The sequence below is a fragment of the Hibiscus syriacus genome, unplaced genomic scaffold, assembly GCF_006381635.1.
Source record: "Hibiscus syriacus cultivar Baekdansim isolate YM2019G1 unplaced genomic scaffold, ASM638163v2 tig00117026_pilon, whole genome shotgun sequence".
Classification (NCBI taxonomy): domain Eukaryota; kingdom Viridiplantae; phylum Streptophyta; class Magnoliopsida; order Malvales; family Malvaceae; genus Hibiscus; species Hibiscus syriacus.
In genome coordinates this window covers 744290-864472 of record NW_024063529.1, presented here as the reverse complement: position 1 = coordinate 864472, position 120183 = coordinate 744290, and the positions used below count along the sequence as shown (strand labels likewise).

Genomic DNA, 120183 nt, shown 5'->3' with positions numbered 1-120183 from the left:
GGTGATGTTTCTTTTGTCTTAGGAATCCAGATAAAAGGTTTGACATGCAAAATAGTAAACCGACTGACACCCTTGTCGTTAAAGGAGACAAATTTAGTCTTGCTCAACGTCCTAAAACTGACCTTGAAATTCAAGAAATGCAAAAGATTCCCTACGCATCAACTGTTGGAAGTCTGATGTATGTTCAAGTATGTATGTATCCAGATATTACATACATTGTTGGGATATTAGGCAGATATTCAAGCAACCCTGGTATGAACCATTGGATAGTATCCAAGAGGGTTATGAGGTATTCTAGTTCTGATTTTGTTGGATGCCAAGATAGTAAAAATCCACTTCAGGCTATATTTACATGCTAGCTGGAGGAGCTATATTCTAGAAAAGTGCCAAACAAACAATTGTAGCTTATTCCACTATGATAGTAGAGTTTATAGTATGCTATGAGGCATCAAACCATAGAATATGGTTGTGGAACTTTGTCACTGTGCTGCATATTTTAGAGAATATTGAAAGACCACTTAAACTATTTTATGACAATAAGTCAATAATTTTATATTCCAATAACAATAGGAGCTCATAGAAGTCAAAGTATATTGACATAAACTTCCTAATTGTGAAAGAGAGAGTGCAAAATGGACAAATATTCGTTGAACACGGTTAGAACAAACTCCAGGATAGTTGATCCGCTTACAAAAGGTTTAGCACCTAAGGTCTTTCATGAGCACATTGCTCATATGGGTGTTATATCACTTAGTGATATCATTGTTTGAGTGGGAGTTTTGTTTGCTTATTTTTTATTTTTAGACATTTATGTATTTGGTTATTTTCTGATCAAAAATAAAGTATTCAGTTTATTCACTCTCTTTTATTGTTTGAATACTAACCTCACTTATGTTTAAAGAGGACCAGTTGGAAATAGACATGTGTGATTCACATTGCATGTAATTTCCATGCTACGCTCCATGATTGATCTATGTCATTTGACTGTGTTTGTATACATGACCATTGATGGGTCTAGTCATGATAGATATGGCAAATGCCGCTTTGATCCTATATGTATATAGTTGATGGACGAGATTGTTATAGAATACCTATTGCTTGATAACAAGTTTTGAGCTCATAAAGTTATACATTTATTAGGAAATATATGTTGCTTAAGTGGGAGATTGTTGGATTAAAATCCATAATTATGGGCATATATTTATAATGTATATTGTTATCATAAAATATGACATAAATTAAGTTACTAATTATGTTATAAAGTCATAAGGCATTAAAAGTGTCATGAAAATAAAAGTGTAAATATCATTAAAGTTGTAATTATAATTCGATGAGGGATAGAGTTATAAGTACATACAATAACTGATTCAATCAACTATATAAAGGGTTATGATCCCCCATAAATAAATACCTCGTTTTTCTCTTATCCCATTAGAGAGTTAATACTAAAGGGAATTTTATCTTCTTGGAAGATAACAACCAAAAAATATTTGAAAATCTCAACTTCTAGGTAATCTCCAACAATAAATTCAGGTACGTTTCCGCAAATATAGTATTTATTTTTATTCTTAATGATTTTGCATGATTAGGTCCTGGTAGATTATCATATTTAATTATGATTCCTCTTCTTACAATAAAGTGAATAGTTTTAATGTTATAGGAAAATGTCCATATGTATTTAGTTTACGATTATAGTTGTAAACCCTAATTGCAATTTTGAATATTTTAGTTTTTAATAAGACTAGCGATTTCTATTTAATAAATAATTAAATAAATAAATAAAAAGATATATTCTTTACAACAATATATCAACAATTATATATATATTTGATTGGACTCATATTCAACTCAACCTAAATGAATCTGAAGATCCAAGGTTAACTCGAACTGAAAATTGATTGATTGGATATTTACCAGACCTAAAAACCAATTGATATGATATTGACCCAACTCAAAAATTGACTAAACTCAAAATAGACCGATATGATATTAAAATGAATAAAATATCAACTGATCTAATATTGATTTAATCTGATACTTGACTCGTACTAACTTATTAGAGACCTGAACTAAATCTGAATTTGAAATGATGTTACTCAAATCAAATCGAAACTAAAATAAATGTAATTCAGACCACTAAAACAATCCAACTCGATTGTCATCTCTATTTGTTAATCCATAGAATATTTAATATTTTATAAGAAAAAAATAAATTATTTAATGTCAATCAAAACTAAAATGATGTATATTTTTAATAAGGGATTTGGATGAAATTGCATCAAACTAAAATAAAATATTTAATGTTAAAAATTAAGTAGGAGCATGAGTAAGATTCAACTGCGGTAGCAACATTAATATGAATTTTATCTTCAATCATTCAACAATGAGTATATGTTAAAAATATTATATTTGAGCCTTCAATAGATATCTAATATTAATTATATATTGATTTCTTTAAGGGTTTAAAATAGTCCTTTTCAACATTTATTCATTAAATGATTGAAAATAATGCATATATATGCATATTGTCGTTGCACGATTCATGTTTGAGTTAACATGTATCTTTGACAGTGCATATGGTTTTTTATTTTTCAATGGAATTCATATTTTTTTTCCTTTTTTTTATTATTAACAATACATATTTAGAATAAACTCATGAAATACATACTTAAATTGTCACGCTTTCACGTAAATAAAAATATATCCAAATATCTGTATCTTTTTTCTAAATTTCAATGAAATAAAGTGTTTTTTATTACTTAATTTTTGAAATGGTTATATAGAGATAATAATGATTGAGGAAAGAGTGATCCAAAATCAAATAAAAGGATAACATCAATTGAATATTTAAGATAAAATTATAATATTAATTAAATATCAATCTGATATGTATCTTTATAGTTACAATAATTTACAGGGCAGGAATTTTAACGTATATGAGTGCACAATAATTTATGATTTTATAAAAAGTCCAAACTTTTTAGTTAAGGACAAAATATTTTGGTTCAATACGGATATTCGGGATGGATCTAGGCGGGACGAGTGAAGACAGTTACCTCTATAAATTTAAAATTATCATATATTTTAGATTTTTTATGTATTTTTTATTAAAAATTTGTTTTTGTCAATCCTAAAATTTTATAAACTCAAGTTTGCCCTTTTTAGAATTTTTTAAGTTTAAGTTCGTTCCCAAATATAAAATTCTACATACGTCCATGTGGATGTTGGATTAAGTTGATTTTATAAATTGATTTCTGAATAAGAAATCGAATATGTTTAAATAATATTTAAATTTAAATAAAATCAAATAAATTTAAACAGATGACTCTATTAGCCAAATAATTCATGTGATTTTTTTAAAATACATATGTTTAAGAATTAATTTAGAATTTAAACCGTTTGTTACATTACGAGCGAAACTCGTTATGAGAAAATGACAAATTTTATAAAATATAATAAATAATTGGAACTAGTCACGAGAATATAATAAGTTACATTAATTTCCTTCTAATTCATATGATGAATTTTATTTTTTAATATATTTTATAAAACTCGTTGTTGTCGTGTATTATATTAAATGACACAATTCCCAAAATAATTTTTTAACACCTACAACTTTTTAATTTTTTTTCGCCTTTAATATTTATAAATTTTATTGTAAACACAACATCATGATTTAAAATCAATTTCTTAATAAATGTCCTCTAAATATGACATTTCTTACTTATTATCTTCGTCAGTAGCTGCAGTGGCGGCAACGTAATATGCAACAGAAAACAGCCCATGGACGAAGCACAAAATACCTCCGGCGGCCAAGAAATGGTGCTGCCTGAAACCATAGGACGCCCTGGACTTCTTCTTTGACGATATCCCTACCACCAGCATCGACAATCCAACAGCTAATATCATCCTGATCAACCCATAAACTTACGTATGAAATAAGACGAGAATAAATGAGCTATGAAGGTTGTAATTCACTTCTTATATTTTAGTTGGAGAATCAAAATCGGTAAGAAACAATCTTTGATCGATATCTAAAATATTGTCTCCATAAGAGTTAGAGAAGGATTGAGCGGTGAAGAAGAGTAATGGGTTTTATATATTTTTTTGTCTTAATCGAGAAATTTTATAATGATTATTAGTGTTGGTATTCGATAAAGGGTCATAAATATAATAGTTATTCGTAGATTAATAGATTAAGTGAATATGATCAACTAGTAGTAGTTTTAATTTTGGTGGGTCTCATAAGCATGTCTACGATATCTCGAGGAATGTTAGGTATTCGCAATCTTTCCTTTGAAGATTCTCTCAAGCCTGTATTTGAACATGGGCAAGAAGTACCTTGCCCAGGCCTCCTCCTGCCCGAAACCCAAAATTATAGAGTTTATATATAACTAAAATAAATAATTATTTATTTAGTCACTAACTTATTATTTTATTTTTATTTTAGTCATTCAATTATTTTTTTAAATTATATTTAACGTAACATTTTAATTTTTTGGTTATCCATCGTTAAACAATCAATACCGATGTTAATGTGATATTTTTATATAATTTTTTCATTTAATTATATTTTTATTAGTTTTTTGACAAGTTGAATAAAGAAGGTCATGCTTATTTTGTGTGAGTAGTTGGTGTTTAGTAATTTTTTATGTTTCTATTTAAAATTTGATATATATATTAGATATCATTTTTTTTGAATTAATTACAAGTATACGATCTATTGACCGACTAATTCAGATTAGGGTATTGCAGAAGCGATGGTGACCCTCTCAACCCAATTTATTCATTTCACAAATGTTAGGGTTCGAACTCCTGACCTTACTTAAGGAACCTAGTGTCTCATCTCACTAGACTAATCAGTTGTTGGTTATTAGATAGTTTATTAAACGTAATAAGAAAACAACTTACAAATAAATTTATAAATTTTTTCTTACTCTTATTATTTAATTTTTTTCATACTTATTATTGGAGGCCTAATTTTCACATTCGCCCCGACCACTAAAATATGCATGGGTTCTCTTATCTTTCGAAATTTTCGAGGGATGTTAAGTGTTTAAAATTATTTCTCTTAAAATTTGGAGAGGTTGTCCAAAGACTTTGAGGTGCGGCTGTGAAGATGATGCACGGAGAACGTTTGGTGGAGATACAATTATAACGTATAATTTATGAATAGTTAGTAAATAAGATGGTGAGAGAATCAAATTCATGAAAAATTACCATGTGAAAACGAGACATGCCAATGAAAGTTTGGCGTTAGAGTAGGCTCGTCGGAAGTCTCCTCGGCACCAGACACGCACCCACCCACCCAGCAGGTTAGTGAGAAGGTGTGCGAGGCTCAACAGCACCGCTGCACCCAAGGCTAGCTTGAAAGCCTCACGCCTCGGGTCTTTGCACTTAAACATCCATAATCTGTACCTGCAATCCAATATCCCCATTCTCAAGTGCTTTACGCCCTGTTATAAACAAAGAAGCAAAATCATGGTGAAAAACAAAAGAAGATAAAGCCTGATGAAAACTAATGGTATTTTTAATAAAACACCTTGTTCTGTGCAGCTTCGGCTCCGATGCCAAGAATCCCGGCAGCGACATCCATGGCGACGATCAGAATACAGATTACGAGGCCTTTGGATTTAACCATGTTTGATTGCGATGTAGTAGTCAAAGATGGTGGATGAATAGAGAAATATAGAAGAAAGCAGCGGCAAATGAAATCATCATTGAGAAGTGCTCAAGTATAATAGCATCTTAAAATTTTTAAAATTCTCATATAGGTTAAATATTTTCAACATTTTTTATTGATTATTTAATTTTATACTCTTTTGCATTTTTAATATAACATATTAAATATTTGTATGTTTTAACATAAGATTTTATTATCATCCCTGTATTATGTTATTGATATGATGAATGAATCCTAATTAAATAGCCAACCACTCCAGTTATCTCAATCAGTGAATCCAAATTGTAAGATGAATAAATCTTGATAAAGTTTTCATTATCAAACCCTAATGGGATGTTTAAAAGAATAAATCTTTTTCCCCATGTATCATTTGTTGTGGAATTTGGGTTAATTTCCACCAATAATAACAAATTCACCTTTAAAACTATTATCTATGTGACTAATGTGAAAACGATTGTACTAAAAATCACCCCAAGGTAGATTCTCAGGAAAGAGTGGAGGGGTCACAATGGTCCCTCTTAAAACCCACTCTCCATAGACAGAATTACCAAGACAAGTAATTTTAATAGGACAATAATTAGCAACAACTATACCCGACAATAGATATTAAATATATATAAAAGAGAACACAAAAAAATTAACGAGGTTAGGCCAAAATTATGCCTACATCCTCGAACACTACTAAAATAATATTTCAATAATAGAGGAAATATTATAAAGAGAGAGAAAGAGTACAAATAGCCTTTAATATAGAAGAAGGCTTATATGTGTGTGATACTAAACTAAGGAGGAGGAGGGCTCTATTTATAACAAAAGAATTTCCCCTCCTCCTTATACAAAACCAATGTGGGATTCTAAATTTTCCAAAAAACCAACAAATCTCCACCTTGGCAAATTCCACACACATCTCTAAAAAATCCAATCTTCAGTAGTGTCTGCAAATTCATCTTTCAATTTGTAACAATATTGACCAAGTCTAAACAATGTTTAAACTTGACCGCAGTTACCACTTTTGTCAACATATCATCAGGATTCTTAGTGGTCCGAATCTTCTGGATTATGACTCCATCTTCTTCTAGAATCTCTCGTACAAAGTGATATCGAACATCGATGTGCTTCGTCCTTGCATGGTAAACTTGGTTCTTTGCTAAATGAATAACACTCTGACTGTCATAGTGTACTGTGATGTGCTCCTGTTCCATTCCCAATTCACCAAGCAACCCTTGAAGCCAAATTGCCTCTTTCACAGCCTCTGTAACTGCCATATACTCTGCCTCTGTAGTAGATAAAGCCACTGTTGACTGTAAGGTGGACTTCCAACTGACTGGTGCTTTTGCAAATGTAAACACATAACCAGTAGTTGATCGACGCTTGTCCAAATCACCTGCATAGTCTAAATCACAATACCCAACTACACACTGACCATCTTGTTTGTCCTGCTGAAAGACCAAACCAACATCTACGGTGTTCAGAATATACCGCAAAATCCATTTCACAGCTTGCCAATGCTCATTTCCAGGATCATGCATATACATGCTCACAACCCTAACTGTCTGTGATATATCAGGTCTCGTACACACTATTGCATACATCAAGCTACTAACAACACTTGCATACGGAACCTTTAACATGTATTCCCGTTCTACATCATCCTTAGGTGTCATGGATGCACCGAGCTTGAAATGAGGAGCAAAGGGTGTACTAACTGGTTTTGACTTCTCATTCATGCCAAAATGTTTTAGTACCTTCCTCAGATATTCTTTCTGAGAAAAACAAAGCCTCCCTAATTTCTTATCCTTTGATATCTCCATGCCTAGAATCTTCTTCGCTTCACCAAGATCCTTCATCTCAAACTCCATGTTCAATTGAGTCTTTAGTTTCGCAATTTCTGTCTGACTCCTGGAAGCTATTAGCATATCATCAACATAAAGAAGAATATATATATATGATCCTTCTTGTAGCTTGCGTAAATACACACAATGATCATATTTGCTTCTCTTGTACTTTGCCCTATCATAAACTTGTCAAATCGCTTGTACCACTGCCTTGGAGATTGCTTCAATCCGTACAACGATTTTTCTAATTTGCATATCATCTCTTATTTTCAGCAACTTTGAATCCATCTGGCTGAGTCATGAAGATTTCCTCATCCAAGTCTCCATGTAAAAATGCAGTTTTTACATCCATCTGAACTAGTTTCAAATCCAACTGCGCTACCAAAGCCAACAAAATTCTGATGGAGGAATGTTTTACAACTGGAGAAAATACTTCATTATAATCAACTCCCTCCGTTTGAGCATAGCCTTTAGCCACCAATCTTGCTTTGTAGTGGATGTTATTATTGTCAGGAAATCCATATTTCTTTGCATATACCTACTTGCACCAAATTGCCTTCTTTCCCTTTGGAAGACTAGTTAGTTTCCACGTCTGATTCTTTTGAAGGAATTGCATTTCTTCATTCATGGCGATCCTCCACTTTTTATGTTCTGAACTTTGGATTGTTTCATTAAAAGTGGCATGAACGTCATCAATTGCAATTGGTGATGCAAAAGAGACCATATCAGCATAATGAGCAGGTTGTCTAATGGTCCTCTTTCCCTTTCTGAGTGTAATTGATTCATGTTGTTGTGGAGGTTCTTGGGTCTGAACCTCTTCTTCATCTGACTCTTCTTCTACCATAGGAGAGTGAACAACAACAATTTCTTTACTGGCTGGGATAATTCTGTTTTCTTCAAACTCCACCTGTTTGGGAGTTCCATTTGTCTGCTCCAATTTTTCTGAAGTCACCTTTCTCAACATGGTAGACTCATCAAAGGTAAGATCCCTGTTTAAGATTATTTTCTTTGTTTCTGGACACCAAAGACGATAGCCTTTCACACCAGAGATGATCCCCATAAAGATCGCCTTCTTTGCTCTTGGATCCAGCTTTGACTCCTTAACATGGTAGTATGCAGTGGACCAAACACATGTAAGGAATCATAATCTGTAGCAGGTTCTCCAAACCATTTCTCTAATGGTGTTTTACCACCAATAGCAGTCGATGGTAAGCGGTTGACAAGGTGACAAGCATAGACCAAAGCCTCAGCCCAAAATTTTTCGCCTAACCCAACATTAAACAACATACACCGAACCTTCTCCACTAATGTTCGGTTCATATGCTCTGCTACCCTATTATGTTGTGGTGTATATCTGATAGTGAAGTGTCTGACAATACCTTTTTCTTCACATACTTTCAGAAATGGATCATTTTTGTACTCTCCACCATTATTTGTATGGAGACGTTTGATTTTTCTGCCTGTTTGAGTCTCCACCATCTTTTTCTATTTAAGGAAAAATCCTAGCACCTCATCATTTGTCTTCATTGTATACACTCAAACTCTCTGGGAAAAATCATCAACAAATGTGACATAATAGTGTGTTCCTCCCAATGAAGTTGTCTTGGAAGGCCCTCATACATCTGAATGAACATAATCCAAAATACCTTTAGTATCATGGATTGATGTTCCAAATTTCACCCTCGTATTATTCCCTTTGATGCAATGCTCACAAAAAACTAATTTGTAAGCTCGAGCATCGTTCAATAATCCTTGATCTATCAGCAATTTCAATGATTTTTCACCAACATGCCCCAAGCGCATATGCCATAACCTGGTTGCTTCTTATTCCTGATCATCAATAGAAGCTGCCACTGCTGCTGTCCCAACAATTGTATTACCCAGAAAGTAATATACATTGTTTCTTTTCCGGATTCCCTTCATTATCACCAGTGCACCAGAGATAATCCTCATAATCTCATCTTTTGCCCTCACTTCTAAACCTTTTTGACTCCAAGGTTCTCATTTAATCTGGTACATAATGGACACATGTTAAGGTTTTGATTGATTCATCCTGATACCTCAAGCGAATTGAACCAATCCCAAGTGTGTAAAGAGGGGAATTATTTGCTGTGTAGACAATTCCACCTTTTAGTTCTTTAAAATCAAAGAACCATTCTCTATTGGGGGTCATATGGTGGCTATAAGCTGAATCTAACAGCCATGAACTGGAACGACTAGTTGATAGCGTAGCAGCGAATGCAAATTCTGAATCTTCATCATCATACTCGACCACATTTGATTCTGATACAGCCTTTCCCCTTTCAGATTTGCCTTTATTCTTTAGCCTGGGACATTCTTTCTTCCAGTGCCCTTTTTCTCGACAAAAGGCACATTCATCTTTGCTCAATCTGGACTTTGACTTTGATCTCCCTATCCTTCCTTTATTCTGACTCTTTGAATGGCCTCTAACAACAAGAGCTTCTGCTTCGACACTTGTATTTTCTTGTTTGTCTTTCTTTTTCAATTCATAACTATACAAGGCAACAATTACTTCACTGAGAGACACATCAACCTTCCCATGAAGTAGAGTAGTTTCAAGATACTCAAACTCATCAAGAAGTGATCCCATCAACATCAGAGCCATATCTTCGTCTTCAAAAGTCATGTCCATATTTATCAGATCAGTCACCAGCTGATTAAAACTAGTAATGTGATCATTCATAGTGGTACCTGGTACATAGTTGAAGCGGAACAATCTCTTTTTCATGTAGATCTTGGTCTAACCGTTTTTCTTCAAAAATTTCTCCTCCAGTGCCTTTCACAATTTACTTGCAGAAGTTTCCTTAGAAAATGCATACTTATGCTCTCTAGAAAGACACGATCGAATAGTACCACATGTCAATCTATTGATCCTCTTTCATTCTTTCTCCTCAACATCATCTGGTTTCTCTCCTTCAATAGCAATGTCTAGACCTTGCTGAAATAGAGCATCTAGAACCTCACTTTGCCACATGTCGAAATGACCGGTGCCATAAAAAATCTCCACTGCAAATCTAACATTTTTCACAGCATTTCTTGCCAAAATTGAAGATGAAGAAGCTGTTGACGACAATGTGGATGTTTTTGTGTCGTCTGTCATTTCTGCTACAAATTCTATTTAATAGTTGTCAATGCGGAATGTCAATTACCCAAGGAAATTTTTTCCTGATGTGGAAGATAAGCCCAAGCCACAACCACAGAGCATACTAAAATAAACCAAGAGCTATGATGCCAATTATTGTGGAATTCGGGTTAATTTCCACCAATAATAACAAATTCACCTTGAAACTATTATCTAGGTGACTAGTGTGAAAACGATTGTACTAAAAATCACCCCAAGGTAGATTCCCAGGAAAGAGTGGAGGGGTCACAATGGTCCCTCTTAAAACACACTCTCCTTAGACAAAATTACCAAGACAAGTAATTTTAATAGGACAATAATTAACAACAACTATATCTGACAATAGATATTAAATAGATATAAAAGAGAACACAAAAAATTAACAAGGTTAGGCCAAAATTATGCCTACGTCCTCGAACACTACTAAAATAATATTTTACTAATAGAAGAAATATTACAAAGAGAGATAAATAGTACAAATAGCCTTTAATATAGAAGAAGCTTATATTTGTGGGATGCTAAACTAAGGAGGAAGAGGGCTCTATTTATAACAAAAGAATTTCTCCTCCTCCTTATACAAAACCAATGTGGGATTCTAAATTTGCCAAAAAACCAACATCATTCATTGTATAATAACGTTTTTCTTTTTGTCTTAAGTACCTAGTTGACCTCTAAAATTATAATTTAATTTATGTTTACAGTTATGTTTATAAATATTCATTATAATTTTGTATACTTTTTTATTTTTAATAAAACTAGCGGATTTCTATAAAATAAAACAAAAATTGACCTCTCAAATTACCTTGAAATGGGCCTTTAACTTGGATTTAAATACTTAATTGGTACCTAATTCTTTTTACACTTGATTTTTGTAAACTTTTTAAATAAGTCTAGTTTAGACTAGAGATGAAAGAAAACTTAAATCCGTCGTATTCTGATTTGATCTGGTCTGGTCTTATAAAAATTAAGTTCGATATAAGGTTTTTTTTTTAAGGAGAAATCAAGACATAATCGAAATTGAGACACGAGTCATACTAACTTGACAATTATCATAATGCCCCTTGTATAGTATATATGTTAGGTAATTCATTTCTTGTCGCCTCACCCTCTCGACTTATTCTTCTCTTCTTATGTTTCCCTTTGGCAGTTCTTGGTGATCGGAGTACCATTGTCCAGATAACAAATTAAACAATGGAAGAGGGGATGAAAACAAGTGATTTCATATAGTTTGAAACAATTGATTTCTCAAATTGACAGAGAAAAAAATCGGAAGGTTTGAAGTGATCTATATAACAAGTAATAAAATAAAAAAAATTATAAATTATTAAAAATACTAAAAAATTTGAGCACTTTTATATGATTTAAACGATCTTATAATCAAATTGTTTTAAAATTTTTCTATATGTATTATTTATCCCATCTCATTCTTTTAAGTATATAAACGCGTCAAATTTATACAAGTAGTCATTTTAGGATATAATTCATATTTCGATCATATCATATAGACACAAAAACATTTTTCACATTGAGAGTGTTTGAAATACATCATTTAATTCAAATATCATAAGGTAACACTTTAACCTATCATATATTATAATATATATATATATAACATATAAGCACACAAAAAAATTAAACATATTCTTTTAATCTAATCAAATTAACAAAGCTATAATGTTTTTAATTTTATACACATCATATCAGACATCACTACACATGTCATGTACATTTACCTCATATATGTATGTATAGCTTTCATTATCATACATTGTTATAAAAAACACTTAAATAAAATATTTTGTGGATTAGTTGAAACTCAAAATTTTACATTCAAACATATTTTAAAAATCATAAATTATCATAATCGATTATATACATATCTAATCATATTTTGACCTCTTCGAATGACTATTTAAAAGTCCCAACACATGTATAATAAATTAGTACTCCCTCCATCCCATTAAATGTGTCTATTATTGACTGTTAAAAAGTAAAATTTTTAAACAATGACCATGATTATTTTAAATATTAAATTTCATAAAATATATATTTAGAAACTAATTGATTTAAGGTTTCTAAAAATATATTTTTATAATTTATCAATAATAAATTTTAAATAATGATGAGTCAAAGTTAAAAATTTGATCAAAAAAGTCAACATAGACAGATTTAATGTGACAGCGATAGTATATAAAACACATTCCTTTGTTTCTAAGTTTTTAAATTCGTTTTTTTTATATTTTTATGGTTTTATGTTCAAGGAATCTTTAGAAAATAAAAATAGAAAAATTAATAATATATTTCAACTAAAAGTATGTTTAATAAATAGCAATAGACTTAAGTTGACGATAGACAGTTGGATACGATGAAAATTTTCAAATCTTTTTTATTTCTTTTTTTATATTATTTATTTTATAAAGATGGTATGATTAATGAAACAAATCATACAAGAAGAGTTATATGTGTCTCGTTAAACTCTCTCCTATATATTTTATAGAGGAAAAGAGTACACACGTAACTCTTAGGAAAACAAGTACAACTACTGCAACACCCTCAAAAACCAAACACATAAAGATCCTTCCAACCAGGGAACCGAACGGGCTCATCGGATTATAATAAAACAACAATTCCAGCCAGAGGATCATCGAGGTAGTGGACTCCAAAGTCATTTATAGTAGCCAGTTTAGTCACATAGTCGGCTACTCGATTTCCAGTACGTGAAACATGGTAAAACCTAACCATCCATTCCCTCTGCAAAATAGCACGAACGTGAACAAGCAACGATAGTTTTCCTTGGTTAATCTGATCCATTCGAAGAAAACGAAACACTTGTTGACAATCCATTTCCACCTTAATAGACTGGAAACTTCTCTCCCATGCACAGGATAACCCGACAAGAACACCCCATAATTCAGTTTCTACGACCGAACAGATCCCGATATATTTATGGAACTCAACCAACCAACGTCCATATCAGTTCCGGATAACCCCACCACATGTAGCATTGTCATATCCAGGGTTCCGGGCACCATTCGTATTTAACTTCACCCATCCTATCTTTGGCATCGCCACTCAATTGTATCGTCGTCCACTCCATTAGAACACGACACAACAGGTTGAATACGCGTAGCCTACTGTACAACTTCACAACAAATCTACTGCAAACGTCGACTCCTCTCAATAATGGAACCTTTATCATCCATCGATGTGTCGAACACCCAAGCATTACTTTTTAAAATTTTTTTTAATAATTAATTATTTTATAATATTTTTTACTTTTTGTAAATTTTAATAGTGTTTTAGTGTTTTCCCAATAATTTATTTTATATTTATTTTACTTTTATATTTGATATTTTAATATTTTTTGTATTTTAAATTTAAAGGATTTCTTTTTTAAAAAAAATCAATGCCTTCAAACTTTATAAAAAACAATGAAATCCTTAAATTTTTTAAATAATCAATTAATATCCTTTATCACATGGTATTATATATTATCACACCGGTATCTTAAACCCCACATCAACACTATAATAATCAATAATATTTTTTTATAATATGGTGATTAATTAGCTTTCTTAAAAGATAACTAACGTTTAAGGATTTATTAAGTCAAAAAATAATAAAATCCTTTTCATTTTGAGAATAGGTTTCTGTATGTTTTTACTCTAAACATTTATTATATTTTAATAATTCTTTTACGTTTAGATTTATTAATTAAGTGAATGGTTTACTTATATTATCTCACCTTATATAAAGATATTTCAATTTCAATTTTTGATTTAAAAATATAATACTTTATACTTAATAGAAAATAAATATTTTTCGTATAAATGAGCTTTTAATTTTTAGTTTATACTTGAATAAGAAAGAAAGAAAGAAAGAAAGGTTTACTCAAATACAAATTAAGAGATAAAATTTTATTTAAATATAAAAAAATATAGGATTTATTTGAATAAAGCATTATAGTTCGGAGACTTTTAATTTAATATAATATCTTAGCTTTATGAATCCTTTTATAAATAGATAATAATTTAAAATGAAAAGTTAACATGTATGATTATCTTATTATATAATCTAATACTATTTTAATTTTTATATTGTTTTAATTTATTGAGTTTTTATAACAATAAAATCCCATTCTTAATATAAATAAACAAAAGAAATTAAGTTCCAATTAGGTATATTCCACCCAAAAATCCTTTACCATTAACAAAATCAAAACCATCAACTTTCTTCAAAAACCAACAGCCCAATTCCAAATCTCCTTTGACTTAAAAGAGTTTTCTTTTCTTTTGGGGGAATTTTTTTGCCAAAAAAAATTCAAGATTTGGGTCATTTTGTTTTCAATCAGATCTGATCATGTTAAAGTTCCAATCTTGATTTGACACCTGGAAACAGGACTATGAATTTCCAATAAAAACGCTTTTTGTTTTTAATTTCTCCTCTCTTTTTTGGATTATGCGATGGATTTGGATGATTTCAGAACAGTTCTTGAAACAGCAGGCGTTGATGTTTGGACTTTCATTGATACAGCAATCCTGGTAGCTTCTTTGGATCATGGTGAAGAGTTGAAGCAAAGGAGAGATGGGATTGTTGGGAGGCTTTATGCTACTTCCATCGTTACCAAGTGTAAAAGCTGTGATTTTGGTGAGAGATCAAATGGATTTCAAGTTCATAGTAACAATGATGAATCCAATTCAAATCCCCATGAAGAAGAAGATAAAGGAGGAGAAAGGGTTAAAGGGTCACCTTTTTCACCTCAATCTGATGATGAAGCTGATGAGTTTGACCCTTATGGTGGCTTGTTTGATGGTGAACAAAAAAGGGTTCTTGAGATTAAAGAGCGTCTTGAACTACCTAATCAGGTCTTTCAATTATATATATGTACATGCAGATTGTATTGTTGGATTGTTTTTATGGATTTTGATTTGAGTTTGGTTTATTTTTGTTGCAGTCAGAAGATACTTTACTTGATTTGCTTCAAACTTTGGCAGATATGGATATAACATTTCAAGCTCTCAAGGTATTAATTATGTGTGGTCCAATTTTCTCTTTTCTGTGGGTTTAATTTTGATTTTTCACCATCTTTTCATGATATGATTTTCTATCTATAGGAGACTGATATTGGAAGACATGTGAACAAATTAAGGAAGCATTCATCCAATGATGTTAAGAGATTAGTGAAACAGCTTGTCAGGTTTGGTTAATATGCTTCTGGAAATTCAATATGTTCATATGTTCAAAGAGTCTTTTTGATATGATTTTTGTTGTTTGTTTCTCTAGAAAATGGAAAGAAATTGTGGATGAATGGGTTAGGGTGAATCAACCTGGAGAGCTTGAACCTGCTGCACTCATGGGTAAAACTTGTATCTGCTAGACTGTAATATGGAGATTGTTTGTTTCCTGAGAAAATGTTACCCGAATTTAATGGAAAATTGAATATTGTGTGAGAACAGATGGAGATTCACCACAGCGAAAACTTCCTCAAAATGGTCGTCAACAGGTGAACACAGAATTCCGGTTTCTAATGTCGAAGTTGTTAGAAAATTCTCCTTCGTTTTGTGATTCTAAGATTCTGCTCTATTACAGGTTCCTGATTTCACATACTCACCGAATCCGCACAGTGAGGACCGAATCTGATTCGATATTCATTTCTTTCTTTAAGTGCATTATAACCATCCTTCCTTTTAATGCCTTTTCGGATTACCATTGATAGATGGTGGTTCTGGTTCGGAGAAGAATTACTCAGAACCTGAAAGGAAGCCGAAGCCAATCCCTGCTCAGCGAAAGGATCCTCCTCCGAGACCTAGTCACTCGACTCCTCCACAAAATGTACAGGTATGACTTACAAGTACATACCATATTAGAGCCTATAGTTGCATCATCATTGTTTGATCATTTTGATAAATTCTGATACTGCCAAGGCTTGTGGTTTTCATGGAACGAGAATTCGTATTTGTTATGATCGAATAGTTTATCCCTCAAATGATTCAGTTTGATTGAGTTGATTTAGGGTATAAGCTTTTTTAATTATTTGTTGAATTGCCCTCTTGGGATTTTATAGAGGCAAAGAGATCAAAAGGAAAGCAGTTTTGACTCAGAAAGGCTGGCTTCGGCGAGTAAAAGGCTTCAAGAAAGCTACAAAGAAGCCGAAAACGGTTGCTTTTTCTTCTCTTCTTCCGCATTTTATTTAATCTCCAACTCGTCACTTCCAGTTGTGCTAAATGTGATTATTTGTGGTTTTCCTATGCTTTTTGAAGCCAAAAAGCAAAGAACGATACAAGTGATGGACATTAAAGAGCTGCCGAAACCCAAGAACAAGAATGTCTTCTTTCCGAAGCATAAGGGAGGCGGTTCTCAAGGGAGGCACTGGTGATTTCGGTGAATGAATTCGGCTTTAAAGGCATCCCATCTTAGGTTTTTTCGTTTCTAGTTTTCCGTTGCGGTCATTGTTTTCGATAGGAGTACTTTTTCCCCAATCATAGGTTATCTTTCCATGTTCTCTCATGGAAGTGTACTGAATCATTTATAAATTGTTTGACTTTCTCGAGAGCCATGGACATCAATAACCATTAAATTCGGGGAGATGTTTACCTTCCTCCTTGGTCGAAATGTTTGAAGTCGTTAAGTTGTAATATATACGAGTTTCCACAGCATGCTGAAGTTTGATTTTCTTGAGTAGATTTTTTGATGACAGAGTGATCTGTATTGAACAAGATGAGTAAATTGCGGTTGTTTCCAAACAGCCAACAATGCCTGCTCTTGTTGGTGCCTCCTCAATTATCTGATTTTTTTGCAGCATCCTCAACTGACCTGTTTAAAGAATTGGTCTTGCAAGGTGAAAAATCACAAGAAGAAAGCAACGGCCAGGGATTAAATTCCCCGAACCAGATCTCGGACAATGCAGGTATCGTGGGATATTGGTTTGTAAAATTCCGATACGTACAAGTGGCTACATATCTATCGGGGATGTGCTCTATTTCGTACTGGTCCGAACCAGATCCTTGAAGCTGCCTTTGACAACTTCTGAACTGAAGATGGAGAAGGTTTTACGATCAAGGTTCCCAAATTGTTCTTGGAGTTCAGGTACCATATAAATCATGTACTTGTTTTGCCCGGTCTGAATGTCGGGTACGAGTATATATTCGACACGAGTATGTACTAAAACAAATTATGAAACGACTCGAAGGTATCTGACATGATATTTATAAACAAACACAATATTCGAAGAAGGTGAAAATTCCTGTATCCTATACGTATAAATACGACATTTGAAAGAGATGGCGAATATTTAAATTGTCTTTTATTGATGAAGACATCAAAAAGATTATTCCTAACACAATAATTGCAAAAGACCAAACACTTTGACCTTAATGCTAATCAAGGTCTTTCTATAGAAAAGATTGGAAAATCATCTCCGCAAGTTCCTGCAACAACGAAATAAACAAAGCATCATTTCAGATTCGATTCAATTCATGGCGCATTTATGTATGATTCATGTCGACAGCATTTGTGAATGAAGAAAGCTATGTTGTTCATGCCCTAAACTTTTTTCCCTTGAAGCACCTATGTCGAAAGCTAATTTCGGACATGAGTATGACAGATACGACCCTCCAAATACATGCACAATATACTCGTATCTGACTCTCAAAACTTTATCCCAGTAACGGTAACGTAAACATTACGAAAAAGCTTTGTATCTATCTACTACCTGCTTGGCTGAAGCAACCATGGGCTCACCCATTCAATTGCTTTCTTCTCAAGCATTTCAAAATTAGCTTTACCAGCCTGTAAGATATATATTACTCCATTAACACATATGAATGGCCAATGATGAAGTTATTACCAAAACCAAAAGAAAGAAGAATACATCACCTCAATTAGGGCACCAAGTTCATTATCATAGCTCGCATACCGCATATGAATAAGTTCGGCCAAAGAACCATCCTATAATCATGAGAAAATTTATAACACTATCTGGAAATTTGTGTATCGATGTCGTGTTTTAATTGTTTTTTCCCGTGTTGTGTTCTATTACCTCGATCAACTTGGCAGCGTTTCGGAGTCCACGGGCTAAGGTGTCCATTCCAACAATATGAGCAATGAACATATCTTCAACATCTGTGCTCTCTCTCTGTCTGCAAAACTATGCAAGAGTCAAATGCAGTAAAGCATTCGTTTCCAACACATGGGTGTGACGACATGACATCGAAGGATTGTCCGAATTCATGGAAGAACTTAGAAAAATCTAACCATGCCTGGGTCAAATACATACTCGTATCCGACAGTTATACCCTAGTCAAAGTACCATAGTATACAAATACTTGTAGGAAAAGGGTAAGCATAAATTCTTCTTAAGGCTTTCTGTGTAGTCGGATCCAACTATTGTTAAACCATATCTAATGTTAGATTTTGGTTTCGTTTTGATTATTTGCCGTTAAAAAATTAATAGCACAACTGATGTGATAATTTTCAATTTTTTTAAAATTATTATTTTTAGGCTTAATATAAAAATAAATGCCCAAACTATACATGTTTTCTCAAATAAGTGCCTAAATTTGTTTTTGTTAATCTAGGTGTCTAACGTTACAAACGTTACTATTTTAGGTGCCCGAGCCGTAATCGCTGTTAAAAAATTCTGTTAAGTGACACGTATCATGTTCTGGTAATTTTTATTTAAAAAAAAGACTCAAAATTTTATTTAAAAAAAAACTAAAATATTCGAAAATCTTAAAAAAATCCTAAATCTAATCCATATACCCATGCCGTCTGTCAACCTTATCGTCGATCGAACCTCCACCCGATCACGCCTCCACTCGATGACAAATTTCTCAACGAAGAGCCACCACAACAGGAGCCGACGAGCTGAATCAAGTTTGTCATTTCGTCGAATTTACCTTTGATTTCATCGTCAGAGTGTTTTTTGGGTAGCTTTTCAAGGGTAAATGACTGTGAGGTGGAGGCACGTTTAGGAGTAGGCCCAGTCGATGAGAACGACGACCAAAGCGGCGATCGACATGAGTATAAGATTGAAATTAGGGTTTTTAAATTTTTTGTTTTTTTAATATTTCTGAAAATCTTAGGCTTTTTTAATAAAAAAATATTTTTTATTTTTTAAATTTCAAAATTACCAGAACGTGACACATGTTATTAACATAGTATTTTTTACGGCGGTTACGGCTCGAGCACCTAAAATGATAACGTTTGTAGCGTTAGGCGCCTGGATTTAGGGGTGTTCAAACGGGTAAGTCGGTTAACCGACCGAACCGAATTACCCAAATTCTATTAACCGAATTTTTTCCATTAACCGTTAACCGAACCAAAGTTTTTCCAAACAAATTTAACTGAACCAAACTAAGTTTGGTTAATTAACCGGTTAACCGAATTAACCGAAATTTATAAAAATATATATATAAATAATATATATTATATATTATATATTTAATATTTTTGGTTTATTCGGTTAATTCGGTTAAAACAAGTTTAAACAACCCTAAAGCTAAATTATATATATAATATTTAACAATTTTTGGTAAATTCATTAATTAACCGATTTTGAACCGAATTAACCGAAACCGATATTTGAAAAAACCATCAACCGCTAACCGACCAATTAACTTACCGAAATTTCGGTTCGATCGGTTTTAACCGAACAATGAACTCCCCTACTTGGATTGACCAAAAAAAAGTTTAGACACATATTTGAACAAAGCGATATAGTTTGGACACTTATTTTAATATTAAGCCTTATTTTTATTACTATTTAATTAATTTTATTTGACCAATGAGGGAATGACATGTGTCACCATCAGTTGTTGGATTATGTGGACATTGCATATATATAATAAGTAATAATTGTATGTTATTTACCATCATGAAATAGTTAGTCAAAATTAAACCAATCTGATCCATTTAAGATTATTTGAGCTTCAATTATAATATATAATATGGGTCAAATATGTGTAGATACTCGAATAGTTAATTTCTAATTGATGATAGAATGATTAGAATTTAAGGTGCTCAGTTATTTATTAGGATTGTAGTCTCCAAATTATATATGGGACAAAAGTTAAAACCTAAATCGTTACCATGAGTTGAGTTTTTTTCATTTGAGAAAGGGTAACATTTTAGAGCTCTCCTGTTGATTGCCATGTCGATGAATGACCGCTACTTCTTGTCGTTCATGCGTCGGAAAACAAGAAATCCTAAGGGAATCACACTCCTTCAGAGGCTCTGCATCGGATTCGTCATCCAGGTTGTTGCGATCACCATCGCATACGTGGTGGAAGTCCAGAGAATGCAAGTCATAAGAGTGCATCAAATCGCAGGGCCAGAACAAATGGTTTCCATGAACACATTCTGGTTGCTGCCTCAACATGTTTTGCTCGGGATAGTCGATGTGTTCAACGTTGTCGGATTGCTGGAATTCTTCTATGATCAGTCACCGCAAGACGGGCAAAGCTTGGGAACAACATTTTTCACCAGCGGGATCAGAGTTGGGAGTTTCTGGATCAGTTTTTTTATGACAATGGTGGATAAATTACAGGCAGAGGTGAGAATAAGAGCTGGATTTGTGACAATTTGAATAACTCTCACTTGGATTTTTGTTATGGTTTCCTTTTGGTCATATAAACCCTTAATTTAGGAGCATTCCTCAGGGCATCAAGTAAATATGTGTATAAAAGGGAAGCCAAAGAAGTGGATGAGGATTGTACTGAAATGGAGAACCAAACCTTGGAGATTTCTCCACTAGCATTACAAGTATGAGAAAATCACCCCAAAAAACTAAAAAAAAGAAATAGTAACAGCAAGGGATAAACCAACTTTTAGTCCTAAACTTGACTTCTTCAATTTTTTAGTCCTTTTGATAATGTTCAAGGATTAAATCGGAAAAATGCTAACAGGGACTAAAAGTTTCTTTTATCCATTAAAACAATAAAAAGAGGTGTGGTACAAAACAAATATGAAGGTGTAACCCCCTTGCATGTGTAGAGCAATTAATGTTTTTTTCTATTTCAATAAGAATGGTGTAATTTCCACCAGACAGCACCTAAGACTTTAGCATAAATATAGTTCCCATAAGAATGGAGTAATTGATCATCATTCATATGCATGTTTATCTCCAATTCTAATAATACAATTCATCTTAAACAAATGAACAAAACTCAATATGTATATATAAAAGTTCAAGATATTCAAATCCTAGAATCTGCAACCTCTCCTCTTATATCCGGATTACAATCTCTTTTTCACCCCAAACAAAGGGTAAACCGGCAGCATATTTGGCCGGAATTTACTGGATTCTTACTAGTTTTGGCCGGTTCTACAATTTTCCGGTTTTTAAAACCATGCACATGTGATAGAAGTTTTGGACAAATGCAGGAATTTGCAGGCAAGCCAAAGCAAAAACAAGACAATGGAGGACATGAAAGCAATGCATAATACTCTTTCATACTAGATGATTTCTCTCCAACATAGTACAATAGAATGCAAGTAACCATTAAGGAAGATACGCTGGAAAAATCGAGACCTTTGGAATTGTAAAGAATTTCTGATATACAAGATGTTTTCAAGGCAAGCTATACAGATACTCGGGGGAAAATTACCACTACCATGTGCAGCCTAGCTCTGTCCATTTCTCGTATCTTTACGGGAAGTGAGGTTGTTGGTCTGATCTTATTTTGGTCGTTCAGCTAATAGTTGAGGTCTTAACTGCAAAGAATGTGAAATAGCAATATTAACACCACCTTAAAGAAACTAAAACAAATATAAGACCTGAAGGTTTGGAGAACTTTTGAACGGGTAGGCCCTATATCCACCTAAGAGCACCCAATAACTCAAAATTTCAAGAACCAGATACTTTATAGGTATAATGTTAAGTGTTGACGTTATTTTTACACAGAAATACACTACATATCAAACCTAAGTTATTTTTATACGTATAATGCCTCATAGGCTTGTTTAACCCCATCTTCAATGCATTATTTGACACAGAAAGATAAAACACAACAAATTGAAACCAGTAATGGGAACATAATTAATGAGTGCGTCAGTGCATACCATCTTAACATATTCGAGTTGCTTCAAAATTTCGTTTGTTTCCATCTCCTGATCGAACAAAGGCAGCAACAAGTTCAATTAGAGGATAAATACAATCATACTTGAAACAATTATAACCTAAAACTGAATATCATATATCAAGAGAAATTTACTTTTTTGCTCTAGTGTTTGTAGCCTTTTTATTGCTGTCTAAAACTGAATTTATCTTATATGACTTGAAATAAAATAAAATTAAACTGGTATTCTTATAATACAATAGCATAGAAAATATACTGGACATCACCTAGTTGTAGTTCCTTTTACAGGGATTCTAGCAATCTGATAAGAAGACAGGATGACAGAAGAGCTTGCGGACAATTTGCAATAAAACCTTAAAATGGGACCAACTTCTTGTTCTATTACATGAATTGTGGGTTTTGTTTTGGACGGATTAACAGACAACAACCAAGATTCTTTCCACTTATACGGATAGTATGGCCTAAATTTGAGTCTCCAATCAGAATCTATGAAGAACACTTGCATTGATTAACTAGAAGTTGATGACACATTAAATATGATCCACCTTTAATTTTTAGCTTCCAAATGAAACATATTGACATGAGACCTGGACTGGTCTTCAGTTTGGGAAAAACAAAATTAAAATTCTAAACTGATAACTGATCCAAGAAGAGATTCCCTAGTAATACAAAATTCCAAGTTAATTTATTCAAAACCCCAAGAACCATAACCTGAAGCTGAAGGTTGAAATATGAAAAAAATAACATAAGAAAAAAAATTAAAGTTGTTAAAGGGTTACCACCTGAGGTACAGAACAATCAGCATGCAATGGATCCCATTGGAAAGAGCAGAAGCATTCCCAATTATCAGTTTGGACTTCAAAAAGTGGAGCCCTATAAAAGAAAGAGCTTTAAAAACTAAGCATCTTTCATGAGAAACACAAAAACCAAAACTACAAAATATGTGCATGTTAAGTCCCTAGCAACCTGGTAACAAAGTCCATGACTCATCTAAGCAATGCTTAGTACTTAAGTCGAAACTGAATTCCTCGAGTTCTAGAGGACAATGAAATCATCTTTATCCTCAATATCTGCTGATAAGAAAAGTGATACGATGTACTTCTATCTCATCAATTTTCAAATTTTTACAATGAGAAAGTGTTATCTTCTAACCATTGACACAAGATAATGAAAAATGGGGTGATATGTTACATGTATCCGGGTAAATTCTACTAGGGTTAAGTAACCACTTACTAGAGGATATCATATACCAATATTCATCATAATCTAATATATTTACTTGAGGATATGATTACCCAAGGTCAACATTCGAGTTTTGGACTTAACAAATTGATCACTTCAAGTTTCAACAATAATTCATCAAAGTCAATCAGAAGTAAACTGGTTACTATTCCCTAGACAAAAACGTTCTGAATCGTTAGCAATTACCACCTTGTGCCAACATAAATAACAAGAAGAAAGTAAAATATCAATGCAACCAAGCTATACCTGCGCCATTTTCCACAGATGGTTCCATTATTGTCGCCCACGCCTTCTACCAGCCCTCTACATTGAAGCCAATTCCCTATTAAGCTGAATTTATTTAACTTGTGGCAATTCATGTCCTATGAAGAAAAATGAGTCAATTTTCCTCGAAAAAAGTCACATATCTGCAAAATGGAAATGCAAACAGAGAAAAAGAAAATTTGAAGCCTTACATGGAAATCGGTATATTCTGAAGGATCCAAATTTAGTGGTTCACTAATTGTATCAGCATCACTGCATCATAATACAAACTACATGAACTACAACACTTGCGAAGCAAGAAGTGGTATGATAGCATTTAACCTTTTCTATATTTTATGGTTTCTAATGTGAAACGAAGTAAACTAAATAAAATTTCTATATGAGGAAAAAGTAACATGAAAACAAATAGGAAAGATTGCTATCAGCATAGGTAAATAAAATTTCAATAAACTAAACATTGGCTTTGTCACTATCAATCAATCACTTGAGTAGCCTATAGGCAATCAATGATGAATCAAAATCCGTATACGAGGAAATGTGGAGTTGATTGCATTAATCTAGCTTTCACGATAGTAAAACCCCCACCAAAACTCCCTTTCCCTTCTTTCAAAACACCCCTACACAACCAAACCTTCATTTAGTGCTTTAAAGTATCCAACTCATAATTTCCCTAACAAATGAATCAGAAAATTTAATCTTGGGGGATCATACAAGATCATGGCATAAATATTAATCATGAACAAGGTTGGATACATAACCCAGCAATAATTATTGATGTTATCCAAGACCTTTTTTTCCAAAAAATCAATACTTGCGTGGAAATCAAAAGTGCTTATGATTTGGCATAAAGAGTCTCAAAACATATGCCTTCCAAATAGAATTAATATAAAAAAAATAGTTTATGGAACATACTTATCAATTGGACCAGACCAGTCAGGAACTTCTGCTTGATAGCCCTTTCCAATCCGTGTGCTGGTTCTATAAGGTTCAGTATCTCTCAACATTAATTCTATTGGACTGAATTCCTCTTCAGGTGATACATCTCTGCATCTACCCATTCCACCAGTGATACTTGAAGCCTTGCTTGCAGTTGCCTCTTTGAGCATTATTCGCTTATTTTTCATACACGAAGTACAATACCAGTCATCAATCGGTATTTTCTTTATCCTGGGAGTGCAGCAACGTACATGGAACGCTTCTTCACAATTATCACAAATGAGCATCTTTTGAACAGTTCCTGAATGGTTACAAGTTTTGCACAACCTAGAACAACTACCACCACCACCACCAGTAGTCCTTAATTCCTCGTTGATACAATTCCTTGAAGGCCCAATTTCGTCATCATTCCCCTGGCACTGAATGATACGGTGGAACGCATCTTTTTCAGATAGATCTTCCCTCACAACTTCAGCAGCTATCACACAAGAGGAGGAACACTCACCATTTTCAGCCATCTCATCTTTCAAAGAAACTAAGGCAAGTTCCATAATTGACTTCGATGATGAACAACTGTCATTTATACTGTCAACATCTAGTTCTTTCTGCACAACAGTTTTATGTACATCATCAGAACTGTGGTCATACACACCAGAACTTCCATTAGCAAATTCACACTTTGAAATATGAGGCCCTCCACTGCAAACGAGAGTTTCCATGGGAGCTCTAACAGTTGTGGCTTCACGTTCATCTTGAGAAATTCCTTTCTGCTCAACGATTTCCTCCGAAAGAGCATCGGAACTGACAACATAAAGACAATTCCCACTTCTCCTAGAATTCACCGGCTCCTGTGCACAAAAGTTGACCACAACAGCACTACCACTGCTGCTGTTTCCACGACGTTTCCTCCTCCTACTGTAAACTAAAGTCGGCATAGGACTTTCAAACATTAAACTGGCAGATGACTGCTGAGATCCAGTTATGGTAAGGGAAGGCATGAATCCTCAGGCTCTTCACATCCACTCTGTGAAATGTTATCACATTTAGGAGATATCTGCAAAGGTTTATCAACAGACGTCCAAACACATAAAGAAATCTTGTTGGCTCCACTCAAACACATAAAACAGGCCGTGTTTCTACTGAACTAGAAATCCTAGCCTCTATCTGGATTCTTGATTTCACATAATATATTTCAAGAAAAAAATTTGGGTTTCCTCTAGAACTCCCAAATTACTTCCAATGATAAAAAAAGAAAAACAAAAACACCCTTTTTGTTGCAATTACAAACTTGGGTTTCAGTGCATCAACCTAGTGATTATCAACTATTTGTTCTATTCCAGCAAGATTATTCAACAAACTAGTTCAATATACGCTATAAACAAAAACATACCCAATTGGCAAGAAAATAAATATGTAATGAGATTTTGGTGTACCCTTTTGCAAGTAACACAATGAAATCATAGCAGCTTTACCAAGAAACATAAAGAGCTGAAGTGAATTCAAGGGCTCAAACCTGGAACAGATTCCCAATGTTGAAATCGAAGCGTTGAGGTAGAGGGCAAGGGCTTTTGGTGTTGTTGAGTGCCCGGTGCCTGCCTGGCTGGCTCAACCGGTGGGAAAGTCTATTTACTGGGCTTAAAGTTGGTTTTTTCTACAATGTCCAACAAGTCTTCTCAGCCTTCTAATTATCAAATTTGTTCTTAATTTTCCCTTGGAACCGTTCGGCTTGGAAAAGTTATGAATGGTTCGATTCGGTTTAAATTTAAATTTTATTGATAAATAAATTTGATATTTTATTTAAATAAATTATTAGTTATATAAATATTGATATAAATTGAATTATATATTTTTCAAATAATAAAATATCTATTTGAGTTGAAATGCAATTAGATCAAACTCATTTATATCAATTTGAATGAGAGTAGTCTTGAGTGTAGATATGTGATCACTTTTATAACATAAAATCAAAATATAAATTCTTTAATTTCAGGCTATATATGACATAAACGTAATCCAAAACAATGTAAGATGTAACATAAAATTTTTGGGTTAAAATTGAGCAAATCAGATTGAAAAATCAAAATCATAAGGTCGAAAAAGTATAGAGTTAATGTTTAGATCAAAAGTTAGAGTCAATTGTTATCAAAGTCAACAATCATTCGATGGACTAATTGATCAAACAAGTCATATCAACGGGTTAAGCTTAGTTCAGATTGGTCTAATCCGACTTAGCTCATCAAGTCAGTTTGTTTTGAGTGCAGTCAAATCACTTATAAGAATTGAGTTTATGAGTAAGGAGGCCTAATGAATATGGGCATGCTAATTGTAAAGGGTTGAAACAATTGGGTTGATTGACGAAGTCATATGATTTAGGATGTTTTCATTAGTTACGGTTGACAAAGGTCCTCAACGGTTATAGCGGCAATTATTCTAACAAAATATTTTATCTACCTACGAAGCACACAATCATCATTTTGACGGCTCCCAAAATAGGGTTATCTCATCTCAACAGCAAAGCTTGCATGTCGGATTCGACGGCTCTCAGAAACGCATAACCGACACTCTCTATATTTAGTAAAAACAAAATCCAATCATTCCAATTATTACATTAAAGATTTCCCATTTTATTGCATCCCATTGTACATTCAGCATTTGTGTCTTTGGTTTCATCCCTCCACCTCCTCCTTAAAAAGGTATCTTCTTCCATTCAATTTGGCATTCGAAAGTAAGTTTGGATCTTTCATTTTGATAGAAATTTGTTGCTTCTCTTATAATTTTTATGTTTGTTGTGTGTTTTCTTTACAGGTCGAAGAGTACATCAAACAATTATGATATTATCTCTGTTAAAAGTTGACAGCATTAGTCAACATAATGGGGTGACAATTTGGCATCATTAATGGGCGGCTAAATTGGTCAAATATTGGCCACCAAATTATTGAAAAAGTTAAATAGAATAATCACAATTTAGTCATTGAACTTATGGGTATTTATAAGATTAGTCCTTAAGCTTTAACTATAAATATCTTATCTCATTTAACTTCAAAACCATCCCAAAGCATTCTAGCTTTCTTCCAATACTAGAGAGAATTTAGAGAGTTTCTTGAGAGTTGTTTTCTCCTTTTTATCAAGAGAGAATTAGTATTGTTTTCTCCTTGGTAGATCGAGAGAAGTCGTAATTCCTATTTTCTCATAGTGAAATTATTCTACTGTTGCCCGTGGTTTTTACCCTATATTATTTAGGGGTTTTCCACATAAATTTTGTGTCTCTTTTATCTTCATTTTTATTTTCTCAAATTATCAGTTGTGATTTTGCTCTATCCGATAATCGTCTTCTTCAACAATTGGTATCAGAGCCAGATTTGAGTGTGTAATATCTGCTTATTGTCTTTATGGTTGCCACCAAAAGGTAGATCATCCAACATAAGAAAATAAGAAGTTATTACCCATTTTTTGAATGTTCTAGAGAACTATTCACGATAGTGAAATAGTGGGAGCTATCCGTAAAAGAAGCTATGGCAACGAAATTTGATATTGAAAAATTCAATGGGAGAAATTTCTCATTGTGGAAATTGAAGATGAAGGTCATCCTGAGGAAAGACGGTTGTCTAGCAGCTATCAGTGAAAGGCCGATGGACTTCACAGATGACAACAAATGGATCAAAATGGACGGGAATGCTATGGCAAACTTTTATTTAGTATTAACAGATGAAGTATTGTCAAGCATCGAGGAGAAGAAGACAGCTAAGGAGATATGGGATCATCTCACCAAATTGTACGAGGCCACATCATTGCACAATAAAATTTTCCTTAAGAGAAAATTATACACTCTCCGTATGCCAGAATCTACTTCAGTGACGGAGCACTTAAATACACTGAATACTTTATTTTCTCAGCTTACATCCTTAAGCTGTAAAATAAGAGAACAAGAACGTGCTAAACTTCTACTTCAAAGTCTACCGGATTCGTATGATCAACTCATCATCAACTTGACAAACAGTAATGTCACCAGTCTAGTCTTCGATGATGTTGCAGCTGTTGTTCTGCAAGAAGAAAATCGGCGCAAGAATAAGGAAGACAGACAAGTAAATCTGCAACAAGCAGAAGCGTTGACAACGATGAGAGAGATCAACAGAACGTGGCCAAAGCAGCAATCACAAACATGGTAGATCGAAGTCAAGAAGCAAGAAGAATTTAAAGTGCTACAACTGTGGAAAGAATGGTCACTTGAAGAAGGATTGTTGGAGTCTAAATAAAAACTCCAATCCACAATGCAATACTGCAAACACGTCAGATGATGGAGATGCTCTATGTTGTGAAGCGTCAACCACCGTGGAAGGTAGAAAGAGATATACAGACATATGGCTCATTGATTCGGGAGCAACATATCACATGACCTCAAGAAGAGAATGGTTCCATCATTATGAACCTGTCTCAGGAGGATCTGTGTATAGTTGCAATGGTCATGCCTTAGAGATCATTGGCGTGGGAACCATCAAATTGAATATGTATGATGGAACAATTAAAGTTGTTCGAGATGTGCGGCACGTGAAAGGCCTGAAGAAAAATTTATTATCCTATGGATTGTTGGATAATAATGCAAGCAAGATTGAAACACGGAAAGGAATCATGAAGGTGTTCCGTGGAGCGCTTGTGGTGCTGAAAGGTGAAAAGATAGATGCAAACTTGTAAATGCTGAAGGGAGAGACTTTGGTAGAAGCAGAAGCCTCTGTTGCCTCATGTAGTTCAGATTCGACAATGCTATGTCATCAGAAACTTGGACACATGTCAGAACAAGGAATGAAAGTCATTGTGGAGCAAAAGCTACTTTCAGGCTTAACAAAGGTATCACTTCCTTTGTGTGAGCATTGCATAACAAGTAAGCGTCACCGGTTGAAATTTAACACATCAAATTCTAGAGGCAAAAGTGTTCTAGAATTGGTTCACTCTGACGTATGACAAGCACCAGTTACATCCCTAGGCGGAGCAAAATACTTTGTCTCATTTATTGATGACTATTCCAGGAGATGTTGGGTGTACCCTATTAAGAAGAAGTCAGATGTGTTTTCCACTTTCAAAAACTTCAAAGCGCGGGTGGAACTTGATTCTGGAAATAAGATCAAGTGTTTCAGAACAGATAATGAAAGAGAATACACAAGCGAAGAATTTGATGACTTTTGCAGGAAAGAAGGCATCAAAAGACAGTTCACAGTGGCGAACACTCCTCAACAAAATGGAGTGGCAGAGCAGATGAACAGAACCTTGTTAGAAAGAACAAGAGCAATGTTGAGGGATGCAGGCCTAGAAAAATCATTCTGGGAAGAAGCAGTCAATACCGCTTGTTATTTGGTGAATCGAGCTCCATCAACTGCAATAGTGCTGAAGACACCAATAGAGATGTGGACTGGTAAACCAGCTGATTATTCAAACCTCCATGTATTTGGAAGTATTGTGAACATGATGTACAACTCCCAAGAAATCTCAAAGCTGGATCTAAAATCTAGGAAATGCAAATTCTTGGGGTATGCTGATGGAGTCAAGGGGTATTGCTTGTGGGATCCCACTGCCCGCAAAGTGATCATCAGCAGGGATGTTATCTTTGTAGAAGATAAACTACAAAGAAAGAAGACAATGATAGCGTTGAAAAGTCAGAGACTACACAGAAACATGTGGAAAAAGAGTTTGAATAAGGAGATTCTTCTGAAGTAGAACCAACACATGATGAACAAGAACCAGAGAGTTATGAAGCTCCAACAACTCGTTAATCAGATCGTGTGAGAATACGTCCCAATTGGCACTCAGATTATGTTATAGAAGGTAATATTGCATATTGCCTTTTAACAGAGGACGGTAAGCCATCAACATACCAGGAGGCAATAAACAACTCAGATGTTTCACTGTGGATGATGGCGATGCAAGAAGAAATCAAAGTCCTTCATAAAAATAATACATGGGACCTTGTGCCACTACCACAAGGAAAGAAGCCAATTGGTAACAAATGGGTCTTCAAAATCAAGTGAAATGGTGATGATCAAGTTGAGAGGTATCGTGCAAGACTGATGGTCAAAGGATATGCTCAAAAAGAAGGTATTGATTTCAATGAAATATTTTCTCCTGTGGTTCGACTAACAACAGTTCGAGTAGTTTTGGCAATGTGTGCTACATTGAACTTACATCTAGAGCAACTAGATGTTAAAACAGCTTTTCTTCATGGAAATCTTGAAGAAGAGATTTATATGCTCCAGCCTGAAGGTTTTGAAGAAAAGAAGAACTTAGTTTGCAGGTTGAACAAATCTCTATACGGTCTAAAGCAGGTGTCGAGGTGTTGGTATAAGAGATTTGATTCCTTCATTATGTGCCTTGGATACAACAGACTTAATGCAAACCCTTGTACTTATTTCAAGAGGTCTGGTGATAACGATTTTGTTATATTGTTGTTGTATGTGGATGACATGTTGGTTGCAAGATCCAACAAAGATCATATTGAAGAATTGAAGGCACAACTGGCTAGGGAATTTGAAATGAAGGACTTGGGATCAGTAAACAAGATTCTAGGGATATAAATTCACCGAGACAGAAGTAATAAGAAGATTTGGCTTTCACAAAATAATTACTTGAAGAAGATCTTGTCACGATTCAACATGCAATATTGTAAGCCAATTTCTACCTCTCTTCCTATTAACTTCAAATTATCATCCAATATGAGTCCTAGCAGTGAAAAAGAGAGGATGGAGATGTCTCGAGTACCGTATGCATCAGCAGTGGGAAGTTTAATGTTCGCTATGATATGCACAAGACCATACATTGCACAAGCAGTGGGAGTGGTTAGTCGGTACATGGCGAATCCAGGCAAAGAGCATTGGAATACAGTAAAAAGGATCCTGAGATATATCAAAGGGACCTCAAATGTTGCATTATGTTACGGAAGATCAAATTTACTAATCAATGGGTATGTAGATTCTGACTATGCAGGGGATTTGGATAAAAGCAAATCTACTACAGGATACGTGTTCAAAATTGCTAGTGGAGCTGTAAGCTGGGTTTCAAAATTACAGTCAGTTGTGGCTACATCCACAACAGAGGCAGAATATGTAGCAACTACACAAGCCAGTAAAGAAGCAATTTGGTTGAAGATGCTATTGGAGGAGCTTGGGCACAATCAAGAGTATATCTCTCTATTTTGTGACAGTCAAAGTGCCTTGCATCTAGCAAGGAATCCATCATTTCATTCAAGGACAAAACACATACGAGTTCAATACAATTTCATTCGTGAAAAAGTGGAAGAAGAGACGATAGATATGCAGAAGATCTATACCAAAGACAATATAGCAGATTTCATGACGAAGGCAATCAGCGCTGATAAATTTAGCTGGTGTCGATCCTCTTGTGGCCTGACAGAAACGTAAGCAACATGATGGTACAAGGTAGAAAGAATGGTGTGAAGATATGATTGTTCCAATCAAATCTTCAAGTGGGAGATTGTTAAAAGTTGGCAGCATTAGTCAACATAATGGGGTGGCAATTTGGCATCATTAATGGGCGGCTAAATTGGTCAAATATTGGCCACCAAATTGTTAAAAAAGTTAAATGGAATAATCATAATTTAGTCATTGAACTTATGGGTATTTATAAGATTAGTCCTCAAGCTTCAACTATAAATACTCTACCTCATTTAGCTTCAAAACCATCCCAAAACATTCTAGCTTTCTTCCAATACTAGAGAGAATTTAGAGAGTTTCTTGAGAGTTATTTTCTCCTTTTTATCAAGAGATAATTATCATTGTTTTCTCATTGGTAGATCGAGAGAAGTTGTAATTCCTATTTTCTCATAGTGAAATTATTCTACTGTTGCCCGTGGTTTTTACCCTATATTATTTAGGGGTTTTCACGTAAATTTTGTGTCTCTTTTATCTTCATTTTTATTTTCTTAAATTATCAGTTGTAATTTTACTCTATCCAATAGTCGTCTTCCACAACAATCTCGGATCCAAGTTTTGTCGAATCCTGAAAGGTTCATAGTGTGGGAATTGATAAGGGTCCAATATCAAGTACAAACTCTTCAGTTTTGCATGGTGACATTTATTTACGGGCTTTGAAAGATTCTTATTTTGTGAATTTGTTAAAATTATCGACATATAAGAAAGATAAAACCCGTTGAAGAACAATATTTGAGTTGTATGATGTTACTCTCGACCTGTGAGTCTTTCATCTCTAGAATCCATCGCTCTTCAATCTTTGAATGACTGTTTATAACTTGAAAAATCGAACAAGTTGTTATTACCTAATGTCCAATTCATGTGCTTAATGCTTTTGGTATTCATCATTTTACATTCTTGGTCTACTTTTGAGGACAATTGAAAGTATTGTGCTAAATTATGATCGTGTCATCCGTTGTCGTTGCAAATGTTGAAGACGTTATGATTGTATGTGACGGTCCAATCGAAGAAAAGAGAGAGTTGAACTTGTGTTTGCTGGTTGATTCGGTGCATTCCAGGTGTTTGAATCTTTACCTAACTGCCTCGTTTTGTCTTTCAGAAAGCATTAAGAAAGGAGTAGGGGATGCAGAAAGATGTACTTGCTCTCTGAGAACACTTTATCCAAACTATATAAGCATGGATCCGGATTGAAATTATCGTCTTTCGTTCTCTATGTCGTTGGACGCACAACAAACAGCGCTATCTTGCTCGGTATTCAGGTTCTTAACAGATCCGAAGACAACATTGCTGTCTTGTTGAATTATGTCGTTGAAAACGGTTGAGTTTCTTGCTAGAGTGTAGCAAATATATAATCACTGCAGGAGATACTACATTTTTGGAATTTGTTAGGATTAAAGCTTTATAGAATGGAGAGTAAAGGGAAGGTTTTGATGCACAAATACGAATTTGGCTGTGGGAAAGTTTACTACGCGAAGCACATCAAAACCGGGCAGAGCGTGGCGATTAAGGTCATCGAGAAAGAGAAGGTTCAGAAAGTAGGCATGAGAGATCAAACCAAGACGGAGATATTGAGTATGAGCCTCGTTAAGCACCCGAACATCTTGGAAGTTGGAACTTTACGAGGTCCTGGCTAGCAAAAACAAGATTTACTTCGTTATGGAGTATGCCAACGGTGGTGAGCTCTATAACAAGGTAGAGGCGAATGGGAAGCTGATAGAAGACATTGCGAGGAAGTATTTCCAGCAGCTAATCAGTGCAGTCGACTTTTTCCACAGCAGAGGCGTTTATCATCGGGATTTTAAACCTGAGAACCTACTCCTCGACAAGAATGGAACCCCTAAGGTATCAGATTTCGGTTTGAGTGCACTTGGAGTGAATAAGCATCAAGCCACGCAACTTGTGGAACCCCAGCCTATGTAGCTCCTGAAGTTATAAACCAGAAAGGCTGCGACGGGGCGAAATCCGATATCTGGTCTTGCGGGGTGATCCTCTTTGTTCTACTGGCTGGTTACCTTTCGTTTCGTGATTCAAATCTGTTAGGAATGTATAAGAAAATAAGCACGCAGATTACACGTTTCCTAGTTGGTTTTCAGCTGATGTAACCAAGCTGCTATCGAAAATTCTCAATCCTAATCCGAAATCTCGAATTTCGATCGCAAAACTAATGACAAAACGTTGGTTCAAAAAGGGGTTTAAATCGAACTCACTTCAGAAAAAATCCGAATAGGATTTGCCCTGTGCCGATACCGATGTGGTTTTCAATATGAGGTTAACACTGCAGCACTTGAAGCAAAGAATCACAAGGATAACTTCCCTAAGTTGAATGCTTTCGACATCATTAAGTTATCGAGCGGATTGGATTTGTCTGGATTGTTTACGGAAACGGACGATGAGAAGAAGAAGGAAGTTCACTACACTTCTGTGCACAGTGCCTCTGACATCGCATCCAAACTAAAGGACACTGCTCAGCAATTGAAGTTCAAAATCAAGAAGGAAGATGGAGAGCTTTTGAAAATCGAAAAATCGAGAAGGGGTCGAAAAGGTTCATTGGTTATCGACGCGGAGTTATTCGAGGTCACCCCTTCTTTCCATCTAGTGGAGATGAAGAAGTGCAGTGGTGATTCATTGGAGTATAAGAGTACGTTGTAGGAGGAGGTTACACCAGCTGTCAAGGACATTGTTTGGTCTTGGCAATAACGAGTCATCGTAGTCGCCTTCGTATCGATGTTTCTTGAGTTTATTTACATGATACGACCTCAAAGGAAGTTTGGATGTTTAGTTTCCCATATGAATGTTTAGAGCTGCAAAAGGTTCTTGGTTCTGCATTTCAATGTCTGAAAAACAATTTGTTTTTTCTTTTATTATTTGGTTTGGTTCAAATGTAGACCTATTATTCAATGAAAATGATATTAATATATTTAAAACTATTCCATACACTGTTAATGGAATTGAAAAACACCACCAGAGGTAAACGTATGGACATGTGACATAAATGGTGCAATAGAAATAGAAAAAAATAATTATATATAAAAATCGAGCATGGGTCGAAAAGGCGCTTCGGCTATCGACGCGGAGATATTCGAGTTCACCGTGTTTCTATCTAATGGAGAGGAAGAAGTCTTGTGGTGACACATTAGAGTGTAAGATAATGTTGCAGGAGGTTAGACCTACAGCTCTCGAGGACATTGTTTGTTCTCGTAATAACGAGTCGTCGTAATCGCCTTCATGCCGGAGTTTCTCGAGTTTATTTGCCTGATTCGATCTTTAAAGCGGATGAAGAAGTCTTGTGGTGACACATTGGAGTGTAAGATAATGTTGCAGGAGGAGGTTAGACTTGCAGCTCTCAAGGACATTAACGAGTCATCGTAATCGCCTTCGTGCTCGAGTTTCTCAAGGACATTAAAGTCAGTGGTCAAATTTTCCACATGGTGCGCTCTCGTTGGTCGATTTTTTAACAACATTAACAAAAATAGGACAACAAAGATAAGTTTTGATAGTTTAGAGGTAAACTATCCCAAAAAAATAATTTTTGTATACGAGCTTTCTATCACTCTATCTATAATAATTTGATAATTTAATTTTGACAAATGAATTCATTTACGTAAAATGATTATTTTCTTTTTGTAATGTATATTTAGATTTTTATTAATAATATAAATATTAATAAATTTAGTTTGTTTAAAAAAAATTAAAAAATTGTTTTATTTAAAGAAGATAAACTATTTTTAAAAAATCAAATATTTCACTAAAAAGGTAAGTATTGTTCACACCCATACACGTGTATCTTAAAATTTTAGTGATGCATAACAAAACATCAGTTTTAGATAACAAATAATAAAACTAATAAATACACAAATCTGAATCATTAATCTCATGATCTACAAAGTGGATATAGAAAATCTAAAGTAATTATTCCTTAAAAAAATTTCATTATAAAAATTGCCATATAATTCTTTCTTTTTGTAATATAAAGCTTTGGGTTTCCTAATTAAAGTTCGTTTCATTTTATTCAATGGATAACGCACATTTGCGTCAACAAATCGCTGCAATGAGACACTCCTTCTTTGATGAGGTTAGTTTTTTCTATATATGTTTTATATTTATATATGTGTTTATCTAAAAAATATTATCAAAAAATCTAATTCGGATATGAAAATAGGAGATTTTGGACGGACAATTTTGTCAATTGGAACGTCTAGAGAATGGAGGTAACCCCAATTTTGTAGAGGAAGTGCTCACCATGTATTTCAGAGACTCCACTATACTGCTACAATCTGTTGAACAACAAATGTGAGTAAATTTATTTCTGCACTTATATACGAACACGAACCTACATCGATTAAAGATGAATGACCAAAGGGATGGTTTATTTTAAAACAAATTATACAGGGAAACTGACACCACTGATTTAGCTCGAGTAGATAGGATGCTTCATAAGTTCAAGGGCAGCACTGCCAGGTAAATTTGAAGAATCTTCGAATATATACATATATATAGAGTATATTATTAATTTTATCACTCAACTATGATCATATTATGTTTAGTCTTTAATTTGATTGCTAACTTTGATATTGTTTTGTTTCTAGTCACTTTATCGTTAATTATTTAACGGTATTATGATATGTCATCTATCTTTTAAAAATTATGAAAGTTTCTGAATATTTTCTTTTAAATTTGTGGAAACACCCCTAAAATCTTATTTATCAAATTTTTTAATTTAACTTTTTGACCTTTTGATTTTTGGACGGTGGATTGTCTTTTTTCTAAATTCCAACGATGGGGAGATGGAGGAGGAGGAGATAGGAAACACATCATGATTTTAGGTCGAATGATGAAGACGGTGGATCAAATTGTTTTCTTCAAGTTTTAAAGACATTTTAAAAAAATCTAAATTGATAGAGTTGTAGAGAATTATGAGACAAATTTATCAGTCTGAGTGATTGTATAGATGATGTCAAGAATGACGGTGTGAATAACAACATGAGATAGGATGGAAGTATAATAGTTATAAAACTGCTGAGATGATACAATGAAAAACCTAATTAATAAAAAAGAGGTGGCTTCCACGTTAGTAAAAATAGGTCATGTCACTCGTAATTTACGATCCAATGCCTGAATGACCAAAAACAAAGTAATTCAAATTATCTTTTGTAAAATTTAATGATCAAAACAAAAAATATGATTAAAGTTTAACGATGAAAAGCACAAATATTTATCTATATATAATCATCAATGTCACTATAATGGAAAGCTAACATTACATTTCTATCCGAAAGCATCGGTGCTTGTAAAGTTCGCGATAACATCACTAAAACACGAGAGCTTTTGGAGGAAGGGGACCTAGAAAGGTAACATTAATTCTTTAATTTTCCAACGCCTAGGGTTTTGCATGCACTACCTAGGGTTTGTGATGACTTACATGCAGGGCAAAACTCGCCTTCCGACAGCTACGAATGGAGCATAACAACCTCAGAGCGAAGCTTGAGCCCTACTTTCAGGTTTGTCTCCATTCAACCATTATTGTAGCAAATATAGATGGATGGAGGGATACATTTTGAGATAGTCGGTCTCTTGAAAATTTTAAGTTATCATATATTTTATATATTTTCTATTGACAATCTATTTTTGTCCTTAAAATTTTATATCTTAAAATTTTATGAAATCGTCATTTATAAAATTTTAAATGTTCACCCCTTAATGTAAAATCTACATTAACCTTGTTGATGGTGTTTTTGTCTATGGTCATTGAGCAGCAACTGAGACAAGTAGGCCCTGTGGAGACTGCAACTCGTCCCAGGGGAAGTGATCATGCATTCATCAAATAATGTGTTTGATAATATTGTAAGTTGGTGGTTCTACTTTATTGCTTTAGTTGTATTTAAGTGGTTCTTTTGAAAGGAAAAAATGTATTGAAGATGTTTTATTAACAAAATAATGAAACAATGAAAATAATGTGCTTGAGAAAGTTTATATATATCTTCATTCTATACGAGTCTATTTTTTTTACAAAGTTTATATTTAAGGTGTTTTCTTAACAAAACAATGAAAATAATGTGTTTGAGTAAATTAATATAATTCATTATATATGTGTTTCCATATGACTCTAATTTAATATTAGGCTTAATACCAAAATAAGTGTCCAAACTATACCTCTTTCCTTAAATAGGTGCCCTAATTATTTTTTGACTCATCCCGGTGCCTAACGTTATAAACGTTACCTATTTAGGTGCCCGGGCCGTCAACGGTGATAAATCCTCTGTTAAGTGACACATGTCACAACCTGGTAATTTTAAAAAAAATTACTTAAAATTAAAAAAAATTAAAATTATATGTATAAAAAAGAAAACACAAATTTTGAAATAAACCCTAAACTTTGAAAATCTTTATTTCAACCCCAAAACCCACGCCGCCTGCCGCATTTTGCCGTCGATGAAGTTCCACCCGACCTCCCCTCCCCCCAACAACCAAAACCCTCATGAAATCGTGACTGATTGACGGTCGATCAATGACGAATCAACGCTTTATACCCCGCGAACTATAGGTTGAAAATCGTTCTAAAGGCCAATCGACGGAAACTACGATGATGTATGAGTAGGAGGATGGTAGGGACTATGTCGGTGGTCATGGCCGGAAAGGGTGATGGCAACGGATTAAGGTTAGGATTTGGGATTTTGGGGTTGTTTTATAATATAAGAAAAGTTAGTATTTTTTTATAAATATCATAATATTTTTCAATTTTTAAAAAATAAATTCCAAAATTACCATATTGTGACACGTGTCACTTAATGGGAAAAATTAACGCCGGTGACGGCCCGGACACCTAAATGGGTAACGTTTGTAACATTAGGCACATGAATGAGTCAAAAAATAGTTTAGACGCATATTTGAGAAAAACAGTATAGTTTGGGCTCTTATTTTGGTATTAAGCCTCAGTATTACTTGACTAAAATTTTGATTAGCATCCGGCGAAGAAGAATCCGGTTTGTCGTAATTGGTTTTCAGTTTACATGTGTAATTTCTTCTGTATGTTATAGTTCGGCTTGCCGGATTCCGCTTCACCGGGACAATGTAACCTACTTGCCAATCTGCACTGTTTGGCAATATTTTGTTCTTTGGCACCGTCTCCATTCTTACAATCAACCTATGATAGCTGTTCTTCTCTATTTTCTTTTCCGGAGCCATGATTAATCTCTTTAAACTCATCGTTTCACTTAAAAAGTTAAATATATATCAAATTTAATTCCTATGTTTTAATTTTCTTGTAATTTAATCCTATATACTTCAAAAAAAAATTACAATATAATTATTCAAACCCAAACTGATTAACATTTCTTGTTTTTTAATTAAATAAAAGAATTAACTGACTTATTTCGATTGAATTATTGCAATTCTTTTAAACTATAGAATTTTATTTTCGTAAATCAATCAAATCAGTTTTTTTAATCAAACCAATTGAATCAAACATTGACCTATGCAGCAAGTTGAATCTCCACCACAAAATTTGCACATGGAAACAATGATCAGCAAATCTATTGGAAGTGGAGGATTGTTGACCTCATTACAACATCTAAAACAAAGTTGTAATAACCATCCAATTATTAGAAGAAGAAAAATTCAATTTTTGCATTTAAAAACTGTACTACTTTTGTCATTTGTCTATGGAGTTGTCATAATTGTGAAATGCTTAGTGACCATATATTTTAGTGGCCACTAATAATACGTGGATTAAATAAATAATAGACATTTTAATGTTTTGATTAATAAATTTATAAAACAATTATTAAAATTCAATAATTATAAAAAAAATTAAATTTATTAATATGTTACGTAATGATCACTAAAGTTATTGAAAATTAACGGATATAATAATGTTGTAACGATCGTTTTATAACCGTTTAATAAATTTAATGATGATTTTATGAATAAAAACTTAAGAAAAAAAAAGTAATTATTTTAGTATAATTTAATGACATGTAATGCACCTTTATCGTAAGTTTAAATGCCAAGTAAAGCTTGTTACAAGTGACCTAAGAGACAAATTCTCTGTCTCCAATCCTTGGAATCTAGGAAAAATGTCAAATAGATTAGATATGGGATGGGAGAGGGGGTCCATTTATGAATGATTCTCATTGAGCAGAATGTCCCCTCACCAATATCTTTCACAATAGACCACGTGACACAAACAAACAATGTGACATGTCTTATTCTTATCATTTAATTACGAAACGATAACAAAACGAAATAAAATCTTTAAAGAATTGACATTTGAAAGATTTGGAGTTCAAATTACATTATCTGATTTAAACGACGGATAAACTTGTATGTAACACACTAATCTTACTATGACGGTAAATAAAAATAACATAAATATCCGAATTGTTAAGTAGCTATAGCTATAGCAGTAAAAAAAAGGAATAAAAGATGAGTTTGAAGAAGTGAGATTCTATTCAAGCAGCACAAATTGTTGATTCATTTCCTTTCCATATGCCTATATACCATGTGCTTGAGCATCATATAACCAAACTCTCATGACAAATCATTTCATCAAAGCTTAAAATTTATTTGCCCAAGGACCATGATTTCTCGAGTCATGCATCGACGGATTCTCCGAATACAGGTACATACGAAAAATTACGGGGGGGGATCGAGCATACTTATAGACACTGGCATTTGAATCCGGGTAACATGGTCCATAACCGTTGTCTATTTTTCAGTTGGTAGCACACTTCAACGGCCTAATCAGAGTTACCATTCCGGGATAGAACTAAAAATTGACGAAATCCGTACCTAACTTATGAGGTATTATCTTATTTAGTCCGTTATGCATGTGTATGTATACATGTGTGTATGTATACATGTGTGTATATATATATATGTATGTATCAATCATAGCAGAAACAGCAAAGCAGCAGAAAGTTCATCACCAGTTCTGTTTCCCATTGCACTTAACCAGCAAACAATAGTTTGTGTCTATGCATATATACATAAATGAAAAACTCACATAACAAATGTAAAATAGCATTAAAAATAACTTTTTTCATTTGGTGAAGAACTATTTTCAGACAAGGATCAACGAACCTCATCAGCTTGTCCCCCTGATGAATTCCCATGTTGCTGGACTCCGGCCTCGATCACCACCGGCGTAGCTCCGGAACAAGTTGCTAGCGACTCTAGCAACGATTGCCTGCAAGTGGGACACGATGAGTGTGACAACAACCAAGTGTCTATACACCTCACATGGAAACCATGATTGCATTTTGGCAACACCCTGATTTTTTCACCATCCATGAATTCACCTAGGCAAATAGGACAATCAGTGGCCTTCAAATTCATCTCGGGACCGTAAATTGCCACCGGGATCTGCCGCAACACGCTCTTCTTCAACCTGGTTGCCGCCAGACGTGCTGCGGCCTCATCCGGGGTCTCGGGAGCAAACCGTCTGCCACACCGCAATGCACAACGCACGATCGAGTTCAACCCCAGAGCACATATCAGCGCACAAAGCAAAGCTGCCAGGATGATCACCTTGTTGGTATCGAAATTAGCTTCGTTGACTAACGAATTCCGCGGTCTTGTCTCATTCGAATCGTCGAGGAGAAGCCAATGCGGCCGGTGATGAAGCAGAGCTACCACCATTGCTATATATTACCAAAAGGCACTATCAGATGAAAAAACATAAATAAAAACACCCTTTAATCTTCTTTGATGAACCAACCCACAAGGGTTATCATCAGAAGATAATCCATTGATGTTTTGCTTGTTTTGAGGGAGTATTAAAAGCAAAAAAGTGAGGGCTTAAGCTCAAGCTTTCTATGCGTTTGATAAAATGCGTCTGAGAAATCAAAACACACTGTGAGGATTCCAACCGTTGAAAAGACACGCCACTAAAGAGCATCTTTCATGGTGCTTTAAAGGCGAAAGAGAAGAGAGAGAGGGAAGTGATGAAAATCTATGGCTTCCTCAATGAAGCAGTTGACGACTGTTTGAATTCCACGAGATCATCATCACTGAATTTACTTGGACAAAAAAGCAAAAAGGAGTGGGAAAATCGGGAGATAAAATACGGGGTTCCGAGGATAATGATTCGGGGTTTGCCAGAGTCTGATGATTAGTGATTTTTGTAGCTGAAATTGTTGAAAAAAAAAGAAATTTCTTTGCTTGTGGTTCAAATTAGAAGATGTGTTTTTGTTGTTATATATATCAAAATGGGCCCTTGAAAGCGAAAGAGAAGAAGTAAACACAAGTGTCAATTCCGAAAAATTATCAATTAGGTTAAGTATTCAATCGAATTTAGTTAAAATATTAAAATTAAAGTATACAATGTTCATCAATTATAATATATTATTTTATTAAGTATTTCGATTATTAAAAATTATAAAATGACCATCTTATTTATAGATTGTTCATTTTTTGAGTATCCCGACTATTAAAAGCTACAAAATAATCATCGAATTATTCATTATGTTCCAAACTCATCATTTTTTTAAAGAATTGAGAGTCGTCTGAATTGAATGTTAATATAATGATTAAGATATGATGTTTGTTTGAGATTCTGAGATCATATTTTATCATATCACAGTCAATAAATTAACATTCAATTAAGACTACCTTCAATCTTTTAACGAAAAATGACGAGTTTAGAATATATGTGTAATTGTGTTATCATTTTATAACTTCTAATGGTTTAGGGACTCGAGAAAGTAGCACTATAATTATTTTTATAATTATTATGTGGAAATAACAAGTTAACTTTTCTGTAATAATATTAATATATTTCTAAACAAAAAAAATTAAAGCTAAACAAAAAGGATAATTAAAATCGAATAATAAATTGTGGGGGTAATACATTGTAATTGAATCTGTCAGAGTAGGGTAAATGTAATTTAAATCTGGCAGCGGAAGAGAAAAAAGAAAGACAGTAAAAACGTGTGGGGGGCATCAAAGATTCCTTGCAGAATTGTTTGTCTAAAGCTGCATATTGGTTTGTTTTGAAATTGACATTTTTACATAAATATCATCCTAACAGAAATTAATTACATATTAGGCACCAGTTTAAAAATATTTACAAAACTAACATTTGGATTTATTACAAATCAGGCTTTACGCCACGTATGGTAAAGCGCGCCCCCTGAGGCGCGCTATACTGAAATGGGTGTTAGATCGAGAAATATAATCTGACGGGTGTCTGATCGGGAAACATACTGTTCAACGGTGATTTTTCGGAAAAACGTCATATTTTGAAACCCACGTCCCCTATCACATTCATTATCTTACTAAATTCGAATTAGAGTGGAAAATCTTTTTATTTATGATAACGATTGTTATTATATTTTTCTTGTATAAATTATCGATCATTAATTGATTAATTTATATCAGATACTGTAAAGATTTATTATGCGTACAATCTTTGTAACTTAATTTGTTTCATTTACAACATTAAAAATCAAACTCATTATTTTTCTTTAGATAATTTAGAGTGATTACGAGGTAGCATATGTTCAAAATCTTTCTTAACCATGATAACACACCCATAGACGTAGTTGCTTGAACCCAAGATCTTTAGGGATGACGAGACTCCCTTTAATCACTAAGATCATTTGATAGATTCACAAACTCGTGAATCATGATCTTACTTAAAGAATTTAATGTCCCGTGATAAGATCACAATTCTTTTAGTTCTCCCATAACACTGTAGACTAAAATCACATACCCTAGTGAAAAAATCAAAGGATAAATTACACTATTGTCTATTAATTTATGGAGAGATTTTAATCTGATCATATATCTTTTAATTTCACTCATGCTAATCAAGTTGTCTACTATTCACATTTAATAGATAAGTTGAGTTGGCAATTAATAAAATTTATATTATTTTATTTTTAATATTTATTAATTTATATTCTATCAATTTAGTCTTATTTTAATTTGTTATATTTTAAATGAAAATAAAAAATAAAATTAATGATAATTTTAAAAAATAACCAAAGTTGTAAAACGATAACATTGACTTAAGGAAATAGTTTACCCTATATTTTTCTGGGTAAACTATGTATTTAGTCATTAATCTATCACAATTATTTCATTTTGGTCACCAAACTATTTTTTTTTCAAAATCATATCTAACACTTAGTTTTAGTTTAGTTTTGATCGTCCGTCGTTAAAAAATTAACGATGATATTGACATATCACCATAAGATGATGTCATTTTATCATTTAAAAAATAAAAAATTGTCACGTCAATTCTCAAGTGTGTAGGTTATGTATAGCTTCAATTTACATTCATCTATGCCTTATTATGTTGATTTAGATTATCTTTGGACTCAAAATTCTCAAGTATGGAGATTACGGTTGTACTCGTACTTATATCCATTTTTTAAAAAAAAACAATCTTAATTGTTTACAATGAAATTCATTCAAACTTTTGGGGGCACATTTGAAAATCAAAAAGTACAAAGGTCTAAAGAAAACATTTGGCGTTTGGTTCGCTGAATGTTTTTGAGAGAATTGGAATCTGTGAAGGAATTGAAATCGGTCAGGAATTGGAATCCAATTCCATATTCTATTTGGTTGGCAGAAAATGAAAATGGAATTGAAATCCAATTCCATATTCTGTTTGGTTCGCAGACATGTAAGATGAATTTGATTTCAATAATATAAAATGATAAAATTGCCTTGTGCTTCACTTTTGAAGCTCTCATTATCAAACATCTAATATAATATAACTATTGAACTCTATTAACAAGACATCACACTCCTTACCGTTCAGACCAGAAACTTTTTCACTTCGTGTTGGCATGTACATTTTTTTTAAAACACTGTTGACTTCGATTTAAGCCAAGAATCGGCTAAACTGTAGTTCTGATACCATTAAATGTAACACCCCCAACCCGTACCCGACCCGGCTACGAGTCCGAGATGTAATATTGACTTTTCAAAACCTTTACTTGAACAAAATAGTGAATAATTTTAAAACTTTTACTAAATACAATTGACTAATTTACATAAATTAGTATCATATGATTTTACAAAACCAATTCGAGTATATCGAATTCAAATTTTTATGTACATGCCAAATACATATATTTTCTGATCTGAACTTTGTAAAGGAGATGCTGACCTGTCTTGCTCCCCAATGCTCTCTATATTCTTCTCGAACCTACGCGTGAAACAGTCACACGCTAAGTCGATGACTTAGTGAGGCAAATAAAACATATAATAGAAATCATAAAACATTCCATATAACAAACCACATGAACATTTAATACTAACTTATCATACAAATTCATATAACAATTTCATACAAAATCACACACCTTTTTATATAACAAATACACTCATGTACATATATATCATCATCTACATTCTTAGCATTATCATAAATATTATTATAACTATTTCTATCATTATCATCTAATTATTTATCACCTGATATTGTACTTATCATTTATGTATATCATATCACACATATATCATTTCACCAAGAAACACCCATAAATCATAATTCCTGTAACCAAAAGCACATACATTATATATATATTGTATTCATGTTATCTCTTTGATTATCCCATAGTACACTTGTGAGAACTATATATATGTGAGTCTATAGAGGTTGTGCACTAATTCTTTCACCACAGCTCGTATAAATGCACCGAAGTGCCGCGTAGAAATGCACCGTAGTGCCACGTAGAATTGCACCGAAGTGCCGCGTAGAAATGCACCGTAGTGCCATATAATGTCCATAAGGACCACATAGAAATTCCTTAAGAATCATATACATATACCAAGGACCAAGTATGTATCTCAAAGACCTCATAAATGTTCCAAAGAATATACATATGTCCCGAAGGACCGCGTAGACCCTCGACTCTTGGCATGCCAACTATACCCCTAGCTCTCATGACACATAACATGGGCATTATCATTTATTTCATTTCAAATATTCACATAAACATGTAATTCACTTTCACATATCACGTATCACATAGTTTTTCACATAACTCATAGTCATATGTCTTATCTCATAACATATACATGTTTTCGCCTATATCATTCATATCATTTCTTATACCATCACATAATTCATTTAACATACATACATATCATGTAATATTATAATAGAAATACCTATAAGTCATATCACTTAGATTTCATATACATCTAGTCGCATAGATCACTTTTGCATAGCTTCTATCCACATATATTATCTACATGTATACCCAGAAATCAAATGGCATATACCAAATCATATAGATATATATATATATAGTTTATGCAATCACTTTACTTATACTCACATGGATCCATATCATAGAGCTTAGTTCCCTTGTACATGTTATCACACCGGCATATAATCTTATATCAATCCTATAGGTAAAAGCTATTTATCTTTATCTCATTTTCCCTTTGTATCAGCTTACATGATTTATTATACTAACATGTACAATAATATATAACCCTTATCACTTATCTCACGTTATTTAATTATGAATTATTCTATCCATTTAATTTAGTTCTATGTAGCTCCTATAACCTTCTCATAAGGTTTTATAGTTCTTAATTTTATAACTTCTATATCATAGTTTTCTTTTAAGCATATCACTTTTTCCTATAGTTTTTATCCTATAGGTTCTTATCATCGTTATGCTCATGTCCCCTAATTTATATATATACCATTTTCATAAAGTCTTTTAATTTATTATCTTCTGATTTATATATTATTCTCTTAGATATTCTCATATTACTCTATAGTCTGGTCTTATTTAACTCATCACCCATCTCATATAGTCATAAATATATTATACTGATTCTCATAATTAATCACCTATACCCTGTAACATGTACGATCATCCATCATATAACTTATTTCACTTCCCATGCAATCATATAGATCATTCATATTAGATCCTATAACTGATCACACTACATGTATTTACACAAATCATTTAACACCTATTGTAATTTATATCATATATACTCAAATCAAACATATACATATGATCATAAATTCATACATTCTAATATAGGAAATAGACTCGTCGCAAGTCTTATTTCCATTAAACATCATAAACTAACTTGTATGCACTCACCTGGGCCTCGTTTGCTTCGAATCAATCCTAATCCTTAGTTTGTTCCGGAACAAGCTTTCATTCTATATCTACATAATAATACATTTATACTTATCAGTATACTAATTGATATATTCAAAACTATCACTCCTTAGGCTAAGAGAAAACCAATTTCATCTTTTAATGAAGGTATGCATCGATGCACTGCACAGTGTATCGATGCATTCCCTAACGATGCATCGATGCACTACTTGTGCATCGGTGCATAAAATACACTCGATGTTTGTTTATTTCAGAGTGAATCGATGCACATTGAATATGCATCGATGCACACAACCCAGAAATTCCATTTTAAGCACGAAATTATTGAACTCTTCATTCAATTCTTCTATTTTAAGCCCCTATCATGTCCTTAAACTCAACTACCATTACTTAAACCAACTTATATCCATATAAACCATATTTATCTTCCATATCTCATCATGATTCTTAAAATTAAGAATCTTACTAAATTTCCAACTTTGTTATAAATCCTTTCTAACTTCATAAATCTCTTATTTTTATTGATAACAAGTCAAATTCCTTCTCAAAATTCACTTATTAACTCTTTTCCAACATTTCCTTTAAAAACTCATCTTCTTTAATCTTTTATAACTTCTTCATCTTTTGATTTTAGGACAACCCAAGCTTTCCATAAGCTTAAATATTACCTAAGGATCAAAACACACTCTTAAAATTAACAAATAACCAGCTACAAGGAATCTTACCTTTGCCTTGGAGCTTCATGGGAGGAAGAAGAAGATGAAGAAGAAAAAGAGAGGAGATTTCTGGAAAAATCTCTCATCCTTATCCATATATATATCATTATTTTATTCATCTATTGGTCAAATGACCCTTTTGCCCTTTAATACCTTTTATAATTACTAGCATCTTCAAGGTAATATTTTCAAATAAATCACTAAACTTTTCAACTATTTCACTTTAATCATCAAATTGTGAAATATTACAATTTGATCACTAACCCGGTATTAAGGATGTTACAGTATGGTCAAATTTCAATTCCATCCGACAAGGGAATTGAATTCAATTTCCCTCATTTGATGGAGAGTTGAAACCATGAGGGATTCCAATTCTCTTGGAAAACTTGAACCAAACATGATAAAGTAGTAGAATTGAATTCTAATTTTCCTAAACCCAAGAGATTTCATCCAACCAAACGTCACCTATGTTTCAAGCTTCATCATTATATTCGCCTATAAAGACATCATTTTTGTCAAAAAAACCTAACTTTCGGCAGCCGGCAGAAGCAGAGAGCCTTCACTTAAATCTCAAACAATGGTTAGATTTTTTTTCATCTGTATTTTTCTGCATTTGTAACTTCGTCAATACTTTATATTTTTTTTTCAAAAAATTGATCTCTCTGATTGGGGCTATTTTTGATATATTTTTTTGTTAGACTTTGAAGCGTAGGAATGGTGGTCGCAACAAGCATGGCCGTGGCCATGTCAAGTTTATCCGCTGCTCTAATTGTGGAAAATGCTGTCCCAAGGTAGTTAACACCTAATTTTCGCATCTGGATCTCTGGGTTTTTTCTACATTTTTGTTTCTATTGATATATATATATATATTGGAATGTAATAGGATAAATCAATCAAGAGGTTTCTTGTGAGGAACATTGTGGAGCAAGCTGCTGTCAGAGATGTCCAGGAAGCCTGCGTTTACGACTGTAATTTCCATTTAATTTCTCAATTATATGCTTAATTTAGTTTCTAATACTATTGCATATGCTTTAATTTACTGTTTGATGATTGATTGATTGTTTTTATGTAGCCTACACCCTGCCGAAGCTGTATGTGAAGATGCAATACTGTGTTTCGTGTGCCATTCACTCTCATGTTGTTAGGGTTCGATCCCGCACTGACAGGAGGAACCGTGATCCACCCCAGCGTTTCGTCAGACGCAGGGTATGACCTTTTATAACATATGGTTTGATGCTTGTCACCGTCAGGGATCTATTTGTTGTGATTAATAGTTCCTCTAGCTTGCTTTGATTGTTTATCATTTCCTTGTATTGGATGATAAAAGCTTTGAAAATGTCTCATTTAAAGGTATGTTTTGTTAACATTTAGTGTAGGGCTATAGATGGAATTTGAATTATTGAAATCCTTTGTAGATTTATTGACCTATGCTGTATAGAATGATAGAAGGGTACTTTGGCAATTCTTCAGGTTTGCTCCATGGGCAGAAGTTTTCAGTTTTATCGATGAATTAGTTCCAAATAGCTATCTGAATCACATTTTTAGTTGCCCCCTTTTGGTGGCTTGTTTTCATCATTATGGGAATGAAAATGCCTTGAATCTAATAAAACTGATATATGGGAGTCCTTCATAGGCACGGTAGTACTGGGAACATTTTGCTTGTTGTGCTCTGAGGCACCATCATTTGAACAATTCTCTATACTTATTTTACTTTACGGGATGCAATTCATTAGGAACATATGCTTGCCAATTCGCCAGTTTATTTTGTAGTGCTTGAAAGATGAACAAGTCCCACATGTCGAACTACCATATAAATGTGTTCGTTGCTTTTTTTGGTGGCTTATTGATCATTATGGGTGGAATATGCTTAGAAATTGTAAGTGATGTGGAGGTCATCCATAGAGTAGAATTTAGTTACACCTGAAACCTAGAGTCCTTTTTCTAGGGACCACATATTATGTCTGCAGCTGAAATTTTAAGCGCTTTGTTCCTTATTTGTAATATCCATCTCACTTTGTCAGTTGCCTTTTTGTGTGGTTTGCTGATCATTTTAAGAAGGAAAATGGTTTATTTGGATGTTATTATTCCTTTGACTGTGGGTTTCTTGGAGGTTTGCTTTTTTTTGTTTGTGTTTATTGTTTCTCAAATACTTACTTTCCATTCAATTGCTTAATGAATCATATATGATATTTATTTTACCAGGATGATCAGCCAAAGCCTGGGCAGCCTGGTCAGGCCCCTCGTCCGGGTGTTGCGGTTCCTCGTGCTTAAGGCCCTTCAAGTTTTGGATGGATTTCTATTCTGTGTTTTGCTTTAAAATGTGTACTTGAGCATGTAGACTTGGAGTTGTGTAGGAAGGCTTTGATTGGTTAAAAACTTGTTAAGCTATAAATTGTTGAGAAAACTAGTTGGAATCTGGTAATTTTCTATTCAGTTGCTTCCGTTTCTTCAAACTTGCTTCTGACTTGTTCTTAAAACATCACTTACCGATTAAGATGTAATAAACAAAATGCTACAAACAATATACGGTTCATCTCAAATTTGACTGTTGCTGGCATTGGTATCGGACTTCAGTACTGATAAATGTTTGTTTCGGAAATCCAATGAATCCTCCTCCCATGGAAGTCTGCCTTGACTGCATTGGAGACTGTCTGTTGCAGCATAACCTGACTGCTGGTTTTTGGCGGAAAAAACATTTCATTTCCTACAATCATTATAGAAAATTTTCAGTGAACCAATTTAACAGATCATCATCCTGCTTAATGCTCTTGCGTGTCTAAGCACTAGGCCGTAGCCTAACCTTAGTACCAACTTTATTTTCTTTTCTTTTAAGACTTTCGGTTTCCGGTAGCTATGTTAAGTTTCGATATCTGATAATTACATTAAGATCAAATTAATTTGCAGCCAAATCGAATCGAACCCGAATAAAAAGAAATCTCTTCTTACTATTAGTTTCTACATTTACAAGTTTAGAATTCGAAACTTCACTTAAAAAGGTGTAAGTTTTTACCCTTTAAACAAAAGGTCGTTGATGCAGGAAAACAATGTTGGGCTTCAATGATTCTTACCTGGGTTCTACTGTTTACTTACGTGTGGAACACACGTGTAAGTTACTTTCATTCGTTCCCATGGGAGAATGCCATGTCATCACCCTCCCAATATAGGGGGAATGTTAGGTGTTTGTTCATTTCCATTTCTGTTTTTAGAAAGGGTTAGGATTTTCTGTTTTTTCATAGATAGATAGATTGATTGTAGCACTGGCATCATCATCGTCATCTGTGTTTTTGTCTTTAGCTTGAGACAAAGAATCGAAGATGATCCTTTTGTTGCTGTTCTTCTTCTTCTTGCCTGGGTCCAGTGCAGTAAACGGAGAAACTGTGTTTAAGCAGTGCCCCATGAAACAAACCAGACGAAAAGAAAGCAATAACCAATTTCGTAACTTTCTTGAGGTAATGATTATCGCCTTTAAGACTTGTCTTTTTAGATTGCTGTCAAAACAGGAACTTGATGTTTTGTCTCAAAGTATTAATTAGGTGGAAGATGCACTCTGGTATCACATTTACATACCCTTCAGCTCAAACAAAAAGATGTCCCCTTGTTTTTGATTTTGTGTCATTTGCAGTTTCACCATTGTTTTGATTGCTTATGGTGTATGACGAATGATTCAATGTTTTGCTCATGGAATTGGTATTAGGATAGATTTAGTACATATAGTATGCGAGTAGGGATGTGGAAACGTAAGAGACCGAATAAGGAAATAACATGCATTTTCGGTCCCGGAACTTAGATCAATCGATTCTTAGTGTTACTTTTAAGAGGCTACATTTAATAGATTTGAAATCAGAATCGTATCATATTTATGTGAATGATGTAGTATAAAGGGATAGCGAATACTTGCATTCAACGTGTGTGTTTAGGCATAGTCCATTTTGTATACCACTGACAATGTACACACATTTTACAGATGCAACTCTCTTTTATTTTTGAATAGTCTTACAAGACATATTAAATTTTTTTTGGAAGTTATGAATTTGAGAAATATTTTGAGATTTGGGAATATATTTTCCATAAGTTTGCACAAATAAGACCAATAATGTGATTACTAGTCAGGATAATAAAGCACAGAATCCCATGGAAATCAATGGAGTCCATGGTGATATTTGGTAATAAAAAGAGGGTATACTAGTCCACCCTTATAGTCTAGATAACCGTTGTGTTTGACTTAATTATACAACTAGGGGCTAAAATGAAGAATAGTCAAGAATTTAATTTTTTTTAAATAATACTGGCTATTACTTTGATCCCTATTATGACCTTTCTACCTGTTTTGGCCTAATTAATGAAGAAAATACAATTTTACCTAGATAAAATCTGCAATTTGGACAAATTCATATGGTTTCTGACCCTTTCCATTGAACAATAACTGTGCCATAAACTGCTAGCTGTATTTACCATTTGTTCTACCCCTAGTTTTTTCTTTACTACTAATCCCTTTTTTGGAGCATCCTTTAATGGTGAGATTTTTTGCTATTTATTTCCATATTTGAAGAGTATTGACCAAACTTTCTCTTTTGTGAAATAACCTAGTTTTGTTGACTTTCCAATTATTTAATTTTTGAATTTGTCATATGTTCATGTAATATTTTGATTTTGTTAATTTGTCTAAGCACATCCCTAATGAGGACATGCATCAATTCACTAGCTTTGATGAAAATATTGTAACAATTTTTCTTTAATTACTCTGACTTAAATTCGAGTATTGGACAAGGATATGTTTTTTTTAAGTTTTTATAGAATGTATGGAAAAGATCGGATCTTTATATCCATGTTCGGATAAAAAAAATTCCCGTAGGATCACTCAGAGAGAGAGGACTAAAACCCCAAACAAAGGCTGAGAATACTTACATTATAGTGTTTTATATATGTGTATATGTCAATTTACCAACTTCAATTTGAAATTTAAGAACTTTGATTGTGTAGTGGATAAATTTCCGTAGTTTTCTCCAATGTCTTATTTTACGCAAAAGGTAGAATATTTTCATATTGCCAAACTGGTCCAAACATTATGCATGAAATTGCAGTTACACCTCAAGTTTTGATTTTTTATATAACCCCTTTTGTGCTTACCAGAGTGCTTTATGAAGAGGACAAAAGAGGTTTTCAGGGTGTGGTCACACTAGATGTCAAAACCGCTTTGCAACATATGTTTCAAACACAACTGATGCTGTTTTTTTTTTCCTCTTCCTTTTTCATCTTAGCACATGGTGCTGCTCTGCTTTGTCAACACTTCTTAATGCCCCTTTTTGTTCATTTAAACGGAAAGAACATGTCTTTCTTAATGACAATTTTTCATTCTTCTATCTAATTGCAACGATTTGCAGATGTTGGTTCCAATGGTGGATGTTTTCATGTTGTTTTGAGAGAAAGTTGATTTCATTATTTTGAGAATGGATTGTTTTCAGGAGTGTTTGTCACCGTCTTCTTCTTTGTCTCTGTCATCTACTTCATCTTCATCCCCTATTCCTCATCCATCATCACCTTCTTCTTCTTCTCTATCTTTGTCTTCTTCTTCCTCTTCTTCATCAAACAACCCTCATCCATTGTCAATTGATGATGAACTCTGGATTTTGGCTGAGGAAAGAGCCCAGGAGATTCTTTGTATCATTCAACCAGCTTTGGTTTCTGAGGAAAATCGAAAAAGTATCATTGCTTACTTTCAGAGGCTAATCAAAGGCTACTATGGCTGTGAGGTAAACTCAATTTTCCCAGATTTTGAACCTTAGTAAAAATGGACAAGTTCTGGCAATTGTTGGTTCTTGTTTTCCAAACGCCTGTTTGAAATCTTGAGAAAATTTTCTAATTTGATATGTCACTTGAAGGATTTTATTACCTATGTTTGTTGCTTGGTATATGATGTATCCCTTTTAAAGTTTAGCAGGATTGGAGTTATCTTTGGCTTTGAAACCATTTTATGTGTAAATTTTGCTTTGTATATGACTAAAATCCCTTGTTTGGTGCTGTTCTAGACTAAAACTGAAACCCCAAATTTCAGTTATTGATTAGAAGTGTGATGAATTAAGATCGATTTTGTTTTAAGTCTTTTTGAGTTAGATTTGAGTATCTTCTTAATGCACTTTAGCATGTATTTTTATGGTCTACTAGGGATGGTCAGGCATAGCTTGGTGATTGATTCCTTTTTGAGAGAAAGGTAGCTTGCATAGCTTCTGATTCAAGTGTGGGCGTTTCCGATTTGATCTAGTCATATAGCTAATCATGTCCTTAAGTTTTAATGCAATTTGGCATCGGTTCTCGAATCTGATAGGCTGTCCTTTTAATATCTCTTGCTTTTGGGGAAGTAAACTTGCAGTAAAGAACAAAAAAAAGATGTATAAGTTTTTGTTTACAACCTTGTCAACGGTATATAAGTCGCACTAAAGATATGACAGAAAGAAAGATAAGCCGCGCTTTTGATAGATTGAGCTATGTCTTAGTGCATATATGTTTTTGACTGTACTTAATTTATCACAAGTTTTTACAGATTCAAAGGATAATGATTATTGGAGAAGATCAAATAATAGTTTGTTATATATTTACATTCTTTCATTCTAGTGCAGTTCTTTTACCTTCCCACTCGCTTTTCAGGTGTTCCCATTTGGCTCAGTTCCCTTGAAAACCTTCCTTCCCGACGGAGATATCGATTTGACTGCTCTTAGTCATCAAAATATGGAGGAAAATTTGGCAACATATATCTGTAATATCTTACAAGATAACCAGCATAACTCTGATTTTGTAGTACAAGATGTTCAATATATACGTGCTCAGGTTTAGTTCTTCCTTATTGATTCTATCTGCATTACTATTATTTTTCCTTTTTGGTGACGTCTTATAGTTCAAATGAAGATTTAGTTTACTTCCTCTCTGGTAATCTGCTTTTTTCTCGAATTTGAAACTTTTTTCATTGCTGCCCCTTGGGTGTTAAGTTTGCATCACAAGTTTTCATTGCTTTCCAGACTCAACATATAGGGTTTCATGAGAAAATGAACCCCGATATATGTAGGGTTGTTCATCATAGATTAGTAATTAAACAAGAGACCATCCCATGCCATGCATCTAAACTCAGGTAGTGTTTTTTACTTTATGTACCTAGAACTTACAGGTAGGAGCTTCATATCCTTTTATGTGTATGAACTTATGTGGGATAAAACTACATAACATTTGATTCATGCATATGCATGACACTGAACACTTTTGTTGCTACTACGCCGATAGAAAAAATTATCTTACTAAGATAATGATATGGCGTTTATAGCATATTAATATCGATACTTGCTGTGGCGAAAAGAGCCCAAATCATCTGGTGTTGCTTTCTGATTTTTTGTTGGAATTTTATGTGGCAGGTTAAGATAGTGAAATGTACCGTGAATGATATACCCGTGGACATCTCTTTCAATCAAATGGCTGGTCTATCCGCACTATGCTTTCTTGAGAAGGTATCATATTTCATCTAAAATCCTCTATTTTACTTGTTTCTCACATTGTTGCTTGAATTTGTCTTCCCTTTTCTTCAGCCTCGAGTAAATTCCGTAGCAATGTCGAGGGCGTCATGTTTATTTCACATGTGACTTCTTTTTAACTGTTTCATTTTCAGGTTGACCAACTTATCGGAAAAGATCATCTTTTCAAACGCAGTATCATCTTGATCAAGTCCTGGTGCTATTATGAGAGCCGAACTCTCGGTGCACACCATGGCTTGATTTCTACATATGCATTAGAAATAATGATCTTGTATATCATTAACGTCTTCCATTTGTCATTATGCGGCCCACTTGCGGTAAGTTATTCCCGCCTAGCATTTTCCCTTATCATCTGCTGGAATTCGGACAATGAGACCTTTTATGTTTTGTTTACAGGTCCTTTACAAGTTTTTAGACTACTATAGCTCATTTGATTGGGCAAATTACTGCATCACTATAACTGGTCCAGTTTCCATATCCTCCCTTACAGCAGTTTTTGGTAAGTAGTGCATTCTTCTCAGTTCGTGTAAATCTAATCAGTTCAGTTTTTGTTTAACATTGATATAATTTTGCAGCTGAGATTCCTGAAACCGATGTGGACGAACTTCTGCTTAGTCGGGACTTTTTGAGTTATTGCAGAGAAACGTATTTCGTGCCAACGCAATCTCTTGAGATCGGGGCCAATGGTTTTCCTGTCAAGTACATGAACATTGTGGACCCGTTGAAAGTAAACAACAACCTAGGCCGAAGCGTTAGCAAAGGTATAATGCTTTATTTCGAAAAACGACCGGAACTTGACAGTCTTTTAATAGAAAAAATATTAAGAAAACATGTGTAATCCCCTGCAGGTAATTTCCACCGAATTCGATGTGCTCTTACCTATGGGGCACAAAGGCTCGGTGAAATCCTGATGCTGCCTGGTGAAAACATGGGTATGGGACTCGAAAAGTTCTTTGTTAATACTTTGGATCGGAATGGAAGAGGACAGAGGCCGGATGTACGAATTCCGGTGCATGCCTTTGGCAGCGGCAAATCCGAAGTTTCTGATCTGAGTGGTGACTGTGACGGTTACTGTAACGGTCTACTATATAGTCAATGGTATCATTACTATGCAGTGAATGTTCCTCTGCAGCCAACAACCACCGTATCATCATCATCATCTTCTCAGTCACAAAAGCACAGTGCATGGGATGCCCTACGACGGCTTGTTAGGTGCAAACGTAACAACTTTAATCGTAAGGGGACGAATGTTTTTATCCCGAGACTACCGTTCTCTCATCCTACTGCTCTCCGGTTAACAGCTTCTACGTATGGTATGGACAACATGACAAAGTTCAGAGGAACCGGCACTTACATCCCCGACATGGTAGTAGTTTCAACACCAGATCTGCTCGTTTACTATTAAATTAATGGCCCCAACTGAAACTAATATTCGCCGAACATTTATTGCAGACCCATCTGCCGCAGAGAGAGAAGCAGGCATGTATAGGCACTCGGAATCGTGAGTCTTCTGCTCCCTGTTCATTGCAGAACTCCCCGAAAGAAACTGACTCTGTTGAAAATGACTGTGGAAATGGGAACTGTCATGATCTTGACCTTTCAACAGAACAATTCCCTCTTCTTCCATCGACCAAAAGGGACACGAAAAGCTGTCAACCTAGTCTGCCCGCATTGAAGAGTCCCGAACCTGAGAATGGCTCCCAATGCTTACCGGTCATTAAATTTGGTGTTTACGAGTGTCCATCCTCAACAGGTATGCATTCACCGCCACCTCTGCAAACAAAACCCATGTTATGCATGCTTTTGATCGAAAAGCAGGAGCAAAAGGAGCTTTGCGAGCTTAAAAGGTAAACACACCGTAGAAAATTCGAGGCAATCATCGATTTTCATTTTCCCTTTGCTAACTGCTAAACTGGTATACTGCAGTGAATCTTTCAAGCTGCTAGACAATAAAGACTTCCCTCCTTTACTATCTACGTGAACAAAACGTTCAACGGAGACTGCATCCGCTGGTCGATTGACGTATGAGATTTGTACCGTCGTCTGCTGTGTCGAAAATTTGTACACAGTTTTGTTTACCTTTGTTGGGTAATCTGGAGGGACATAACCAATGATGATGGACTTTGTTCATCATAAATTAGGCTTTTAGGGTGATTTTAAACAAACACTAACAGTTAATAACTCTTTTGTTTCTTTAAATATGCGATGCAGATTTTAGTTTGATTATCAGTTAATAACCCATATCGAATGAAAATGAGCTTTTGGATATTGGGGATATGGAGCTCCCATGCATGGCTTAGGGGTTACATGCATGATCACATGCATAGCCCCATGGGCAAAACGTTCATCCTGTTGGCAGCCCTAGCTAAGGTCCATAAGCACCCCGATCAAATAATACTATTCAATCAGATTTTGACTTCTTATATAAATATTATGTATTGTCGACATATTTTGATAAAAAAAAAGTACTAACAATAATCGATTATTACAATAGAATTTTAATTATTCAAATATATAAATAAAAAATCTCGAATAAAAACCCTCCATAGACAATATTAACCTTACAATAAGCTAAGAGTTTACTACACAAACTCACCACCATCAAATTCAAAACCATGGTCAAGCCATCCAAGTTCCAAATTCAGACAACTTGTTTCATTGTTAGAAACCGAATCTCCGTACCCACATCCAAAACCACCTAGTATTACATCCTCCCACTCGGTCATAGAATCCAACCCCGTTACATAGCTCGGCGTCATCCCTTTCTCGTATTCGAACTTTAATGCCAAGCTCGAATTATTGAATGTGTTCGAATGATGTTTCTCGAACGGAATTCCGGAGTTGCTCGAAGGGATCGTACCGCGAGGGGATGAATCTATGCATGTGTGGGTGCCGATATAAGTGATGTGATACATTTGGGAATCATCCTCCGTTCGTTGGACTTGTTTCATAGCCCTACAACCTTGGTCGGATTTATGCGTGCATTTGAAGTAACTTCTGTTAACGATAAACATAGTAAATCATTATTTTCGGTTTAAATATCTAGATTCAAACTATTTTTCCTCGTGTAGTTTCACTCGTTAAAATAATCAAAATTTTAGATTTAGAGACCAAATCCAAAAACACCATATTTCATTTTTTAGGATACCTTGGATGTTTGCAATTAAGGATGGTTTTTTGTCCATATTTCCTCCATGCATGACCATCTTCCATTTTATCAGAAACAATTGTCCATGTCTCAACACCCCTCCTACAAACAAAAACATCCAATTGTTACCAGAAATCTATGCAAGAGCATTCAATAATTTACTTTGGCTGTAGAGGAGATGAATGGTCAAATTACAGTTGTAGTCCCTCTATTATATCAAATTTAAGATCAAATCTCTGTACTTTAATTTAACATAATCTGATCCACTTGCTTTTATGATGTCATTAGTTAGTCCAAATAGTTGATATCTTTAACTATTTTCACGTGACACGCCGAAAGGACTATCTGTAAGAAATTGTTTACCCCCAAGTGATTTATTGTACTAACTACTGACATCATAAAGGGCAATAAAATTATGTTAAATTAAGGGGTAGAGCACAAAAATGATTATTAGGTTCATTAAAAATCATTTTTTACAACTGGAGTTTCAAAAATTATTAAATGGTCTATAAATTTATCAAGTTTTTACAAAAAAGGTCATTGAACTTTATCAAATTATTACAAAATAGCCATGAAAACATATCAAACTGTTACAAAATGACCCTTATCCAAATTTATTATTATTTTAAAACATGCAGTGAGCATTTTGTAACAATTTGATAAATTTAATCATTTTGTAACTTTTAAACTCCAGTGATAAAAATATCATTTTAGCTTAGTTTAGGACCATTTGTGTACTTTACCCCAAATCAAATATAAGGACAACATCCGAAACTTAAATATAATAAAAGTACCAAAATCACAATTTGACCATAAAAGAAGCTTACTTTCTCTTGTAACAGCCTCTCCCCCCATCCTTGGAAACCGCAGCAGGTACCTTGCTGCTCTGACTAGAATCTTGAGACCTGCAACCATCCCAGTTCTGAGAAACCTCGCCGTCGACGATTAGCATCGAAATCGTTTGATCAAAAGATCTCAAGATCTTGTGCACAAGTTCCTCAGCTGATGCGCCTATTTGAGAGTAGTTTTGATCCACAATAGCTTGAAGCTCAGCAGCACAGTGTTGCCCTTCGACAAGCTCTCGTATCACCCTTCTTTTGTTGCTCGCCGGTGTTTGATCACAACATGCAGTGACGGATCCAAAATTATTTTTAAGGGTAGGTATACTCATTGATATCTTTAATCACCTTTTGATTTTGATTATAATTTGTACGTGAAAGCACCACCAGCAGAATATATAACTGACAGAAGAAAATTTAGATTTTAGAATTAACACTCATCTACCCTGAATTAAACAGGCATCTGTTTTGCTCATGTTTGTCTATAAGCTAAAACAAAAAAAACAAAAGAGTTAAAACCCACTTTTATTTTGTTGATTTACTCTTAGTTTGATTGTGTGTGTGTATATAGATGTGTATGTGTGTAGATGCATGTGGGGCAATAAGAGATAAGATTGTAAGCAGCCTTTTAAAAAAAGAAAGAAGGTGGTTGAGATGTAAGAAATTGTGAGGAAAGGGGTGGGAATGTTGAAGGAATTTGCGTGGACTGGTGTTGCATTGGTAAGTGATAAAAGGAAGATCATTCACCGTTTTGATGACAACATCAAAATGACGTTTCGAACATGATTGAAGGCAGATGACGACTTCTTTCACCCTTTTCTTTTCTCTAAAATATCATTTATTAAAAAAGTTATTTTAATCTTAGGATCAAAAGACTCCTATATAGATGAAAATCTTTAATTAACAAATAATTAATGCTTCAAAATAATGATTAAAATAATTATTCAATCAAACGTTAAGAATATTTTTATTTTAAAATGAAATATTAAAGTCAAAATGATAAAAAATAGGATCAAAATAATCATTTTAAATAACCTTGAGACTAATTTTAATATTTTATTTTTTTTAGTATGAAGCTTCTCGCCATCTAAGTATTAATTATATTCAAAATCAAATCATGTCAAATTTATTAAAGAGTATTATTAACTCTATTAAAAAATTAATTCTTTAACGAGATTATGAAACGTATCAAAATATGAATGGAATATATTTTTTTAATTTAATTATTTTATTTTCTACCCAATTATATGGTGATTGGGTTCGAATCTGTGCATTACTGGTTCTCATGCAGACACCCAAACCACCAAAGCTAGGCGCACTGCTCGGTGTTGAAGTAGAACATATAACATATAAAATTAACAAATATATATATAAATCATCCTTATTAAATAAATATTATACGTTTAAAATATGAGATAATACGTTAAATACATGTATCAATATTTAGATACAATAAATCATCATTATTTGTTAACTATTCTTAATTTGACTGTTATTTCTTTATATAATTGGCTTTTAAAAAAAGTTAAAAAAAGAATTGTTACTTAAGTTAAAAAAATATTTAATGATATATATATATATATATATATATATGAAATTATTAATAAAATTTTTGAAATTATTACTTAAGTTAAAAAATAATTTTGATGATTATATATATTATTATTAACTCTATCAAATAATTTATTTTTTTTAAATAATTTCATAAATATTTTAATAAAAATAAACTAATTTATAAATATGAAATATTATGTAAGTTACAAAAATAAATTTAATGATATATATATATATATATATTCACTTTATATATTTTATGTTGCAGTTCAACACCAGGCATTGTGCCTAGCTTTGATGGTTTAGGCATTAATTTGAGAATGAGAACCAACATTTCACAGGTTTAAACCCCATTGTTCCCTCTCTTTGTGATTTCCTCTTTTACCATTAATTTTCCATCCAATTTGATGGTGACACATGTCACCATATGATTGGGTGGAAAACAAAATATCTTTCATTCATGTTGTGACACATGTCACAATTTGACTAAAGGATTAAATTTCGTAAATTAAATTAAAATTGGGATTAAATTGACATAATATATAAGTATTGAGGACTAAATATATAATTATACAAACTTCTTTAACTGTCACCTCAGTACTTTTGTCAATTGTTAACGGTAAGTAGTCTGATTGATAAAATTAAAAAATTGATGACAAAAATAAAAGAACTAAATAGTTGAATGATCAATGGTATAATTTACTCTTTCACTTTTGATTAATCCTTAGGACTTGGGACCTCAATAATTCATTTCAACTTTCAAGTTTCAAGGCCTGATTTGATTTAACAGGACCAATATACCAAAAAGAAAAAAATGCTCCAAATAAGTAAACTTTTTATTTTTACTATTTTTAAAATTAACAAAACGAGTATAATACTATAATGACAAAATTGTATTTTAATATAATTTTATTTTTATATTCTTTATAATTGAAAATTTTCTAAAATTTTAATATTATTTTAATAAGCAGGGGTGGAGGTAGGCTTGGGCCTACCGAGGCCTTGGCCCCCTATGCCAAGAGGGAAAAAAAATTAAATTCTACCATTCTATTACATTTAGTTTTAATTATAATTCTATATAATCAAAATTAAATTAACTACAGTCCTATTTAATTTTAAGTTTAACTATAATTTTACTTCTTTAAAATCTTAAACTAAGAGTTGTCTTCTTTTAACTTATATGATATGATGATATCTCTTTCTTATTTATTTATTTATTTATTTTCATTTTGTGCTTTTTAAAGTTAAAGAATTTTTTTGAAGCCCGAAGGTAATATAATATTTTAACTGGAATTTTGAGTTTTTGATATTCTTCCGTAGGTTTTTTATTTTTATTTTTTGAATTTTTATGCTTTATTTCTATTTTGTTCTTTAATTACTTATGAACTTGTAGTGTTATTAGCCGTTTGTTTAACAAATTTTCAATATTACCTATAAAATTATAATAAAAATTTAAAAGTTACTCCTCATATAATATTTTATTCAATTAAAATTATTCAATATTTTGTCTCAATCATAGATGAGTTCAGTTCTATGAAAATGAGAGTTCATCTTAATTGATGAAAATTTTATATTTTGGAGTATGTATTTTGTTACATAAATTTTAAAGGTTTTTTTGGAACAGTTAGTTATGCTAGTTTTAGTTGTTATTAAATTTGTAAATTGAAAGATTATATATGTGAGCTATATTTCTATTAGTTTTTATTTTATTATATTAATATTGGCTCAGTCAATGATATTTTTTTTTGAATTTGTCACTGTTAACACATGATAGTATCTCGTTCCATCGTACTAATTTTAACGGTTGACTATGAAAGATTAAAGTGATAGATAAAATAAAAATAAAAAAGCTTAAAATATTTGAACAAAATAGTAGAATGACGGAAGTGATAATTTTATTACAATACATGGACCTATAGACGGACGCATAATTTTATATTAGGGGGATAAATTTAAACTTAGAAAGGGTGAACTAAGATTCAGGAAGGACAAAAATAGATTTTCAATAAAAATATATAGAAAAGATTTAAAATATATAACACTTTTAAATTTTCAGAGGAATGACTACCCAACCCGCCCCTCAGTCAATCCCTACATGATAGACGCTAATTAATATTAAACCTATTTTAAAACTAAACCATATCATTTAATTATATCAACCTTATAAAATTAATAATGGTATTAATTTTTTTAAACTATTATTTTATCAAAATAAAAAATAATTACTCAGAGAGTTACGGATGCATCATGCAACCAATATTGTAAAAGAAAAAGAAACTTTATGCAAAGGCGCTTTGAAAAGTCATGTCCCAATTATAATGACACCATGTAGATATTGTACATGAAAATTTAATATCATATTGAAAAAATCTTGACTACTTGACTCATGAGCTTATGCCATTAACTACATAAAAATATCGGTAAAAGCAATCCGCAATTATTGTGTTATATACTTATATTTTAATTGTATTTTGGTTTCTCTACTAAATAATCAATAGATTATCTTTGTATATTTCAAAAACATTCATATACGCACTAACTAATTTACCTTAGTTGTTAAAAGAATTGTTATTGTTTATAGATGTCACATGTTCGAGCACCAGTGATTGCAATAGGTGATTAAATGTTCATTGTCAAATGGTTGAGAATATCTAGAACATACATTACTTTGTAATCACCTTAGCTTAATAAAAAAATATTGATATACTTTCAGGCTAATAGGTTTAATGGTTTCAAAACTTTCAATAAGTTTTTATATTCCTATTATTATACTCAAAATTTTGGCAAAGTAGTCTTACTCTCATTGAAAAAATCTGTTTGGTTCTAGAAAATATTTTCTATTTTTTATCTTTTCAGAAAATAGTTTTTTTTCTTCTTTTTTAAATTAGAAAACATGTTTGTTAATATAAATGAAAACTTGAATCCAAAAATAAAATAATAAAAATGTATTTTATATCTATTTTTTAAAAATATAAATGAATAAATAATTAGGTATTATCCCCCGAGACTAATACGGTCACTCCAAATTCTGTACACCCGGAACCGGAGTGAACTGCAGGTGGTATTGCTTTTTAGATCGTCGGAAATCTCTTAGTAGCTGTGAGAGCTTTTGAGAGAATTGTTTTAGAGTGAATTATGTGAATCGAGAAGCTGGAATAGCTTTTCTATTTATAGGCTTCACGTTAGGGGCAAAATGGTCTAACGTGCATCAAATTTATTTCTGATTTAATTGCTGGATTTAAACTATATTGTAACAGATGAATTAAACAAATGAATCTGGACTTAAAATATTCCAAATTTGTAGTTTAATATCCATCCATTTGTAACTCCTGATATTATTACTAACTCCTGTAACTGGCATAATAACTAGTTGTTAATTCCCTCTGAACAGAGATGTAAAACAATCCAGTTACATCCAACGCTACACAGATTTAAATTCTAAAAATTGGTTTAAATTTCAGAAATCAAAACGATAGCTAATTAATCTCTACTATTACACTCTGAAATTTAAATCAAACACTACTGAAAATTCTTTCACAATTTTATTTATTTTTTCATAGAAAATTTCCTTATGAATTTTCTCTAAAAAGATAAAATCCGTGCGGACATAAGGTGTGTGGAGAATGTAAACCTTAAATACTCAATCTCAATGTATTTCCACTCAACGTGGGATTGAGCATTATCAAATCGAACAGGGCCTAGGAGGACTTAAGGTGTGTGGGCTTTTCCTCTAACTCAATGGAGTAGAATGAAAAAATGTTATGTTTGGCTTAAAAGTTGGCATAGTCGACATCTTTGGTTGGTGGCTAACTTGTACACATTGGAAAATTCATCTTTGGTAGGTGGCCAACTTGTGCACATGGGAATTTCATCTTTGGTCCCTAAAATATTAGGTTATTTATAAGTTTAGTCCTTAAAACTCAACTATAAATAGCCTAAGTATTTCCATTAGAAATCATCTCAAAACAAGTTCTTTTTTCTTCTTGTTTTCTTCATTCTCTTACTTTGGGAATTCTAAAGAATTCCATTTGTTGTAATATTTGTTGATAGTGAAGTTATCATCCGGTGTGGTGCCCGAGGAGTAGACGATATTCTCGTCGAATCTCGTATATTTAGTGTGTTATCTCCTTTATTGTTTTTTATTCGATTTTTCCATTGTGTTTCAATATTTAATAGTTTGACGGGTTTATTCGATGTGCAACCTTTGGTGGTTTTGATCTTGACATTTTAGGTCAATTTTGAAATTATATTTGTGTGGGAAATAACTCAGTTTCCCCAACAATTGATATCAGAGCTTCGGTTGAAGTTATCCTCGTGGTCCTGTTATTAAAAAGATACAGTTCGTGCTATTGAATATTGTTCGTTGGAATTAAAATGCCAAAATATGGATTAGTTGAGACATCAAGCTCTTCATCTGGACCAGTGAGGAGGATGATGTCAAATGCAAATTTCTTGGTGGAATTGTTCGATGGATCCGGTCATTTTGGCATGTGGCAAGGCAAGGTGTTAGACGCTTTATTTCAACAAGGTCTAGACATCACCATTGAGGAAGAAAAGCCCGAATATATGGAGGAGAAATAATGGGAACAATCACTCGTTTGACGTGCAGTACGATTCGAACTTTTCTTTCTAGGGAGCAGAAGTATGGCTACAAGAACGATACTTCTACAAGTAAGATGTGGAAAGTATTGGAGGTAAAATTTCTAAAGAAAAACTCTCAGAATCGTCTCCACATGAAGAAAATGTTGTTCAGATTTGATTATCAACCATACACCAATATGAATGAACATATCACTGCATTCAATGAGCTAGTAGCAGACTTATTGGGCATGGATGAAACCTTCAAAGATGAAGATTTGACTTTGATATTGTTGTCATCTCTTCCAGATGAATTTGAGCACCTTGAGATAACATTACTTTATGGTAAGGATAATGTTACCCTTAAAGATATAATTGTTGCTTTGTATAGTTATGAGCTCAGAAAGAAAACCAAGAAGGATAACAAGTACGAAGCAGTGGAGAAGTCAAAAGTCAAAGTGGAGAGGGAGAGCAAAGTCGAAGTCTAGACTGGAAAAAAGATGAATATGCCTTTTGTCATGAGAAAGGCTATTGGAAGAAAGATTGTCCGAACTAAAGAAGAAAAAATTTGCTAGATGCAAGTGTTGTAGAGCATGATGCAAATGACTCTAACATATCATTGGTTGTTTCATCAACAACATTCCATTCAGATGAGTGGATATTAGATTCGGGTTGTACCTATCATATGTCCCCTAATCGGGAGTGGTCCTCCGATTTAGTAAAACTAAATGCAGGAGTTGTTTATATGGGCAATGACAATGCCTGTAAAACTGTTGGGATATGTTCAATTCGATTGAAGAATCAAGATGAATCAACCAGAGTTATGACTGATGTTCGATATGTGCCCAATTTAAATAAAAATTTCATCTCGTTGGGAGCCTTGGAATCCAAAGGCTCAGTAGTCACTATGAGAGATGGAGATTTAAAAGTCACATCTGACGCACTTGTAATAATGAAGGGCATCAGGAAAAATAATTTGTATTACTACCAAGGTAGTACAATTATTGGAGCAGTTACAACAACTTCTGGAGGTGATGATTTAGACACGACCCAGTTGTGGCATATGTGGTTGGGACATGCTAGAGAGAAATCCTTGCAAATTCTAGCAAAGAAAGGATTGTTGAAAGGTGCAAAGGCTTGCAAATTGAACTTTTGCGAGCATTGTGCTCTGGGAAAGCAGAAGAGAGTGAAGTTTGACACCACTATACATAATACAAAAGGTATTGTAGATTATACTCACTCAGATGTATGGGGTCCTTTAAAGACACCGTCTTTGGGAGGAAACCATTATTTTGTAACTTTTGTAGATGAGTTTTTTCCAGAAGAGTTTGGGTGTATCCGATGAAGTCTAAAGATGAAGTACTTCAAATTCCTTAAATGAAAAAATATCGAGAACCAGACTGGTAGAAAGATCAAATATCTTAGGACGAACAATGGAGGAGAATATAAAAGTGACCTATTCTTTGACATTTGTCATGAGTATCGTATTGTTCGACATTTCACTGTTAGAAATACACCACAATAGAATGGGATGACATAGCGTATGAATCGAACACTATTGGAGAAAGTTCGATGAATGTTGTCTAATGCTGGGTTAAGGCATTTTAGGCTGAGGCTATGACATATACTGGTAATCTCATTAATCGTCTCCTATCATCAGCGATAGAAGAAAAAGCACCATTAAAAGTATGATCTGAAAAACCTGCTACTGATTATTATTCCTTATATGTATTCGGCCAACAAAATGAGAATGTGGGCATATTCCATAACGCGCAGCCGCATATTATAGTATTCTACAACAGCCATTAGAAAACTGCCACGTAATGTAAAAGGCAACAATGAAATCGAAGCAGGTTTTCATTTTAGTACATAAACACGCCATGTTTCTCTTCAAAAAAAATTCCCTCTCTTTTTCTTCTAAGGAAGAATCTGTCGTCTCCTTGTTGTTTGCCTCTGCAATCCACTAAAGGTCTCAAATTTTTTCTCTTTTTTTTTATAATTTACATAGATTTTACTCTCTTCTTCTTAGTCTGTTGTCTATTTCTTTGCTCGATTGTTTTCTGTTGTGTGGGGGAGGGGGGTTTGGACAACCAAGTATTTGGTTCAACTTTTAATTTATTTTATGATATGTCATTGGAATTGTTGTTTTTTTTTTCTTTCTGTTTACACCTTATTTTATCAAATTATTATAAATAATAATGCTTTTTTCTAGACGAAAAATTGGGCTTTGAGCTGCTCAGATCTAGTTCTGATTATTATTTTGTATGTTGAATCATACATCTCTCAATTGGGTGTGTTAGATTGGTTTTGGATTGGATTATTCCGTTTGGGTTTGTATTTTTTTTTTGTAAAATTTCGGTTTTGGTCAATTTTAGTTACTTCGGGTCATATTGGGGGTTTAGGTTTAATTGTCTGGGTTTAGGGTCGCTGACTTTTATGAATTAAGGATGTTGGGTTGGGGTTGAGTTTCGATTTGGATTTGGATTTTCAGGTTTCAATTTGTCTAATTGTTTGTGACACTGTTGTTTTCCTTGTCTTCTGCATAACTTTTAAGTTAGGGCCTTGAGTTGGCTTGAATCTTAATCAAATGTTTGATGGGGGGGGGATGTGTTTTTGTGTGAAACTTAATTGTTAGATGAAAAGGTATTTAATTGACAGGAGTTGATATTTAAGAAGTTGCTTTCACTATATATGCATTTATTGAAGTGAATTTTGCTTGATAAGGTGGTCCGGATTGTTATGGTGTTTTGAGTGTTGCAACATAGTAGACATTTTCGCTACTTAACGTGGAGTATTCACTACTTCACTCTTCTTTGCATGTTGCTTTAAGACACCATTAAGTGTGCGTTGTCGTTCTTTTCTAAATGGAATTTGCCTTCATCTCATGCCGCATTTGCACTATGTTTAGGTGATTAGTAGGACTTTAATTTTTAGCTGGAACTTTGTGTTGCCTTGAGTGATAACCGTCGTTTTGATATCAAAATAATTCCAACTTCTTTAATAAATAGAAAGAGAAAGTAGTATAGAGAAACAGAGTCGATCCACAGGAATTACGGTGTTTCTGATTTAGTAAAACTCTTTCTTGATTTTAGAAGAATATATAATTCCAGATGAAATTGAAAAGATGAAATAAAATAAAATAAAAAGAAAATAAATAATAAATAATGATTTTAAAATAATAAAGATAAAAGGGGTTTTAAATTATTAAAGAAGTATAATGAGATAAAAAATAAAAAATAAAATAATAAATTGAGATAAAGAAAACTTATGGTGAAAGCAGTCTCAGACTTCAGCTTTGCCTTAAATTCTTCGGATCACCGAAACATATTTTTACTTCAAGATTTACGTCAGCTTACAAGGACAATTCTTCGCTGCCAACTCGGATTGTGTCGTTTTAATAATAACTAATTACGATCTCAGTTTTCTCTTAGCAAATAATTTTGCTAAGTGTGTTCTCGGGAAGTTGAATATGCTTCACTAAGCAAATTCTTCTTCAAACATTAATCATAACAATATCTGGACCAATGTCGAAATCGTTTTGATTTGAAAAGTAAGTTCAGAAAACAGAAAAAAAAATCCGAAGCGATTTAAGTACCTTACAATCCTCACGTTTGGAATTGAGTCTTCGCTTTAGCCTTCGGCTTGAAAGAAAATTAGTTAATCATGATCAAAGTCATACTTATCATAATTGAAAAGTATGCAAAAAATAAAGAAAAAACTAAAGAGAAAAAAAAGATTTTATTCTCAGATGAGATATATATGTTTTTAGGCTTACCATGAGAGAGTATTTATAGCATTTAAATTCCTAAAAACATCTTAAATACTAATTAAAACACTTAAAACTATTTAAACTAAAATACCTAAAAAATAATATTTAAAATAATATTCTAAATCCTAATTAAAATACTTAAACCTATTTAAACTAAAATACTTAAAACAAAAATAAAATATAAAAATAATATCTTAAAACTTAATTAAAACACTAAAACCTATTTAAATTAAAATACAAAGATAAAATATAATGTTTAAAATATTATCTTAAACTTGAGTTTAATTCAAATTCAAATTCGAATTCTAACCAACTTTGATTCCAAAAAAAACATCAAAATTCTGTCATTTTTATACCATTTCTAGAATTAATGATTAAAGAATAATTTAAAAACACAATATTAACTAAATTAATCACTTATCATTGACAACAACTTTGTGAACCAGATCTTAATGAATTCAAGAAGCACTGTTGTATCCACAGTTTCCTGCAAATCGGGAAACAAGAATGACTTTCCCTCTGGATTTTGGCTTGCTTGCTTCCTAGTTCCTGGGAACCCTTGTTGCATATGTTAACTTTCAGCCTTTTAAGGTTATATTACCTTGCCCTTCTTCATCTATTTGCATCTTGGGATCTTTACTACCATAGCCTCGAAGTCTTTCTAAAGTAATCTTGCATCTTTTCTTAAAAGCAGCATGGTTTCCTCTCGCTTATCTAGTTTAAATTGGTCCCTCATGCACAAAGGCTTCCAGAATCAGTTGCTTTTCCCCAAGGGACAATCTGATACCCCGACCTCTGATCATCTCGAGTTTGATTTCTCTGATGTGTTTGGACCTGCTCCGGTTCAAGCCTCAATGGAACTCGGCACAGAGAATCCTAAAAATCTGATTGTTACAACTGAAGTAAATGAACTGCTTTATGATGATCCAGCTGTCATCTGTAGTCGCTCCCACTCCTTGGTTGGCCCCTAGTCTTATGTTAGCCAGTCACTGAAACTTAGCAAGCTTACATTACGAGAAATTGGGGAATCCTTGGAACTCATTGAAGGAGATAGGGATGAGGCTCAAAATGAGCGTGATGATGTTATTCCGGAGAACTCTTATGTAGGCATGTAAACGAACCGAACGCACACAAATAAATGTATATTCATGTTCGACACGAATATAAACGAATAATTTTTTTTGTTTATGTTCGTTCATTAAGAAATATAGTTTGTTCATGTTCGTTCATTAAGGAATATAGCTTGTTCATATTCGTTCATTTAAATGATAAACGAATATAAACGAACGTAAACAAACACAAACGAACGAACATAAACGAACAACACAAACACAAAAAATAAACTTATTCGAACACAACAAATGAATGTAAAAAAAAGTAAACAACAAGAATAACAACTTAAAAATCTTTAATATAACCTGCAACTTTAGAGTTAATTTGTTCAAATGCGACAAAAACATACATAAATTATAAATAAACTATATGAGCATAATAAAGTCTTAAAGTTAATTTGTTCAACAAAACAATCTTCTTGAAATCCAAACAACTTCAATAATCTTCGTAACATATTCAACTTGCCCTCTGTTCGAACATAAATGAACGAACATATAATCGAAGGTTCATGAACGTAAATAAACGAACGAGCCATTTGTTCGTGTTTGTTCATTTAATTAAACGAACGTAAAATCTTGTTCATATTCGTTCATTTAATAAATAAACGAACATAAACGAACTTCCCACCGCACGGTTCATGAACAGTTCACTAAAACGTTCGGTTCATTTACAGGCCTACTCTCATGATCATGTAGTCATCCCTTGGAACATCAGCATGTAGGACTCAAAGATTTTGAAGTTTTGAAGGTTGTCGGCCAAGGTGCATTTGGAAGGGTTTATCAAGTAAGGAGTGGTACCTTAGACATATATGCAATGAAAGTCAAGCGCAAGGGTAAGATTATGGAGAAAAATCACGCTGAATACACATGAAATCTGAGAGTGATATATTAAGTTAAGTGGATCACCCCTTCATTGTGCAGCTCAGATACTCGTTCCAAGTAATGACGTTCTCGTAGAATAAAGTTGGATATTTTTGGTTGCTTTATTCTCTTATGGTATTCTCATGTTTAGATGGTCCATGCTAGTAGAATAAGGATGGCGTAATGTGCTGAATATTCTGTCTGTCCAATTTTTTTGACTCTCATATTTAGGATAAATACTAATTTATTCATTTATCATTGCCTGCAGACCAATATAGGCTGTACCTTGTGCTTGACTTCTTTAATGGAGGGCATCTTTTCTTCCAGCTTTATCGCCAGGGATTGTTCGGGTACTCCATATTTCTCTTTATGATGTAAATTTCTGGACTTCACCAACATTTTTGCATTTCCATCTCTAGGGAAGATTTGGCTCGCATATACACTGCTGAGATTGTATCAGCCGTTTCTCATCTCCATGCAAATGGTATAATGCACAGGGATCTCTTTCTTTTTTTTATATATAAGAATTTAAGATTTCATTAAAAAAACCCTTCATGATTTAATGCACAGGGATCTCTTTTTTTTTTTTATAAGAATTGAAGGTTTCATTAAAAACCCCTTCATGATTTAATGCACAGGGATCTCAAACCTTAAAATATTCTTCTAGATGCCGATGGACATGTAAGAGTGTGCAAAATACCATTTGTGCCTACAAATGGTTGGTTTTTGTGGTTGTCATGACCTACGTGATTGCATTGATTGATTTCTAAACTATTTTTATGGTGGCTGGTGCTACCTGTCTTTACCAGGTTATGCTGACTGATTTTGGCCTAGCGGAGGAATTTGACGAAAATACAGATCCAATTCCATGTGTGGAACTTTGGAATATATGTCACCTGAAATTGTTCTTGGCAAAGGCCACGACAAGGCTGCCGATTGGTGGAGTGTAGGAATTCTCCTGTACGAAATGCTTACTGGGAAGGTTGGTTTTTGTGATTGAAGATCTCGATCTGTTCTTACGTCATCTATAAGTTCAGGGTAGTGTCACATGTCATACTTAGCTTTTGTTTGTTGTTTACTATTCTGCAGTCACCTTTCTGTGGTGGAACAGACAGAAGATCCAGGAGAAAATAATAAAGGAAAAGATAGCGATCCTCAAGGGGGTAAACTCACTTTCTTACGGACTTGCGCCTATTGGTGAAAAATTTTCTACTTGTTATACAGAAAAGTGTATAAATTTGTACTGCTGTTATACTAATTGTGTTGCTCTAGGTTGATGCTGCAGATAGTTAAATTTAAAAGAATTTTGTTATTTCCTTTAGCTGCTGCAGAAAGAAGCAAGTAAGAGACTTGGCAGTGGACAAGGCGGTAGCCAGGAGATCAAACGGCATAAGTGGTTCAAGACCATTAACTAGAAGAAATTTAGAGAGATAAGGCCAAGTTTTCTCCCCGAAGTTGCAGGGAATTGCAAATTTCGACGAGTGCTGGACTAACATGACAGTTCATGATTCTCAGGTTGTTAGCCCAACTTTTGGGGAGAATCAGTTCAAGGGGTTCACATATGTGAGGCCTGCAGCTTCATTTCTAAACAGAAATGCTTAAAATCCGACTGTAGGGCCATCAGCAGGCTTCCTATTATGAACTTATATCTTTCTATCTGTTCTTTCATGTTTCTCTAATTAAAACATTATCTGCACTTAAACATGTTTGTTGAGATGACACCAAAGGAACTTAATATTATTTTTGTTGAAACTTTTTCATATCCGACATTTTTAATTATTCGAAACTCAACATGCATGGTCTATGTAAGCGTGTAAGATGATTACATTAGTATAAGTGAATCTGTCCGATGTGCGTGTCGATGTTTTTCTATGTTTTGAAGGGAGTTGTAAATCAATGATGCCACAGATAGAATAAGGATCAGAAACATTAACTACATAACATAAAAATTTCTCAAACAAACACAATAGTAGCATTAGGATGATCCAAAATTAGGGTTAAGAGACAGTTAAGACACAATTAGTCAAAAAAAAAACACACAAAACACCACGGTTGTGTAATGGAAGATTGATGCAGAGGGATCCGAGACAGATGATGATGAGCTGTCAGATTGCACCTTGATGGCGCTGAGATACCATGAGTTGGAAGATCAGCGCAATGGCGGGAATTGATTGTGATATATTCCTCGTTGGGGCCGTTTTGAGTGTGTTTCAATCTTTTGGCTATAACTTTGACTACGGGTGTCAGAATCGTGCATAAGACCCCAATCCGAAAAACTCTTTTCGACGCGCACGCTGTCCACATGAGCTATGCTCCATGTGACCTTTTTTCCAACCTCAAATTATGCCGTTTTTCTCTTCGAAACACTAGATTTAGATATTTTTTACTATTTATGGTAATATTTCAATTGTCAATTAAGAAGTCATTTTAAATCTGATTTCGGTCGGATTTTTTGCAGATTGCTTATTTTATTTTGAATTTCAATTTAGAGTGATTTTCGGGATTTTTTTATTTTTGGTAAAATTCCGATAAACAATATTTTTTGCTATAACAGTTCGGCTTGTGAACTGATTTTGGATAGTTTTGATTTGATAATATTTTATTAAACTCTAGAGACTTTTTTTCTCTAGTTTTTGGGCGAATTTTCTCTTATGAATCATATGTTGAAACTAACCTACAGGATAATCGTTATTCTGTCAGGCGTGAAAAATGTGGTTAAAACTTGCTAGCAGCGACTTCTGCTATCTTCCTTTTGAGTTCTGCCTGGTCAGCACCCACAAATTTGTCCACTTGCCTTCCATCTTTAATGAAAATGAATGTTGGAGTAGCACTTATCTCCCATGAATTACTAAATTCCTGTATATGGTAACTCACCACTGGTCATTTCATGCACAAAGTTGAAAATATTCAAGAAAAAAAGGTTTTTTTTCCACTTACTGCAAGTTCGCCAACATCGAAAGTTAGGAACACTAGAGAAGTATATTTATCCACGAGTTCTGGTGATATTGATCTACAAGGAGCCGACCAAGGTGCACTGAAATTCACAACGAGCTGTACAAGAAGCATGTATGAAAGCAATGATGAACACACAATGAAGGACACTTGATGCATATATATATATCGATCCGAAAAATGTATCTGTTTAGTAGTTATATGGTGAACGTTTTTGCTAGCGTGTTCCGGACACAATGCCTGTTGATCCTTTGTGTCACCTCCTTTATTACACTTGAAGAACTGCAAGAACTGTACAGGACGAGTGATTAAACACGGATTAGGTGATATATATACGTATATATGCACCATCTTTACCACCAACAATCATCTGAAGGACTCGGGATTCGTTTAACCTGCATGCCCTTTGGCAATCGTATCCGTCAATATACGATTGCAAGGTGCATTTGACAGGATCGGTGCTAGGCCTGTAAATGAACTGAACGTTCAGCGAACCGTTCGTGAACCGTGCGGCGGGAAGTTCGTTTACGTGCGTTTATTTATTAAATGAACGAACATGAACAATATTTTTTGTTCGTTTAATTAAATGAACGAACATGAACATAGGTCTCGTTCGTTCATTTACGTTCGTGAACGTTCGATTATGTTCGTTCGGTTATGTTTGTTTATGTTCGTTCGATTATGTTCGTTTATGTTCATTCATTTATGTTTAACTCAATCTTCTTAAATCAATTTTGGTGACCAATATGTAAGTATCTTAAAAATATTAATCAATCTGATATTCTGATGACCAACTCTATAATTAACCCAATTTAATTTGGAGATTAAATCCAATATGTTAACCTGTGAGGCACATCGCACCTATATTCATTTCCCCCTTTTTTTCCCAAACCCTAGTGTCCACTAGAGAGTGGAGACGATCGCTGAAAACTTCAAAACAAGTTATATTATAGTGCAATATGAAGTTTTACAGGTCTATTTTCATCTATTTCTCTGTTTTATTTGGCTTAATAGTTGATATGTAAAGTTATTGTAGGTATCTTCACATCTAAAACTCAAGAAAACATCATACTTCTTTCTAGAAATAGATGGGAAGATAAAGGTCACAATCGGAAGTATATGAGCATCAATAAAGAGAAAAATATATAGAATTTGCCAGAAAACAAAACAAAGGTTTCTATGCAATTTCTGAAAAGAGTGTAATAGCGAAAAATGATTGTTCATATGTAATCATGGACCACTAAGATAAATGTTATAGCGTTAAATTAAAGTTGTGTGAATCATTTAATATCTTTAAAAGATCGATCAAAATATTTGATATCTTCAAACATTTCATCACTGCTAATAAACTCTTACGCTATTTATCTCTGTAGATTTGGTTGATTTGCATTGTCGACTATTTTTCATGAAAGAACAATGGAAGGTAGGGTCTCCAACGTTTATGTTCGTTTATGTTCGTGTTCATTTATGTTCGTGTTCGTTTATGTTCGTGTTCGTTTATGTTCGTTATTTATTAAATGAACGAACATGAACATATTATATTTCTTAATAAACGAACATGAACAAAAAAAAATTTGTTCGTTTATGTTCGTGTTCGTTTATGTTTGTCTATTTATTAAATGAACGAACATGAACATACCTCCGTTCGTGTGCGTTCGGTTCGTTTACAGGCCTAATCGGTGCCATTTGAGAACTCGGGATTGACATACATACACAATGCATTTGTATATATGAATGGAATAATGTGAATGGGAAATGATTGGCTGTTGTAATTCCGTAACATGTCATGTTATCGATGAAAAGCGTTGTTTTCGGCACTTTATGTTGTTTGTTTTCGAAGAACTCACCTTGCTCCACCACTGTCCCATTTGCCCAGCTGACCCTTATCGATGAAGTTACAGCAGGCCTCTACAAATACGATGAAAATCAGTTCATATGACTCGAAAAGGAGGAAACGAATCCGGCATGCAAGAACATCATGCCTGATTTCAAAGCTCAAAGATCCTACAATCTCTGCATATTTCTGCATTAAATTCTCGAGTTTTCGGTTATTCGACCTATCTTTTTTCACCCAGATCCCATTTGATGCATGTCATAGGACACGGTCCAACAACAACAGGAGGAAAATAAGATATTTGTAAGCAATCTACATAAATACAACCCGAATCGATTAAATTTATCATTCTATGAAGAATCAATTGTAAAAGGAAGAAAAGCATATACCATGGGATCCTATTGGGATTTTGATGTTCTACGTAATCAAAGCATTTTGAATAAAACTATGTGATTACGGCTGTCAACGCCGATGGAAAAGAAAGAAGAAGAAGAACAACAAAGAATTTGTAGGAGGAAGACAAAACAATGGATGTGAACCGAGAATATAGGATTTTGAGATGGCCATATGAGTTTGTTAGTTATTATTGTTAGTTATTATTGTTAGTTAAAAGGAATTCCTTTAAGTCACAAGCTAAATTTGGCATGGTGTTACAATCATGTCCATTGGACATAAGTTTTCCATTGAAATCAAGCTTTTTGGACATGTTATTATGTTTGCGTGAGTTATAAAGTTCTGAGAACATTGATGAGTGCAAGTCAAGAAACATGGAGATTTCGGAAAAGTAATTTCCGAGCGAATCGAAGAAACAGAAGATTATTGTCCCAAAGGTTTTCTGGACAAGCAACCTTAGGAAGGACTAGAGAATTAAACATTTGAAATTCAAAGAGTAACAAGTTTTTGCTTTGCAGCAAATCACGGTGTTTGGATGTTCGATTCGGCCTCAGAGGATGTCCGGTTCTTGGATTCAGACTGTCGAATGTCTTCTATCATTCTAACGGTTTCATCCATTGTTGGACGCATATCGGGTGTTTTAGCCACGCATGCTAGTCCAATCTGAAGCATCTGCACCATCTCTTCTTGGAAAGTTTGGTATTTCAGCAGCTCTACATCAAAGACTTCTGCGGTCCATTCCTCCCGCACAACAGAACGGACCCATCTCGGAAGATCGACCACATCATCATGCCCTGATTGCTGGCGGGGAGCTTTTGCAGTCAACATTTCCAAGAGGAGCACACCGAAGCTGTAAACATCGGTCTTTTGAGTTAGCTTTCGTGTTTCGATCATCTCCGGAGCACGGTAACCAACGGTACGAGACATGGTTACAGGAGCATTCATTAGAGGAGCCAGGCCAACATCAGAAACACAAGCCTCCAGTTCATCGTGTTGGATCATAAACTTGATCCATTATGGGAGCCTAAACCCAAACCCAAACTAAATTGATGTCATTACTTACATCATTTAATTAAAGATGTCATTGCTTACATCATTTAATTAATGATGTCATTGCTTACATCAATTTAGTTAGGTGAGAGTTAGATTTGTTGAATTTGTAATGGTTTAAATTAGTTTATTTGTGTGGTGTAGGATTGTTCTTGAGTAGTATAAATACCCCTTCCCATTTTAGTTTTAAGCATCAAGAAAAATTAAGAGCTTCTAAGTGAGTGAAGAAGCAAAGTCTTATAAGAGTGAGTTGTAGTTCTTGTTTTGAGTGAGAGTACTCTGTAATATTTGTTTGAGTTTCAATAAAAGTTGTTTGTGTGAGTGTTTTATTTCCAACAAAGTGGCATCAGAGCGAGTTGGAAAGATCGAAGGTCTCGACGAGAGGAATACGACGCCGCCAGAATTTTCTAAATCTGAGTTCTGACGCACCGCCACGCACCGCCGGAAGACTGCTGCCAGAAAATCGAGTTGACTCACCGAGTTGAGCCGATTCAGCCGAGTTGGAGCCCTTGACCGAGTTGTCCAAGTCCCTCCAAAGTTTTTTTTTTCATCGTTTCGGATTCATCCGTGCAATCGGATTTTACAAAATCTCATTATATTGAGAGATATGGCAAATGGTATGGCACCATTCCAAGTTCCGACACTCAACAACAACAACTACGACAATTGGAGTATCAAAATGAAGGCACTTCTTGGATCACAAGATGTGGGATATCATAGAGAAAGGCTATAATGAGCCTGCGGATGATGATGTTTTTGCTACTCTTACACCAGATCAAAAGACAACTTTGAAGGATTCAAGAAAGAGAGACAAGAAGGCTCTCTACCTCATCTATCAAGCATTAGATGATGATGGTTTTGAAAAGATTTCAAGTGCAAGCTCTAGCAAGGAAGCGTGGGAGAAGCTGCAAACCTCTTACAAAGGATCCGAGCAAGTGAAGAAGGTTCGTCTCCAAACATTAAGAGGTGAATTCGAATCCTTAAACATGAAAGCATCTGAGTCTATTTCAGATTATTTCTCAAGAGTAGTAGCTGTTTCTAATCAATTAAAAAGAAATGGTGAAAAGTTAGACGATGTGAGGATAATAGAGAAGATACTCCGTTCGTTGGATCCCAAATTTGAGCACATCGTCGTGACGATTGAAGAAACTAAAGAATTGGAAGAAGAAATGAAGATCGAACAGCTCCAAGGATCATTGCAAGCATACGAAGAGAAGCATAAAAAGAAGCATGAGTTTACTGAGCAACTCCTCAAGCTGCAACTCAAGGATATGCATGAGAGCCAACGCAATGATAGAAACCAACGTGGCCAAGGCAGAGGTAGAGGCCATGGACGAGGTGGAAGTCGAGGTCGTGGACGAGGCTGGAATTACAACAATAACAATTCCAACAACAACTATGAGAAAGGAGAAAGCTCAACACGAGGCCGTGGAAGAATTAATCCAAACTCAAAGTATGACAAATCTCAAATTCGATGTTATAATTGTCAAAAATTTGGGCATTATGCTTCAGAATGTAGAGCTCCCAACAACAAAATTGAGGAGAAGGCCAATTACGTGGAGGAAAGACAGATGGCAAAGAAACTCTTCTTCTAGCACGAAAGGAAACTGATGGTGTCCAAGCAAATTCCTGGTATCTTGACAGTGGTGCAAGCAATCACATGTGTGGAAGGAAAGACATGTTTGTGGAGCTAGACGAGTCAGTAAGTGGAAATGTTTCGTTTGGAGATGATTCCACAATAGCAGTGAAAGGGAGAGGTACATTCTTATCCGTTTGAAAGATGGGAGACATCAATTTATTTCAAATGTCTACTATGTGCCCAATATGAAAAGTAACATTTTAAGTTTAGGGCAACTGGTAGAGAAAGGTTATGATATTCATATGAATAATTATAATCTTTCTATAAAAGATGATAAGAATAACTTCATTGCTAAAGTGCCGATGTCAAAGAATAGAATGTTCTTGATCAACATACAAAATGATGTTGCAAAGTGCCTGAAAGCTTGCTACAAAGATGCATCATGGCTTTGGCATCTTCGATTTGGGCATCTCAATTTTGGAGGTCTAGAGCTATTATCTAAGAAGGAGATGGTGAAAGGACTACCTCACATCAACCATCCTGACCAACTCTGTGAAGGGTGTCTAGTCGGGAAACAATTCAGGAAAAGCTTTCCAAAGGAGTCAGAGACAAGAGCTAAGAAGCCACTTGAGCTCATCCATACCGATGTGTGTGGACCGATCAAGCCAAGCTCTCTCGGTAACAATAACTATTTTCTTCTCTTCATTGATGATTTTTCAAGAAAAACCTGGGTATATTTCTTGAAACAGAAGTCAGAAGTTTTTGAAGTCTTCAAGAAGTTCAAAGCAGCAGTAGAGAGAGAAAGCGGTAGAAAGATCAAAGCCATGAGATCCGATCGAGGTGGAGAATTTACTTCCAGGGAGTTTCAAGAGTTCTGTGAAGCAAATGGAATTCGTCGACCAATGACAGTTCCTAGATCCCCCCAGCAAAATGGTGTGGCAGAAAGAAAGAATAGAACAATCCTCGACATGGCACGAAGCATGCTCAAAAGCAAGAAACTACCCAAAGAATTTTGGGCAGAAGCAGTATCGTGTGCAGTCTACTTGTCAAATCGATCTCCAACAAGAAGTGTATGGGGAAAGACACCGCAAGAGGCATGGAGTGGAAGAAAGCCTGGCATTTCCCACTTGAGAACCTTTGGAAGTATAGCCCATGTTCACGTACCAGACGAGAGAAGAACGAAGCTTGATGATAAAAGCGAGAGTTTTATCTTCATCGGCTATGATGCTAATTCGAAGGGCTACAAGTTGTACAATCCAGACAATAAGAAGTTTGTGATTAGTCGAGATGTGGTCTTCAACGAAGAAGGAGAATGGGATTTTAAACTCCCATACAGATGACTTCAATTTCTTTCCTCAGTTTGAAGAAGATGAGCAGACAATGAGGGAGCAACTAGATGAATCTCAACAAGAGCTTGCAACTCCACCCACTTCACCAACATCAACCACTCAAGGAGACTCATCACCTTCATCATCGTCAAGTGGGAGTCAAAGTGAAAGAGTTGTGCAACGCACAAGAAGCCTTAGAGATCTCTATGAGGTAACTGAACGACAAGATAATCTTACATTATTTGTCTGTTTGCCGATTGTGAACCAGTGAGCTTTCAAGAAGCGGTACAAGAAAAGAAATGGAGAGATGCGATGGACGAAGAAATCAAGGCCATCGAGAAGAATGACACATGGGAACTTACCTCACTTCCCAAGGGACATAAGGCGATAGGTGTCAAATGGGTGTACAAAACAAAGCAAAACGCCAAAGGAGAGATTGAAAGGCACAAGGCGAGGCTAGTTGCTAAAGGCTATAGTCAAAAGGCTGGAATTGACTATGATGAGGTATTTGCTCCTGTTGCTCGATTGGAGACTATCAGACTAATCATTTCTTTGGCAGCTCAAAACAAGTGGAAGATACAAAGATGGATGTAAAGTCCGCCTTCCTAAATGGAGTTCTTGAAGAGGAACTTTACATTCAGCAACCATCAGGCTATGAAGTCAAAGGGCATGAAGACAAGGTGTTGAAGTTGAAGAAGGCTCTTTACGGGCTAAAACAAGCACCAAGGGCATGGAATAGCCGAATCGACAAGTACTTCCAAGAGAATGGCTTCAACAAATGTCCCTACGAGCATGCTCTATATATCAAGATCAAAGATGAAGATATTTTGATCGTGTGCCTCTACGTGGACGATTTGATCTTCACTGGAAGCAACCCAAGCATGTTTAATGAATTCAAGGATGTGATGATGAAAGAATTCGAGATGACAGACATGGGGCTCATGGCGTACTACCTTGGCATTGAAGTTAAGCAACAAAATGATGGAATTTTCATTTCACAGGAAAGCTATGCAAAGGAGATACTGAAGAAGTTCAAGATGGAGAACTGTAAGCCAATAAGCACACCGGCAGAATACGGGATCAAGATGACCAAACATGAAGAAGGCGAAAGTGTAGATCCAACATTCTTCAAAGTTTGGTAGGAAGTCTACGCTATCTAACTTGCACGAGACCTGATATTCTTCACGCAGTTGGATTGGTTAGTCGCTACATGGAATCCCCAACAACCACCCATTTTAAAGCCGCAAAGAGAATTCTTCGCTATCTGAAAGGTACAATTGACTTTGGCTTGTTCTATTCAGTTTCTAATGATTACAAGCTTGTTGGATATAGCGACAGTGATTGGGGTGGAGACATAGATAATCGAAGGAGCACTACTGGATTCGTATTTTTCATGGAGATATTGCATTCACATGGATGTCAAAGAAACAACCGATTGTCACATTATCCACTTGTGAAGCGGAATATGTTGCTGCTACCTCATGTGTTTGTCATGCAATTTGGCTTAGAAATCTATTGAAGGAGATTGGTTTGATACAAGAAGAGCCTACCAAGGTTTGCGTCGACAACAAGTCAGCCATTGCCTTAGCAAAGAATCCAGTATTCCATGATCGAAGCAAGCACATTGATATTCGCTACCACTATATAAGGGAGTGTGTTGCAAGAAAAGATGTGGAAGTTGAATATGTGAAGTCACAAGATCAAGTTGCTGATATTTTTACCAAGCCACTGACCAGCGAAGACTTCTTAAGATTAAGGAACCTACTAGGGGTCACGAGATCAAGTTTAAGGGAGGGTGTTGGATCATAAACTTGATCCATTATGGGAGCCTAAACCCAAACCCAAACTAAATTGATGTCATTACTTACATCATTTAATTAAAGATGTCATTGCTTACATCATTTAATTAATGATGTCATTGCTTACATCAATTTAGTTAGGTGAGAGTTAGATATTTGTTGAATTTGTAATGGTTTAAATTAGTTTATTTGTGTGGTGTAGGATTGTTCTTGAGTAGTATAAATACCCCTTCCCATTTAGTTTAAGCATCAAGAAAAATTAAGAGCTTCTAAGTGAGTGAAGAAGCAAAGTCTTATAAGAGTGAGTTGTAGTTCTTGTTTTTGAGTGAGAGTACTCTTGTAATATTTGTTTGAGTTTCAATAAAAGTTGTTTGTGTGAGTGTTTTATTTCCAACACATCGGTGAGGAGGACATTCGAGGACTTGATGTTGCCATGGATGCATTTACCACCACCCTCTGTATGGATGTTTGCAATCCCTCGAGCAGTTCCGAGGGCGATCTTCATTCTCAATTCCCAGTCCAAAGGTGTTCTCCCTGAATTACTATTTCCTACCATTGTTGGAGACAGATAATAAGCCTAAAACGTAAACAAAACATACCAGTGTAACAAACAACCATTCTACTTAACAAACTAATAGGTTCAGTATGATGTTAATGGAGATAAGCATTCTGCATACCGTGCAAAAGTGCGAACAAGTTACCGGCAGGCATGTAGTTGTAAACCAACAGCTTCTCGTCCTTTGAATAGTAATAAGCACGAAGCGGTATGACGTTCGGGTATCGTCCAGCCTTCTCAACAAGTTCCATTTGCTGCTCAAACTCCTTTTTACCAACTGCAACTTCCTTCAATCTTTTCACCACCACCTGTGTCCCTTCCTCCAAAGCAGCTTTATATGTTGTTCCGAAACTCCCCTTACCTAGAACTTCAGCCGAAGCCTTCAACAAATCCTCGAGATCGAAGTTGTAAGAGCATCCTTCAAAGAAGAACAATTTGTTCTTTTCAGCTTCTTGTACACCACTTCCGAAATCATTAGGCTTCTCATTCTTTCCAACTCCAGAGATTTTGCTCTTCAACGTCCCTCTGCTGCCACTATTTTTCTCCTTCAAACAGCATATAAAGATTACGAGAAGCAATAGAAACACAAATGATAAGCCCCCAACGACAATTGCAACGATCGAGCCTGTGCCTAGTTTGCTTTTCGATGTAGCATGTCGGCTTTGAGAAACTATTGGCGGGCTTGACGGAGAAGGGGAAGGTGGAGAGGAGACTGTGGAGCAAGGCTTTAGAGGCGAACCGCATAACAACGGATTACCGATGAATGCAGAAGGGAACCTGTTGAGTGAACTTGGAATGGAGCCACTCAAGTTATTATAGCTGAAGTTCAAAACTTTGAGCCTCGGAAGATTGAGATTCGGGACGGTCCTGGATATCGAGTTGTAGGAAAAATCCACAACTTTCAAACTTGGAGAAAGAGACGTGGGGAACAAGACGTCAGACAAGTTGTTGTGTTGGAGGAACAGGAACTGAAGAGAAGGAATGGAGGGGATATCAGAAGGAAAGCTTCCATTGATGTCGTTGGACCGAAGGCTAAGTACCCTCAGAGCATTAAGCTTGCCTATGGTCTTGGCTGGTATGGTGCCATAAAGTCCAATGCCAGGTAGCCTTATGGCAACCACACCAGTACCATTTGTATTGCAAGTTATACCAACCCAAGACGTGCAAACTGGAGTTGCCGCATTCCAGTTCAGTCTTCGAACATGCGGAACCGCAGCCGCGAATCGAAGGAGAGCTTGCTTGTCGGAATTCAGATCTGCCACAACATGAACAAACTCATACAGGCGCAATAACACAAGCAACAGGAAGGCAATCAAGGGATTGAACTTCATCGAGCTTTTGAGTTTAAAGTTTCGAGTATCGTCTGCTGATTTTCCTCCTGGATTCAGCTATAGAACACAATGCAACATAGTATGAATCAGAATTCACAGCAGGCTCAGACACTAATGCAAATATAATAAGATCACTGACATAAAAGAATGGAGTTTCTATTGCACCAATACAGCAAAACTCTAACAAGAAACAAAGTAAATTGGCCCCATATTTAAAGCATTTACAGGTTTAAAAGATGTACAACAAAGGGGTGTTTCAAGTTTTCAAAAGCAAACTGGTAAAGCAAAGCATCCAGGGGGGGGGGGGAAGAAAAGATAACGCAACATCATAAAGAAAAAGCAAAAGTGACAGCATTATTCTTCGTTACACTGCACTGGAAAAAAGCAACCTTCGTTACCTCTCAGGCAATATAGTTGTCACCAACTTATGCAGTATCTGTTATTATATTAGTATTATATATGTATGTATGTATGTAATTAATTTCATTGACTCCCTAGGGAGCACAACTGGATATAAAAAAGGGTTATAAATGCAGAAGAATTGGGTGCTTAGCTAGAGGCTCTAAATCTGAGTTAGTTGTGGTGTTGATTTACTAGCTTTTGAGATATATCCTCCAGGTTGGTAGATGGAGTGGACTGGAGAGCAAACTTCGTTAGAAAACTTGAATTGTAAGAGGTTTTACCTTGAAAATATATAGGGATCAAATATGAAAATAACTCTTACAATACATACAATGATTAAGGATATTTAAAATATCTGAATCCGACGAATTTCAACCCACTTTATAAAGTTGTCTTTTTTAATTTAGATTCAGATCATGTCAAATCAGGTAAATCTTTTAGAGTATAGAATCGAGACTGAGACTGAGTCAATTTTAAGTTAAAATGTCACTATCCAACACATATAATTACTATGATGTCTCTCTCCATATATTTAGAGATAATTATTATAATGTTTCATGATCTTGCATGTATTCAATTATCTCTCTATCTTGTTGAATAATTATTTGAGTTGGGTCACATATAAATTTATTATCTTGAAAATCAGGACAGATTTGGAGTGGGTGAAACATTACCAAATGTCGAAATTAATGAAACAAGATCAAATGAAAGACTTCAATTTTTGACTCCCATTAAAACTTTATAACTAGACTTTACACCCTAAAAGATTATGGATTTGCTCCTGAAACAAACAATATCAGATTCAAGTATAAGGATTAAATTATGGAAATTCTTATAATGAAGGGACTAAATTCATAATCTGACCAAACAAATTGCGCTGTGGGGATGGTCTATTAAAGGGGTTCGAGGTCCATTACAATGGACCATTGGTCATAAAAGTTATGGTTGCTTTCCCTATCACTACATCTTTTGTTTGCTTTTACATGCATGAAAGCTAAAGGGGTTTTCTTTTTCTTCTTTATTTCTTTTTAATGGATCAAAAGTGAACCAATCATGCAGGGACTTAACCTATAAATTTAGAGTTTGAAATATAATAGTGTGTAAATGAAGTAAATTAGATTGAGAGAATTATCGTATAATTTTTTGTAAGATATTCGATTTATATTAATTGATTAATAGATTGGATATTAATGATCATATTAAAAAACTATTATTTATTAAGGTGTTGAATTTGAATATAATTCAAGGAGATAATGATGAAATTGAGAACAGAAGGAGAATTTATTATGATTAAAGGGTTGGACCTTGGAATTAACTTTGATAAGCAACAACAAATGTGCTAATAATTCAAAAGGCCACTTTCATTCACGTGGACAGTCCTTTTAGCTTCTACGTTTGTCTTCAACTGTAAGTTGTTAGAAATAATTCCGGATATGAATATTCAAACTCTAAACTCATATTCGATTGATCTGATTCAAACATAATTTAATCTAATTTGATGTAAAGAAGCCAATAACATGATCTACCTCATTCGGGCTCAAAATTAATCCAGTAAAAAATGACCTGAATCTAAAATTATCCAAAACTTGGAATGACTCGAATAAATAATCTAAAATGACCCAAACTTGAATATCAAACCCAAATGAAAAATTGAAAACATGTAGAATCGAAAATTTTGCTTGGAAAATCCAAATGACTCGAACTCAACGTGACCTTCAAAAATTTTAAAACTCAAATTGATCCAATCAATACAAACGAATTAATAAACCGACTCCACCCAACTCAAATTCAAAACGACCCAAACAAGTGACACAAAATGTCTCGACTGACAAACTCGAAGAACCTGAATCCTAAACAACCCGAACTCAGAATGATCCAAAAATTTTAATGCACGAGTTGTTCGGACATGAAACCAACCCAACCTGTCCTGTTGACAGGTCCTCTCTAATACCAGAAATAGCGTAGGTTCTTTTTGCATAGCTTGAGAGGGCAGTTGGATGTAAGCAATAGGTCTTTGTGGTTCAGTGGTTCGTTAAACGTTTAAGACCCACAAGTTATATTTAGGGATGCGAAAAAAAAATCTGATTCGACCGATCTGATTTATTGATCCGATCCGTTTTTTCAATTTTAGGATAGTTTAGATCGGATATCCGACAAAAAATAAGATAATCAGATCGAATACGGATCGACTAAAATTGACTTTCGGATTATCCGAAAACCCGATAGAAAGCTGGGCCCTTAGGAAATTTTAATCAGATAACCCAACAATCCCAAGCCCACCCCAGCGTGGAAACAATTAAGCTTCTATTTTAAACTAAAACAACCAACAGTAGAATACTGGAAGCTATTCTTTTATGGGTATTTTCTTTTACTCTGCTAACATCCCATTGAATGGGAAATGTTGCACGAATTGTGGAGGGAAAATGCTTTAATTTTGTGAAACAAATATTAGCATCTACAAGGTATTAAAAATTTAAATATATATATATATATTAAATCATTTTTTATCATAAAATAAATTACGGTGCTTCTCACTCAAAAAATTAGAAATTGTATCATTAATATGCATTAAAATATTAAATTAATTTTTTTATCAAATTAAAATTTATATTCGGATCGGATATCTGAATATCTAATCGGTAAAAACCGAATACGGATCGCAATTTTAGTGATCCGAAATTTTCGTATATCCTAAATTTCAGATCGGATAATATCGGTATAAAAAATGCACACCCCTAGTTATGCCACATTTAGCTTAATTTCTTTAGTTGGAAACCATTGGCATCCATGGGTGTGTTGGTACTTGGTAGCGATGGACTAGACCAGTCCTGGACCAAGCCTAGTCACGGCTCGGTCATGTTCGGGGCACCAACTTCGCTCCGACTTGTATCACCGCGTTTTTATTGTTCATTACGTACACGGTGCTTCAAAGGTCGGGTTTATTTGCTTCAGCAGGGCCATTTGTCTGCAATGCTTGAACTATTTGGCAGCAATGGCCACAACTCACTAGCAGTATATAACGCCAGGTCAGTCCTGGCCGACTCGTGTTATCCGGCATTATCAAACCTCCAGCGAAACCAACAACTAGCTAGCAATGTCGAGCTACGTCTTTTTCGAGCTTCTCGACCTCTTCCAGGTGCTTTCTTTCGTCCTCCTCGTCCTCCATTCGGTCTAGATCATCGAATTCTTTGGTTGCTGCCATTGCTCTCACTGCGGGATCTCAGCTCGGAAATCAATCCAACTCCAACCTTGTACTCTTCTTCATCGCCAATTAGGAATAGCCGCTGGTCAGGTCCCGGTGCCATGATGACATTTGTTTATACGCATTAACCGAAGAATGTATGAACAATCAACCCAACGTCAAGCAACCCAGAAAAACAGAAGTTGACAATATCAGTTCCTCTATAGTAAAGCAATTAAAATCCCAATTAAACAGTCCAAAAAAGATTACTTACAGCAAAAGCAGCCATTAAAAGGTAAAGATCAGCAAGAAACCAAAGCTTAGCCATTTCTTCAAAGTGGCCAACAGTTACAAAACTGCTAGAAACACCAAACACAATCCTCCATAGCCAAGCACAAATCAAAGCTCCCCAAAGCCCAAACACCATAATTCCTATTGAAAAACGCATCGAATCGTAAACCAATAGCCTCACGGTACCTTGACAGAGTGGACTTCCAAGGCATTACTAGGTTCTTAAAGAAGCTTTTAGAGGAGAACAGCATCGACCCTAGTGGGGAAAAGGGGTTAAGTTTTCGAAAAGGGGTTGTTCGAATGGAGAGAAAGAGAAGAGGTGAAAAAGAAGGTTTTGGCGATGTGGGATTTGAAGGGTACTTAGCAAGAAGTTTAGAAGAGGAAGATGGGATGTTAAAGGGGATGACTTGATGAGGATTGATGATATGTTTGAGCAAAGAAGAGGCGAGTCTCGAGGAGGATGAAGAGGGCACATACATTTTGTCGTGTTATGATTGAAACTGAGCTTTTAGCACCAAAGGAACGATTTTTTCGCTCTCAAGATTCACATTGACGAGGTAAAGTCTCAAACTTTGATGAGCAAGATGGAAGCTTTTATCGACTAGAGTTGTACACGGCTTGCCGTGGGGGACAAGTCCCGATTTCTTTTTTAAAAAACAAATTAGGGTAATATATATCATATATTACTCAACTTTAGATAACATATCCTTCATACTATTAAATTTTTAATGGTTTCAGTTATAATATTGAATTTAAATTTAAATTTTAATTACGTCACTGAGTTGTTAAAATTCAAATGACATGATAATTTAATAATTAAAATCAATTTAATTTTATTATTTTAAATCAATTAAATGATGTCACATGTCATTGTATAATTAGTTGTTAGTAATTTAATAAAAAATAATTAATTTTTTTTATCGTTTTAGTGATGTGACATCACACAAATTTTTTAATTCATGTGTGTATCTCATATTAATAGGTAGTATTAATGGTTAACTAACCGTCTTCATTTACTATTCAATAAGAAAATGTCGAGTGGATAAAGAACTATTAACCCAATATTCTTAGTAACACATCATATCTAAATCAGCATTTAACGTCAAAACTGAAGTCGATTCAATTCAAAGGATCTGATTGAAAAGAAAAAGATTTAATTAGAACGTTCTAAAATTTTAAAATCAATTTAGAAATCGTTTGGGGACGTCAATTGCAATTTGGCCCCAAAAGGGAATTGAACGTGCAGCAGCAGCAGCAGAAGAGATGCAATAGTCAACGCTGCAAAGGAATTGATTTTTCAAAAAACAAACAACAACAAAGGAATTGAATATGAGATGAAATCGACAGGTGTGAGGCTGCGCGTGGAGTGACGCCAAAATTCGCGGCTTTTCATTTCCATTTCATTTAATTTTGGAATATTTCTTCTCTTTTGTTCCATCGTTTTCACATTTCTTTTTCATTTTTGATTCTTTTTTTTTTCTTTTCAATTTCACATTCATTCCGATCATAAAACCAAACCCTTTCTTTTCTTTCTCGCATTTTTTTAATTTTTTTTCAGAAAAAAATAATAATCTCTGCAAAATTCTGGTTCTTGAACGGCAATGGTGAAGGAGACTGAATTCTACGATATATTAGGTGTCAGCCCTTCTGCTACAGAGTCCGAAATCAAGAAAGCTTATTATATAAAGGTTTAATCTAATTTCCCTTTTCTTCCGTTTTCATAATCTGTTTGAATTGGGTCGTCTTTTAAGTATTAGACATGTTTGAATTCAATCTGGTTGTAATAATCGCAGTTTCTTTTATTTATGGAATGTCGATCAATTCAAGTTACCCTGTTTCCTTTGCAATTTTCGAATTCCATATTCTTGGGAACTTAGAGGAATCAAATTCAAAATCTGGGTCTAGATTTATTCTGGGTTTGGTTATTTAATCCGTATAAAATTGATTCTGATAATAGATTGTGACCTTAAAGAACAAAAAAGGGATAAACAATTTCAATTTCTTTATTGTATGCAGGCAAGAAAAGTGCACCCGGATAAAAACCCAAATGATCCTCAAGCAGCTGAGAAATTTCAGGCAAGCCGTTACATTTTTATTTCTGAGGTCATTTGTGATTTTTTGACGTTCTCTTTAATTAAGACTATATCATCAAATCCTTTTGAACATTGCAAGTGCTGAGGTGCAAACTGCTTGACTCTGTCTGTACCATATGTTCATTGCATTGGATCCCGACCTTGTTATTTGAATTATTGTTTAGAATTTTTATTTTTCTTAAGTTCTGTTCAGGTGTTGGGAGAGGCTTACCAAGTATTAAGTGATGCGAAACAGCGGCAAGCATATGATGTTCATGGGAAATCAGGAATCTCGACGCTAGTTTCCTTCTCTATGAATATATCAATTTTCAAGGCTCATACACATTTTTTAAAAATTGAAAGGAATATAGTCTTCTCTCATTCTATTTATTTGATGGCTTTTTCTCTTCTTTTTTTTTTTGCAGTGAGGCAATTATCGATCCTGCAGCGATATTTGCAATGCTTTTTGGTAGTGAACTTTTTGAAGAATATATAGGAAAACTTGCCATGGCATCAATGGCCTCACTGGACATTTTCACGGAAGGGGAGCAGTTTGATGCTAAAAAATTGCAGGAAAAAATGAGGGTAAAAATTCTTATCTTTCTATGTATGTAGATGATTTAGACCTTTTTTTACTCAGATTTTGATTGTGAGTGAGTGATTGAAGGAAGTGATAGGCAAAAAGAGCATTCATTCAGTAAACAGTGAATTGTCTTTTGCCTTGTTTGTAATCCTCATATTGTTGAATATAGAGTTGAAATTCGTTTTACAAATATATGGCAGTTTTCAAAACTGACTCACAGTACTTTTACCTGGATTAGGAATGATAATCTCAGGGGGTCAAGTACTTTATCATAGAGAAATGGTTCACATCTGATGCAGGACTACAATTGGATGTTATACGGGGTACAAATAAATTGTTAGAAACTAGGCACAAGGTTTTTGAAATTTTAAGAGTGACAATCAAACTATTAATAGAAACATTTAATTTGATGAAGAAAGCAGGTTGATTTTTTTTAAAAGAGTTACAAAGGGTTGTGTGTCATGTTAAAGGGTTGCAAAGGGTTGTGTGTCATGTATCATACCTCCCTCAACTAATTTCCTGTAATTCATGGTTAGTTTAGTGTTGTAGATGTGGGCAAACTAATTTTGACTTTACAAGTTTTCTAAATCTACCCGATGTTTTCAAGGTGACACATACACCCATTTTGTGTCTTTTGTTTTATATACACATTGGGACTGGGTCCTAATTATTACATGAAAAGGCAAACAGGCTTTGATATTCCAGGGGATCTAGGTGATGGTCCCTTTTCTTCTTCCCCCCCCCCCCCACATATTCCAATTGTAAAAGAGAAAGGGAGGGGTGCTTATTATTTTATTATCACATTCTTTATCTTTTGTCAATTTTAAATGATAATAAAATTGATTGCTTGATAATAAATTTTTTTTTTGGGTTTTGATAACAAGGTGCTACTAAATTTTTACAAGAGGTCACTATCATCATAGGGTCAATTCCACCTTTTTGTTCTTGATCTCCTTACATGGTTTTCTCAAAGGCAATAAAAAAAGCTGTAGGAGTTAAAGTTAATTTTGTTCTGTAATATTCTATATGATTTTAGCATGTATGAGGAAATGCATATCATAGGGTCACTTCCACCTTTTTGTTCTTGATCTCCTTACAGGGTTTTCTCAAAGACAATAAAAAAAGCTGTAGGAGTTAAAGTTAATTTTGTTCTATAATATTCTATATGATTTTAGCATGTATGAGGTAATGCATATCTTTCAGCCGGGATGGACCAAGGATCAAACATTGGGAGGGGCCAAATTGCTTAAAGCCCAAAAATTTGGGGTGGGAGCAAGTATTAATTTGATTAAGATCTAAATTGACAGGGGCCTAAAATTCCATTAGACCATTTTTTTGGCGGGGATTGCCCTCCCAACCTCTATATAGTTCTGTCCCTGTCTTTCAGTTATAAGAAATGATTTATTTACCTCTATTCCCTTTTACATGTGAAATTGATAAAGTAGATAAATTACTCTCAGTACAATGATGAAACTTTGGTTTGATGGTATACTTTCTTTTTGATTAACTTCGGTAGATAAATTATTCATTAATATTATCCCTTGGCCCTCATCACTTTCTTCCAATAAAATTTTGTTATTCCGAGTATTGTAGCACCAGTGGAAAGTAGAACAAAATCTTTTAAACCAGTGGTACGAGTTTTTTCTGTTGCTTGCATCCTTTCATAGTATCAGAGGTTATAAATCATTTTTTACTTTAAATGCTTTTGGCTACAGGCTGTTCAGAAGGAAAGAGAAGAAAAGCTTGCACAATTATTGAAAGATCGACTAAATCAATATGTGCAAGGAAACAAAGAGGATTTTGCTAAGCATGCAGAAGCTGAAGTATCAAGGCTCTCTAGTGCAGGTACTATTATCTTCTGTAGAAATGATGCATGAGGGTGAGAGAAATTGAAAATCATTTTTCATCTTCTTGGATGAATTACTGTCAGTAATCATATTCACGATTCTTCGGCACTCATGATTTGACATTATGAAATATTACATGAACTGCCTTAGTAGGCTGTCAGAAATACCAAATTGAAGACAAAATTGAACTGGCATATGCTTTTGAAAAAAGGGACCTTCTGACAAATATTACAGTTGAAACTTGCATTGGGGTTCCATCTTTTTCTCCACAAATGGTAGATTATAAAATCTGAGGATTTAATCTAGTCCGGGATCTTTTCAGCTTGCTGAAAAGCACTTATATATTGTTTTTCTTGTATATCTATTTTCCAGCAATCTTAATTTGGGATAGGTTTATCTCCTTTGTATTTCTTGTTCCCTCATTCTTAATCATCATCATCATTATTTATTTTGAGTTGTGATAGATTTTGTGGTATATGTTTTACAGCTTATGGTGTTGATATGTTGAATACAATTGGTTACATCTATTCAAGACAAGCAGCAAAAGAACTTGGGAAGAAAGCAATATACTTGGGTGTTCCATTTGTCGCTGAGTGGTTTAGGGTTAAAGGTCATTTTATTAAATCCCAAGTAACTGCTGCAACAGGTTAGTAAATGCTGCAAACTTCAATGGTTTGTACTTCGTACAATTATGATTTGTTGTTAATTCAACTGACTTTACTGGTAACTAAAAGCCTAAAGGGTGGGCTGTTCAGTCAATACTTACAAAGGATAAATCAATTGTGCTGTTAGTGTTTCTTAGAAAGATGATCCATTTCAGGAAGAATTGTTCCATTGAATTATTTTTTTCGCTTGTTGGTGTAGGTGCAATTGCTTTGCTTCAGCTGCAGGAGGACATGAAGAAGCAGCTTAGCGCGGAAGGAAATTACAGTGAGCAGGAGCTCGAGGAGTATATGCAATCTCACAAGAAGCTGATGATTGATTCATTATGGAAGCTTAATGTAGCCGACATAGAAGCCACTATTTCTCATGTTTGTGAAATGGTTGTTTCATTAGTCTCTTCTTTTAAGGCTGTTAGATGGTAATGGTTTCGATAGTTGTATGTTTCCTGTAATCTATTAAATCCTTGTTTTAGGTTCTCCAAGATAATACTTGCAAGAGGGAAGAGCTTCGAGCACGAGCAAAAGGGTTGAAAACTCTTGGTAAAATCTTTGAGGTATGTATGTGTGATTTTTCTCATGCTTTCTCTCCATTTTTTCGTCTTTTCCCCTCTCTTCTTATCACTTCTTTAATTATCCTGAGCTTTCCTGGAAATGCTATGGTATGAATATAGAGGGTCAAGCCAACAAATGGAAATGAAAGTGATCCTGTGCTAAGCAGTAATGCTAGATTGGATGGAATTGAACCAAGTCATAACGGCAATCCTCCAGATGGATCGACAAAGTCCCCAACCAAGAACGACTTGTCTCATTCTCCGTTCACTTCACAGCCACAGGTATGGTTATTAAGCTGATCAATAAATTCTTTTTATCAATGTGACAGCTACAGATCCTTTTTCCAGATTCCATTCTGTAGCACTATTAACCGTTCGTGATTAGCTGTTCCGTAACTGAGATATGGTTCAGCTCTATGTTTGTGTATATTCTGACTTGAAACAATTTGATATTGTAGAGCCCGTATGTGGAGGCCCCTAGCGTCGCTGATGCTCAATTTCCAAGGCCAACAGCACCACCTGGTGCACAAAAACATCCTTGAGAGACACTCGATTCTTAAGGGTATATGATTGTATTGTACAGCATTCATTTGTACCGATATTATGGGTGCAGCTGCAGCCGGAAAAGGTTATTTTTACGTATTTGTGTTTGAGTGATTTGAAGAGCACGTCCTACCCCGTAGTGAGCATGCGTTTAACTCCTCTGACCGATTAGATTTCTATTATATCGTATAGAATGATATTGAATATTTTCGTAGTCATAGGCCGACTGAGATTGCCTACCTTGCTTTAATGGCAATTTTTTTTTTTTTTGCATTTGTGTTTTGGTTTCACATGTATATCAATGATGCGAATATTCCCGGTGATTGTAGCATATGCGGTTCTTGTCGATATGGGTATATTCAATTATTTTTAGAAGAAATTTATTGTATTTGAAGGGGTTATATTTTAATATTCGTGTCTAGATATGCATCTAACCTAGGTGTTGGACATATTGTTAGTGTGCCGATCCGGAAAACAATCGGTTTTTTCTGCATTTTCTTGATCAATCTAAGAGAGCTATTGACCTCAGAACGATCACAACGAGAGTGGTCTAAGTGACGGTGAGGGCTCCTGCGGTCGTTTAGTAGGAGAGAACTCTCGTTTATGAGGTTCGGTAATGCCAGAAACGAAGAGTGTTGGGTGAGAGAAGAGGAGAAGAGAATGGTTTTGAATAGCCATTGTCGATTAAATGCAGGAACATAGCTAGAAGAAACTAAAATTATAGGAAGGGCATCCTCAATGAGTCTTTTAAACCTTCAAAATTCTAAATGGATTTATGTTCATATGCCGCACTAATTATTTGACATGGAGCATATAAACTGTATTATAAATGTGTATTTTGTGTGTGAATTATTTGGTCTAACACAATAAAAAAGGAAGTAATAATTGTGATACATATATGTGTCACGAATTTTATATATTTTTTAGGATCAAATCAGCATTTAACGTCTAAATTGACAACTAATTAGATGAAAAAACTTGATTGATATGATATCACTACTTCAATAATTCATATAGAATATTTTAAAATTACGAGCCAATTTAAAATTTGAGTGACAATTTAAAGATTTAGTCAAATTAACTCTATTATGTCTTTATTATCCCAGTAAAATTTAGGGTGAATAATACTATTGATCACTTTCGTTTAAGCTTTTTTTTATACATTTTTTCTCATTTAATTCAAAAAGCATAATACTTTGTTACTTTTGTTTTTATTTAATTAAGATTTGATCACTTTTATTTTTATTTAATTAAGATGTGGTCACCGAGGGTTAACAATCTTTAGATCTTTAATGGATTGTTGACATTGACCCAATGAATTCATAAAATTAGAAAGGGTAAACTATACAAATGGTCACTATTATTTGAGTAAGTTTTCATTTCCCCCACTATAGTTTTGAAACTAATAAATTGGTCACTAAAACAATCATTGAACAATTATTTTATATCTAATTTATTCCAAAAGCTTTGTAATTTTTTTGTTTATTGTTCGAAATATTCGATTACTTCATGTTCAAAAAAGTCAATTTCTAAGTTTTATTTTTAAATTTTAAAAAGTATATATATAAAAATTAGAAAAATTGGAAAAACTAGAAAGCTTTTGGGGTAAATTAGATATACAATCATTGTTCAATGACCTATTTGATGTTTTAATGACCAATTTGTTACTTTTGAAATTTTAGTGGGGAAAATGAAAACTTACTCAAATATCAGTGACCATTTGTATTGTTTACCCTTTTTTAATTTTATAAATTCATTTCCACATCAGCAATCCGTTAAAGGTCTAACAACAATTAACTCTTAATGACCACATTTTAATTAAATAAAAACGAAAAATGACAAAGTATTATGTATTTTAAAGTTAATGAGGAAAAATATACAAAACTTAAATGAAAATTATAAATCGTGTAATTTAGCCTAAAATTTAAAGCAAAAGTTAAATAGAATAATGATGATATTTATATAATTAAAAATATCTCATATTCACTCAAAATATGTTTTTTATACATAAATATATCTTTTTATTTAATTAAATAACAAATTAATATAGTTACAAATCATCAAGTTCGATTAGAATTTGAAATAAAAAATTGAAACTCGACTCGTTTTCGAAAAAACTTGAATTCGAAATAGTATTCCAATACTTGTTTCTTGACATATTCTTCGGTGCTACGTATGCAACCTGAAGATGGTCGAAATCTATTATCCAACTTATTGCCACAACTTATATAATCAAAGAATTTCACATTAATACGAAATAGAATCTCATTAAGCAATCAAATTCGCATGGAGTCTTTGTCAGAACAATTTTCAGGGCACGTAGAATGAGGGTGTTTGGTTTTTTGTCTGTTACAAATATTGGAGTCTTTCGGTTCGGATCATATAGGATGTTGTTCTCAGCCATGGAAGGCATTACCAAGCTCAAAACCGGTACATTGATCTCACTATCTGAGCAAGAGTTGGTTGATTGTGATGTCAATGGCGAAGACCAAGGTTGCAACGGCGGTCTCATGGATGATGCGTTTGAATTTATCATTTCAAACCAAGGACTTACTACCGAAACCAATTACCCCTATGAAGGAGTTGATGGAAGCTGCAACAAGAAAGAATCAGCCAACCATGCAGCTAAGATCACCGGTTACGAAGATGTACCTTCAAACAGTGAGTCAGCACTATTAAAAGCCGTGGCCAATCAGCCAGTTTGAATTTCCATTGATGCCGGTGGGGCTCACTTCCAACACTACAAAAGTGGTGTCTTCACCCGCGAATGCACCACCTACCTAGACCGTGGGGTTACAGCAGTTGGCCATGGACAAGATGATGATGGGACCAAGTATTGGCTGGTGAAGAATTTATGTGGCACTAGCTGGGGTGAGGATGGATGCAACAGAATGGAAAGGGGTATTGATGCCAAAGAAGGTCTTGCAATGGAAGCCTCTTATCAACTGCTTGAAGAAAACACACTGTATACTATTGCAGCATATATGGTCCTCTTTCAGTATTTCGGAGGACTAATTGCCTCCTTCAGAAAAAATGCATGTGTTCATCAGCTTTTCATGAAAAACTATATGAAACAACGCTACATACGTATAGCTCCGATATTATTGTTTTGTACTTATTGTAAACGCCTTGAAAGTTGAAACACAAAGAAAAATCTTCACTTACCTTGGATTTTTCTGGTCGTATAGCTCCGATATCAATGGCTTCGCACCGCACCAGTCTTGTCATTGCGTAGCAAGCGAAAATGGCAGTTCGATCTACACTAATTGTCCCACGCTCGTAGCTTGTAAGGTTGTAGAGTTTGTATAATCACTATTAGCCAGCCTTAGCACGCTAACTAGCGCCGTCAGTTCTTGGGTTTAATATCTGAAAATAAATATTTCGGGCCCTTATTTTGTCAGATGCATGCATTCTAATAATACATCCATCAAAATACGAATTGTTGAATTATGTTAAAACGCTGCTGAAAATTTTCTGCACTTTAGAATCTATTATTGGACTTATTGCCACCACTTTTATAAGCAAAGAATTTCACATCGATACGAAATAGAGTCTTGTTAAGTAATCAAATTAGGATGGAGTCCCTGTTGGAACATTTTGCAGTGCACTTAGAACGAGGAGGTCTTTTGTCTGTTACAAATATGGGAGAAGCATGGCTTGGGAAACCCTCTCTATATAAACCCCAAGCCATCTTATGATTTTGCATCCCTCATAACCCACATTTTCTCGTCTCTAACAATGGCTCCGACAACTCAATGTTTGGCATTACTCTTTGTCTTGGGAATTTGGGCTTCTCTTCTCGTTCTGTTCCTGAGCTATCCATGTCTGACGGGTTTGAACAATGGGCATCGAGTTATAGCGGAGTTTATCAGGATGCACCAGAGAAGGAGAAACGTGGAGTATATCGAATCCCACAATGCTCATACCAGTAAAAAGTACAAGCTAGGTGTTAATGAATTCACCGACATGACGAATGAAGAGTTTAAAACCATGCGAAATGGTTATAAAATGCGACCTTCCAACACTGTTCCATCTTCCAAAACATCTTCTTTCAGGTATGAAAATATCACTGCAGTTCCGTCTAGCATGAATTGGAGAAAGAAAGGAGCTGTGACCGGCATCAAGGACCAAGGCCAATGTGGTAAGCATAGGAATTTGTAAAGAAATTGAAATAATTATGATTCCACAATGCTAATTTTTTCTTTCGGTTGGGATCATATAGGATGTTGCTGGGCGTTCTCATCTGTGGCAGCCATGGAAGGGATTACCAAGCTCAAAACCGGTACATTGATCTCACTATCAGAGCAGGAGTTGGTTGATTGTGATGTCAATGGCGAAGACCAAGGTTGCAACGGTGGTCTCGTGGACGATGCATTTGAATTTATCATTTCAAACAAAGGACTCACTACCGAAACCAATTATCCCTATGAAGGAGTTGATGGAATCTGCAACAAGAAAGAATCAACCAACCATGCAGCGAAGATCACCAGTTACGAAGATGTACCTTCAAACAGTGAGTCAGCACTATTAAAAGCTGTGGCCAATCAGCCAGTCTCAGTTGCCATTGATGCCGGTGGGGCTGACTTCCAACACTACAAAAGTGGTATCTTCACCGGCGAATGCACCACCTACCTGGAGCATGGGGTTACAGCAGTTGGCTATGGACAAGATGATGATGGGACCAAGTATTGGCTGGTGAAGAATTCATGGGGCACTAGCTGCGGTGAGGATGGATACATCAGTATATATAGTCCTCTTTCAGTATTTCAGAGGACTAATTGGCCACCCTTTGGTGTGCTTATCAGCTTATTCATATAAAATTACATTAAACAACGTTGCATATTTAATTATGTATAGTTCAATTACAAGTGTTCTGTGCTTATTATAAACAGATTGGAAGTTGAAAACAGAGAGAAAAATCTTTACTTTCCTTCAATTTATACTCGAACATGTATTATCAGCATTCTGAATGAGTAACGGTCACAGATACTTTTCTAGTGGGGAAAGAGTTCAATAGACATATAGATTCATTTTTCATTCCCCCGTAATAAGTTTAACACTTGTACTAAAACAACTGCATGACCTGTGTTAACAGGTCTTGAAATCCCTCAGTAGTCAGCAACAGTTTTCAAAACAGGAAATGTCACTGTTTTGGTGCTATGCTATGCGTTAAGTACTGAGATTTTATGTTATGAGGTTTTAATTTGGATAATTCTGTCTATGGAGTCGATTAATAGTTCATGTTCTTCCAACAAAGGATTAATTCAAGGATTCGAAACGCAAAATAACGAAATAACTTAGTTTAGTCCCCTAAAGAAAAGCACACCGAAAGAAACATACTCCGAAAGATTGATGCAGAAAGTGAAAATCTCCACATAAACTGTTTCTTGATCACCCCTATTGTCTAGTTCCAGACATGTTTAAGCGGGCTTTGATTACTCATAGACTATTTATGCTGTGATGCTAAATCAAGGATGTTAAAGGCTACAATATCAAAATCTTATACTCTTTGTGTTCATTATTTGACGTCTCATGTTTTTTAACAACTTAGAGCTCTCATCAAATCTCCCTTGTATCTTATTGTTGTTGGAAAAAGAGTGAATTTTACTGATGAATTTAATATTTAAACTAAATTTATATTTCTTTTGACTATTATAAATTAAATATATATTTTAATTTGAATATTAGAAAGATAATTACTCTTTGAATATGTCAAATTAAAATGTATTTATTATCTATTTAACTTCGAACATTAATGATGATTATATACTTTTGAATATTTCAAATTAAAATAATATCTAGTTAAGTTTTAATAGTAAAAGGTGTATATATCTTTTGAATATTTCAAATAAAAAGATATTATTATCTGTTTAAATTTAAATATTAAAAGATATTTGATGGTAGTGAATCTCTCTTGGAAATCTCTTATAACCATCGAGTACCTGCTAGGTTAAACACAAGTTTTACATATGTTCACAATTCATAACAAGTTTTTATATCTCAGAATTTAAGAACTTGAAAGAAAAATCTTTTTCTCTTCCATTAGTTTTCCGGTGATAGATGAAGGCAATAATAGTTCGTGATCTCTGCAACTGAGCTATTGCACCAAATCATCTAGTTGTTATATCCTGGGAGACAGACGATCAATGAACTCTAGCACCAAAGGAATGACAGAAAATATGTTTTAAGGGAATTATATAGCGATAGGCCTCAACTATTTCCGATCGATATATCAATAAAAAAGATTATTTTTATTTCTATATATTTTTATCTTGTCATTAAGAAGTTGAACTTCTTTTATTTTCTCGGGTCCGAATTCATCTCATATTGTTATTTTGATTAACAATCTTAATACAAATTAGATGATTTGGAAATTGTAAGAAAATCGATAAAGCAAATAAATTTATTTTGGCATTTACCTCGTCATATTAAAGAGTTTGCTAAAATCTCAAATTGGACATTGTAGTTGAAGTAACATTAGTTACTAAGTTTGTTTTAGAACTTTGATTCTGTACAATAACAAAGTCGAAAATAAACGAGAATTAATTTTTTGTTTATTAAAATTTTTTATTTCGTATTTGAAACCAATTGAGATTTTAATTATGTGGTTTAACAAAATTATTTAATTAGTATTTATAATAGAAATCGTTGAAAGTAACAAATTTGTTACTAGTTTCTAACTAAATTATTTTTGGTGGAATAAACCAAAATTAAATTTTGTTGAAAGTAACAAATTTTTTACTAGTTTCTAACTAAATTATTTTTGGTGGAATAAACCAAAATTAAATTTTGGTTTATTGTTGAAGTTTTATTAATTTTTTTGTTTACAGGAATTATTATTAATGCTAATTTTATTTGTTAAACGAAATCACGATTGTTGATGGTCATGAGTCACAATAAGAAACTTGTGAAATTCTGTGGATAAATATTTAAAATGTGATAACACAATATGTTGTTCTATTTGATCATGTTAAATTTAGTCAAATATCGATTCATCCTAGGTAAACGTTGTTACCACATTCATTGTTGTTTAAAAGTATTATGACTTCATGTATTAGAAATATAGCATGAATGTGTTATTGGATACACTATATAAGGTGTATAGTATCCTTAAGGTGAATAAAATAATTATGGATACCAATATTTGATCATAGATACGAAAGGAAAGATGAATTATTAGTGACTAAATTCTTAAATATTGTAATAATGACACAGACGAGAGAAAATAAATATTTTATTACCTCAATTGATGATAGCAAATGTAATGCTATGTGTATTTTCTAAAAGAACAAAAGTGAAGTTATAGAGAAATTTATTCTCTATAAACAAAATGTTGAAAACCAATTTAATAAAAAAGATTAAGATAATAAAAAGTTATAGTGGTGATGAATACTTCAAAGGTTTGATGAATATTATTCACAGAGTAACACCATCATACTCTCATCGATCACATGGAGTAGCTGAAAGGAAAATCAAACTCTAAGAGAAATAATGAATGCAACATAATGAAGTTTTGAGTTGTCACATAACATGTGGGGGAGTTGTACTGTCAACTAATTATCTTTTAAATAAGGTCCTCAGAAAAAAAAGAAAGAAAAAAAAGACACCATATGAGTTATGAGAAGGACAAAATCTTCCATTAAATACTTGAAAATGTGGGGTGTCTTGAGAAGGTAATGTCCATATTACCAAAGCAAATGAAAATGAGTCTTAAACGATTGATTATTTTTTCTTTGACTATCCTATTGTCTTAGAATGATAGACCGATGCTAGTAGAATTTGATATTTAATATATCAACGACACAAGTGAATATGTTTCATATGAGGAGGAGAAATCGTGTCCAAAAAATCCTTAAGAAAACGATTATAATCATATCTGTAATAGAATCTGAGTCTGTAATTTTAGATAAGTCTAGAGAATAAGTTGAATAGCTTTGAAATTTCTTGGATGATATTTTTGAATGGTTGAAACATGTGCCCATGGTATGTATATATTGTGACTAGTATTGAATTTCAAGTATAATGGTAAGTCGAGACATGTGTGTCGTCAACATAATACTATAGACAACTGATCAATGGAGTTATCTATATTGATTTTGTAAGATCAAAAGATAACATTGCAGATTCGCTAACCAAAGAGTTAAATCGAGATCAAGTTGAGATAATGTTGCGAATTCGCTAATAAAAAAGTTATATCTCTGTTGTTTTTTCCGATTTCTTTTAATGCATCTTTTTCTTAATTTTTTTCTTAATTTTTTCTCTTATAGGGTTTGGTTTAGGGATGTCAACGGATCAGGTTAGGGTCAGATTTTTTGTCAACCCGACTCGAAAATGTGTATCCTCCACCTGAACCCGATTCGGCCTGATTCGATCCAAATTTTTAGAATCTAAATCTGATCTAACCCGATCCATTATAAAATAAAGATTTAATTAAAAAATAATAGTTTTTTCTAAAGAAATTATATTATTATCCTCAGGTTAGATCGAAGTTCTTTCACCCTTCATCTGAACCAAACTTGACCTCACCCTTTAAGATATCCGACATGAATATAAATTTCTTTTAAAAAAATTCAATCCGATAAAATTAGGTTAGATTAGAACCCATCGGATTTGAGTTAAATTACCATCCTTTGGTTTAATGAAGACTTGGGTTTAGATGATTGTTGGTTTTCATATGCCAATGGTGAATGAGATGAAGGTTTGGGCGAATGACAGCCTTAAAAGGTTCATCAAAATCAGTCCCAACATTTATAAGAATCGATGCTTTTGTTTTTATTTTTTTTTTACTATTTCTACCTCAATATTTTATTTTTTTAGTTAAAACGGTCTCTATTATATGAAAATTATTAATTGACTAATGAACAACATATATAATTAATGTGACATTTTTTCATGTGTTAAAATAATGATGTGTTATAAATCATGCTACTCAAGGTGATGACATGCCATAGCTATATCACCTAAATTGATTACGTCGTGAAGTATGTGACACATCACTTAAGATTACGATATAACATGCTATCTAATTCAAGATAAAGATGTGACATATATCATATCACTTAAAATAATAATATGATACATACCATGTCATCTAAGATAATGACATTATATATATCACATCATCTAAGATGATGATATAACATGTTATATCATCTAATGTGTTAATGTATTACTTAATACATCAATAATAAAATAGATATAAAAATATCATGTCAACAATATTCCTTGATAATTAGTCAATTAATGTTTTCATCTAACAAAAATAATTTTAACCAAGATTTAAAATATTTTCCAAAAAATACATAAACTAAAGTAATCATTCTAATAAATTATGAATTAAATTGAACTTTACTTGCCAATGGGGTATAATTGACTCGTAACATCATATTGTCACTTGTCAACCGGATGTAATATAATATAATTTAAATATAACTTTGTCATTGTCATCATCTCAAATGTAACTTTATTGTCAATCGGGTTTAACGTAATATAATATAAATATAATTTATCATTATCTTGAATATAATTTTATCATTAAATAGAATTTATTAAGTAGCACAATGATAAAAAAATATTATTATTTTTAGAAGTTTTGAGTTTAAATAATTACATGTATAGTATATGAACATTATTAATTAATTAATTAAAGAAAGGTAAATTACATAAATAATTAGTAATGTTTGAGTAAATTTTTATTTTCTCTATTAAAATTTAAAAGTAATAAATTAGTCACTAAAATTTTTAATTTGTAACAAATCAATCACTTATAGTTAACTATCAATAACTATCATTATTGAAGGGACGGAATGGTGATATGTCACGTTAAAGATTTGATCTGGCATCATTTTGCCACATAAGACAACCACGCATACTAGGTTTGACTCTCTAAAACTATTGACCGTGACTCGCAACCCTAAAACCAATTCCCGCAATCTCAATGGGCGAGTGCTCGCTGTACCCTCTTCCTCTGCTCCGACAATGATACTCCAATGCCTCGATGTACTCAAAGCATGACAAGGCGTCGGCTTCCTAAATTCCTAATAACAAAGTATTGCCAGTCGATGAAACCTTCCACATTCTCCCACATCTTGATTTGTCTAAAATTGACAAACAATTCCAACTAGGACTCCTTATGCTCAAAATTAGGCCTGTAAATGAATTTAACGTTCAACAACCGTTTTTGAATCGTGCGGCGGGAAGTTTGTTTATGTTCGTTCATTTATTAAATGAACGAACATGAACAAGATTTTACGTTTGTTTAATTATGATTGTTCATTTATGTTCGAACAGAGGGCAAATTAACTTTATTATATTACGAAGATTATTGAAGTTGTTTGGATTTCAAGAAGATTGTTTTATTGAACAAATTAACTTTAAGACTTTATTATGTTCATATAGTTTATTTATGATTTATGTATGTTTTTGTCATATTCGAACAAATTAACTCTAAAGTTACATGTTATATTAATGAATTTTTTGTTGTTATTCTTGTTGTTTACTTTTTTTACATTCATTTGTTGTGTTCGATTAAGTTTTTTTTGTGTTTGTATTGTTTGTTTATGTTCGTTCGTTTGTGTTCGTTTATCATTTAAATGAACGAACATGAACAAGCTATATTCCTTAATGAACGAACATGAACGTACCTCCATTCGTGTGTTTTCGGTTCATTTACGTGCCTACTCAACATACCAAGAATTTCTAATCTTCGACCCCAACAACAATCAGCTGAATATAGCACCAAACTTGATCCAGAAATAACAGCGGTTGATCTTTGGGAATAAAAGCAAGGCGCCGATAAAGCTTCCATCGACGAAAAACCAGAAGAAGACTTGGTCGAACGAGCAACTAACCAGAAAGAAGTACTTATGAAGCTGCTGCACCTGACATGGATGAAACTAAAACTGAAAAAAACTGATTAAGGAAAACGAGAAATCCCAGAGAAGTTAAGAACAATGGCGATGGCTTGGAAGACAATGGACGTAAGAAACAAAGCAAGGAAACAGACATGGATCATGCAACCAAAGTTGAAGAGAAAGTGAAGGGAAACAAAGAAAGGGGGAAGGAAGATAAGGCATTGATAATTAATATGGGGATAGCTGTTTTTATTCTTATGCAGGGGTAACCCACACAGAGCGAACAAGCAGATTTATCCAGCTAAATTACACCAAGAGGTGATCCACTGGACAATGTCAAAACTAGGAGACCGGGTTTTCTTCATTTCTCTTTACTTTATTTGCTTTTTCTTTAACTTTCTATAAAGAAATCAATTTTATTAGCAGCCAAACAATGAATCCAAGATTTGCATGGGGAGTTTGAAATGTCAACGGAAAATTCAAGGCTTCTTACAGCTTCTGTTTTACTGAAACTACGGAACACCCAGACCCAGAACGTGAAAATGGTGATTCCCGTGGTTCGCGTTTATAATAATAATTTTGAACTAATAATCTTTTGGAAGACAAGGACATCCATCTCATTTCATATTACGTATTAAAGGCTTTTAGATTATGGATGAATTCTCTGTTGAAAAAAAAAGTATAGATCTTATCTTAAAATGATGAAGTACCAGGCAGTAAATGAGTTCCGGTGAGAGACTTTTGCGTTTTGCATGTTTTAAAAGATGAAGAAGAAGACGGTGGCAGTGGCGAGTAAGGAGGAAAACTAAGGGGTTTTGGTTTGGCCATTACTGACGGGTCAACGGTTTAACTAAGCGGTAAACGGTCTAACTCAGCATTCCGTCACCTTCGGTAACTGTTAGAGTGACTGATTCGTTATAAATCGATAACATAGTGATCATTTTGTTACTTTTGAAACTTCAATAAGAAAAACGAAAAACTTATTCAAACATTAGTGATCATTTGTGTAATTTACCCTTAAAAAATTATTAACAAATGTTAACTTGTAATCACCCAAACTATTAAAAGATAATATATATTCATAATTTTTCTTATCTATTGATAATATATATATACCTTATAAACATAATTGTTCGAATCCAATACTTTTAAAGAGAATAATTCTCTCCTTGACCATTGAAATCAATCGATGAGTTGAAGGTAAAATATAAATATATAAAATAAGATGTTTATAAAAAATAAAAGAGTATGAATGTAAATAAAACACTGATATTGAAAAATTATTAAGTTTAATTTGTAAAAAAAATGATTGAAGGTATCATCTTATCTTAAAATAAATAGTTTTCTCATTACTTTTTTAATTATATTAATTTTACCTTTGTTCCATATGATATTGGTATAATAATTCACAACGTGAATGATAACGATAACGCAACAGTACAGAGAGATTGAAATATTTTTTTCTAACTCTTTTAAAGTATAATTGATTTTTTTTTTCATGAAGGTAAACGCTTTACTTATTTTTCAAATTGAGGATCCAAAAAATATTTATATTGTTTTGTTAATTTTTTAAAAAAATTATAATTTGATAATTCAGGCAAAGGTTTACATTTATTGCTTATTTAAAAAATAGTAAAAATATACATTTATGAATTCTTCTTCTTTCTTCTTATTCTATCACTATTATTTTCTTAAATAGTACAAATGTATATAGGATTCCATAGAAATATTGGTGGCATATGGACGAGGCAACCTCCAATACAGGGCAAAAATTAAAGCAGGTACTTCAAATCAAACTAGAAGCAGCCAAGAGGCAGAAAGAAGGTGAACACACCGTCCAAATGGGAACGATTCCTTTCCCGGCAAGGAAGCAAGGAACGCATGGTTACAGTTTCAGTCATCCGCAAGTTCAATAAGCTGATCAACAACACCGGGATCAGCCAGCGTGCTCGTGTCTCCGAGTTCATCCAATTGTCTAGACGCTATTTTCCTCAGAATCCTCCGCATTATCTTCCCACTCCTTGTTTTCGGCAGGCCAGGTGCCCAGTGTATTTTGTCAGGTGCTGCAAATGCTCCTATCTGCAAGTCACAATGTCGATTTCTCCTCATTACCACTGCATCAAACACCTTTCAACCAACCGATATTTATCTAACCGGGATGTAAGGATACTGCTAGTTACAGGAATAGTCTAAATTTTCATTTCGACAACTCAATGTTAAGGGACAGTTGAGATCATAGCATACAGCTAAATTCCTGATTGTTTCTTTCCCAAGGAGTAGGACCACACACTCGAAAAAAATGCCACGACTAATGGGAATAAATTCTAACCTGTTTTCGCACAGTGAGTATAAGGCTCTTTCGGAGTTCGTCGCTGTAAGAAATGCCTTCCACAGGAGTTACAAAGGCATATATGCTCTGCCCTTTAACCTAAGGCCAACAGAAAATGAAAGCTTAGGGAGTACTCACCACAAGCATGTCTCTTGGCTACTTGATATATAATGCATCAAGCCCCGTTGCATACCTCGTGTTCGACACCAACCACAGCAGCTTCTGCACAATGAGGATGAAAAACTAGAGCAGATTCCACCTCAGCTGTGCCAATACGATGTCCACTGCGAATATTAAGATAGTATCACTGACAGTTAGTAGGAAAGAAACAGACGTGGAACCTTCAACATGCTGACTAGTTTCGAGATAACATACCTAACATTAATAACATCGTCGACTCTTCCCGTAAGCCAGTGGTAACCATCCTTGTCCCTGAAACAAAGATAACAATAATGTAGCACTCATGCAGTTAGGATGCAATCACTGAATAAAACTAAAGGGGTGGCTTAGAATCATATGTCGTACTCGTATGCTGATAAAAGTGCAAACCAATGAAATGGGAATTTCGGTGTATACCAACATACCTGCGGCAGCCATCACCAGTAAAATAATACCCAGGGAATGGCTTAAAGTATGTTGTCTCGTATCTCTCATGGTCACCATAAAGAGTTCGAAATGCACCGGGCCATGAGCTTTTCACACACAAGTAACCATTGCACTCACCGTCAAGCTCAACTCCTTTCTCATCCACTATGACAGGCTGCATTTATACAATAAGAAGATATTAACGTAAAGAGGGGGAAATGCTAATTCTCTGTAACTGCAGTGTATTAAACCTGAACTCCGAAGAAAGGAAAGGTTGCAGAACCAGGCTTCTGTGGCCAGGCCCCCGGTAGAGGAGTAATCTGCCAGTCGAGACAGAAAACAATAATTAAAAGTTAAAATAGCATGTACAGCTGAGAAAATTCAACCAAAATTTACAAGTGAAAATGGTTCTGATAATATTTTCGTGAGGAGAAGCTACCAAAATATGTAACACGAAAGAGAAAAAAGATCTTACCATAAAGCCACCTGTTTCTGTTTGCCACCAAGTGTCAGAAATAGGGCAACTAGACCCTCCAACAACATTAAAAAACCACCTGCAGTAATGGGATCATTTTAGATGAAAAACAGTTTTTTACATATAAAATGAGCTAGGAGACCAAAAAAGAAAGAATTTATAGTTGAGAACCTGCAAGAAGTTGGATTAATAGGCTCACCAACACTTCCAAGGACACGCAGGGACCTCCGAGAGTAGCGAGTGACATACTGCATAGTCAGCAATAGTGATATCAATAAAAAAATAGAAATACATCAAGAGGAACTCCAGTGATTTTCTCCAAACACAAAAGACCAGAAAAATATATCTTTGCAGGGCAAAGAATAGTCTCATAGATCATTAAAACAAGTAAACCTTCATGACAGAATCAAACAAAAATAACTGAATGCTTGCAAAATTTTTCTTTATTAATCCCTCTGATTTTAGCCAGCGATGTTCAATGACAAATCAAAGACAAGTATCTTGAAACCATGGAAATTATGAATGTGAGTGTCAAATATCAACATAAAGGAAGCAAAATAGTAACAAAGAGCATCTCTTTATTCACAAAAAATTCTTATAGACATTATGAACCCAATATAAACAAAATTTGAGAATGAATCTTGCCTCATCACCATCACGCATGAGAGAGCGCACCAATGTAGGGGCAGTGTAGAATATGGTCACCTTGTATTTGTCGACAATGTCCCAACATCGTCCAGGATCAGGGTAATTTGGGGCCTGCATATAACAAGAGATCATGTTGCTATCTACTGAAACATATATAATACATCCAACCAAAATATGTTGTTTAAGTATTATAAGAATCTAACACTTATTAACGGCTTGTAAAACCTAGCCGCTCTCTCGATAAACTCTGAGGAACACCTTATGACTTGTCAAAATCTTCCATATACCATTATGTTTCACCCAATATGTTCTCATTAATCTAGATTAGTTACCAAGATTTTTTTTCTCCCTAGTCCTTAATAATAATCTCAGGTAACCAAAAATTAAAGCTGGATTAGTTGAAAATTTTGGAAGCTTATAATCTCTTTGGTCGTGTCAAAGAGGAATTGTTAATCCTTACCCCCTCAAACACAACAACTGTTGCTCCATTAAGCATGGGTCCATAAGTAACATAACTGTGTCCCGTAATCCAACCACAGTCAGCTGTGCACCTAAATTCAAGGAAAAAGTATGTCAACAAAGACACAAAATCAGCAACATACTAAATGGCAAGAGCTGTAAAATTGTAAGAACATAAGCGTGAAGAATGTCCAAAGTACCAGTAAACATCAGAGTCCTTGTAGTCAAATGCATATTTAAATGTTGTAGCTGCGTACACCATATATCCTCCAGTTGTATGAAGTACGCCCTTTTAAAAGTTCATATTAGAGCATAGGAAAGGAAAATGAGAAACTAAGTAGAATACTTCAACCAAGCAAAATAAATACCTTTGGCTTCCCAGTACTCCCACTGGTATACAACAGAAAAAGGGGATCTTCTGCATCAACCCATTCAACATCACAAGAAGTTGGAAATTTTGGGACAACATCCTAGGAAAAAATAGTATGCAATCATCACTCCACAATAAAATTATGGTTACTAGAAACAGGAAGCACGAAATGCCCAATAAAATTTTCAAATTTTAGACTAACCTCCCACCATACATCTCTTCCTTTCTCCCATTTAGTGCTTTCCCTATTCTGTGCTGATTGGTTTTCATAGGTTAAGCATACATCTGCATAAAGAAGATATCAATATAGATTGACAGCAGGAGTCATAAAATAATAAAATAGTATCACAGGTGATAGTGATCAGACCAAGTCGAGCTAGTTGATCAAAAACAAAGCATAGGGTGCTGGTCGCTAAAAGTTAAGTACTTAGTGACTAGATTACCATCCATCATGCTCAACATGATGCTTAACATCTGGTTATGTTAGGTCAGATTCGTCAGACATGTAAGAATGCAATTAGTCAGCTCAGTCTTAAAATATCAAAAACCAGTTAAACCAACATGTACATCAAAATCGACATTTTCTTGGCTATTAGAACGTTTTGAATGAAATCGAAGGAACAGTAAACCAAGGGAAGACTGTTGCTTCGAAAGTTTGATATAGAAAACAAATTTGAGGTTAAAGATAAGTGCTGCATTGTTTAGCTAATTGTACGATTAAATGGATTTGGCCCACTCTAAATATGCATGAACTGCAACAGAGAAAACTATGCTTAAAATAAAACCATTTTCTTAAATTTTACCAACCTACAGAGATCCTGTTATTGGCGGATTCAATAAGGGCAGCATCAACAATGTCCTTTAGGTGGATGGTCTTAGGGCCTCTTTTAACAGCATTACAAGTAATAACAACTTTTGGTTTACAGTCCACAATTCGTTGGGCTAGAGATTCTGCAGAGAATCCAGCAAAGACGACCTGAAAGGAGAACAGGGGTGGGAATTCATCCAATACAAAGTAATTTCTTATTGTTTAGTATTACAGTTATTTGACATTGTTCATCCTTTTCATGTGCAAGAAAAGGAGTCATATACCGAGTGAACTGCACCAATACGAGCACATGCAAGCATGGTGATAGGGAGTTCCATTAACATAGGCAAATAAACAACAACAGCATCACCCTTTCCAACACCGATACTTTTCAGGTAGTTAGCAAGCTACAGAGAAGACGAACAAAATCAGAAGTGATTCCAATTGATGAAGTCATAAACATACAGCAAATAATACAAAGTTGAAGAGACCTGGCAAACTCGGTGTAGCAATTCGGAGTAAGTTAGAGTGGCATCAAAGCCAGGTTCATTGGATTCCCAATAAATAGCAATTTTGTCTCCAAGTCCGGCATCTATGTTTCTATCTAAGCAATTGTAACACACATTCGTGATACCGCTTTTGAACCACTGGTAAGGAAACAAACAAACAAACAAACAAAGAGGTTACAGTTACAATGACCCAAATGTTGAAATAAACAAGGTAAAAAAAGGTAGAGACAAACAAAGACCTCGATCTTGATATTCCCTTTCCTTGCATCGAGATTCTCGGAGTAAACCTGATCTCCCCATCTCTGTTTCCAGTAAAACTCCGATGATGCAATGCTTGACCAAAATTTAGCAGGGTCCTCTATTGATGATTTGTACATCTCCAGGTACTGATCTCATCACAACCCACAATTTCAAATTGTCCAACAGTCATATAATCAATCAAATTTTTGTTTTTGAAAAAAAATCAATCATAATTCAATTACATAGATCAAGACAAATGACAGAAAGAATAAATACCCATCATTTTGTTTTCATATCACTATTTTTCACCAGTACTAACAATTCAAAAGAAGCCAAAGAATATGAGAAGAAACCTTTTGTGTAGAAGGAACCAGAGCCTGGCGAGAGAATTCATGGCTTGGGACAACGACTTCATCGTCTTCGGAAGCAGGAGCCTCGCCCAAGACGACGGCTTTCAATTGGGAAAGCTTGGCTGCGGCGGCGGAAGGCTGGGGGACCATGGCGTCTACGTGTCTGAAATGAGAGGCGGTGGTTGGGAGATTGTTGGGAGAAACCATCAGAAGAAGCCGTCGTGTGCCGCCGCGGAGGTGATAATGACGCAACCGGTGCTTGAGGGAAGATATTTCACAGCGATCAAGCTGTGGGACTAAGCGGGGAATGATGGGACAGGGGGAAATGCTCATGTTCAGCATTCTATCTTTTTATATTCTTGGTATAATCTAAATCCAAATCCAAATCTTCCTACAGAAATTATGTGAATTTATTACCTGTTTTATTCTACACTTTTGGATTATATATATATATATATATATTATAACACACACATATATATATATATTCTATAAAAAGGTAACCTAGCAAATATGGTAAGTTTTCCATGCATTTAATTTATGGATTATTATAGATAATTACTCTAGTTTATATCATAATGCCCGGACAAAGTGAATTCAGTAGTTAAAAATATGGTTATTATTTTTAGAGGTTTCGAGTTCAAGCATAATGTATGCAGATGCATTTGAACTTATATCGTTAAATGATTAAGAGTATTTCAAACATATATTATCATGTAATCATCATAAACTAATAAAAAATTATATAAAAATATATATTGATTTTGTTTTAATTTAATTGTATATATTCAGTTTTCATTCAATACTATGTCTTGTTATAAAATATATATATGCATGAATCTATGGTCTCACATCTAACGAGATGCATGAATAATAATTTTAATTTAATTTAAATTTTATAAAATTATCAGGAGATTGTTTTCGACGTAGTATTCAGTGACAGACAAAAAAAATTATGTTTGGTATCAACTTTTATAAAGTTATATTAAAATTTTAAGGTGCGAAAGTATGATATTTCAGAATGTATAAAAATTATATCATTAGGAAAAAGATTATTTAAATTATAAGAGAATTTAAAATTTTTATCTTAAAATTTTCAAGAGATGCGATCATCTTCTAACATCCCTTGGTTCATATCTAATAATATCATTCAAGTTTATGTATTGTATAATTCATTTATCTAATATGAAAATGAATGGGTGAACTTATTCTTTTACATATTTGTACAATTAAATTAAATTAAATTAAAATCAAAATTATATGTATATATAAATTAAAATATTATGTGTACGGCTATATCGTATCAAAATTCAAGTGCAAATCTGAAATTGATCTCTTTATAGTTTACTAAAATTAAAATATTGAGTAATTTTGGCAACTTTATTAAGGAAAACCTTTAATGTACTGGTTATTATAGTTTGGAAACTTTGTAACGTAATTTTATTATAACTATAATTGATTTTGGTAACCTATCAAAATCATTTACTATATGGTTCTGGTGACCTAATAACTAAGTAATAATTTTAATATCTATAACTGTATATGAAAGGAAGTTATATGATTAGTGTACTGTTAGGTGAATTGCTCACTTTCAATTTTTATCTTTGAATTTTTAAATTTTATATAAATAAAAAAGAAATATTTTATTATGTAAAATAAGAATTATAGATAGACTATTATTATAATTATCTTTAATATAATAAATAATTATAATATATATTAGATCGAATCATATCGAATTTTTCATCATAAATTCGAACATAATCTGACTCGATCTCATTCTTAAGAAACTTCTACCTAAATTCAATTCTTAAAATAAATCGAATCGAATCGGAACGAAATCCATCAAATTTAAATTAAACAATCATCCCTTATCATGTATGTATGGTTGGATTGTATCCCGGACGCTCCATCATGCCCACGGTTTCCTCAAAGATTTAAAGAAGCAGCGTGCATTAATTAAGAGAGTTCAATTTGGAATTGTAAATCTAAAGTAGGCAACGGGAAATTGTATATTATGAGCCGACAAGTCATGTGTGACTTAAAAGCTAATGACAAAAACCTTGCCCCATGTTTTGATTATCATTCAACTGGAAGGTATTCCAATGGACCGTCACATTTACGTACTCATATTTAATCACCCAAAATAAATAATTATAGGAAAGTGCAAGGACCTAGATTTTAATTCACACTAACCTCAACATCTATGGTATTTGTAAAATTGAAGACATCCTTAGTGACCGATGATGAGCGACGCCGGATAGATCAGAGAAGACGAAGGAAATTGCTAGTTTCGTTAAAAGTAAACACAAAAATTATATACTAACATGATTCGAGGGTAGGGAGGGCAACGAGTCGGGTTTTTGTCAACTCGATCTTACTCAAAAATATGTATCTCCCATCTGAATTTGACTCGACCAAAAAATTATATATACTCTATTTAATCCAATCCAACCCGATTTAATACAAAATAAGGACTTAATTAAAAATAATAATATTTTTTTTAAAAATTACATTATTATCCTTGAGTCAAGTTGGGTTAGAGTTTCTTCACCCTCCGCCCAAACTCGATCTCACCCCTTAGAAATTTTGACCCGACTCGATCCGAACTCATTTTTTAGAAATCAGATCGGGTTAGAACCCATCAATTATGGATTAAATATTAAATCCAAACAACCTAATGAATATTGTTCATTTTGTTGATTATATATATCTTGAAATTTTATTTGTGTTTACTCCATAAGAGAAGTTTCTATTGTTTTTCTTGTATTACTCAATATTCGATTTATTAATCAATTAATTCGAATCGGATATTATAAAGACGAACGCACCTGTCCTAACTCAACTTACTCCATCCATAAATGCCAATAATTAAACATTTAACCTTATTTAAGAGATTTCATGTCTTATCTCACTAAACTAATTGATTTTTAATAAAAAAAATTATTATTAATAAATATATGTTTACTCTCAATAGTTTTTTTTATATAAATATAAGATTAATACAATATAGTATACGTGCAAAAACTCTTAATCAATTGACAATGAAACTCTCTACTAATTAATAATGAACACTTATACATCTGTTGGTGCTTGAACATGAGACTTCTAAAGAAATTATAAATTTTTTAATTATTATTTTTTTATTAAGATAAAGTGATTACAAAGTAGTATATGTTCTAAATACTTTCAACTATTTGATAATAAATGCTCAATAACCCAATTACAGTCGATGGTGCTTGAACCCGTTACCTATAAGAATAATAACAATTTATTTAACTACTGAAATAAATTGATTCGTTCATAAATCTCTTAATTATTGAGATAATTTGTGTCTCAATAATATTTCTCAATTACGGTAAAATCAGTTACCGTATATAGTCTACCAAAGAATCATTAACCTAATATTCCCTGACTAACAAAACACAGTCCAATGAAATCAGTCATTTGCAAAACGTAAAACATTTTTGCAGATAAGTCTGATTCAATTCTGACAACTGCATATAGCCATATGTTTCCCAAAGAAAATATTTGTCGATATTTGCCAGATCTTTGCATCTACCTTGTTGGTTTCTGAAAAAGAAGAACATTCACGACACGGTGGCATGAATATTCTCTAGTCAAGCTTGACGCCATTGTTGCAGCTTATTTACTCTTTTCCTGCAAACCCATTGTCCAGAGCAACAATGAAGGAGATGAAAGCACGTTGTTACTTTCTACTGACCACACTTATCCTTCTACTCATCACATTGATTATTGTGGGCATACTTGTTCACCTTTATTTCCTGATTGAATCAGCTTTCATTTTTGTAGTTGTTTCAGGGGCTTTGATTAACCTATTTTACAAAAAAGGGTCCCAGGAAGTTGAGGAAGATGATCTCGACAACATGCTGGGAATGCCCTCTAGATTCTCCTACGAAGAGTTGAAGAGCATCACCCAGAATTTCAGCAACAAGCTCGGTGAAGGTTGATTCGGGTCCGTTTTTCGAGGAACACTGCCTTCGGGTTCCGATGTGGCGGTGAAGCATCTCCAAGGCTTCGGTCCTGTTAACAAGTCTTTCATAGCCGAAGTCCAGACGATCGGAAACGTCCACCATTTCAACTTGGTAAGTTTGGTTGGATTTTGTGCCGAAAAATTCAACAGGCTTTTAGTTTACGAGCACATGGCGAATTGTTCTCTAGACCGATGGATCTTCAACGTCGACCTTGCTCTTGGTTGGCAAATTAGGAAGAATATCATCTTTGACATAGCCAAAGGACTATCCTACCTTCATCAAGATTGCAACCAGAAGATAATACACTTAGACATCAAACCCGAAAACATCCTATTAGACGATAATTTCAATGCCAAAGTTTCGGATTTCGGGTTATCCACACTGATAAGAAAACACCAGAGTCAACTCATTACAACCATGCGGGGAACCCCTGGCTACATGGCTCCCGAATGGTTGATCTTCGTCATAACCGAGAAAGTCGATGTCTATAGCTTCGGTATCGTCGTCCTCGAGATCCTATGCGGTCGACGGAACATGGATGGATCTCGATTTGGCTTCTCTTCCTTCAGATTCTGGTCCAAGTTATCATTTGTGCCTACACCATAACCATGGGTCAGCGAAGCAATTTCAAGGTGACCCCGTTGCTCAAGTCCCCGCATCTCTACTTCCCGGTTTTTTTGCTAAATGTGCCTTTTCTTACAAGAAGAATGTTAACATTTGGAGTAGCCAAGCTCAGAAACTCAAGATGGTTCAACCTTATGACATTTTCCTTTCAGATCCCCACGTTTCAGCATCGAGAACCATCGGTAAGATTTAACAAAATGTAACCCGAAGACTCCCTGAACTTTTTGTAACCTAGATTAGATTTTTAGTTTATTATAATTCATGTTTTAAATATGGTATTGACATCTTGTTCCAGCACTATATTTGCTGTTCAGTTCATGAATGGTTCCATAGTTATGACTGCAGCTCTTGTGAAAATAATAAAAATATCATTGTTTTATATGCACAGGTGCATCTTTGAGTGCGAATTTTGGGGAAAATTCAGCCAGATTAATTGAGGAAGCTAAAGATATTAAGCGGTTATCATTGCATCATCCAACTCTAAAATCTTCCCTTCTAGGGGATATATTTGCATCCATGTCATTTACAGCCCAGCATGGGAACTTCCAACGGCTATTGTCTGATCTTACAAGATTTCAGGCTCGCATGGATTTCCCCTCTGGTTCTAAATTCCTTTCAGGTGCCACACAAGTAGCTCAGTATCTTTTGAATTCGCTCCAGCCTAGTTCTGAAGCAATTAAAATGATCTTCCCAAGTACCACCCTTTCACTTCAGCAGCAGGTATTTCTTTGGAAATAATTCTTGTCATACAGATTTAGGATGTTAAAAAGAATGGCAGCTGAAGCCAAGGTAGTATCTTTATGCTATTTTTGTGATAACGCTTTGACTTTCATGCATAGCTTGGAAAGTTGGAATAGGGATGTAAATGAGCCACTTGTACAATTGTGCTCAATTGCTCATAAGCTATCCAAGCCCCAGGTCAAGCTATCAAGCTAACCGAGTTTGAGTATCTTAATACTCCATTCGAGCAACTCGCAAGCCTAATGGAGCTTTTTATTTGTAATTGTTTCTTTAATATTTTGATATTAAAAAATAGTAGATAGAACGTGCTTGAACTTGAGTTTGAGTATATAACTTGTGCAAACGAGCTTAATCGTGCCACGTTTAAATAGCTTGATTTTATTTCAAGCGGATCTTGAGCTTTAGAAATCAGTATTGGATTTGCTTGAGCCGAGTTCTGAGCAGCAAGTTTCATTATTCGTTATTTCCATTACAGATTGCCGGACCTTTCAGTTTTAGAGTTGATTCGGGAGTCTTGATTGATTTCGAGGACAAAAGTTGGCATATACAGGCAGGCCAGCCTGTGTTTGCAATCGAATATGCATTGCACGTCCCTTTTTCCGCAAAGGCTGTTGCTTGGTACTCCCCAAAGCATCAAGAATTTATGGTAGAGCTTCGTTTCTTCGAGACATAAATTACATTGGTGTATCTTCTACTTCCTTTGTTCAATTCAAGGATACTCCTCACCTTTGCACATGTTGTACTTTTGGCGATTATTTAAGAAGCAAAGCTATTCAAGTAGGAAAGTGAAACATTGAATTTGATATGAAAATAACCCTTCTTTTCCATTCTTATTTAATATGATGATGTATTAAACATTGATTAAATAAGATGATGCCATTAGGGTTTTTTTTCATGGATCAAATTACTTATTCGTCAATTAGAGAACAAAGTTAAACTCAATTCAATTAATTTTGTTTCTTTTTAATGTTTGAATGATTATCCAATATTTCTCTCATGTCTATGTTATTTATCATATGTGACATCCCCTATTCTTTATAAGAGAAATTTAGATTTCAATATTTTATTTTAGGATAAAAAATATTTTAACGTTTGACAATTAATAAAACTCAATATAATTACTTACAGATTTTATTTTAGAATAGAAGTAATAGTTTGAGCCTATATTCTTCTATGAAATTTGTTTTTTTAAGTTGTATTTTAGTTTAAGAAATTGTGGCATGAATTACACAAAAGGTAAAAAGTGAAAATGTCACGTGTCAAAGCTTTACCTCCACAACCATGTCACGACGAAGCCGTGAGTGAGTGGCGGTGGTGGCGGCGGTGGAAAGGAAGCAAAACGATTGATGAACAATAATAGTGACATCATTGGCTGCGATAGATTTGTAATGTAATGAGATTCGGTATGGACACTTGTATGATATTTGGTGGTGTTTAATATGTGGGAAATTGTGAGCCTTAAGTAGCACATGAAAAAAATTTAAAAGTAAAACACAAGCTATACTTTATAATTAAATTAAACAAATATATTAGTTTCATTATAAAACTTAAAGTTAAATAGTAATAGTCGAATTTAAAATAATAAATAAATTAAAATTTTTAAATGATTTATAAGTTTGAACCTATAAATCGATTTTAATAGTTAAAATGATTGTTGATTTTTTTTAGAAATTTTATATTCAAACAATTGTATATGTAATGTGTTGTCAATACTTAAAAAATTCCTAACAAATATTATTTTATAATTACCTTAGACTATTAAAATAAATAAATAAATAAATTTATAAGTTCAAATTTAAATTATATAGAAATTACATATATTCAATCTACTAGTGTAGAATGATTATATTGTCTAAACTACTATATATACATACACTACACGCATTAATTATCCCAAAAAGTTTACGCATTAAACTTGATAAGACTTGCACTCTATGCCTTTTCATTGCATTAATTACTCCACAACTGGCTAAATTATTTTGGAATAAATTAACTTTAGTATCTGAATTTGATAATATTTTCTAATCTAGTCTTTAATTTTTTCCAAATTAGTCCCTTAATTTGTACTTTTGACCATTTTAATAATGTAATAATCGAAAATGGTAAAGATATTAATTATTAGACTAATTCATCATTATAGCGCAGGGACCAAAACCAAAATTAGACCACTTTGTTTTTCTTAAATGGAAAGTTAATCTCAACCTCAAATTAAACAACATTAGGATTAGGATAATCTAATAAATCTGAAGATGAGGGTATAATATATATATAACTAAAATGGTATTCGAGATCAAGCCTGAAATTCGTGTTGTTAGGATTTGACATCAAACCTTTTAATTTATGATCTACTATTAAATTTTTGGGTAAACTATGTATTTAGTCACTAAACTATCATTTTTCTTTATTTGTGGTCACTAACTATTATTTTTTACA

At 34.0% G+C, this 120183-nt stretch overlaps 12 protein-coding genes and 6 pseudogenes across 14 annotated transcripts; 11 read left to right on the top strand and 7 right to left on the bottom strand.

The window, feature by feature from the left end:
• The first annotated feature begins 14880 nt into the window (after positions 1-14880).
• On the top strand, positions 14881-18159 carry LOC120196124 (probable mediator of RNA polymerase II transcription subunit 26c). Of its 2 annotated transcripts, XR_005523137.1 has the most exons (10): positions 14881-15525; positions 15615-15683; positions 15775-15857; positions 15944-16017; positions 16117-16163; positions 16250-16283; positions 16377-16498; positions 16725-16818; positions 16921-17131; positions 18144-18159. XR_005523137.1 is itself a non-coding variant. In XM_039198003.1 (9 exons), the coding sequence occupies exons 1-9, from the start codon at positions 15124-15126 to the stop codon at positions 17034-17036; spliced, it is 1041 nt and encodes a 346-aa protein (XP_039053934.1). In that variant the 5' UTR covers positions 14881-15123; the 3' UTR covers positions 17037-17225. The 2 variants fall into 2 exon arrangements, 1 of the variants encoding a protein (XP_039053934.1); XM_039198003.1 differs by lacking the exon at positions 18144-18159 and having other exon boundaries at positions 16921-17225.
• On the bottom strand, positions 18052-19543 carry LOC120196041 (annotated as a pseudogene).
• A 2543-nt stretch (positions 19544-22086) lies between these two features.
• Positions 22087-26824, bottom strand: LOC120196122. The gene is made up of 7 exons (XM_039198002.1): positions 26693-26824; positions 25156-26233; positions 24435-24495; positions 24226-24341; positions 23520-23610; positions 22721-22768; positions 22087-22372 (listed from the first exon to the last, which is right to left on the bottom strand). The coding sequence occupies exons 2-7, from the start codon at positions 26175-26177 to the stop codon at positions 22337-22339; spliced, it is 1374 nt and encodes a 457-aa protein (XP_039053933.1). The 5' UTR covers positions 26178-26233; positions 26693-26824; the 3' UTR covers positions 22087-22336.
• A 7194-nt stretch (positions 26825-34018) lies between these two features.
• Positions 34019-35309, top strand: LOC120196123 (annotated as a pseudogene).
• A 1315-nt stretch (positions 35310-36624) lies between these two features.
• On the top strand, positions 36625-38437 carry LOC120196040 (pseudo histidine-containing phosphotransfer protein 5-like). Its single transcript, XM_039197937.1, has 6 exons — positions 36625-36684; positions 36772-36902; positions 37002-37070; positions 37889-37960; positions 38038-38110; positions 38366-38437. The coding sequence occupies exons 1-6, from the start codon at positions 36625-36627 to the stop codon at positions 38435-38437; spliced, it is 477 nt and encodes a 158-aa protein (XP_039053868.1).
• Positions 38438-41518: 3081 nt separating this feature from the next.
• LOC120196126 (RING-H2 finger protein ATL73-like) lies at positions 41519-42719 on the bottom strand. The gene has a single exon (XM_039198005.1). It carries the CDS (start codon positions 42246-42248, stop codon positions 41682-41684), a length of 567 nt encoding a protein of 188 aa, XP_039053936.1. The 5' UTR covers positions 42249-42719; the 3' UTR covers positions 41519-41681.
• Positions 42720-48949: 6230 nt separating this feature from the next.
• LOC120196127 (40S ribosomal protein S26-3-like) lies at positions 48950-50852 on the top strand. The gene is made up of 5 exons (XM_039198006.1): positions 48950-49015; positions 49134-49226; positions 49319-49403; positions 49508-49641; positions 50638-50852. Exons 1-5 carry the CDS (start codon positions 49013-49015, stop codon positions 50704-50706), a joined length of 384 nt encoding a protein of 127 aa, XP_039053937.1. The 5' UTR covers positions 48950-49012; the 3' UTR covers positions 50707-50852.
• On the top strand, positions 50415-50501 carry LOC120196133 (annotated as a pseudogene).
• A 2896-nt stretch (positions 50853-53748) lies between the features above and the next one.
• On the top strand, positions 53749-58178 carry LOC120196121. The gene is made up of 9 exons (XM_039198001.1): positions 53749-54185; positions 55078-55257; positions 55833-55925; positions 56084-56266; positions 56346-56448; positions 56525-56710; positions 56798-57315; positions 57402-57796; positions 57876-58178. The coding sequence occupies exons 1-9, from the start codon at positions 53883-53885 to the stop codon at positions 57928-57930; spliced, it is 2016 nt and encodes a 671-aa protein (XP_039053932.1). The 5' UTR covers positions 53749-53882; the 3' UTR covers positions 57931-58178.
• A 302-nt stretch (positions 58179-58480) lies between these two features.
• LOC120196125 (probable WRKY transcription factor 70) lies at positions 58481-60283 on the bottom strand. Its single transcript, XM_039198004.1, has 3 exons — positions 59925-60283; positions 59098-59199; positions 58481-58946 (listed from the first exon to the last, which is right to left on the bottom strand). The coding sequence occupies exons 1-3, from the start codon at positions 60266-60268 to the stop codon at positions 58532-58534; spliced, it is 861 nt and encodes a 286-aa protein (XP_039053935.1). The 5' UTR covers positions 60269-60283; the 3' UTR covers positions 58481-58531.
• A 10237-nt stretch (positions 60284-70520) lies between these two features.
• Positions 70521-73433, top strand: LOC120196060 (annotated as a pseudogene).
• Positions 73434-74525: 1092 nt separating this feature from the next.
• Positions 74526-76630, bottom strand: LOC120196039 (putative thioredoxin H10). The gene is made up of 4 exons (XM_039197936.1): positions 76610-76630; positions 74901-75053; positions 74748-74861; positions 74526-74666 (listed from the first exon to the last, which is right to left on the bottom strand). The coding sequence occupies exons 1-4, from the start codon at positions 76628-76630 to the stop codon at positions 74526-74528; spliced, it is 429 nt and encodes a 142-aa protein (XP_039053867.1).
• Positions 76631-77246: 616 nt separating this feature from the next.
• Positions 77247-84722, bottom strand: LOC120196128 (probable inactive receptor kinase At5g58300). The gene is made up of 3 exons (XM_039198007.1): positions 83423-84722; positions 83143-83294; positions 77247-77976 (listed from the first exon to the last, which is right to left on the bottom strand). Exons 1-3 carry the CDS (start codon positions 84630-84632, stop codon positions 77512-77514), a joined length of 1827 nt encoding a protein of 608 aa, XP_039053938.1. The 5' UTR covers positions 84633-84722; the 3' UTR covers positions 77247-77511.
• A 5134-nt stretch (positions 84723-89856) lies between these two features.
• On the top strand, positions 89857-94992 carry LOC120196115 (chaperone protein dnaJ 10-like). 2 transcript variants are annotated; one of them, XM_039197997.1, is made up of 10 exons: positions 89857-90194; positions 90523-90577; positions 90788-90875; positions 91004-91163; positions 92877-93006; positions 93496-93654; positions 93873-94051; positions 94144-94224; positions 94342-94503; positions 94680-94992. In XM_039197997.1, exons 1-10 carry the CDS (start codon positions 90108-90110, stop codon positions 94761-94763), a joined length of 1185 nt encoding a protein of 394 aa, XP_039053928.1. In that variant the 5' UTR covers positions 89857-90107; the 3' UTR covers positions 94764-94992. The 2 variants fall into 2 exon arrangements, with proteins under 2 accessions (XP_039053928.1, XP_039053927.1); XM_039197996.1 differs by having other exon boundaries at positions 89859-90194; positions 90523-90582; positions 90793-90875.
• A 2096-nt stretch (positions 94993-97088) lies between these two features.
• LOC120196037 lies at positions 97089-97904 on the top strand (annotated as a pseudogene).
• Positions 97905-98502: 598 nt separating this feature from the next.
• LOC120196036 lies at positions 98503-99582 on the top strand (annotated as a pseudogene).
• Positions 99583-107258: 7676 nt separating this feature from the next.
• Positions 107259-112831, bottom strand: LOC120196116 (acetyl-coenzyme A synthetase, chloroplastic/glyoxysomal-like). The gene is made up of 18 exons (XM_039197998.1): positions 112394-112831; positions 112040-112186; positions 111783-111938; positions 111576-111698; positions 111291-111459; positions 110686-110768; positions 110482-110583; positions 110314-110402; positions 110115-110205; positions 109652-109765; positions 109178-109254; positions 109007-109085; positions 108783-108851; positions 108531-108706; positions 108322-108378; positions 108140-108230; positions 107947-108045; positions 107259-107696 (listed from the first exon to the last, which is right to left on the bottom strand). The coding sequence occupies exons 1-18, from the start codon at positions 112730-112732 to the stop codon at positions 107511-107513; spliced, it is 2247 nt and encodes a 748-aa protein (XP_039053929.1). The 5' UTR covers positions 112733-112831; the 3' UTR covers positions 107259-107510.
• Positions 112832-116118: 3287 nt separating this feature from the next.
• On the top strand, positions 116119-118423 carry LOC120196102 (protein TRIGALACTOSYLDIACYLGLYCEROL 4, chloroplastic-like). The gene is made up of 3 exons (XM_039197982.1): positions 116119-117191; positions 117398-117729; positions 118226-118423. Exons 1-3 carry the CDS (start codon positions 116867-116869, stop codon positions 118421-118423), a joined length of 855 nt encoding a protein of 284 aa, XP_039053913.1. The 5' UTR covers positions 116119-116866.
• The last annotated feature ends 1760 nt before the right edge of the window (positions 118424-120183 follow it).

Coding starts and splice junctions, on each gene's coding strand:
- LOC120196122 (XM_039198002.1), bottom strand. CDS start 26,177: ATGCCTTCCCTTACCATAACTGGATCTCAGCAGTCATCTGCCAGTTTA. Junction 22,769..23,519: donor CTGATTGTTCTGTACCTCAG/GTGGTAACCCTT, acceptor TTGTTCGATCAG/GAGATGGAAACAAACGAAAT. Junction 22,373..22,720: donor AACTCGAATATGTTAAGATG/GTATGCACTGAC, acceptor CATTCTTTGCAG/TTAAGACCTCAACTATTAGC.
- LOC120196125 (XM_039198004.1), bottom strand. CDS start 60,268: ATGAGTATACCTACCCTTAAAAATAATTTTGGATCCGTCACTGCATGT. Junction 59,200..59,924: donor AGAGGCTGTTACAAGAGAAA/GTAAGCTTCTTT, acceptor TTTTGTTTGTAG/GAGGGGTGTTGAGACATGGA. Junction 58,947..59,097: donor CTTAATTGCAAACATCCAAG/GTATCCTAAAAA, acceptor TATCGTTAACAG/AAGTTACTTCAAATGCACGC.
- LOC120196128 (XM_039198007.1), bottom strand. CDS start 84,632: ATGAAGTTCAATCCCTTGATTGCCTTCCTGTTGCTTGTGTTATTGCGC. Junction 83,295..83,422: donor CTTGTTCGCACTTTTGCACG/GTATGCAGAATG, acceptor CAACAATGGTAG/GAAATAGTAATTCAGGGAGA. Junction 77,977..83,142: donor CGAATGTCCTCCTCACCGAT/GTGTTGGAAATA, acceptor ATCCAACACGAT/GAACTGGAGGCTTGTGTTTC.
- LOC120196126 (XM_039198005.1), bottom strand. CDS start 42,248: ATGGTGGTAGCTCTGCTTCATCACCGGCCGCATTGGCTTCTCCTCGAC.
- LOC120196039 (XM_039197936.1), bottom strand. CDS start 76,630: ATGGGACAGTGGTGGAGCAAG. Junction 75,054..76,609: donor TGGGACAGTGGTGGAGCAAG/GTGAGTTCTTCG, acceptor CGTCCTGTACAG/TTCTTGCAGTTCTTCAAGTG. Junction 74,667..74,747: donor TCGATGTTGGCGAACTTGCA/GTAAGTGGAAAA, acceptor TACCATATACAG/GAATTTAGTAATTCATGGGA.
- LOC120196121 (XM_039198001.1), top strand. CDS start 53,883: ATGGATTGTTTTCAGGAGTGTTTGTCACCGTCTTCTTCTTTGTCTCTG. Junction 56,711..56,797: donor AGGCCGAAGCGTTAGCAAAG/GTATAATGCTTT, acceptor AATCCCCTGCAG/GTAATTTCCACCGAATTCGA. Junction 57,316..57,401: donor GCACTTACATCCCCGACATG/GTAGTAGTTTCA, acceptor CATTTATTGCAG/ACCCATCTGCCGCAGAGAGA.
- LOC120196124 (XM_039198003.1), top strand. CDS start 15,124: ATGGATTTGGATGATTTCAGAACAGTTCTTGAAACAGCAGGCGTTGAT. Junction 15,526..15,614: donor GTCTTGAACTACCTAATCAG/GTCTTTCAATTA, acceptor TTTTTGTTGCAG/TCAGAAGATACTTTACTTGA. Junction 16,819..16,920: donor CTACAAAGAAGCCGAAAACG/GTTGCTTTTTCT, acceptor TGCTTTTTGAAG/CCAAAAAGCAAAGAACGATA.
- LOC120196115 (XM_039197997.1), top strand. CDS start 90,108: ATGGTGAAGGAGACTGAATTCTACGATATATTAGGTGTCAGCCCTTCT. Junction 90,578..90,787: donor TCCTCAAGCAGCTGAGAAAT/TTCAGGCAAGCC, acceptor TCTTAAGTTCTG/TTCAGGTGTTGGGAGAGGCT. Junction 94,052..94,143: donor TTTCTCATGTTTGTGAAATG/GTTGTTTCATTA, acceptor TCCTTGTTTTAG/GTTCTCCAAGATAATACTTG.
- LOC120196040 (XM_039197937.1), top strand. CDS start 36,625: ATGGATAACGCACATTTGCGTCAACAAATCGCTGCAATGAGACACTCC. Junction 37,071..37,888: donor TTCAAGGGCAGCACTGCCAG/GTAAATTTGAAG, acceptor TCTATCCGAAAG/CATCGGTGCTTGTAAAGTTC. Junction 37,961..38,037: donor GAGGAAGGGGACCTAGAAAG/GTAACATTAATT, acceptor ACTTACATGCAG/GGCAAAACTCGCCTTCCGAC.
- LOC120196127 (XM_039198006.1), top strand. Junction 49,227..49,318: donor GTGGAAAATGCTGTCCCAAG/GTAGTTAACACC, acceptor GGAATGTAATAG/GATAAATCAATCAAGAGGTT. Junction 49,404..49,507: donor GGAAGCCTGCGTTTACGACT/GTAATTTCCATT, acceptor GTTTTTATGTAG/CCTACACCCTGCCGAAGCTG.
- LOC120196116 (XM_039197998.1), bottom strand. CDS start 112,732: ATGCTGAACATGAGCATTTCCCCCTGTCCCATCATTCCCCGCTTAGTC. Junction 110,206..110,313: donor AAGGACTCTGATGTTTACTG/GTACTTTGGACA, acceptor CCTTGAATTTAG/GTGCACAGCTGACTGTGGTT. Junction 107,697..107,946: donor TACTCACTGTGCGAAAACAG/GTTAGAATTTAT, acceptor TGTGACTTGCAG/ATAGGAGCATTTGCAGCACC.
- LOC120196102 (XM_039197982.1), top strand. CDS start 116,867: ATGTCTATAGCTTCGGTATCGTCGTCCTCGAGATCCTATGCGGTCGAC. Junction 117,192..117,397: donor TTCAGCATCGAGAACCATCG/GTAAGATTTAAC, acceptor TTATATGCACAG/GTGCATCTTTGAGTGCGAAT. Junction 117,730..118,225: donor CCCTTTCACTTCAGCAGCAG/GTATTTCTTTGG, acceptor TTTCCATTACAG/ATTGCCGGACCTTTCAGTTT.